Source organism: Dromiciops gliroides, chromosome 1, assembly GCF_019393635.1.
Source record: "Dromiciops gliroides isolate mDroGli1 chromosome 1, mDroGli1.pri, whole genome shotgun sequence".
Lineage (NCBI taxonomy): Eukaryota > Metazoa > Chordata > Mammalia > Microbiotheria > Microbiotheriidae > Dromiciops > Dromiciops gliroides.
The window spans coordinates 418,587,558-418,705,435 of record NC_057861.1 but is presented as its reverse complement, the minus strand read 5'-3'; the positions used below and the strand labels follow the sequence as shown (position 1 = coordinate 418,705,435).

The 117,878-nt window shown below is 38.2% G+C and overlaps 2 protein-coding genes across 6 annotated transcripts; one reads left to right on the top strand and one right to left on the bottom strand.

Annotated features, from left to right (window-relative positions):
- Positions 1 to 15,802: 15,802 nt before the first annotated feature.
- LMBRD2 (LMBR1 domain containing 2) lies at positions 15,803 to 79,431 on the bottom strand. Of its 5 annotated transcripts, none has more exons than XM_043979492.1 (18): positions 79,300 to 79,431; positions 62,037 to 62,266; positions 61,729 to 61,823; positions 60,786 to 60,881; positions 59,382 to 59,549; positions 57,651 to 57,861; positions 46,462 to 46,536; positions 42,165 to 42,278; positions 41,693 to 41,876; positions 40,073 to 40,254; positions 39,234 to 39,367; positions 37,955 to 38,060; positions 36,505 to 36,602; positions 32,131 to 32,234; positions 27,787 to 27,833; positions 25,011 to 25,116; positions 23,590 to 23,719; positions 15,803 to 21,300 (listed from the first exon to the last, which is right to left on the bottom strand). In XM_043979492.1, exons 2-18 carry the CDS (start codon positions 62,208 to 62,210, stop codon positions 21,240 to 21,242), a joined length of 2,085 nt encoding a protein of 694 aa, XP_043835427.1. In that variant the 5' UTR covers positions 62,211 to 62,266; positions 79,300 to 79,431; the 3' UTR covers positions 15,803 to 21,239. The 5 variants fall into 5 exon arrangements, with proteins under 5 accessions (XP_043835427.1, XP_043835443.1, XP_043835421.1 ...); XM_043979508.1 differs by having other exon boundaries at positions 23,590 to 23,716; positions 79,145 to 79,415; XM_043979486.1 differs by having other exon boundaries at positions 79,145 to 79,414.
- Positions 79,432 to 79,575: 144 nt separating this feature from the next.
- Positions 79,576 to 110,742, top strand: SKP2 (S-phase kinase associated protein 2). Its single transcript, XM_043979529.1, has 10 exons — positions 79,576 to 79,838; positions 80,372 to 80,631; positions 95,564 to 95,675; positions 98,198 to 98,341; positions 101,106 to 101,240; positions 102,034 to 102,132; positions 104,204 to 104,334; positions 106,077 to 106,128; positions 106,281 to 106,388; positions 108,756 to 110,742. Exons 1-10 carry the CDS (start codon positions 79,831 to 79,833, stop codon positions 108,967 to 108,969), a joined length of 1,263 nt encoding a protein of 420 aa, XP_043835464.1. The 5' UTR covers positions 79,576 to 79,830; the 3' UTR covers positions 108,970 to 110,742.
- The last annotated feature ends 7,136 nt before the right edge of the window (positions 110,743 to 117,878 follow it).

Sequence of the window (117,878 nt, the reverse complement as noted above, 5' to 3'; positions counted from 1 at the left end):
CTTCTCCATCTCTGTTTACTCCACAGATTCTTCATAGCTACCCATACATCACAGTTAAAACACATAGACCTTGTCCCTCATTCCACAAAGAAGTGTTGATAATAATCCATTTCTCAATTGTCACTTCAAAATTGCCAGCACAAACTGCTTTTCTCAACATTCAATGTTAGCTTTTGGAGATACAATAACGCGATGTGTATTCAATATAAGAAGCAGAAAATCTCTCTGGTGTCCTTATTGAGAGGGAAGTGCTCAAGCTATGTTTCTTCCTTCTTAACAACACATTTTCTTTTGTGTGATGGCTTCCAAACAAGAACTGACCTTAGACATAGGTGAAATCAATAGTTACTCATGTGGAAGCAACTATTCAAAAAATGTCTCTCCTAGAAATTTAGAACAGATATATTAAACACATGGCTGCAGGTGGCCCCAAACACTCTCAAGTGCTGCAGAACCAGGTAAAAGTTTAATTGAGAAATATTTAACACTATAACTAAAAATATAATAAAATATAGGTAATGTTAACTTGTGGTTTTTGGAGTCAATATGTACACCACAGGGACCCTTATGTATGGCTTAGTGGTCTCATTGCTGTTTGAGTTTGACACCACTGATCTAGAATAACCACCAGCAGAATTACTCTTTGGTTTTAAAAAGATAAAAAAATCCCCACAATTCCCAAAGAAAGAAATCCAAGCTGTCAATAGACATATGAAAAACTGCTCAAATTCAACAATAATAAGAGAAATATAAACTAAAATAACTTTGAAGTTCTAATTCAGACCAATCATATTGGCAAAAATTAGCAAAAAGGAAAATGACAGTGACAGAGAGCATGAAGGAAAGCAGGCATATTAATAAAAGCAATTTGAACTATGCAAAAAATCTCTAAGATTGCTTTTAACTTTGTTTTATTCTCAAGACAAAGGCATTGCAGGAGTACTAGTTATTTCTACCCATTTTTCAATATTTGTGGTCCTCTAAAGTGAGTCTATGTGCTCTTGGGGAAAGCTGACATGAAAATTCGTGTAGACAAAAATATACACTCACATGTAGATTGTACTGTTTACAAATACAGGATCATGGCTCATATCAATCAGTGCTAAGCAAATCGGCAAGTTTTGTCTACCCTGACACTTTATTCTCCACTTGACATGGGAATGTGGCAGAGTAACTAACCATTATGGGAGGTGACAGAATTTAATCCCAAACTAGACTGATCAAGGACAAAAAAAAAAAAAAAGGAATCCCTTTGCTATTGCCCACTTAGGTATTGTTAACTCTCAATTCCTCTGGGAAAAACTCAGCCTTTCACATGCCCACACACAAAGTAACATTCTTACTAACCACAGCAACACATTTTTTAAAGAATTATAGTTTCTTAATATTCAAAACAATCAATTTCATTAAAGGAAATGACAATAATGAGACAACATACTAAAATTTGTGGTATGCAGACAAAGTAGTATCCAGGGAAAATTTATATTTTTAGACATGTGCATCAATAAAAGAGAAAAGAGGAGATCAATAATTTGGGCATGGAGCTAAAAAACCTAGAAAAACAACACATTAAAAATCTCCAATTGGGGGCAGCTAGGTGGCGCAGTGGATAGAGCACTGGCCCTGGAGTCAGGAGTACCTGAGTTCAAATCCGACCTCAGACACTTAACACTTACTAGCTGTGTGACCCTGGGCAAGTCACTTAACCCCAATTGCCTCACTTTAAAAAAAAAAAAAATCTCCAATTGGTGGACAGCTAGGTGGTGCAGTGGATAAAGCACTGGCCCTGGATTCAGGAGTATCTGAGTTCAAATCCAACCTCAGACACTTGACACTTATGAGCTGTGTGACCCTGGGCAAGTCACGTAACCTCATTGCCCTGCCCCCTGCTTTCCAATTAAATGTCAAAATATAAATCTTAAAAATAAAAGGAAAGATTGATAAAATTAAAAATTTTTAAATGAAATAATAAAATAAGAGCTTATTTTATAAAAAAAAATAAAATAGATAATGCATTGGTGAATTTGATTTTTAAAAAGAAAGAAGAAAACTAGATTACCAGTATCGTAGATTAAAAGGGTGAATGCACCACCAATGAAGATAAAATTAAAGCAATTATTAGGAGTTATTTTGTCCAATTACATGCCAGTAAAACTAACAATCTGAGTGAAATGGATGAACATTTACAAAAATATAAATTGTCCAGATAATAGAAAAGGAAATAGAATACTTAAATAGCCCTATCTTAGGAAAAAGAAATTGAACAAGCCACAAATAGCTAAAAAAAACCCAGGACCAGATGGATTTATAAGTAAATGATACCAAAAATTTATGAATCAATTAATCCCAATACCATAACTATAAATAATTTGAAAAAATAGGCAAAGGAGTCCTATCAAATTCCTTTTATGACACAAATGTAATTTTGAGACCTAAACCAGGGAGAACAAAAACAGAGAAAGAAAATTATAGACCAATTTCCTTAATGAATATCAAGGCAAAAGTATTAAATAAAATCCTAACAAGGAGATTACAGCAATATATCACAAAGATCATACCCTATGACCAGTTGGGATTTGTCCCAGGAATGCAGGGCTGCTTCAGTATTGAGAAACAATAAGCCTGATTGACCATATCAATAACAGAAACAACAAAAATTACATGATTATATCAATAGATGCAGAAAAGACTTTGGACAAGATACAACAACCATCCCTAGTTTTAAAAAAAACAACACTAGAAAGCATTGGAATAAATGGAGCCTTTTTAAAAAATGATAAGGAGTATCTATCTAAAATTAAGAGTAAGCATTATCTCTAATTTGGATAAACTTGAAGCCTTCCAAATAAGGTCAAAGGTGAAGCAAGGTTTTCCATTATCACCATTATTATTCAATATTTATAGAAATGCTAGCTATAGCAGTAAGACAAGAAAAAATTAAAGTAATAAAAATAGGCAATGAAAAAACAAAACTCACTTTTTGCAGATGAGATGATAGTATATTTAGAAAACCCTAGAGAATCAACTAAAAGACTAGTTAAAACAACTAAGAACCTTAGGAAAGTTGCAGGATATAAAATAAGCCCACATAAATCATCAGCATTTCTATACATTACCAACAAAACCCAGCAAAAAGAGATATAAAAAGAAATTCCATTTAAATTAATTATAGACAATATAAAATACTTGGGAATCTACCTGCCAAGACAAACCCATGAACAATATGAAAGCAATCACAAAACACTTTTCACACAAAGAAAATTATTAGAGAATTAGAGAAATATTAATATTAATTTCTAATGTTTAGGCCAAGCCAATATAATAAAAATGGCAATTCTGCCTCAATTAATTTACTTAATTCAGGGACATGTCAACCAAATACCAAAGAATTATTTTATAGAGTTAGAAAAAAATAACTAGAACTAAGATACTAATGCAATTTTGGTGGAATTTGAACTGGTCCCACTATTCTGAAGAATAATTTGGAACTATGTCTAAAGGGTTATAAAAATGTGTATACTTTGCATTCCAGCAATACCGCTAAAAGGGTAGTATTCCAAAGAGATTGAAGAAAATGGGAAAGGACCTATATGTATAAAAAATATTTATAGCAGGTTTTTTTTTGTGTGTGGTGGAAAAAAATTGGAAATTTAGGTGGTGCCCATCAATTAGTGAATGGCTTAAAAAGTTTTGGTATATGATTGTGATGGAACATTTTTGTGCTCTAAGAAATGACAAGGTTTGAGAAAAACCTGGGAAGAAATACAAGCTGTTTGACAAGTGAAGTTAGCAGAAACAACATTGTTCACAGTAAGAGCAATAATATAGCAATTATCAAGTGCAAAGGACTTAGATACTTTGATCAAGACAATGACTCAAGACAATTCTAAAGGCTCCACATTGAAAAATACTATCTACCTCCAGAGAGAGAACTGATGAACTCAGGGTGCAGATTGAAGCATACTTTTTTTATTTTACTTTTCTTGATGTTTTTTGTCTTGATTTTGTTTTGTTTTTACAACATGACTAACATGGAAATATATTTTGCATGACTTCATATGTATAATTGATATATTGTTTGCTTTCTCACTGGGTAGGGGAAGGGTGGGAAATAGAGAATTTGGAACTCAAATATTTTTTAAATGAATGTTTAAAATACTTTTTAAAATTAAAGGAAAAAATCTGTATAAATAAAATAAAAGTGCTATTCTTTATTTATCCCACTCACAAGGCAACAACAGTCTAAATTCTTCAACAATTTTTGCAATTATATATTCTTTTTTTTTTTTTTTGTGGGGCAGTGAGGGTTAAGTGACTTGCCCAGGGTCACACAGTTAGTAAGTGTCAAGTGTCTGAGGCCAAATTTGAACTCAGGTCCTCCTGAATCCAGGGCCAGTGCTTTGTCCACTGCGCCATCTAGCTGCCCCCTATATATTCTTTCTTGTTTAGCTTCCTGTTAGATTTAACCAACTCCAGAAAAACATGAAAGTCTTATGCTATTATTCTGTTGCTATTTGTAGTTCAGTTTATTTTTCTTTATGAATTTAGATGAATTCAGAGTATATAATAGTAATAATGATATGGTTTGTTCTTTTTGGTTCCCTTGATCATAATGTAATTTCTTAGTATGGTGAAGTTTTATTTTTGCTTTGCCTGAGAGCAACGAGATCTTTTTTATTCATTTGCTGTATAGTAAATTTTGTTCCAGCTTCTCATTTATACTCTGTATGTCTTTGTTTTTTATAGATATGCTTCTTGTAAGCAACAGATTGTGGGGCTTTGTTTTCTCATCCAGAGTTACTTTCATTCTTTTGTATTGTATAATGTATTCATGTTTATACTTATTAGAGTTAGATTTATGTTTTCTTCCATTTGAGCCTCTAATTTTTAATTTTTTTTTGCTCCACTTCTTTTAAGTCAATAAATTGTCCTTAATGCAGTTTTTCTTCATTGCTTTGATCTAGCCTCATTCTAATAAGCTATTCTCCTCTCCCTTTAACTTCCCCTCCCATTTTTCAACCATTATCTTAGGGTTTGAGTCTTACTTAACTTATTGATTTATTTTGTTTTTTCCTTTTTTTATCTACTTCTTTCCTTTATTTTCCCTTTCTTTTTTTCTTCTCAATTAAGTAGTTAATTCAGAATTCCTCATCCTTTTCTCTGCTCTAATTTCTTCTATTTGTTAGTTATTTTTTTCCTTTGCACATTTTTCTGAGAAACATTTCTCTAGAAATAGACTTTTCTTCTTTGAAGTATCAATTCCTGAAGGAAACAGTAAGGAAAAAAAACATTGCCCTAGTGGCAAAAATTACAGTGTCCCAAATAATCCAATGATCTCCCCTTCTCTGTGATCATTCTCCTTCCATTTATGTCAAAATTATGCAGAAATGTATGGGAGATAGTCTACATGCCAGGTAATCTTTTTTGTTTTTTGTATGGTTTTTTTTATGTAGAAAATACAAGTTGTCATTCCTTTTATTCATCTGAATGAAAGAAAGAATACTTCACACTTCATATAATGTGCACAACCCTTGGAGGTTAGATGGTTGGTACAGAGGTCTCTGATTCTGGCTCAGACAGGTCCTTTGCCATTGTTTCCGTGCTAGGTGGCACAGTGAATGAAGCACTGGTCCTGGAGTCAGGAAGACTCATCTCCAAATTCAAATCTAGCTCCAGACACTTACTAGCTGTGTGACCCCTGGTAAGTCACTTAACCCTGTTTACCTCAGTTTCCTCATCTGTAGAATGAGCTGGAGAAGGAAATGGTAAACCACTCTAGTATCTCTGCCAGGAAAACCCCAAATGAGGTCATGAAGAGTCAGCTACAACTAAAAAGAGACTGAACAACAAAAATTTCCAGCCAGTTCAGCTTTCACTGGAGCCCAGAATGAGCCTGGAGCGAACTATATTCAGGAAGGGTGTCTTAATAACAATAATGATAACCAACATTTATGTAAGCACTTTAAAGTTTACAAAGTACTGATTTGATTTTCATAATAACCTTGTGAGGTAGATGCGATTATTTCCCCCATTTTACAGATGAGAAAACTGAGGCTGAGAGAGGTTAAATGACTTGCTCAGGGTCACAAAATTAGAAAATATCTGAGGCAGGATTCATACTCATCTTTCTGGCACCGAATCTATCACTCTATCCCCTAAACACCTTAACTGTCTCTGTAGTGCCTCACAACTTCTAATTTTTCATCTCCTCCCTCTTCCCCACTTCTATCACCCTTTAACTTCCAATGTAGTAATGGAGGAAGTGGGGGGGGGGGAGAGTGATGGTGTACCAAGAATTTCCTTCTTTAACCAACCCTGTAGCTGGAGACATAAGCCCTTGTAATTGAGGGATTATCAGAGGTTCTTATTACCTGGTCTCCATTCACATATTATATCATTAGTTTGAAGGTTGAATATTTATTTCATTGAATTGACATATGCAAAATTAATTTAATGTTAAGTGCTTGAATTTTTTACAAAACAACTAGCAAGGATAATATCTCGACACATGATGAATCATAAAGACTTGCCCCACCTCCAATAAGTAAATAAATAATTTTTTAAAAGACATCCAAAATAGACAGTTTTTAAAAAATCATTTTGTTCCTTCATTATGTTTATGTGTGAGTGTTTTAAAATATATTTGTCCTTATGAGTCAGGGCCATGTTTACTTTTCTAAAAATACTCTCCTAGAGATGAAATCAATCAATCACAAAAATCAGACTCTCAGATTGGACAGGAGAGGGATCAGACTTTTCTCATACTTTTATTTTACTCAAACTTTACTTGCCAGGCCCCAAAAGCTGTTTGGATAGGGTTCCTTCTTTGCTCTTGACGCTATTGCTGCCAGCCCATGTTGGAGCCTTCTGGTTACTCCAGTTTTCCAAGTTTCTCTTGTCTGCCATTTCTCTTGTCCTCGGCATTTAGCACAACTTATCAGCCAGACCTCCAGAGAATGTGCCTGTTGCTAGGGAGCAGCTTGGCATGTCCTCCCACCCTGCTTTCCACTTATTAATCTGAGAACTATAATTACATTGCTTCTAGGAAGAAGATATCCATGAACTGCCCAATTGTTCCTTTCAACATCTTTGTGACTTCTCAGACCCTTCCCGGCTGACCACTCTCAGTCTATTCGAATTCAATAAACATGTATTAAGCACCTACTGATCCAGGTGCTGTGCTGGGGGCACAATTTTAAAAAATAATAAATAAAAAAGCAGCCCCTGCCTTCGACAAGTTTACAATGCAAAGGAGGAGAAAACACACAAAAGCAGGGGTGGAGGTGAAAACTGGGACACAGGACACTAGTGGCACCCGGCAAGGAAGTGTCTTGTTCTGTAAAGTTGGAACCAGGCTGAGGCTGAGAGAGGTGGAGACAATGAAGCAGCATGAAGGTGAGCTTAGATGTGATGAGCTTATCCTGGGATGGGGCATCTTGTTCTTTGGCCTTGAAACCAGGCAGGGCAGCAGATGCAAAGTGGAGTGCTTTTATCTCCTCATTTGGAATATAAGCTCCTTGATGCCAAGGACTGTCTGGCTTTTCTATTTGTAGCTCCAGAAGTGATCAATCACAGTGCTTGGCACACAGTAAATGCGTAATGCATGCTTTTCATCATTCATTTGGGCAGCTAGGTGGTACAATGGGTTGAGTGCTGGGCCTAGAGTCTCATCTCCTTAAGTTTGAATTTAGCCTCACACACGCTTACTAACTGTGTGACCCTGGGCAAGTCACTTAATCCTGTTTGCCTCACTTTCCTCATCTGTAAAATGAACTGGAAAAGGAAATGGCACACCCTTCCTGTATCTCTGTCAAGAAAACCATGAACAGAGAGTCACACAGAGTTGGACATGACTGAACAACAAAAATTCATTTATTCACAATTCCATACATAATTTATTTTGGGGGGGGGTGAGGCAATGAGGGTTAAGTGACTTGCCCAGGATCACACAGTTAGTGTCAAGTGCCTGAGGTCAGATTTGAACTCAGCTCCTCCTGACTCCAGGGCCGGTGCTCTATCCACTGAGCCACCCAGCTGCCCCCCATACATTTTTTTTTAAACTGGATCTGTGGTCTCATTGGTAGCATAGGAAATTACCAGTGAGGGAAGTCTATTTATCCCATTGGCCATATACCATGTGCCAAGCACTGTGCTAAGCATTGGAAGTCCAAATACAAAAATAAACAGTTCCAGCCATCAAGGTACACTCTATTGGGAAGACAATATGTACAAATTTTATCACTTGATAGAAAGCAAATATCAAAGAAGTACACAATCATTTCAGAAGATGCATTCCAGGGGCCTGGAATTTTAGGAACATCTGAGTTCAAATCCATCCCAGGACTCTTACTAGCTGTGTGACCCAGTGCAAGTCACTTAACCCTATTTGCCTCAGTTTCCTCATCTGTAAAAAGAGCTGGAGAAGGAAATGGCAAACCACCCCAGTATCTCTGCCAAGAAAATCCCAAAAAGCAGTTACAAAGAGTCAGACATGACTGAAAACAGCTAAAAACCATCGATAACAAGTTTCAAAGGGGATGGCACCGTATTTGAGGGCATTAGGAAAGACTTTATATGAAAAAGCAGTGCTAGAAGTTGCTGTTTAGTCTTGGATACTAAATTCAGTTCTCAGTACCATGGTTTTAGTTTATTTAATACCTGAATATATATATATACACATATTCACATACATGTTTTATATGTGTAACACAAATGTGAATACATACACATGTGTATTGTTTGGTTGTTTCAATTGTGTCCTACTCTGTGACCTCTTTTTGGGGGTTTTCTGGGTAGAGATACTGGAATGGTTTGCCATTTCCTTCTCTAGCTTATTTTACAGATAAGGAAATGGAGGCAAACAGGGTTAAGTGACTTTCCCAGGATCATATAGCTGATAAGTGTCTGAGTATGGCTTTGAACTTTAATTTGCCTGACTCCAGACCCAGTACTCTATTTACTGTTCCACCTAGGTGTCTTGTATATCTAGATAAGTGTATGTGTGTGTGTGTGTGTGTGTGTGTGTGTGTGTGTGTGTGTGTGTGTGTGTGTGTCTGTGAAGGCCTATATTTTGGGATGTCTTGTATTTTTATCAACATGGTACTTTGGTTCAAGAATTCATACAAATAAAAACTGAAGATTAAAAGAAGACTAAAAGGTTATAAAGGACTTTAAAAGACAAAAAGATCATTTTAAATTCAGTCCTGGAGGTGACAGGGAGCTCAGGAGTTTATGGAGTAGGGGACTGAAAAAGTCAAATTTTCACTTTAGGAAAATAACTTTAACAACTGAATGGAAGATGCAGTGGGGAGAGATTTGAGGGAGATCAACGAGCAAGCTATTTTGAGGTGATGAGGGCCTAAACCAGGGTGTCAGCAGTGTCCAAGAAGAGAGGTATATATATATATATGAGAGACATTACAAAGTAGAATCAACAGGATTTGGCAACAGATTGGATATGAGAGGTGAAAGTGTGGAATTGAAAATGATACCAGGTTCTTGAGCCTAGGTAACTGGAAGGATGGTGATACCTTTGACAGCAATAGGGATTATTAGCTATTAAGGTAGAATTAAAAAGACTTGTCAACAGATTGGATATGGCAAGAGGAGGAGCAAGACAGCATGAAGAACTGGAGATGGCACCTAGATGGTGAGCCTGAGTGACTAAGAGAATAATGTTATCCTTGACAGCAATAGAGAGGTTACAGAGAGGTGAAGTTTTGGGGGGAAAGTTCAGTTTTAGATGGTGTTGAGTTTAAGATGTCCATGAGATATCCAGTTTAAGATATCCAATAGGCAATCTGAGAATAATCAATGTAAAGATGGTAACTGAATCCATAGGAAAGGAGCTGATGAGATCCCTATGTGAAATAGTATAGTGGAAGAAGAGGATCCAGGACAGTCTTGGGGGCCAGCCATGGTTACAGGGTGCCACCTGGATGAAGATCTAGAAAAGGAAAATGGAGAAGAAGCAGGCAGACAGGTCAGAGGGAAATGAGGAAAAAGCAGACATCACAAAACTGAGAGAAGAGAGGGTCTAGGAAAGGAGGATGATAGTGTCGAAGGCTATAGAGAGGTCAAAAGGATAAGAATTGAGAAAAGGCCATTAGGTTTGGCAATTAAAAGATCACCGGCAACCCTGGAGAGCAGTTTCAGTTGAATGATAAAGTTGGAAGCCAGATTAGAGAATTTAGAAGAGAATGAGAATTGAAGAAGTGGAAACATCAGTGTTGGCACCTTCAACAAATTTAGCCATGAAAGAAAGAAGTATATGTAGTAGCTAGTAGGGATGGACAGATCATGTGAGAGTTTTTTGAGGATGGGGGTGAAATGGGTATGTTTGTAGCAGTAGGAAAGTAGCTGATAGGGAGACTGAAGATAAGTGAGAGTAGGAATGATCTTTATAGAAGGCAATCCAATAGAGAAGACACGATTGAAGTGAATCACCTGTGCACTCAGCTTATTGTTCGTCCTGTTTTTAAAGAAGACCAATGACATCATGAAGGTGACATCTTGACCTCCTTGTGAATTTTATTTATTTATTTATTTATTTTAGTGAGGCAATTGGGGTTAAGTGACTTGCCCAGGGTCACACAGCTAGTTAAGTGTTAAGTGTCTGAGGCCAGATTTGAATTCAGGTCCTCCTGACTCCAGGGCCAGTGCTCTATCCACTGCGCCACCTAGCTGCCCCGTGAATTTGATTTTAATGAGGCAGAGCTGTGCAAAGTCGTCAGCCTCAAACTCTCCTACAGAGTCCTCAGGTCCAGTGGCAGGACAAAGGTCAAGATGACTGGAAATGGCCCAGGATGCAGTAGGAGACCTTGGCCTTTCTAAATTAAAGTCTTTCCCAGGTCTCTGAGCCCATGCTCATTCAATGACTTAGGGCTAAGTAAGAATTGAGACAAAAGATGGCCCAATTTACCAACATAAAGATATCAATCTCAAAGAGGAAGAGCCTCAAAAGTTTCTGGGCCAGAACAGAAAACAATTGGTATTTACATTCATTGTCAAGCTAAACAATGAAAACTTAAAACAAAAACTAATCAAAACCTAAGTAAAGCTTGAGTCAATGAAAGGCAGACTCACTCCTCCACTTAAAAGTCTTTCACTAGGCCCCAGACTCTCACTTTAGTCTTATTCCGGAGCTTCATCCTGACAACCTTCTTCAGGCCTGACCAGCAAACTCTACCAGCTTTTGTCTCCATGCCTTCTTATATAAATAAAAACCTTATGTCTGAGAAGTCTATTCACTTCCAAACTACCTGGGTAGCTCCCGTCTTTCATTTCAACCCTTCTTAAAATCTTAAGATAAGTGATAGGCCTCACAGAAGGAATGGAGAACATTTAAATTCCCAGCATTCCACCTTCAGCTGGGTCACTTCCCTACAGAGAATAGCAGTAGGACTTGCCTGAGATGGCAACTACAGATAGCATCTTTGGAGTCTATTTGTTTATGGGGCTATTACTTTTGATTCTCATGTTTCACAGTAATTTGATGCATATCAAAGAAAATGACTTTTTAATTTTTAAATGTTTATTCATTTTGAACTTAAATACAAGACAAAAAAAGTTCATATATGCAGCACAACATAAAAAGAGGATTCAGTATAAAACCTATGAATTTCCATTTCAGTTTACTTTTTTTGGGGAAAAAAACAACTATGTAATAAATACTACACATTGTTTTCAAAGCTACTCTGCTTTTCTTTGCTTCCTTCTAAGTTTTCTTTTGCTCTTTGCTGTGCACTTTTTTCCCCCTCTCTCCCCACCCCACTCTATTTTGTAGAGAACCCTTCTTTCATGTATAGGTTGGACTAGCTAGCTATCTTTCCAAAACTGCTCCTTCTAAATCTCAAAATTTGTGCTTTTGTGAAGTCATTGGCCTGCTGATGTGCATTATTGAAATTGTAAAATTTCTGTCTTTCCAAATTTGTGTCCTAGAATAGGGCTTCTTAAGCTTTTTCTACTCTTTTAGCCCGAGGAATTTTTACTCGACCCCGAACATAAAGGTATATAAAATAGACATAATCTTTTACTTTTGCCGACTTTTTTTTTTGCAACCCCCCACATTGTTGTTATGGGGGGAAAATGGGGCATGGGGTTTGGGTTAGGGGGTGGGTTAGGGGTTGGGCTTCTTAGGAATTCCTCTTTAAAGAATTACACCCTCTTGCACACAAAAGCAGTTAGAATAAGATGGTAGTTTATTTAGGGACAAGGGAAGGGAGGGGGAGGGAAGGGGAAACCATGAAAGAAATCCTTGGATTTCTATGGGGAGAGAGGTATGGAACAAAGTACGTGGCTCTGAGGTACCTACCAATCTCCTCGAGCAGGAGGCTGGCAGGTACTTTTATAGGGGACTGATGGGGGTGACCGTCTCACAGTGGAAAGTTCCTTTAGTGAGGGCGGACCATCCCCCACTGGTGGTGGCTGGAGGGATTGGGTGAGGGGTGGCTACAGATCTCTCAAGCCATCTCTCTCTTCAGGACACAAAGGAAGCAGGCACACCCAAAGTTATCTCCCCAGGGGTAAGGGAGACTAGAATGAAGGGTGGAGATCCCAGGAGTTAGCTCAGTCCAATCTGGTTATCTCTCTAGGTGTATCTGTCCTCTGGTTTAGTTTCTCAAGGAGAAGATTCCTTGATGTACCCGAGAACTTCTGGGGTACTTTGGGCCCCATGACATTGTTATGTGACCCCATATGGGTTTGTGACCCACAGTTTAAGAAGCTAGGTCCTAGAACATAATCAAATGTTATGAATGTTCCACATTTCTTTAAAAGGATATTCCTTACTTTTGCTGTTCAATTCTATCTTTTCCACTTTACTCTGTAACATCTTTCTTATCTTTTTATTGATCTTATTCTGTTAGAAAAATAATGGAAAATTTCAATAATCCATCAACTTCTCAATCCTCTCAGTTACACAACTCTCTATTATTTTGTTGCACCACTTAGAGCAGATCATGAGTATGATCATCATTATGGATTAAAGCAAAACAAAGTATTTAAGATGTGCAACAATAAAGAATCTAGTAGCAAAAGTTAACTGGTGCATCAGAATTTTCTGCATAATTGTCCTTCCCCTTATTAAATTGTAAGCTCATTTTGAGCAAGGCCATGTAGTCCATACCTTAGTAACACCAGCACCTGGCACAGCACCCAAAGACATTTCAAATTAGTTGAAATGATCTTTATGACCCCATCTACCTGTGACTTTGGCCATATTGGTTGCTGCCATTTTCTAAGTTCAAATTATGGGACAACCATTACTAAAATCTATGAAGTTCCAAATTAGCCTCTCCCAGAATTGATATGGAAAGATGTGGTAGATGGGAAGGAAAAAGCAGGGGAATCCTTAGCACAAGCCTAACAGAGTACTTGTGGGTACACAAACCATGATTTTGTGAGAGAGGATGACATGAACCTCTGAAATAGCAGCGGTGAATATGGTGTTCATTCCAGTTTTCTGTCTGATGAGTCCTTGGCTCCTTGCCAATTTAAAAGGGTAATATGCTTAAAATGTGTGTTGATGCTGGACCATACAGATGGAATATTAACACATGGAATTTCCCTTAGAAATAATATTTTTTAAGTTGCTCAATCATTTTTACATATCTGGGGCCCTGCAAGGGATTTGGAATTGGTCAGCTTGAAATATGAAGTAGCTTCATATTCTGGAAAAAGAGGGAGAAAAGTGAGGGTTGACAATATATTTCAAAGCATGTCTGGGCTCAATAGGGACTGGACAGTAAGTCTGAAGAAAAGCCACTGGATGCTTCCTAGTACCCTTTGAATACTTTGTATGTTAGGTGTCGATCAAAAAGGCTTTGTTAAATTAAATTATTTAATTAAATTATTAAATGTCTACTCTGTGCCAGGACTGTGCAAGGTGCTGAGGATATAAAGACAAAAAAGTGGAAAAAAAAAACCCTGCCCACAGAGTGCTTATACTCTATACTAGACTGTCCCTGAAGTATTCTAAATGCTCACACTTGGAACCACATCAGACCAAATTTTTTTGGGAGGGGTGGGATGCTGGGTAAGGAGAGATGATTTGTCTTTAATAATTATCAAACAAATTTGGCCACTGTACTGTAAATTCCTTTCACCTGCCACTTCAAGAGAACAGAAATGGGATAGCAATGTCCATGAACCTTGAGGCTGACTCAAGAAGGGACAGTTCTATCATTTCTACCTCAAACTTCTGGATTCCATCTCCTGTCCCTTTTCACATCCACTGAAGTTTCCTTAAATTGAAACTTCCTTATCTCTCAGCCAGACAATTAAGAGTATTTAAGGCTGAAAATCCTCAGAGCATTACTCTCATTGAGGCTACTTGAGGAGACAAAAAAGAAGTCAATAACATGGACAAATCTAATGACCTAGGTATTTGGTAATGAAAAATCCATCTTATGACTTAAAAAACACCCTGAACACCACCAGGTTTTCATTACCGACATTTTTAGGCAGGAGCATCGAAACAAAACTCCATCCTTTATGTTTGCATAGCATTTTTTACTGAGTCCCTGCAAATACCTATGTACATGCAATCTGTAAACTGGAACTTAGGAATTCATAATTTTTAGAATTGGAGGGGAACTTCCAAGATCATTACACAGATAGGAACATTAACGCTCAGAGGGATTAATTGAATTGGCTATAATCACACAGGTTAGTAGCACAGCCTTGAATTCCCATGGAGGGAGGTCATGTGACTCTAGAACTTGTGCTTTTCCCATTATTACCACATGATCATCATTGTTTTGAAGAGGGGAGCTAGATGTAAGTAAACCACAAACTCACCCTCCTGTACTAGGCATGGTCTCAGAAGACCTCTAAATGTGTGGAGCCTACAGTTCCATCACTACTTTACAACACAGTACGATGTTCTGTGGGACAAAATTCTTCCTACTCCATGGAAAAAGTACACTGCTACAGTACGTGGTTCCCAAAGGAGGTAGGAGGGGGCAAAAAAACCTACTAAATTGCCTTTGGTGTTTTCATTGCTTGGTTCTTTATTGACAGGATGTGTCCGGCTCAAGATTGATTTTCCTTGCAATCATACCTAGACAGAAAACTCAGAGGAAAGAAGCCACTTTCTTTCCATTTTCCCCAGGAAACATTGTTTTCTAGGAAGAAAGGCAGAATGTCACTGTTAGATCAGGAAGGTACCTTTAGAGATTATTTTGTATGATGCTCCCATTTCAGATGAGCAAACTAAAGCCTTCCTAGAGAGGGAACGACTTGTTCCAAATAAGGGCTAGCAAGTAGCAAAGCTAGACTTGGAAATCAAGCCTCCTGACCACCACAGTTCCTTCTATGATATGCCATGCTCTTCTGCTGTACTTTGTTTCCCAAAGAGACATGCCTGGACAATTAATTTAATCGACTTGATAATCACATAAAGCTTATTTAAGATTTTTTAAATTTAAGATTTATAAGAACTTGAGGAGTGCAAAACCAGCCTAACAAGACATCTGCCCCAAATACTAATTCTCTGTGGAACACTGTGGGATCTCTCTAGCGGTTCTAATTTCTATTTTCTTATCATCGCATCATTCTTTGGAAGCCTAAGGAACAATGTGAAGTTAGCAGTAAACCTGCTTTGGAGTTTGGTCTTATAATTTGTATTTGTATATTCCAAAAAAATTGAGGGAAATGTAGAAAATCAGGTATGGTCCTTTTAAATCAACTCTTTGCTAGGATAAAAGTACAACTCATGTATGCCCTGAAAGATAGCACAGATTGAAAAGCACATTAATATTTAGCAAAAGTTGTCGACAAATCCAAATTACACAGCACTTACTAATTTTAGAAATGGATTTTATTTCGTGCAAATCTACAATTGCCTATATTTTAACAGTTGATCAAATACACATTCTTTTGAAAAAATCATTACATCACCAATAATTTAACATTGTACAGAAAAAAAATGATTTTATTGTATGTCATAACCAAAATGAAAGGCTATCATACAGAAATAAGGCAAAAGATTGCTAGTCTGCTAACAGCACTTCTACAGCCTTTTCCAAATACATAATTTAATTTACACTAAAGTTTTACAGCACAGAAATTGCACAAGTAGTTAAAACTTCCAACTAACAGATTTTCAGATCATATGAAACTAGTCAAATAAAAGGAGTATCAGGTGGGAGAAAGTCTGTCACTGAATTTCAGGTAGTAATTAATAGCTGACTGAAGATATCATTGGCATTATGCACACAAATCACAGCTAGCCCACTGACAAATTATGTGCTTAGAGACATCTGTTAATTTACAAACTAGAAGGAATAAACTAATATTTGATTTTCATATGATTGACTTAAAATGGAAAAAGGAATGCCAACATAGTTCATTCAACACATTAGATTCCCCAAATGTTTTGGTAAACCTAAAAGGGACTGTAGAAATGGCAGAGTGTTTTACATTTTTTTGGGGGGGGGAGGGTTGGGGCAATGAGGGTTAAGGGACTTGCCCAAGATCACACAGCTAATAAATGTCAAGTGTCTGAGGCCGAATTTGAACTCAGGTCCTCCCTCCTCAAACCAGGCTCAGTGCTTTAACCACTGTGCCACCTAGCTGCCCGAGTGTTTTAATTTAATATAATTAATTAGGCTAGTGATGGAATTAACAATGGCAGAACAATGCTGTAGGGAAGGAGTCAAATGATTTCAAAATATGATTTGAAAGCAACAAAACACTGTTATTTACAGAAATGGAATAGAAAAATTAAATAAGGAATAAGAGCATCAGCGTGAGAGCACTTTTGTCATTATATACTTTATAAGTGTAAATCTGACTGCAGCAAATTCAAAGGCAACTCTCTTCCCCCAGCCTTCCAATGTGCAGCATTTTGCTTGTACTTTAAAAACCAGAAAAATCGATTATAATTTTCAATGTGGTCAGAAGCAAATCCATTGTTTTACTGAGAAACAATCATCATAAAAACCTAAAACCTAATATGTTAAATGTCAAAGACATTGGCTAGAGTGTCATACTGATAAATACAGCACTTTAGGTGGTCATAGTGATAACAATACTGCAATTAACTCGTGCTGCACAATAACTTCCTGTTTTCCACTGCATGTCAGTCCTGTAAAAGTTAAGCACTTCTAACCACACAAAAAAATACCATCAAGTTCCACTTTATCGAGTCATTGCATAAAAGAGAATTTCAAAGATAAATATTAGCTATTTAGCCTAAGAATTTTACTGAAAATAAAACGTGTTCTTTTAGAATGAGAGATAAAACACAGCAATGTTCCTTTATTTTCCCTTTTTATTAATAAACTAAACATGTCCTGAAAATAAAATGAAAATCATACGGATATCGAAATTAACCAATTCTCTGGGAACAAAGCTTTCTGAGCATGGGATGAGCTGGGGGAAAGTTCAAGCCTGCTCAGCACTGGCTCCCTGGGGACAGTGGAATAACCAGGTAAGGACAGCTCAGCACCCAGACACTTCTGAGGAGAGGGCTACTTTCCCAGAACTCACACTGCCCCATCAAGAGAACATCTTTGGTGCATTATAGTCTGTCAACTGGCCAGAGATAGATTGAATAGAGGCAGAACTATTGTTCATTCTGAGGGACAGTGAAGAAGGGAAGAGTGACCAGTGGCCCTGAAATGTGTTCTTCTAAATCACAGATACTTTTGCTTAATGAAGTTTCTGTTTAAGAAGAGAATTTCATTAGAAAGCATTATTACTGTAATTAAAAGACTCAATATTATCACCCAAATATTACCAGTCATTTTCATTATTTTTAAGCCCAGCATTTTTGTTCACAATTTCTAAAACAACCATCCCTAAATAAGCAGGACAAAGATTGTATAAATATATATATTTTTTAAAATACTGGAAGTACTGTTTTAAAAAATTATGTTGCAAGGAAAGCCTTAGAAAACCAATCATTTCTGGGGCAATTAGGTGGTGCAGTGGATAAAACACCAGCCCTGAATTCAGGAGGACCTAAGTTCAAATCTGGCCTCAGACACTTGATACTTACTAGCTGTGTGACCCTGGGCAAGTCATTCAACCCTCATTGGGGGGGGGGGGGAGAGAATCACTTCTTAACTTTTGAGGTTAAACAAAATTAAATCGACTACCATGATTATCATTTAAGTAGGATTTAGGGATTCAAGTTTATGAAGACTCTAAATTCTGATAGGGAAGCTTAAGAATAGTTTTTGCCAATTATTACTCCTATAAAAACTACTTTCTGAATTTGAGATATAATCAAATAAAAATCAGAACCTATTTAAATGTAAGTTTGAATTATTAGAGTGGTTTAAAAATATTTTCTTCAATATATTAACTTTTTAAGAACTTCCCATTATGGTACAATAAAAGAAGATGATCAAACAATTTTCCCATTTGTAGTCAATTGAGCACACAATTAGCACATGTAACTCAGATTGTGGTAGTGACAATTTGACCAAAAGATCAAATTGCATATAATTCAAATATTTATTACTATAAGTATTTAGTTCTGTGCTCTGTATTTTCTAACTTTCCTAACTAAAATGGGAAATTCTTTGTCAAAGGAAACCCTTGAAAGGCGTAGTTTAGCTCTAACCATTGTTATTTATTAAGTGACTTTTTGTATAAGAGTAATCTTAGAAGAGGTATTCATTTAGTAATGGAATTCCAATTAATGATTAGAAGTACATCTTCATAGAACTGGAAATAAAGACTTTCTAGTCCTACTACTTTGTTTTAAAGATAATGAAAACAGAGGCTTCAGAAACAAGTATTTATTATGATTCAGGTGACTTACTCAGTGTCATACCGCTAGTTAGCAAACAAAACTGGGACTAGGGCTGGAACCCAGTTCTCCCAACTGCCCGTCCAGTGTTCTCTGCACAACACTTCAATGTTGCCTTAGTTTGTCTCCTACCTTTAAGGTTTTATAGTGATGCCCCTTTGACCATATTATATAGAAAATGCAATGTAGTGAAGGGTGAGGAGGTGGGGGAGAAACAACAAAATGCTATCCCCCCCTTCACAAAGTGATACATAGTAACTTACATGCTGTTTAAGAAAACAACAGATTTGTTATTTCCTAGCATAGGTATTATTACTAATTTAGTATCCTAATCCACTGGTTACTATGGGGCACTGTCATTATCTAGTCCATTATAACACAGGGGGTAGAACTATGAGTGAGTCATGCTTTCAAAGATCTGCCCCACATGTAAAAAGCATAACTATAATAATAATGTTCTAAAGTAGATACTATTAAAACATAAACTCCTTGAGACAGAGTTTACTTCATTTGTAAACCTTCAAATTACCTAGTACCATGGGTTTTCTCAGATTTCTTTCCTGTCTACACTGCCATTTGAAGTTCATGATAAAACCTGAAAAGAAATACCACTACATTTAAGGGAAAATTTCCAAAGTAAATCCATACTATAAAAAACATTAATGATAATAGCTAAGTTATTTTTACACAGGTGGGAAAACCCCCCCATTATATCTATAGGTGTTTGCAGGAGAGGTATGTTAGTTTCCACACAAGAGTAAGGAAACAGTCCATTTTCTGAAGAACATTTTCCCCAATACTTTCAGATATAGCTTATAATGGTGATGATGATGATAAAAGGACAGCTACGGTTCTTTGACTTGAAGTATTATAAACATTAATTTAATACCCTCACATTATCCTTGTGAGGTAGGTTGATAGAAATATCTTCATTATATAAATGAAGAAACTGAGGCACTGAGAGGTTACATCTTGCCCATGGAAAATCCATGGTGGCACTATATTCAGTACCAAAGCATTATTATTTCCTGCTTAATGCTCTTTGACCAACCGTACTTTACAATGCGGTAGGGCAAACCTTCCCATTGGTATTTAGTTTGAATGTACTCAATTTCACTGTTTCTTTAGAAACTGGCTAAGAATAACTACGTAACATGGTTAGCCATAATCCTTTGAGTACTTGCATTAGGTTAAATTTATAAAATTATGTAATATTAATTTTTAAAATTAAGCTTTTTTGAAATATGGTGACTTGGGAAAATTCACTTTTCTAGAAATATATAACTTACTAAACTGTGTAAGAAGCGGAAAATATTTCAAGGATTTCAACTCATTCATATTCACTTTGCAAAAATAAAGATGGTGATTTAAAAACTAACACAACTTTGGCTTAAACATGAAACCAAAACAAATCATTTTTAAATGAGAATATTTAGCCAATTAACTACTTACAATCTATTCTGGTTTGACACACTTCATAAACCACAATGTTAGTACTAATCTATAGCATCTTCTGTATTAGTATTTTTTTTCTTTGAATGGAAAAAGCATGTGTTTTTTGTAAAAGCTTTACTGGTATATACAGGCACACTGAAAAATCTCAGATCTCTTTTTTCATGTTCTTTGGATATCAAAAATATTTGCCATTAATGCACACACTTTCCCTTGAACAGAAAACTTGGGAGTTAATTAAGAATACGAAAGAGCACTGAATTGGAAAATTTTAAACTCATCTCCATCAAATCAAAACTATACAAAAAAATACAAAGATTTCCAGCTACTATCAAAGATTTAAAAAAGGAAACACCATTTGATTATCACACATGCTAAAAAAAATACTAATGTTGTCAATTGAAATATCTTAATTATACATGCAAAACCCATTTATTTGCATATAAAGTTAGAGCAGAAGGATTATTCTACTCTGTGAATCATGGATAAGTCTTATCTTTTAAGATACAAGGTCTGTGAATATAATCATTACTTGATGTCTCCATTCAATTCCATATCCTTGAAAAATGCTGACAAAATAGCTTCTTTTTTAAATAACGAAATATATGCCACAAATGACAAGAGAACTGTAGTGTACTACAGGTGGGTTACTGATTACTTATTATTTTAAAAATAACTTCAGAAGAAAAGATCCATTTCAACCAACCTGAAACACACAAATGTTTTTGCATGGACTAATTTTTAATATGAATTAAATGGACATTCCCATCATCCATTGAGAGAACACATAAAAAGTTGCATCTTATGCATGAGAATATGGTACTTTACTACTTGATGAGAAATAAATTATTATACAAGCTGTAAGTTCAGTATTAATTTTTTTTACCCTAACTTGACTTTTCTTCTTCCAGAATAGAAAACAAGTTCTGAGGGTACATCAATGTTACAAATACTTTACGACATGAAAAATTACTTGGATATGCAGATTTCCAAGAGTTAATTGTCACCTAAATATTTTCAATCTTTAGACATCATCAAATATTGTTCTTTGAGACATTGACAGATACCTTCCACCAGGCTGATACCTAAAGAAAGAACATAAAAGAGTTTAACTGTAAGGTTTTATTAAGTCAGGTTTGAAAAAAATAATCAAGGAAATATAAACAGTACTCTAATTTAACACCCACTCTAATACACTACACAAATTGCTTGCTTCTGGAAATTGGTGACCCTGGCCTCATTTTTCTTCACAGGTGACAATCCATCTCCAGACTGTGCATATTCACTGGCTTATCTCCCTCTTCACTTCTCAAGTCTCACTCTTCTAAAAGCCTTTCCAAGAGGCCTTCATCTTAGTGCCTCCCCTCTGAGGTTACCCCCTCTCCCCATTCATCCCTTTTAGAACCTGCCTGTACAGACTTGTTTGCATGTTGTTTCCACTTTAAGACTGAGTTCCTTAGGAGAAGGGGATAATTCATTTTTGCTTTTCTTTGTATCCCCAGTTCTTAACACAGTACCTGACACGTAGTGAGTCCTTTATAAATGTTAGCTGACTGACTGATGTACTGACATAAGGCCTATCTGACAAAATGGTCCATCAATAAACAATTATTTAGTTACCACACACGTAAGGCACCATGACAGATACCAAGAAGTATAATTTCTGGGGCAGCTAGGTGGCACAGTGGATAGAGCACTGGCCCTGGATTCAGGAGGAACTGGGTTCAAATCTGACCTGAGACACTTGACACTAACTGTGTGACCCTGGGCAAGTCACTTAACCCCAATTGCCTCACCAAAAAAAAAAAAAAAAAAAAGTATGGTTTCTGCCTTCAAAGAGTTTACAATCTACTTGAAAGACCAAGCAATAGATATAGGAAAAGTTAAATAATAATAATAGACAATTCCATAAAAAATGTTATAAGAGAATACATGATTAGTTATAAAAGGTAACTACAATGGGAGTGATGGGAAGCAGTGAGGTAGAATGAACAGCAGAATTAACATCAAACCACCTGTAAAGAGGAGTCAAATGCTGACTTCCCCATTTACTGTGCAACCTTGTGCAAGTTCTTTCAGTTCTCTAAGGCTCAGTTTGCTCATCTTTACAGTTGTCCATTACCGTTTGACAGTTATCTAATTCAACCTAAAGCTAAGCAGTAATTTCCTCTAAAACAGAGGCATCAAACATGTGGCTCAAGGATGGCAATGCAGCCCATAATCCTCTAGAGTTCAGATCAAACCAAATAAAAATATAACTGGGAAATATAACATAGATAATATTGTTTTCTAAGTTAACATGCAGCTCATAGAGATCCTTATGTATGATTTAGTGGCCCCTATTTTTATTTGAGTCTGACACCAATGCTCTACAATAGCCCTGATGTGTTATCATCTAGCCTCCAATGAAAGATTTCCAGGGAAAGGGAAGATAACTAAATGCTGAAATTCATAACAAGTGAATTTAAGATTATAGGCTTGCAATAATATATGATACAACACATTATCAGCACATACATTTTATAAAATAATTTTTCTTTTTAAAAAATAATAAACATTATTCATTATTATTATCTCAGTGAAAAGGGCTCAATTACATTACTTCCTCTGTTTAACAAGGTAGGCATGTACATAGTACATTTCAGAACGTTCAAAGCATATATATATATATGTATATGTATATTTTTGTGGGGCAAAGGAGGTTAAGTGACTTGCCCAGGGTCACACAGCTAGTAAGTATCAAGTGTCTGAGGCCAGATTTGAACTCAGGTACTCCTGAATTCAGGGCCGGTGCTTTATCTACTGCACCACCTAGCTGTCCCCAAAGCATATTTTTTGAACAAACAGAAGGTGGAAGGAATCCAGATCTTTGCAGTGACTCTGAGTAGCCTTTCCTATTTTATAAATCATTTGATAAAAGCCAGTTATTAAAGTTGAAAAAAAAAAAGAGTCCCCTTTGTCCTTTTTACCTAATTCTACCACCAAAAATTCATTTAAAAAAGGGAACAAACTCATCCTTATTTTAACTGTTAAATCCACACAACGTACTTTTCTGACAAGGGTAAAGTATAGATACAAAAACTCCTCAAAGTTTTTACTTACAAAACAGTAAAATTTAGTCAGATTTGTAAAGCTATTTAAATTTGCATGGATTCAAAACCTATTTTAGTTCACAAGTAAGATTTCAAAAATAAATTTTAAAGTAGTAGTTATTGAGGTACTGATATTCTATGGAATTCCTTGATCACTCTCAAAATATAACAATTTTTAGAATACTATAGAAAATCCAATTAAGTTAATCTAGTTAAGTCAGGGTTAATAAAACCCTTTTGAAATGGATGAAGAGTACAGCCAAAATATAAGAGCAAACTCACCTTCCTGATTCAGATTCAAGAGGATCATCAGTGAATGTTTCTGCATTAAAATCTAGAGGTTCTGCATCTTGGAGTAATTCAATTCTATCTCTTTCAGCCCGATTATTAGATCTTGTATATTTAGATACTGCTATAAAAGGAAGCAGGGAAAAGATTCACATTATTATTTCTTTTGCAGTAATGATTTTTCATTTGTGCATAACAGTACCCTAGCATGATGGCAGAGTAAAATCAAAGCTACAGCGGGCTTATTTTGAATCTCAAAACAACTGAGTAACAGGAAAAAAAAATAATACAACAGCATAGTACCTTAAAACCAGATTAAGACTGCAAATAAAGTAATTTAATAATTTTAAGGGCCAAGATTTCATTTAATGGGGTGTTTCTTCTTTTGATTCCCTATTAACTTTTCCATGTCTCAGTAAATAGATAGATGAGTTGACAAGGCCCAGAAAACCCCACCAGCTGGTGGTCAGCCCCACTAGTGATGTGCCTCTCCAAACTTAGCTAGTCTGGTTCTCACTTGCCAAAGATAGTCTGCTGCCCAGCTTATTCTCAATAATTGTCCAGCTTGGTACAACCTGCCTTGAGCTTGAGCTTTTTTTTTTTTTTGTCTTTGCCTTAAAGAAACCATGATAAGAAATTAGAATAGGACTTTAGCGGAAAACATACAGCACAAAGGAAATAATTTTGGATGATTGATAAGTAGTCCAAGCAAAGGAAGGGATTTTTGGAGTAGTTAGTTAAGCCACTAACACAAAGCAAAATAAGCTACTTTATGGTTTATTTAAATAATTTATTACTTATATTATTGTTTACTGAAGTGACAATGTTTGTTTGTTTGTTTGGTTTTTTTGCAGGCAATGGGGGTTAAGTGACTTGCCCAGGGTCACACAGCTAGTAAGTGTCAAGTGTCTGAGGCCGGATTTGAACTCAGGTACTCCTGAATCCAGGGCCGGCGCTTTAACCACTGCGTTATCTAGCTGCCCCTGAAGTGACAATGTTAATTAGTCTTTAAAAAAGCATACAGCTGGCCAGAGAAACAAATCAGTACACTGATATTTGCTGGTTTCTCTTTTGATCACTCCTCCAAATGTTTCTCCCACACTAAAGCCCAGCTCCCTGAATTTGTGACCACAAGAACGTAACAGAGGGGCAGCTAGGTGGTGCAGTGGATAGAGCACCGGCTGTGGAGTCAGGAGGACCTGAGTTCAAATCCGGCCTCAGACACTTAACACTTACTAGCTGTGTGACCCTGGGCAAGTCACTTAACCCCAACTGCCTCACTAAAAAAAAAAAAAAAAAAAGAACACAATAGAGTTCTAAAATGCTACTTCCAAATATCTGCCCAGCACCAATTCTTAAGCTGAAGATTGGCAAGCAATATAATTTACTTTCCTAAACCAAATGCAACAACTTACGTCTGTTGGTATTGGTTTCTGAGTAGTTTGACTCCTTTGGGTCAGTATGAACATTTCTATTCCTGGTGGAATCTTCTCGATTGTTTCCATAACGTTCTTTCCATTCCTTAAAAAGAAACATAAAACCATGGGAAAAATAACTCAATGAAACAGATATGAAGAAAAACTAACTTAATTTTATTTCATCAAAAGTATAAGTAACTAAAATATATAAACCTAGCAAGAGAGGCATTCAGTCCATTGAGCTTGATTAATTGCTTAGTGTGTGTAAAATACTGGAGATACAAAGAAAGGCAAAAACCTCAAGGAACTTACCTTCTAAAGGAGGGAAACAACAGATAAATATAAGACACATACAGAGAAGATGGATGGTAAGTAGAAGAGTAGGCACTGCCAGTTGGGGAATTAGGAAAAGTATGCTGCAGACAGTGCTAAAGCAAGCCAGGTACTCCAAGAAAGGTTCTGGGAAGAAAGCATTTCAGGTAAGAGATGCAGCCAGTGAAAGGCAGAGATAGCTTGAATATAGAATACATGGAGAGGACAAAAGCATATGATGATTAGAAAGGTAGGAAGGGACCAGGTTATGAAGAGCTTTCAATGGTAAACAAGGGAACATGGGAACATGGGAACATGGGAGTTTACCGAGTACAGGGGTGATATGATCAAGACTTAAGGTAAAGGCAGCTAGGTGGCACAGTAGATAAATCACCAGCCCTGGGTTCAGGAAGACCTGAGTTCAAATCCAGCCTCAGACACTTGACACTTACTAGCTGTGTGACCCTGGGCAAGTCACTTAACCCTCATTGCCCTACCTGCCCCCATCCCCCCCCCCAAAAACAGATTTAAGGTATAGGAAAATAAATCACTTTAGCAGCTATGTGAGGTATAGACTGTTATGGGGAGAGAATAGAGACAGGGTTAACAATTAAAAAGTTATTGCAACTGACTAGGTAAGAGGTGATGAGAGCTTGAATTAAGGTGGTGGTTTTGTGAGTGGAAATAAGGGGATAATAAAAGAGAGGCTGGGAAGGCAGAAAGAACAAAACTTTGCAACTGACTGGATGTCAAAGACAAGAACAAGAAGTCAAGGATGACAATGAACTTGCAAACCACCTTCAACAATAATGGATTCAATTTTGGACATGCTTAGCTTGAGATGCTTTACAGGACTGGAGTTCAGAAGAGAATGGGGAAGGGGAAGAGATATACCTCTAGAAGTTATCAGCATAGAGATTATAATGAAACTCATAAAATCACCAAGTGAAAGAAATAGTAAAGAAGGGTGGAGAAAAGGGCCTAGGACAGAGCCAAGGGGGATACCCAATGTTATAGGGTGGGACATAGATGAAGACAAAGCAAAGAAGAATGAGGAACGGTCCAGGAGATAGGAGGAGAACCAGGAGCAAATAGTTTCATGAAAACTTGGAAAGAAGTTAAAACTAGAGAGGGTAATTAGGTAATTAAAGTATCAAAGGCTACAAAGAGGTCAAGAAGGATGAGGACTGAGAAAAGGCCAGGCAACTCTTAAGAGGACAGCCAGTTCTTAAGTCCAACTCCCCCCAAAACAAGAAAATACTATTTATCAATTACCATACCTATTTATGTTAAGAGACACTACTTAAAAACTAATTGAAAACTTAAGACTGATAAGGTAATGAATGCAAAATAATTACCTTCTAATAAAGTCATTATGTAAATATAGACCACATTAAAATAATTTTCTCCAGGAAAACTAAAGTGCTCTATTAGAAATACAAAGCACCAAAAAAATAATAAAATTAAATTAAAAAAATACAAAGCACTAATGAGAACAATCTTGATCTTCATAATAAAACCTCTTTAATTGGAGTGCATTAATTAGAATCATATTATTTAAGTGAAAGAAGGCTTAGAGGTCATCTAATTCAAGCTGCAAATCCCCTCAGGGATAATTTCCACAGGTTCCCTGAGAGCTTGGTACCCAGGCTCTAGTTGTGTATGACAAGAAGTTTTATGAACTCTGTACACCGCCCATCCCATTGCTGGAAAGGTCTAACTGCTTACAAAAAGTTCTTAGAGGGAGCTGAGATTTGCTTCTTGGTATTTTGTACCCATATGTTCTAGTTCTCCCTAAACAATGCTTTGAGCATATAAAGACAACTATCATTTTTCTCTAAGTCTTCTCTATACCAAGTATATACCTTCAGGAAGTAGTAGTGACTGGGCGATACTAATGACTTTTTCTATTTTAGGAAAAAAAGTCTGGCTAAGCAAAAGGATATTTTTCAAAAATTCAAATGCATTTAATGTATAAGAAATCATCAACTTTATACAATGGTCAAAGTTACTCTTGTAGCTGTGTATACATGTATACATCTATATATACACCTGTATATAGGTGTATACATAATTATGTGCTTATTTTAAATATTTTTAATGCAAGTTCAACAGGTTTAGTACACGATGGCTTTTGTTCACTGTTTACATGTACATGTACTTTTTTTTTTTAGTGAGGCAATTGGGGTTAAGTGACCTGCCCAGGGTCACACAGCTAGTAAGTGTTAAGTGTCTGAGGCCGGATTTGAACTCAGGTACTCCTGACTCCAGGGCCGGTGCTCTATCCACTGCACCACTTAGCCGCCCCTTGTACATGTAATTTTAAAAAACATTTAATCATTTTTAAAAACAAATCAATTTTTATTAATATGTATCATCCTTCCAACTTGGCCAAATTAACAAGATCTTGCTGTGCTTTTCATTTAATACTTCCTAAAACAGTCAAAAATATTATACTTACTCTTCTTCGATTTTCACCTTCTTCTTGCCTTTGTCTCTTTCTCTTCTCTAGAAAGAGAAAAGTATCAAGTTTAGAATTATGTGGTGTAGTAAGGACTAATTAAAGAATGCAAAGGTGTTAAACCTGTGGTTTAAATCTTCTTTTAAAGAAAGGACTATAACATTTTTCACTGAATGTTACACACCAACTTCAGTCCAACTTCCTATTCAATGGTGAATATCTTTTCTGACATCTATAACAAACAGCCATCTGACCTCTGTTTACTTTTCCCTAGTAAGATATTAAGCTACATTCTTCATAATAAGTAAGAGACAGAGACAATGCAACATAGAAGCCTAGTGTTAAATAACCCAATAATTCCAAATAGTGGGGCAAAAGCTCTGCTAAAAACAATTACTGGAAAAACTAGTAAGTATAAAAAAGGAAATAATAGATGAAAGGCACTAGAATTAAGAGGAAAGGCTTCCTGTAGAAAATTAGGGGTAGAGAGTCAATACAGGTTATTGAATGAAGAGAGTAACATGGTTAGACCTGTGCTTTAGGAAAATCATTCTGGTGGCTGAAAGAAGACTAGGAGAAAACTTGAGGCAGGGTATTGTAATTGTCCATGCATGAGATGATGTGGGCTTGGACTAGAGTGATGGCAGTGGCTGAGGAGAAAATGAGATGTATTTAAGAGATGTTGCAAAGGTGAAATCAACAGGTCTTGGCAACTGATTGGATGGGGGGAGGGGGGGAGAGAAAGAGAGAGAGAGAAGAGGAAGGCACCTAAGTTGTGAGCCTGGGGGGGTGGGGCCCTTGACAATAGCAGGGAAGACTGGACGTGGGGAGAGTTTCAGGGAAAAGATAGTAAATTCTATTTTGAATGTGTTGAATTAACATTTCTACTGGATATTCAGTTAGAGACATTTGAAAGACAGTTGGAGATATGAGAATAGGGGTCAGAAAAAAGGTTAGGGCAGGAAAGGCAGGTGTGAGAATCATCAGCATAGAAATGATACTCAGATCCATGGGAGCAGATGAGATCAAGTTTAGTGGTATATGGGAAGAAAAGGGCTCAGGAAATCCCCTGTGGGACACCTAACATTAGAGGGTGCAATCTGAAGGATCCAGGAAAGGAGAGGTCACATAGGTAGGGAAGAGAACCAGGAAAGACTAGTGCCATGAAAAGAATATCAAGGAGAAAAGATGGATCAACAGCATCAAAGGCTGCAGACAGGTCAAGGAAAATGAGGACTGAGGAAACAGCCACTGGATTTGGCAATCAGATCACTGGAAACTCTAGAAAGAGCAGTTTCGGTGGAATGATGAATTTGGAAACCAGATAGTAAGGAATTAAGGAGTGAGAGGAGAGAAGGTGGAGGCATGTATTCTAGATGGACTTTCTAAGGAGTTAATCACAAAGGACAGAAAAGTTATAGGGTAACAGGCAGTGGAGTAGGAAGGATCAAAAGGATTGTTTTGAGGACAGGGGACACATGGGCATGCTAGTAGATAGCAGGGAAAGAACCAGGAGATAGGGATGAAAAGTAAGTGACAGAGAGTGGGGATAACAGAGGGGACAATCTGTTGGAAGAAATGGGATGGGACAGAATTGCTTGTGCAGGCATTACCCTTGGTAAGGAGCACCTTATCATGTAAGACGGGAGTGAAGGTGAAGATGGCGGCAGAAGACATCTGAGTGACAGAAGATGAGGAAGTTCATGGCAAATAGTTTCATTTTCTTCCTGCAAAATATGAGGCAAGGTTCTCAGCTAAGAGGGTCAGGAGGGAGGGAGCCATGGGAGACATGAGGAAGGATGAAAAGGTTTAGAAGAGTGGCTGTGGAGGGAGGGACAGTGAGTTGATGAGGGTGGTATAGTAGGATTGCCTAGCGGTAATGAGGGCCCGATTAAGGTTGTATAACATAAATCTGTAGTGGAGCCAAACAGAACGGTTGTGTGATTCCTTCTGCCTTTGTTCAGCAGTACATATGTAGGACAGTATATAGTTAAACTGATTTGCCAAGGGTCAAGGAGGGAAAAAGAGGAGAGAGTCATTAGTACAACAGAGATGGCATGAGAGAGAATGGTCAGATATGGGGCTTTCAGAATTCTTGAAGAAAGAAGTGGTACACTTGTGGGTGACAGCATGATCAAGGCTATGAACCACTTGTGTGTGGCTAAGGTAGGGTACAGGAGATCATGCTAAGTAGGTTGAGGAACTAAATGGCTAGGGTATTTGAGGAAGAGTCAATGTGTATGTTAGAGTCCCCAAGTATGAAGGCAAGAGTTGGGGAGGAGAAAAAAATTCTGAGCCAGGTACTGAACTCACTGGAGAAAGAAGAGGAATGACCTTGAAGGTCTTTCTAAAGAACAGCTACTAAGATTTTGATTGGGTGGTAGATATGAATTACATGAACCTCAAAGGGAGAACCTGGAAGTGGCAAAGGAGAGCAAGGAGTATTTCTATTAACCTCCACCAGTGAGCCAAGGGTAATGACTGAAAGCGTACTCAGTACTGGAAAGAGGTACCAGAGTCTGTTGTCAGAGGAGAATCAGGTAATAGCTAGAGGATGGAAGGATTAGGACAGGAAAAGATTTAGGATGAAAGGAAACTCTCTTTCTATGGAATAGACATTACAGAGGGTGTAGTGAAAGGGGTGGATAGCAGTAGGTTGGACTTGGGTATAAGGGTTGAAGAAATGAGAATAAGGAATTGGGAGGTAAGGGACAGGAAATGGAATTTGGATGACCTAAAGGGATAGAATATTCATTACTGTGTGGAGGGTGCCACTCCTCTTCCCAGAACAGGAAAGAGATCAGGGGAGAGACAAATGAAGGGCAGAAAGTCAGATGGAAGGTCCCATTTCACTACTCCTCTTCCTTCTGAAGACTGGAGATTAGGCAGGAACATGCCCAGGAGGAGATGGAAGTCAAACCTGAGCACAGGAAGAAATGGAAATCCTAGTACCCACTGACTTTCCTCTTCTTCCCTCATGGCACAAGAAAAGTAGGAGATGGAAGACCTGAGGGCAAAGGGAAGGTTGCTCCTCTTTGCACGGGAGGTTCTCCATATTCTGGTTGGGAGACTGGGCTGAGGAGGATGTTGCCTGGCGCTAGCACAGATGGAAGCTTCACTGCTGGCTTCTAGAAGACTCCTTCAGGATATACCAGAAGCAGGAAATGCACTTTGGAAGAACACCCCTGAGACCCTAGAGAATCTCCTTGATGACGACTTCTTTTAAGTTTCTTGCTTGTAGCTTTCACTTACTTCTGAGAACTGCTTTCTAATCTCCTTGAATAATGCTTTTATTTGTGTGTGTATTTGCACATATTGTTATTAAAGGTATCTATTATTTGAACCGGTGACTCCGAGTGATGCATTGCAACAAGAATCAAACCAGGACTGGGACAAGGCTTTTCCATCTTTGATATGCAGACAAATATCATAGCTCCTTGAGAACAGGGATTGTTTTGCTTTTTTATGTGCTTCTATATTCTTAGCACTTAGGACAGTTCACATAGTAAGCACTTCATGTTTTTTCATCTTTCATATACACATACGTGAATGTCACCACACATGCATGTGTATATGTGTGCATGCATATGAGGTTGTGTATGTATTGGGTATCCCACAAATTGTAGTGCAGTTTTAAGCTTTAATAGCTTAATGCCAAGTACATAAAGTGATTTATAAATTTTTTTTTAAGTGAGGCAATTGGGGTTAAGTGACTTGCCCAGGGTCACACAGCTAGTAAGTATGTTAAGTGTCTGAGGGCGGATTTGAACTGAGGTACTCCTGACTCCAGGGCAGTTGCTCTATCTACTGTGCCATCTAGCTGCCCCTATAAATCTTAAAGTACTATTACAATGTACTATAATTACTATAGTAATGTCCTATGTAAATGTGAACTACCATTGCTTTAATAGTTAATGTCTGTAATGTAATTAATAAATGGTTGATTAGATATTAAAACATTCTGACAAAAAAATTTGCTAAATAGTTAAAATGAAAAGATTAGAACCAATTCAAGTCTTAGGGTATGTCTGCTCCTGCATTACTGAGTCAATCTAATATCCAAAAAAAGACATATTCAACTACAACAGATGAATGTTAAATTGCAATGCAGCATTATTATGATATGTTTTGTAAAATTGTATAAAATTCAGTGCTTGAGATATGTTATATTCTCATCATATGTGTAAAGGATGAGTAGTTTTTAGTAAATACAACCAAATACATTCATATGTAATATCAAATTTTGAAGATACTGACTAAAAGTTATACATCCACTATATAAATAAAATTTTAATTTTTGACTTATAGTATTTTTCCTTTGCTTATTTTAAATACAAATCTTACCTCGTCTAATTAATTCTTTTCCTTCATCAACTAAGTCAGATGTCATATCATTATCTCCCATGAATTGTTGGAAACCTAGCAGATTCAGACAACGTGTTCCTAAACTGGAAAAAGGGGAAGGGAAAGGGGAAGGAAATAAAGCACAGAATAAATTCAAATTATCACATAATCACATCTTAGTGGTGGTTGGGCTTTAAAGTTATTAAATAAGACCAAAAGGAAAATCTCCTGTAGTAAAAAATATCCTTGAAAAACTAGAAATCATCCATAAAATACAGCTTTCAAAAAGCTGGAGTTGGGAAGAGACTAAGGAGGCAGTCTGTATCAAGAGCAAATGGATTTTAAATGGTTAGATGAGGTAAGATTCATATTTAAATAATAATGTAAATTTTATTTTTCTCTATATCCTGCTAACTTACTGATCAGGAATAGGAACTCAGGACCTCTCAAACAGAAGAAAAAGCTCCTCAAAGGGCTTCATACATAAAAGTGATAACACTGTTTATTTTATTTTTCATGATTCACCATGTGACAAAAACAGACACAAGTCAAAGGGAATAGAGCAAAGGCCTTCTCACTGAGCAAGAATGCTAGAAGGCCAACAAAGGGACCTCCTCCTTAGCTAAATCAAATAGCATGAATGTAGGTATAATGAAAATGAAATCCTAAAATCATACTCATCATGTGTGATATTCATACTAGGAGAGGCAAGGAGAAGTGAATCCACAAGAAATATCTCATCCAATTATTTTAATCAATCCTCCATTGAGGTTCTATACACCCAGTACACTGGAACACAAAAAGTACTGACTCTGGAGTGAGATAAGTATCACTTACTACCTATGAGATACTGGGTCAGAGTCACTTCATCTCTTTGGGACCCAGGTTCCTCATTTGTAAAATAAAGGGATAAAACTAGATAAGTAAAGGCCCTTCCAAATCTAAGTACGTAATCTTATGATTACATTAAATACAAGCAATTTGTTTAATTTTTTTAAAATTTTAATCTTATTTTCTAATGGTAAAGAATACATGGCCATAGTGCAACCAAAATGATAAGGAAAGCAGAAAACTGGGAAAGAATTTTTATAAGAAGAATCTCTCATAAAGGCCTCATTTCTCAACTATAGAAAGAACAGAGTCAAATTTATCTCTATGGCACTTTATGGGGGGGGGCGGGGCAATGAGGGTTTAGTGACTTGCCCAAGGTCACACAGCTAGTAAGTGTCAAGTGTCTGAGGATGGATTTGAACTCAGGTCCTCCTGAATCCAAGGCCAATGCTTTATCTACTGCACCACCTAGCAGCCTCCTGGAGTAAATTTATAAAAATACAAGTCATTTCCCATTTGATAAATGGTCAAAGCATATGAACAGGCAATTTTCAGACAAGGAAATCAAAGCTCTATAGACATAGAGAAATGCAAATTAAGACAACTCTGAGGTGTCACCTCACACCTATCAGAGTGGCTAATATGATGAAAAAGAAAAATGTTGGATTTGGAGGGGATGTGGGAAAACTGGGACACTAATCCACTGTTGGTGGAATTGTGAACTGATCCAACCATTCTGGAGGGCAATTTAGAACTGTGCATATCCTTTGATCCAGCAATACCATTGCTGGATTTATATCCCAAAGACATCCAAAAAGGGGGAAAGGATCTATTTGTACAAAAATACTCACAGCAGCTCCTTTTGTGGTGGCTAAGAATTGGAAATCAAAGGAATGCCCATCAATTGGGGATCAGCTAAGCAAGCTGTGGTATATATATGACTGCTTATAATGGAATATTATTGTGCTATAAGAAATGACAAGCAGGATGATTTCAGAAAAACCTGGAAAGACTTACATGAACTGATGTATAGTGAAGTGAACAGAACCAGGAGAACATTGTTTATAGTAACAGCAATACTATTCATTGAGGAACTGTTAATGACTTAGCTATTCTCAGCAATACCATGATCCGAGACAACCCCAAAGGACTAGCGATGAAACATTCTATCCATCTCCAGAGAACATTTATTCAACAGACTGAAGCATGTTACTTTTCACTTTTCTTTCATTTTTTTCTTTTGAGTCTTCTTATACAAAATGACTTATATAGAAATGTTTTACATGTTTGTACATATATAACCTATATCCTATTGCCTTAGGGAGGGGGGAGGAAAGATAGGGAGGGAGGCAGAGAATTTGGAAGTCAAAACTTAAATAAAAATGTCCCTGTTTGCTGATGATATGATGGTTTACTTGTAAAGTCCTTGAGAATCAACAGAGATACTAATTAAGACAGTTAATAGCTCTAGCAGAACTGGAGACTTTAAAATAATTACTCAAAAATCAATAGCATTTTATTATTATAATAACAAAACACACGAAGCAATAGTAGAATGGTAAATCACATTCCAAATAACTACAAGATGCATTAAAAAGCCTGGAAATCATCTTCCCTAAGCACACTAAAAAGATTTGTAAAGATTCAATTATAAAGTGTTCCTTAAAGAACTGAAGAACAATTTAAATAGCTGGATGCTTTTTTTTGCTTACAGCTAGGCCATGCAACATAATAAAAGTAACAATATTACTAAAATTAATTTATACTTTTAAAGTATACCAATTGTATGGTATGCAATTGCAGAAGGCAATGGAAGTAAGAAAGGCAGAAGAAATTGAGTGTCAGAAATCAGATATAAGTATCTTTAGGGATGGATAAGGGGTAAAGAAGTTTCTTTAATACTTACTACTTATAAAATTAAAACTATAGTCATATGAAAAAATGTTCTAAGTCACTATTGATTAGAGAAATGCAAATTACACAACTCTGAGGTACCATGTCACATCTATGAGATTGACTAATATGATATAGCAAAGGAAAATGACAAATGTTGGAGGGGATGTGGGAAAATTGGTAGAGTTGTAAACTGATCCAACCATTCTGGAAAGCAATTTGGAAGTATGCAGCAATACTACTACCACTAGATCTATATCCCAGAGATTACGGAAAAAAAGGAAAAGGACCTATATGTGAAAAAAAAAAATTCATGGCAGCTCTTTTTGTGGTGGCAAAGAATTAAAAATTTAGGGGATGTTTATCAATTGGGGAATGGCTTGAAAAGTTATGTTACATGATTGGGATAGAATACTTTTGTGCTATAAGAAACAAGCAGGAGTCTTTCAGAAAACCTGGAAATGTTTTATATGAATTGATGCAAAGTAAAATTAGAAGAACCAGAAGAATAGTATATGCATTAAAAGCAATACTTAATAATAATCAACTGTAATGACTTAGCTATTCTCAGCTATAAAATTCCAAAGGACTTATGATTAAAAATGCTATTCACTGGGGCAGCTGGGTTGCACAGTGGATAGAGCACCGGCCCTGGATTCAGGAGGACCTGAGTTCAAATTTGGCCTCAGACCCATGACACTTACTAGCTGTGTTACCCTGGGTAAGTCACTTAACCCCAATTGCCTCAACAACAACAAAAAAAAAAAATAAATAAAATGCTATCCATCTTCAGAGAAAGAACTAATGGAGTCTGAATGCAGACTGAAGCATACTTTTTTACTTTATATTCTTGGGTCTTTTTTTGGGGGGGGGGGGCTATATTTTCTTTTTGCATGACTATACATGTATAATCTATATAAGATTGTCTGCGTTCTCAAGGAGAGGGGAAAGGGGGGAAAGGGGGGAAAGGAGGGAAAGAGGAAGAGAATTTGAAACTTAAAATTTTAAAAAACAAATGTAAAAATAAATTACTACTTACCCCCAACTCCAGTTCCCAAATGGCAAAGTAACTGACTACTCTATACCCCTAGAATCTGCTTGAATCCACTTGAGAAAGTCCCTTTCTATCATTTAACATTGTGAACTGTATTGTCAAAAACAGGAACCAAGTGATACTTTATAAATCAGCAGTCTCAAGACTAGTATGTACACACATAAAAAGAAGTTATATAGAGGGGCGTTTCACATCCTATATGCAAAACCCACCATCATCAGAATCAAATCTAAGAAGCTAGAATATAACTTTCCTTAACTAATCCTGTAATACTCTCAGCTTGCATACCAGTGGTTAAGAAGTGGGAGAAGGAGGTGGGAAAAGCAGGATAGAAAAAAACAATTTTTTTTTTAAAAAATAGGTCTGTTGCTAGCAGGGCTACAACCATACATCCCTCCCTTCTGTCATGGCAGGCAGGTTCTTTTCAACAATGGATATGGTTGGCTGCTCTCCTTCATGCACGAAGAGGACCAAAACGACATCACTGTGACATCGCAGTAAATTCAGTGAATATTTTAATTGCCAAGAAAGTGGGTACCCATCTTAGGGTGAGGATATAAGGAAGAAAATCAATGTTTATGCTCAAAGTTTCTTACCTAAAATAAGTAGCAATACAGAGAATAACAACCAACATAGGATAATAAATATAGAATCCGTCAGCAATAAAAGACAGTACTTTCATGGATCCCATAATCTGAAATTAAAGAAAAGAATAAATTTAGTTGATTTCCCCCTTTATATTAAAATTTAAAATCTATATTGATTACCAGTGAAATAACATCAATAAACCTGCCTTTTCAATAGGAGGAAACACATCATTAGGATCAAAGATTTAGAGCAAGAATGACCTCAGGGTTGGTCAAAATCCAACTTCCTCTGAAATCTAGAGAAGTTAGGTGACTTACCCAGTGTGACACAGGTAATTAAATGGCAGAACTGGGACTTAAATTCAAGTCCTTTGACTCCAAATCCAGAGTTCTTTTCATTACACTGTTTCATCATCATTAATTCAATTGAATATTTAAACTTATATTCCCTTTTCAAAAGCAGCTTATCAAACATTTTTAGCAATGTCAATATCAGCTGTAAAATAACTGTATGGCAGACTATAAAAATAAGCACTATTTTGAGATAATCTAAACACTAGACTTGTTAGCATGGCAAATAAGAAAATCAAGCAAAATTATAGGAGGAGTTGTTTTCTGAGTGAGTCTTACAGTAGCACTTAAGCTAAGATACTTAAGGAGAAAAGGTAAGATACTTAAGATACTTAGTGGTATATGGCAAGTTAGATGCAAAACACAGATGCTTTGGGGAATTTCTGAATTAGGAGTGAGATTTAGTAAGACTGGGGAGAATTACAGCCTCAGTTATCTGAACATTTCCTGTGTGTGTGTGTGTGTGTGTGTGTGTGTGCATGCATGCATATATATGCTTTTCTCTTTAATGATCTAGTAAGAAGGCATATAGCAGTGATTGTAGTGTGTGGGTATTTACTGCATCTTACATACAGTGACTATGCTTCCTACTAGCCCTGGTATCTAATTACATCAGCCTCATAGGCATGTCTGTTATGAGATTACAATTCAGATGCAGTGAGAGGTTTCCTATTCTGATAAAGTGCTCTGAGACTCCTTCCCACCCTCTAAGGAGTGCCCCTGGGGGTGTGTGTGTGTGTGTGGGGGTAACAAAAAACAATTAAAACTAAACAGGATGATTAACTATTCAGTGTTACTTGTTTCAGAGGTCAAACAATTAATTTTAAATCAAATTAAATTAAAATGTTAAAATTAAAATCTGTTTTAGAATTAAAAATTTTAATCACTTGCTCAGAATTATGAACTATGTAAACTTAAAGAGAATGTAGTTAAAATTAGAACTTCTGAACCAAGAAACCACAATGATAAGCTTCTATATCACTAACTGCACAAGAAATAAATTTTAGAATATCTCCTCATGTAAGCCATTAGTCAAATGTACCTTCCTGAGGGTTATATTACAGTTCTTTTAAGTGAATTTGTAGTGGGATATATTACATTTACTTACTGATGTATAAGCAGTTGGTTGAGTATCCTGGTGAGAGATTGTTGAATCCATGTGTGTCAAACCCAAAAAATTTAGACACAAAGGGGGAGTCAAACGACAAAATAACCTGCAGTAATAGAGGGTGTTTAAACAAAGTGTTTACACAGTAAATTCTTTAAAACAGAACTACAATTTTGCAAACAAATTTTCAATCATTTGAAAATATTTGACAAAATTTCCTATCAATAAGACATCATATTAACAAGACTATTTTGGATTTTGAAAATAAGCTTCCCTTATTTATCTAAGGATCATTTTGAAAAAGTTGGTAGCCATAACTTTCAAAGGGTGCCTGATTTTACTAGCACTTCTATTGCTACCTAGGTGGGGGCAGGCGACACTGCAAAGGAAACAGTAGCTTCAGAAATGTAACCTTGTACCCTTTGATTCTCTTGTCTACACCTCCTCTCAGCAGCATGGTGCCAGTGGAAATATAATCACAGGTCACTTGTGTTGAATGCACAAAAACTACTTTGGTAGTTTATTGTTGTTTTTTAAATCAGAGAACAAAATATAAAAGGTTAGCAAATTATAGGTACACAGAGTTGCTAAGGCATCCAGTTATGTGCAGATAAGGAGATAAATTTTATCAGTTTCCCAGTTCTGATCTCTCTTACTTCTTTCCTAAGTCTAACCCTTTCCTAATCTCCATCTTCTTTTGTGTATCTAAGAAATCTCAGCTAATATAAATTTAATGGTAGCAAAGATCTTAGAGTTCATCGAATTCAATTTCCTACCCCATGCAGATATTTCTCCTGTTTGACAAGAATTCACCTGCTCTTTCCTTGAACACTGTAAAGTGATAGGAAACCTACCATCTCCCAAAGTAGATCATTCCATCTGGGGATTACTGGGGAAATAGAAGGGGATTTCCTTCTATTTCTAGGCATAGTTCAAGGTAAAGAGCTTTCAAGCCTCAATTTAAATCAACAAACATTTATTAAATACTATCAATACTTATTTTCCTATCCCTAAGAAAACAGGTCATTCTAATTAGCACCTCAATTCAGACCTAATTTATACCTCAGGCAGTGATGTGAGACTTTTGTACAGTACATTTAAAATTGTCTCTGACTTCTAGAGCAGTTATCAATAAGAATTTCTCCTACCAACTAATCCATCCTCATACTAACTCAGTTATTTGCAGGGTGCCCAAAGATAATAACATACAACGAAGGTATAGACAAGAATTTGTGCAAGGAGAGATTTCTGAGGCGATTTTTAATCACCATGTACTTACATGCCACTAAAGAGAAGACTGTAAGCATCAGTCTGATGATGTGATGCTAAATAATAATAGTTAAATACACGGATCCTGAAGACAGTAGAATAAACACAGATACTTAAGAAGAAGATGGAAAGAAAACATGCAATCTGAAAGCAAAGGAAAAATTGTTGTATTTATAAACTGACTTACACAATCACAATATTAAGTACGTTTTGCCTAATTTCCTTCAGGAAATGTACTTTGTACGAGGTTTCATAATGTTTTTTGTTGGGAAGAACTATGTCAAAACAAAATATCAATAAAAAATGTGAACTTAATATAACATTGTATATATCATATGATAAACATATGTATATACATCACCCATAAATTAAAGTATCCTAAGTAGCATTATTATAGATTTTAAAACCAGTATAAAAAACAGTACAGAGTTATAACTAAGAAATTAAAATTACAAAAGAAACATATTTCAATCAAATCAATATCTATTTATAATCATAAAGACTTGCATTTTTAGCGACCAAAACAAATGAAGGTTCCTATTTCCTTGGTGACTCCTCATGTAAATATCAGATCAAAATGTTGGAAAATTTAAGTAAATTTTAGCTTAAGTATTTTTATGCTCTCTGTATACTACCTATGATTACTGTAGATTACTTATAACATTCTCAATATGGCTTTCTTGCCTTTCATTATAATTAATGAAAAGGGAGAATGAAATTAAAATGTTATTTAAGGGACAGCATAATTATTGTAAGGAAAATGCTCTGCAAACCTTAAAGTGCTATATAAGTGAGTTACTCTTACATATTGATATGCACTGGTGTATGACAGAGAGATACCAAACTGACCTCAATATATATATAATTGTATGTTCTTTCTGCCAGCTGTATGAAGACTGCAAATAGGGATAAGACAGGTTTAGTGCTAAAGAATGTGCATTCTGACCACACAACAATCACAGAGAAGATGGCCAAAACAATAGCAAGTATCCTGTAAAACCAGGGCCTCAAGAGACATTCCCAGTACCATTCTGGAAAAGAAAAGAAAAAGAAAAGGTTAAAAGAGCTCATAAAAAGAAAAGGAAAACGCCATAATTTCACTTGGCTAGCTTTTTGAGGTCAGATAAAACGCCTTATCACATAGGCCACAGAGACCATAGAGAGACAAGAACAAGGAGGCAGAGAGCTTTATCACTGGCCAAAGAAACTAGAGCAAAACACAGTCACAGCTTCCCTTAGCATCATGAATGACAGTTAAGGATTCCAAGAATACTTCCCTAGTTGGGAATTTAACTGTGGCTGAAAAGAAAGGATGACTCAGTTTGTGAGGAAAATGGAAATCCCCTCCTTCCCTCCCAAAAAATCAAAGGTGAAAAGGCCTAGATTTTATGAATCCTATATTCACATGCTCTTAAGAATTTATAAAGATTTATATGATAATGTAAATGACACATAGGAAATAATAAAGCACATTAAACATCATTAGACAGATAACTAGACTAACATGTCATAGAAAACATAAGACGGCAAGAGCTGAATTTGTTTTGGATGTTAATCCTGTAGGTTTGAGGCAGTACGTGACAAGGAAAAATCTATCTAAGTTTACACCATTTATTTAAATAGCTAAAACTCAAGAAACTATAGGTAAGAGAAAATTATTTTCTGCTCAGAGTTTTGAGTCTCATTCTCCAAACCATCTGAGAGCACCCTAAAAATTATTTTAAAATCAGCTCATAATAAAGTTCATTTCTCAGCTAGAGACGATAATATTTGTGTAGGTATGCTAGTAGGGTTGGTGGGGAGAGGTTAGTGACATACACAGTGGCAAAACCAAAAGGCATTATGTATGAAGACTGCAATGGATGAATAAAAAAAGACAAATGGGCAAGTGGCAGCTTGGTGTGTCCCAAAATTTATATTACAAACTGAAAAGGATTAAGCACTGTGCACTCTACTGTATGGCTTGGATAAGAACAAAAAAGTCCCAAACTGGTAGAATCAATTATTTCAAGTTTTTTTTTTTTAAATTTTATTTTTTTGTGGGCAATGAGGTTAAATGACTTGCCCAGGGTCACACAGCTATTGTCAAGTGTCTGAACTGTGGTCCTCCTGAATCCAGGGCTGGTGCTTTATCCACTGTGCCATCTAGCTGCCCCTGCTTCAAGTTTTAATGACTGAAACTATAGCTAATATGGCACAAAGAAAATGTTGGGAATATTTACAAATACAGAGTTAAATATGTAATGCAGAATATGATGAGGATGGCTATATTAAATGAAGAATATTATAGTAGTTGGGGTTTTTTGGCTTAGTGCTGATTACTTATAGCACAGCACAAATGGAAATAAATGTTGAATAGAAGTAATTATGCCATGTACATAATTGGGAATAATATATACATAAGAGCAGGAAAAAAGGGAGTTGTTATTCATTATTCATTAACTGCAAAATTTACGCCTTAGTACATACCAACTGTTGGGCTATAGAAATACTGGATAAATCTGTTTTCTGGCTCTTGTGGTTGAAAAGTATGAACAAACTGGCGGGTAGCACTGGTTTCATTTTTTGCCACATCTTCAAGATAAAATGCTTGTTCCAAAAGAATTCGCCACTGGACTTGGGTACGACGGTGTCTCTGAACTGAATAAATTACCTAGGTGAGAGGACAAGGAGTAACCCGTTAAACCCAAGGCACTTTAATAATCAGGATGTCTAATACAAAAATCCTTAGGAGGGTTATTTAAAAAATGATGATGTCTAAAGATAGATTGCAGATGGTATCCATGGAAATCTTGCAGAATGAAGAGTAACCAGCCAAGTAGGCAAAAGACAAGAGCATAGTCAAATCAAGCTTATGGCTCACACTTAACTAAAAAATCTACATTTGTGGGCAATAGCTACAATCTTTAAGAAATGACATGGTCAAAATGATGACTTTTACCTGTTTATGAAGTTTAACCAAACTTTTCTCACTCGGGTAGGTATTACGTTTTTCATCAAAGTCTTCATAGTCGTCCATGTTCCTACCCATTTTTTCCTGGTATTCTGTAGGACACTATTAGGAATATACATAAATACATGCATATTTTAAAATAATGAGTGCTTTTGCATATACAGAATATAAGTTTTTCAATTTAATAATAATACTCATTTTTCCACCATAGTTAACTTTATCAAAACTTTTGCTTCTTGATTGGTATTTTGGATTCAACTCAATAACAATAAACTTTTATTACGCACTTATACATAAGACACTGCTAAGTATGGAGGACACATGGGGTGGAGGGAAGTGTTAGCTTCTGCTTTCAAATACCACAGTTATTCTACTGTTGAAAAGAGGTGACATGTAGATGACTAAGTATAAGACAAGGTTGAGGGAATGGGGACAAAGGAAAAATATTTTCAAGACAAAATCTGGAAAGAAAAAGAATACTTTTAGTTAGTTTGGGGCAGGGGGGTAGGGGAGAATCAATGAGGCTTCATGGAGGACAGAGGCACCTACAGTGAGTCTTGTGGAAAGATAGAGATTATGAAATAAGGAGGGAAAGCATTCTAAGTACTGTGAAGGATTTGTACAACTGAATGGAAAGAAGGGGTAATGGACAAAATTCAGGGAAGAGTAAGTAGTCCAATTTAAAACACCGAGTATGTGAAAAGAATTTCAATAATAAAGACATGCTGCTGTAAAAATGTATCTTAAAAGCCAGGTTTGAAGGAAGTTTTTTTGCACAGTAGAATGACAGTCAGACCTGTGTCTTAGGAAGAATACAAAGGAAAAAAGTGAAAATAAGTAAGCTATAACAAAAGGCGAACAGGGGATAAGGACCTGAAATAGGGTGATGGCACTGAGTAGAAAAAAAAGGAATTTATGCGAGCAATGTTGTTGAGTCAGCATCAATAGCAGTTGGCAAATGATTGGGTGTGGAAAAGGAAAAGTGAAGAATAAAAGCTGAGTGATGTTTTGAACCTAAGTGTAGAAAGTCTAGGAGAAGGGGAAATGATTAGTAGTTTAGGGGCATATTCAAAAAACCTGGGTAGAGATGACTAACAGACATTTAGAGATGTGGAATTGAGGAGACAAATTAGGCCCAGATATATAGATTTGAGAGTTGTCTGTATAGAAGTAAATAATAATCATCGGAATAGACAAGATTCTCAAGGGAGAGAGTGCATATAGAAGAGGACTTAGGGCAAAGACCTATATAGGACCTATACATAGGAGTTTGAAAAAGGACAGTGAACCAGCAGAGAAGACCCAAGAAGAGTGGTAGTGTGACAAGTAGGAGAACTAAGAAATGGCAATGGGGAAGTCAAAGGGGTAGAAGTTAGATAAGGAAAAATGGATAGTCAAATTCTACAGGAAAAGAAAAAAGCCAACGCAGATGAAGACTGAGTTAAGGCCATCCAATTTAGTAATCAAGAGGTCACTGCTGACCACTGAAAGAGCTAGAATGGCAGAATCTAAAGAAAGAATGAGGGGCAGCTAGGTGGCACAGTGGATAAAAAACCAGCCCTGGAGTCAGGAGGACCTGAGTTCAAATCTGGCCTCAGACACTTACTTACTAGCTGTGTGACCCTGGGCAAGTCACTTAACCCCGATTGCCTCATTAAAAAAAAAAAATCAAGAAAGAATGAAAGGGCTGAAGAGTGAATGGGTGTTAGCATAGAAACAATGACTATGAAGGATTCTGTCTAGGGTAACAGGACCATAGATTTATAGCTGGAGCAGACTCTGAGGTCATCCAAGTCAACCCCTCTCCTTTTAAAGTTAAGGAAACTAGAGACACAAAGAGATTCAAGTGACAATTGTGCTGAAAGGCACAAAGGCAGATTTGAACCCGGCTTCCAAATCCAATATGTATATATATATATATATATTTTAGTGAGGCAATTGGGGTTAAGTGACTTGCCCAGGGTCACACAGCTAGTCAGTGTTAAGTGTCTGAGGCCGGATTTGAACTCAGGTACTCCTGACTCCAGGGCCGGTGCACTATCCACTGCGCCACCTAGCTGCCCCTCAAATCAAATATTAATAATGAAAGGAGGAGACATATGGAAAAACAGTGCAAGTTTGTAGAGTTCACGTAAGACTTTTTAAGGCCCATAGACATAGAGAAGGAACAAACAAATATGGAATGAATGAAGATGGAAAGAAGTGAGGGGCGATGATGGGTATATGCTTGAAGGAAAGCAGAAAAGCTTAGATTCTGAGGCACAAGGAGAGGTATTGTCCCTTGGCAGGGACAAAGGTCTGAGGTTGAAACAAAGCAGAGGATAGATGGAGTTGTAAAGAGGTTTTGGTGAGCAAGAGAGGTAAAAAGATGATGATCTCAAAATGTAGATCAATAAAACAGGAGCACAGGTATACTGAGAGAGGGAGGAACTGAGAAGCAGCTGTTGTGGGATGTCTAATCAATCAGAAATGAATAGAAGGCCTGGGAAAGGCCTCCCACAGAAGGTGGAATTTTAGCTGAATCTTAAAGGAAGACATGGAAGCTAAGAGGCAATGGTGATTAGATCAAGCCTTCCAGGGGTGAAACACAGTCAGTGTAAAGGTGCAGACACAGAGACACCAGGGCATAGTTGAAGAAGAACACACAAGCCAGTGTGGAGGGATCACAGCAAAGTATAAGAAAACAGAGGTGAGAGGAACGACAAGTACATTTCTAAATGCTTTCACATAAAAAGTTTTAATGTTTAAAAATCAGTAAAATTGTTTTGTTTTGGGTGAGGCAATAGGGGTTAAGTGACTTGCCCAGGGTCACATAGCTAGTAAGTGTCAATTGTCTGAGGTCCGATTTGAACTCAGGTCCCCTTGACTCCAGGGCTGGTGTTTTATCCACTGCGCCACCTAGCTGCCCCCTAAAATTGTTTTAAAAAAGATCCCACTGCATTCTACACTCAGACTACTTACTGGTTTAAATTTATTTCTCAAATACAGGTTTAATACCACAATCATCATCTTCATATACATATATGTTTCTAAGTTTGGAGATTTTAAAAAATCCTTATTAACAAAGCTAGTAGTGTTGGAAAAGGTTCTGAAGAGTAGGCACATAATGAATTTATCAATAACTTTAAAATTTAGGCATGTGGATAAATCAAAAACATTGATTATTTAACCATGAGCATCCAAGTGTACTACCTCTAAATGGTTAATTTCAAATGATAACAGAGTAAGCAGAAGGTACGTAACAGATCAATTAATCCATCAAGTTAAGTAGCCATGGAGATGTACTCAACACAACTGACAGAAACACTGGAGGCTTAAGATACTTCTAAAAATGGCTAGAGTTAAGCCAGGTGACCATCTTTTATCTTTACCAAAGTCAACATAACTGTACAAGTAGCAAGACAGAGAGCTTAGAATATGGAGGAGAGACAGGAGCATGTCCCTAAATAAGTATGCTGAAGATATATTTAGTGAACCTTCAGATAATTCAATTTTTAGAACCAGCAGGATACAATTGCTCACAATACTAAAACAGTCAAAATATTCCTTCCTATTCTTTCATTCATTTCATGCTGTATAAACATTATGAGATGACATAGGGGGAGCTGAGTAATCAAACACTAATTAGAATCAAAGCAAATAGATTTTTTCTTTAAAGGGATGTACCTTTAGTAACCATATATAAGAGTATTATGAGGGGCACAAGAAACAACTGATACACATGTAGCAGGGCACACTCACTATCATTCTAGTTGTGGTACTACCTCTACTGCTTACTATATAAGTAATGTGAAAATGCTTTGTGTAAAAACATATAACAAAAGGAAAAATTTCACATGGAAACAACTAAAAAGAAATTCAATTAAGCTAAATCTTTTCCAAAGTTATTAAAAGAAAAAGGTTATACTTTTTACATTCTCCAGCTACCTATGGTTAAGGTTGGCTATCTTCAATCCTGGCATTAAAAACAATGGTTTTGAAAAATCTTTGAAAAGGTTATAGAGAAAACTACTTTTAAGTGTTATGAAGTGTTATCATTAAGAATGTATGAGGGCGGCTAGGTGGCGCAGTAGATAAAGCACTGGCCTTGGATTCAGGAGGACCTGAGTTCAAATCCAGCCTCAGACACTTGACACTTACTAGCTGTGTGACCCTGGGCAAGTCACTTAACCCTCATTGCCTCACAAAAAAAAAAAACAAAACAAAAAAGAATGTATGAAGAATATATCATTAAGGAAGTACATAATACATCTATTAATTTAGGACACAATAGCCACGTAATTACCTTTTTTAATATCGTATCAACACATTTTCTCAAAGGGTGGTTATACTTTATGCTTTCATTCACTTTGCGAACCTCCTGTAAAACAAGAAAAATACAAATGTTTCAATTGCTTTAGGATAGTAGGTTAAACTCAAAGGCAGATAGAGTATAGATGATATTTATGCAAACTGGTAGATGATAATGTGCAAATTACTTCCCATGCCAAATTTCTTAATTTTTTTCAATTACCATGTTTGTTTTAGATACTATGCTTTGAAGCCTAAGTTTGCATCAGATTTTTATAATACAATAGGAAAAGTTCCTTTCACTGAATATATTACTGCTTAAAAAGACAGACCAAAAATGCAAACCCACAAGATTTTAATATGCAAGCCTCTTACTTGCACCTTTATATTTTATATTCATTGTCTTCCATATCATGATGGAGCAAGAGCTCAGAAAAGCTTGTGATTGCCACAAGTAGTAAACAAGACAAACAATAAAAAAGTTACATAGCACATTTTCAAGGAAACTTTGAATTGTCTCTATTCAAAATGTTGAACTATGCTCCCGATCACAGTAAAACCCTCCCTCTTTCCCTGATCAATTAGATAACCTCAAATATGTCTAAGAACATGTCTAAGAATACTTCAAAGAAGCATGTGTTGTTTTTTTTTTAAATCTGAGCAACTCTGGTTAACATAGCGACCAACCAAAACTTCAAAAGACCTCTCCCACTCCATACATTTTTCTTTTCCCTCAGGATGAGGGGAAAAGTCACCTCAAGACACCAGTTTGCTCACTATTATACTGCTCTGCCCTCATTCTCTTCCTTACAGAGCCCTATGACCATCTACTACCAGAATGCCCTTTTACCCTTGAATCTCTTGCCTGCTTGCTTCTCATTATTTCTTCCAATTTTCAAACCAATATAATTTTTTAGCACCTACCATTCTAGAAGGTATCATGAAATTAAGCTAAATAGGACCTTTAAAAATGTCTGTTATCTAATCTCACAAGTAGACCCTTACGAGTCTATGATAATACTCATATCTTTGTTACAAGGTTTTTAATTTGTGGGTTTGTTGTTGTTTGGTTTTGTTTTGCTTTTTTTTTCCCCCAGTGAGGGGGCAAGGTAGGAGAGAGGGAAAAGTTTGATAACTATAAAAAACAAAATTTAAAGAAAGAACAGTCAACACTTGCTGCCTATACTACCTCAAAACCTTTTGTAATATAGGTAAAGAACTCCAGCAGTGTACTGAAACAGTAATCTCCAATATCCCTCATGACCCCCTTATCATTAAACCCAATGGCCTTTGTTCCCCCTGTGCTTATCTTCCTTGGAATTTCTACAAACAGCACTGTGTACTAACTCTTGTCTTCTTAACAGCCTTCTCTTCCTTAACTTCTTTACCAATGCACCTGCTGGTTCTCTTCTTACGGTTTTGACTGCTTCTTTTCTGACTCTTGCTAGCTCCTCATCTTTTCCCCATTCTTTTAAGTGTTAGTATCTACTGAAGGGTAAGTATCTTGTCCTTCATTCCACCTTCTTCCTCAGTGATCTCATTGATTCCAGTGCTTCAAGTATCACTTCTATACAGAGTCCACCCAAATCTCTCTATCCCCAACCTTCTCCGGAGCTCCAATTTCACGTTTTCAATTGCCTGCTGGCAACTGGAGCGCTGATAATACCTTCAAACCATCTTGTCCAAAACTGAATTCATCTTGAAAACCCACTCTTCCCCATGAACTTTTATACTTCCGTTGGTGTTCTCACCATGCCTAGTCTCATTAGCTCATTTATATTTGGTCCTTTCTTTACCCTTGACTCACACAACTGAGCAACTGACAAGTCCTGTTGATTCTACTCCCAATGCAGTCACCTTAATTCAGGCCCACATGCAGAAGATGGGAAGGAGAATAAATACACTGAAAGAATTAAAATCCAAAAGGATCCCATCCCAATCATGTGAAACAATGGGCTAGATCTTACCATAGAGATTAAGTTCTCTATAATTGGAGACATCCAAATCCAAAAAGAGAAAGGGAAAGGCTAAGGGTACTGTACAAGACATGTTCCTCTTGCCACTGGAATTGTTTAAACAAGAATTAGGTGACAATCAGCCAGTTATGTTTTAAAAGGGAATTCTTGTACCAGAAAAGAGTTGGATAGGAGGACCATAATACTTCTGGCACCTGTATTGTCTTTACCCCTACTACAACCATCCTAGTTTTAAGGTCTCATCTCTTCTTGACTATATTGTTCCAATATCTTTCTCTCCAATCCTTAGCCTAATATTCACACCCTTATCTCTTCTTTTAGTCTTAGTTCCATTACTCCACAACAAGCATCCACCTCTGAAATGTGCTTAAGCCATTTCTTCTGACTATAATGCCATTGCCTCTACACTTAGCCATTCTACAACAACTTGTATTTAATACTTGTATGAATCACAAATCTCCCCTTTCCAGAGGTGAGGTCTGTGTCTTGTCTATCTTTATATCTAGCACATAATGAGAAATCACTCAAATATCTGTTTTATGTCATTTAAATTAACTTATGTCTTCTAGTCTTAAAGTATGAGTTACATATGTATCTAGAAAGCTTTACAAAATATTGATTTCTCATTATAAACATACTCTGGAAGATATACAAACCAGAACAGTATAGAAGTTGGATATTTTGATGATTCCATGATCTATAGGCATGAGTTCTCACTCTAGTCACTGGTGCAGACTGCAAACCATATCTGTTTTCTCATCCAGTGTAATTCTTACCCATGTCTTGTTGTAAAGCCACATTAAAAGATCTATCCAATGTACTGGAGGTCTTCTCTTTTAATATTTCTTGTGCATCAACTGGGCTATCCATCTGTTATCCTTTATTTTTACTTCATAGATAGGTCTACCTCCTTATCAGGACATGTCTAGTCATCACTCCTAAGATGCTACAGCCTTCTCAAACTCATTATTATCTTTCCATTGTCCAATAGGGTTTGCATTGAGATTTCTTTAAGAAATAACAGAGGAGTATCTTTCCCTTCTTAAGTCATCCTTCACACAACTGTCAAAGTAATCTTCCTAAGGCATTTGTCTCACCTGGTCACTCTCCTGCTCAAAAATTCCTGAGTAGTTTTCTACTCTCTACCACAAATTCCTTGGCTTGGTGATTAAGGCCTTCCCTGGCATGTATCCACATTCCTTTTCCAGTCTCATTTCTTTCATATTAGTACCCACTACATATTCTATGTTCTAGAGAAACTGGGGTACTCGCTGTTTCCTGCATTTGAGATTCCAAGTCTGTCCTAACTACAGAAGCTCAAGCTATCCCCAAATCCAGAACATATTTCCCCCTCGGTTCTGCCTTTCAGAACTCCACCAGACACATATTACCATGACAAGCTATCACTCACATTTTCCAATGTTTCCATCTCCCTTTACCTTCCAGTAGAGCCATCTCCGGTAACAATGAATAAATCAAAAAGGGGTGGGGGAATGGTTCAGCAAAACTAACCATTTCAAGAAAGTATAACAACTATATGTAGTGTTCACAGTCCTCCTACCTTAGTGAAGAAACAAAGGTAGGTGCCTTTTCATATCTCTTCTCAGATCATTATAATTTTTCTACATTCAATTTTTAACAACTTAGATTTCAAAATAGATATGTATAGAAGATCTAAATAGAAGCAAGTCATGAAGGGAAGATGGCTATGACCAACGTGTACCAGAATTTTTTCAAGAAAATGTCAAGAATGTTTAAGTTTAGGAGGCAGCTGGGTGGTGAAGTGGATTAAGCACCAGCCCTGGATTCAGGAGGACCCGAGTTCAAATCCAGCCTCAGACACTTGACACTGACTAGCTGTGTGACCCTGGGCAAGTCACTTAACCCCCACTTCCCTGCCCCCCCAAATGTTTAAGTTTAGAAAAAAGCCAAGGCTACTGAGGAAAGTTAAAGACAACAAAAAAGTATTTGTTAGCTGAATTAGGGAAAAACAGAAGCACAAAGTACATAAGTAAATGATTACAGGGAGAAAAACATTGCTATCAATTCTTGTTTTGCTTTAACTTTCTCTGTCTAGAAGAATGACCTTTGGATTAGAAACGGAAAACAAAGAGTTAAAACTCAAGGTTAAGAGCCCACACTAAGCTGCCTCTAATAAATCAAGTTAACAAGGACTAAATGAACCACATCCCAAGGTACTGAAATAATTGGTAGAGGATACTGATGAGTCAGTTCATGAACTCTGAAAAATTAGAAGAGGGCAGAGCCAAGATGGCAAACTGTGTGGTGGATCCCCCTCCACAAACTCCTACAAACACATCGAAAATATGCTCCAGACTAAGTATGGATGGGGAAATCCAGAAAGCATCACAGTGAGTCCTTTGTTCAGCACAGGTAGATACAAGGAGACAGACAGGAGGGTCTACAAATACTGTAAGCACTGTTGGGCCAGGAGCATATGGGTATGTGGAGCATTCCAGTGCCTAGGGGGAGACTATAAACTGGGGTAAAAGAGCGCCCTATACCAGGTGACTGCAATGGGAATAGGTGCCAACTCACTGCCTTGCTGCCCATTACACAGTTCCAGGTCACAGATCAGAGGCAGACTGAGAAGGAGATGTGTAAGGAGGAGTGGTGTTCCCAAGTAAGGAAGCACAGGTATGCTACTGACAAAGGAGGAAGTTCAGAAGCCAGCAGCAGCAGCAACAACAGTAGTGGTAAGGCTTAGAACCCAAACTCAGAGTAGGTCCTCCCTTCTAGCATCTAGGCCATTCTGCAGAGAAATAACTAAGGCAGAAATCCCAGGCCAAATGGAAGCCTACAATTCTAAGACTCTGAATCAACAGAAACTTTCAGATGGCTATTGGAGTCTAGTAGCATATACTTTTGCTCAGACCCAAACCCAGGTTGGGAACTTGCAGAGTTCAGAACAGGGGAGAAGCAAATAGATTTTGCCCTGGATCATAATCCTTTGGGAGTAGTGAAAAGTTTGAAGGTCACCAGCCTGTCCCTGAGAGTCTAGAATAACAACATCTAATACCCCAAGAAAGCAGCAACAAGACCAGACCAGACCTTCCCTCTAATAGTGTGGCAGGACCCAGTCCTAACATCAAGCCCAAAGTCAGGAAGTAGAGTAGAAGAGTAAATAAAAGAAGAACCCCATTATAATGTGTTATTATGGTGACAGGAATACAAACCTAGAAAAAGATAATTCCAAAACATTTTACAAGCAATGCCTCAGAGAAAAACACAGCTTAGGAACACACTGAAATAGAATTCCTGGAAAAGATGAAATGAGTTTTTTTTTAAAAAGAGTTAAAAATGCTTTTATAAATAGAATGAGAGCACGTGAAGAAGAAATTGTAAAAGAAAAAAGAAGGGGCTGCTAGGTAGCACAGTGGATGGAGCACTGGCTGTCGAGTCAGGAGGACCAGAGTTCAAATCCTGCTTTTAGACACTTACTAGCTGTGTAACCTTGAGCAAGTGACTTAACCTTGATTGCAAAAGAAAAGGGTAGAAAAAAAATTAGGGAATCAATAGCTTGGCATAATAGTTACAAAACTGTGCCAAAGCAACAAATTCCCTGAATATTAGAATGAACCAAACAGAAGTCAATGACTTCATGAAGCAATAAGAAAATTTAAATAAAGTCAAAAGGCTGAAGAAATAAAAGAAAATGTAAAGTACTTCATAGTAAAAACAAAGACCTTGAAAACAGGCTGAGGAGAAAAAAAAATTAAGAATCATCAGACTAACCTTTAGGCCATGACTAAAAAAAGGGCCTATATGACATATTTCAATAAATCTTAAAAGATAACTTTCTAGATCTCTTAGAACCAGAGGGGCAAAGTGGAAATAGAAGGACTTCAATGGTCACTTCCTGAGGAAAAACAAAATCCCAAAACAAACAAACAAAATGAAAACCTCCAGGCATATCAGAGTCAAAACACAGAGCTTCTGGGTCAAAGAAAAAATACTGCAAGCAGCCAGGAAAGAAGAATTCAAGTACTGAGGAGTTACAGTTAGGATCACATACAATTTAACAGCCACAACACTTAAAGGAGCCTAGAACACTGATTATTATATTCCTTTAGGCAAAGGATATGAGTTTACAGCCACGAAAAATCTAGTCAGAAAAACTAAGTATAGTGTTACTGGGGGTAAAAAAATGGACCTTTGATGAAATAGAGCATTTCCAAGCAATCCTGATGAAAAAATTAGAGCTGCAGAGAAACTATGAAATTTAAATATAGGAAGGAAGAGAAACACACAAAAAAGCAAACATAAATTAACAGTGATAAAAGACTATACATGGATAAACTACTTACTTTCATATATCTCATCAGGGTGATAAAATGAGTCCAATTAGACAAGGTCTGGGAATTGTTCTGTTATGCCTTGATCTTAAGGAAAGAATGGTAAAAGAGGGAAAGAGGGAATACATGAGGCAGCAGGAGGAAGATTAGGGAAAATTATATCACATAATCAGGGAGGTGCAAATAGAGATCTATATAAACAAGGAGAAGGGGGTGAGAAGGAGCAGCTGACATTTGGACCTCATTCTCATCTGAACTAGTTAAAAGAAGGAAGAACACACACAGAGTTGAAAAGAGAAATGCAGTTCATTCAAAAAGGAACCAGGAAGGAAAGGGGAGAAGAGGTGAGGGGCAATTAGAAGGGTAAATTAAGGGAGGGAATAGTACTAAGCAAAACAAATTCTAAGGATGTACAAAACAGAAATATTTGTAACTTTTTTTGAGGTTGCAAAGAATGGTAATCTGAAAGTGTGTCCTTAAATTAGGGAATGGAAATGTTACAAGTTACTATGGTATACAAATGTGATGGAATACTATTATGCTGAACTTTTATCAGCATAACAAACAGCCAGGAGTCCAGAAGACTAATGATAAAACATACCTCCTACCTCCAGACAGAGAGGTAAAGGATGCAGAATGAGAAAAATATTTTAGGGAGACATGGCCAATGTGAAAATTTGTTTTGATTGATTATATATAAGTATATGGTCAATAAATACATATATGTATCTGTGTAGTGGTTTTTGCTTTTCTTGTGTTCTCAATTGGGATGGAGAGCAGGAAGGCAGATCTTGGCTAATTAAAACAAAAGTTTTTAAAAATAATAGGACAGATAAATAAGAAAGACTGTGGATAATAGGGTAATTATCACAAGGCCTAGATATGGGCCAGATTTTCAAAGTGAAGAGAATGGATTCTGTAAACTTGGACCAGATATTTTGACATGGATTCCCAGCAAAATTCTAGAAAATTTTAGAGGGATGATTAGTGAATAATTGGAAAAGGAAATGGTGATAACAACTGCATGGCTTCATCAAGGACAGGTCAAGCCAGACTTGAGTTCAGTTCCTTTCAGAAGATGACCAGAGGGGCAGCTAGGTGGCGCAGTGGATAAAGCACCAGCCTTGAATTCAGGAGGACCTGAGTTCAAATTCGACCTCACAATTGACACTTACTAGCTGCGTGACTCTGGACAAGTCACTTAACCCCAATTGCCTCACCAGGGGAAAAAAAATTAAAAAAAAAAAAAAAGATGACCAGACAAGTAAATCAGAAGGATGCTTTAGATAGAGTTTACCTACAGTTGAGCAAGGTATTTGACAGTATCTCATGCTATTTTTGTTTTTTAAGAAAGAAGGTAAAACGTGAGCTACATAACAATTAGACAAATGAAGAACTAGTTAGAAAGACCAGATCCAAAGTGTATAATTAACTGTTGAATGTTGGTATTCAGGAATGCTCCAGAGATCAAAGTCATAGGAACAGCTCTACTTTGTTTTATGAGGTTTAACATTATTAGTGATTGGGATGGAGGCATGGATGGCATACTTATCAAATTTTCAGATGGCACAAAGCTGGGATGGATAGTTAACATGCTGGATGACATCCAAGAACTCTTCCCCCCAAAAAATATATCTTGATGGGCTGTAACTTTGAATCAAAAAGATGAAATTTAATAGTGATAAATATAAAATCTTACACTTGAATTCAAGAATCAGCTTTGCAAGTATAAGATGGAGGTAATGTGACTACTCCCTGCAATTAATCAGGAAAAAAAATCTTTTTTTTGTAGATTTCAAGATAAATATCAGTTAGCAGTGTAATATGGCAGACAAGAAAATTAATGGAATCTTGGGCTATGTTAAGAAAGGCATAGAGTCGGCCATGCTCACCAGAGGTTTCATCAAGTAAAAGCTGGATAACCAAGCTACCTTCGTAAGTTTCATATGTAGGTTGGCCAAAGGCCTGTGACTTTGCTTTTAAATAAGGTTCTGTGATTCTCTGAACTCAATGAAATTATCACTTCCTACATCATCTCTTGACACTATGTCTCTGTTAATGAAATTTAGCATAGTATTAGCTTTCCTACCTGTCACATAATCATATTGCTGACTCCTTGAGAGTGACGTCTACTAAAGTTCCCTATCCCTAGCAGTTCACTGCCAAACAGTTTATCTCTTTTAATAATAATGCCATAGACTTGTGAGGTAGATAATATAAGGAAAGCACTTCCTGAGTCCTCTTACATTATAGAACTGTGAATTATTGCTTAACACCAATATTCTCCCAGTGATTTTATAGGTCACACAAATCATGTGACATCCTATCTCAGAAGATTCAAAATTACAGGTGAAAAAAAAAAAGCCAGAAAAATGCACGCTAGCTATAAACAGGTTTCAGCATATTATTATCCATGACTTGCATGCAAGAAATGTCATTAATAAGCTATATAGCATCATGGAAGATAAAATCAACATTCTGATTATATTAAATATATATATATATATTTTTTTGTTTTGTTTTGTTTTTGTTTTTAGTGAGGCAATTGGGGTTAAGTGACTTGCCCAGGGTCACACAGCTAGTAAGAATTAAGGAACTGATTTAAAATATAAGCACCAAAGCCATCTGTCAATAGACAAAAGGATACAAATAGGCAATTTTCTCTTTCTTTCTTTCTTTCGGGGCAAGGAGGGTTAAGTGACTTGCCCAGGGCCACACAGTAAGTGTCAAGTGTCTGAGGCTGTATTTGAACTCAAGTTCTCCTCGAATCCAGGGTCAGTGCTTTATCCACTGTGCCTGCCACCTAGCTGCCCCCTACAAATAGGCAATTTTCAAAGGAAAGGTGCTCCAAATCACTAATAATCAGAGAAATGAAAATCAAAGCAATTCTTGACAAAGGTAACAAAAAGGGGAAATGTTGGAGGGGTCTGGGGAAAAAAGGCACACTGATGCATTGTTTTTGTTTTTGGTGGTTTTTTTTTTTTGGTGAGGCAATTGGGATTAAGTGACTTGCCCAGGGTCACACAGCTGGTAAGTGTTAAGTGTCTGAGGCCGGATTTGAACTCAGGTACTCCTGAATCCAGGGCCGGTGCTCTTTCTACTGTGCCACCTAGCTGCTCCACACTGATGCATTGTTGTTGGAGCTGTAGTCATTCCTGAAAACAATTTGGAATTCTGCCTTGTAAGAATTGATTTGGGGACCCCCATTTTTGTCTAAAATTAGAAAGCCTCGGGTGCCTCCCCGCAACGCAAGCCTCGGGCGCATCACGCCCTGGCTTCCTCAGCCCAGCTGGGATATGCACGAAATCCCCTTGCCCCAGCTGGCCTTGGGCCCAGCCCCAGGAGGGGCCAACAAATTAGCTTGGAGGGCGTGGGTGGTTGCCCCTGGTTTCTGGGGAGAGAAGGTTTTGTGTGTGTGTGTGTGTGTGTGTGTGTGTGTGTGTGTGTGTGTGTGTGTGTGTGTGTGTGTGTGTTGGGGGGGGGAATGGGAATTAAGTGACTTGCCCAGGGTCACACAGCTAGTAAGTGTCAAGGGTCTGAGGCCCGATTTGCACTCAGGTCCTCCTGAATCCCCGCGGGGCCAGTGCTCTTTCACTGTGCTACCTAGCTGTTTTTTTAAGGACGAGATGTAAAGCAGTTGGGAGTCGGTAGAAGGAAGAGAGCAGAGAGGGCAAGAGACAAGGGAGGAGATTTCATGGCGGTAGGCAAGAAAGTTAAATGCAGACAGGTCCTATGTCCTATTTTTCTTTATCCTTATCTCTAAGTTTATTCCATATCAATAAACCCTGTTTTTAGCTTTTATTGAAAGGAGGCTTTTTAATCTCATTTCTTGTTTATCTGGGAGAAGCAGTTGGGGAGAGGGCAGGCCCTTACAGATTGGAAGCTCCAGCTAGCCAGGAGTTCACAGATTGGCTTAGGCAGCTAAAAGCTTACAGATAGCTAATAGCTTTCAGATAGGAAAGAGGAAAATTACCTATATGTACAAAAATATTTATAACTCTTTTGTTAGTGACAAATTACAGGAAATTAAGGAAGTTATGCAACATTTGGGGAGTTGCAGATGAATGAGACAGTTTCAGATAAACAAGAAAACATTTGTAAAAACTGATGCAAAGTAAAGTGAGCAGATCAGGAATTTTATAAAAATGCCCAGGAAAGAATTCAGGACTTTGATCTACTTGGTGACTGCTGTAACTCTAAAGAACAAATGATAAAACATGCTGTCTCTTGAGAGAGGTGATGGATGCAAGATATAGAATGAGACACATAGTTTTGGTCATGGTCAGTGTAGGAATTTATTTTGCTAGATTAGGTATGTTTGTACTCTCCCCCTCTCCCAGTATTTGGGAAGGGTAGGTAGGAAGGATACAAATAAATATTAGCTGAATTAAAGTAAAATAAAAGTTCGAAAAATATTCAAGAAATATGTGGGCTGGAAGACTCCATGATTTATGCATTACCTTAAATACTGAATATCTCTTAGGTTTCTGTGAGGAGCAAATATGACAAACATTTTGTAAACTTTAAAGCATTACATGAATATCACTATTTTCATAATTACCTACCAAGATAGCACTGGGTAAATCACCTTCAAAATGTTTTTGACATGAGTTTTTTTTCTGGACCTTTGAACTTCAACTATATGAATAAGCTTTTCACTAGAAAGCATTTATTGGCTTTGGTATTTCATGAGATTTAGTGGCCAATATGAAGAAAAGGCTAGAGGGTAAGGACAAAGTGTCTTGGAGGATCTCCCAGTTCCATAATTTTCAAAGTCCTAAGCCCACACAGCATATTAGTTTGGTGGTGTTTTTTTAAGCCAACATATAAGCAATTTTCTCAATGTTTTCATTGGTAGAAATGCTTACTATAATTTATGAATATCTACTCACCTCCATTATATCCTCCAAATTCTCTTCAGCATCTGCTTTCTCAGTCATCAGTTTGGCAGCCTTAAAATATGTTTTCATGAGAAGGTACCCTCTCTTAGCTCCATTCCAATGGGACCGAGGAATTTCCACCAAGCCATAACCCAACAATAAAACAAGGAGGAACAGGCCCCATGTATTGGCAGCAGCTATCCCAATTGTCTGAAGCTGATTCCTAAGGAGAAGAAATCATGATCAAATGATTACTTCTACAATTTCACCACTTGACTATGACAGATGAATGTATATTTGAATACCACCTAAGGTATATAATACTTGCTCCCTTTAAGGAAGTTATTTTCTTTATTTCAGACTGCTTTAATTATTAAAAGTATTTTTTAACACTGAACCAAAGTGCTATTTGTCCTAGATCTACTCTCTGAGATCACAAATAATAATATTTTTCACTTTATTTTTGGCAACATGGCTAATATGAAAATGCTTTACCTGACTTCACACTGTATAATTGGTATCAAATTGTTTATCATATCTCAATGGGAAAGCAAGGGGCTGGAAGGAAGAGGAGAATTTGGAACTCAAAATTTAAAAATGAATGTTTAAAAAAAGGCAATCCAAACACAAATTTATCTTACCTAATCTCAACTGGACTCTCTATAATTCATTCATTAGCCTACTTTCTACTCTGGCTGTTTCAAACCTTGTCTTGACTCAAAACTTCCATAGTAGCCTTGCTTTAAACCTTTCTACTGAGAACCTCTTTTCATACTGCATCAAAAAAAATTTGAGGTCATTTATCTTTTTTTTTTTTGCGGGGTTAAGTGACTTGCCCAGGGTCACACAGGTAATAAGTGTCAAGTGTCTGAGGCTGGATTTGAACTCTGGTCCTCCTGAATCCAGGGCCAGTGTTTTATCCACTGCGCCACCTAGCTGCCCCCTGAGGTCATTTATCATGAGATCTCATTTCTCCCCTTCTCATCTTCTATTGCCCAGACATCTTCCCCCACTATCTTCTCTTCTTTCTTCACTCTCATATAAAGAGATTGCTCTTATACTTTTCAAGGTCAACTACTCTACATGCACCTTTGATCAAACCTCCTTCGCTTCTCCTAAAGATTTCCCCAACTATGATTCCTCTTTCTTATCATCAGTTTCTCCCTTTCTCTTGGTTCCTTCGCTGCTACCTATAAATACAATTATGAATCATCAATTCTCAAAAAAAACAAACCAACAACAATAAAAAAAAACCCCAACAACAGGGCGGGTGGGGGGGGCAGCTAGGTGGTGCAGTAGATAAAGCACCGGCCCTGGATTCCGGAGAACCTGATTTCAAATCTGACCTCAGACAACTGACATTTACTAGCTGTGTGATCCTGGGCAAGTCACTTAACCCTTAATGCCCCACAATAATATCAAAACATATTTGTAAATTAACACAATTGTGATTTAGATATAAAAGACATCTGAATACTAAAAAAAAATTAAAAACCAGGAAAATAAATTTGATCATTTGAAAAGCACAACAAATAGTATGGTTCAGATTTAATGTATGTTTTTAATTTAACATGGCCTATATAGACTTCTATTTTATGAATCATTGAGAAGCACAATTTTTTGATTCATTCTATGAAATTCATGTTTATCTAATGCATAAAATACAAGAAAGTTTTTTGGGGAAAAAGAAAGAAACACAAACCTAAGAATATTTTTGTTTTTTTTTAATAGTGTTATTCTTACCATTCTAAGTGCAAATTTGGATTCACAGCCACATAGATTAAAAATGCTCCAAAAATCAGCAAATATGTGCCATAATAAATTGCATTCTCAATCAGCGCTGTTTTGATCTTTCCAGTAATGGAAAATCCTCCTGATCTTGCATATGATTGCATAAAAGGTAACAGGATCCTAAAATAAGAGGGGAAAAAAAGCTAAGAATAAAAAAATTCTTAATTTCATCTACTTGATATTTTTATTTACCAGTTACTATAATAAAATAAGTGTTATATTCTCAAATCAAGAGTTTAAGAGCACATCTAGGTGGGTTTGTACCCTTGTCTCTGCCAGTACTAGCTCTATGACCTTGGGCAAGCCAGTTAACCTCTCGAGTCTCAGTTTCCTCATTTCTTTCTTTTTTTTTTTTTTGTTTGTTTTTTGGTGGGGCTATGGGGGTTAAGTGACTTGCCCAGGGTCACACAGCTAGTAAGTGTAAAGTGCCTGAGGCTGGATTTCAACTCAGGTACTCCTGAATCCAGGGCCGGTGCTTTATCCACTGCGCCACCTAGCTGCCCCCTCAGTTTCCTCATTTCTAAATGTGTAAAATACCTATTTAATCTACCTGCCTCAAAGCTCATATCTGGAGACTGAACAAGATTAAGTGAATGCAAGTGTAACATGATCAACTAAAAATGACAAAGTATCATGCAAATGTAAGGTATTATTAAATGTGAACAAAAGCAAAAAGAAACTCAGGGGGCCAATGGGATGTTGTTTTTGGAAAAACCATGTACTCAGCTCAATATATTCAAAGTCTCATTTTAATGAGTATTTTTAAGTAATAGTAGATCTGTAATTTTCCTTATGCTTACATAGTAATCTGTATTTCAATACATTTAATGTCTTAGAATATAATCCCTCCCATAAAGTGTTATTTTAGCAATAAATTGCGACACATATGGAGAGCAAATGCAGCATAATACATAATAAAGATCCATCACTGGAGTTGGGATGATCTGGATTCCAGTTCTGCCTCTGATATATACTGGTTTTGTGACCATGGGCATGTGACTCAACGTCTCATCCCCTTACTTTAAGTTACAAAACTAAGTTGCAGATCTGTATTAGCAGGACTTTACATAGTGGGACTCCCTCATACCAGCAAAGTCATAAATCTGGCCCTCAAAAAAGAAAAACTGAGACACTTTTGAATCCTAGGATAGAGTAGCAGCTACAAAATTATCATCATTATACTCAATCAAAAATAATAAACTGGAATATACAATAAAGAAAATACTAGGTAAATACCTAACATATGAATACCTTCTGCCATGCCATTAATACCTGGCTAAATCTAAAAAGTGAAATCTTATTGAATATTGGGGAGGGAGGAGAAAGAAGACAAAAGTAGAAACATTTATCACCTACCATGTTAAAAATTGTGATGTCCAATATACAACACGCCAGAAAATTGGCATGATTCCATCAGGGATATAGCTCCATGGCTTGAAACACGGATGTTTTCTGTTTTAAACACCACCATACACCGCCCCCCGGACCCAAACAAAAGAGTTTAAAACTGCTCGCAACTTAACAAGTCTTAAATTCATTTTATGTTAATAAGAATTGATTTTTCTACTATATCTAAATTCTATTGTAATAACATTTCAGTCTTTTTTAAAGTCACTTATTAACTCAAAATTTTACACTCAATTCAAAATGACAGTGGCTGCATGCTGACTAAAAATAACATCAACAAAGCATTTTGTTCTAGCAGAGATATAGTTCCAACTGGAAGTTCATATCTTACTTTAATATTAACTTTTGGAGTAATATTTTTAAAAAGAGCTTTACGAATCAGGATACTAGGGAAATGGTGTAGTAAGTTTCAGGCACTTTTAAATAAATAAAACTACAAAAATATGGATATATAGTCAGATATATATTTAGACTATTTGAAAAAGTAAAAATCAATATACATTAGTGTTTTGTTTGGAAATGTTCTAGAAATTCAATTATTTTGTTAAAATTAGAGTATAATACCCTGGTTCACTTTGAAATTTTGTATTCATTCTACTGCTTTGGAATCTATTACTCTCACTTTCATGGGGGTGCAGAGGTAGACAGTGAGAGTTATAGGTAGGTTCCACTCAGTACACTGAGTGAACAAGTTCCTAATGCCAAAACAGTGCCTTTTACACTAAAATATTTTTTGCTTGAATTAATTGTTCATACTTTTAAACATAAAAGACATATCTATATGAGGAAAAATAAGTTTTAATGTGAACAAAGTTATTTAGATGAAACCTATGGTAACAATAATTTTTTAAAATGGTAAGCCATTTTTAGATTTAAAAACCAAAAGTATTACCCTGTAATAGGGATGCCTGTAGAGTAAGGTCCAGTTATGTTGTTATTTTCTGAAGGGCTAGAGTTGGCAGCTTGTTTGCATCGGTTGTATATTGTCTAAAATGTTGAAAATATATTTGTTAAAAATGAGGACAGTTTATGTAAATCTGCTTATGTTTTTAAAAAGTAATCAAATTCAGAATATTTCATTAAAAATTTGTAAAACACAATTTAGCTGTTTTTCTTTTTTTATAAGTATGTCTTGAATAGATTGTTAAAGTATACCAAACTAAGATATAAGGAAAATATAAGGAAAGTGTCAACTCTCACCGTACTAACATCCAAGGGCAGGATGAAAACTATGAGAAAGCAGAGATACCAAGCAAGTAGTGTTGCTACAATAACGAGTCTATGCTGTTTCTTAAAGTCTCCATATCGATGAAGTATTAATAAAGCCAGAAAAAAGACAAAAACAATCTCAAGTCCCAAAGCTGCACCACTCATTATTGTATGTTCACTCCAGCCAACCAAGGCTATTCATCTGAAGATAATGATCATAACTGTATAAAAGAGGAAAAAGGAAAAGTATCAGCACATAAAACATTATTCGTTAGAAAAAGTTATCAGATCTTACTTTGGAAAACATTTAGAAATGTTTATTATTATTTTCATTCTTAAGAATATTAATTCAAAATAGAGCCAGCACCCCTCCAGATAGAACTGTGACCTTTACTATTATTCCAATCACAATCCCTAGATTATTTGGGTTGTTCCCTGTATAATTCTGTTGGATTACTTTAAAAATACAAACAATAACAACATCTGGCAATTAAAGGTTTGGCAAAGTTCTTCACATTCATTATCTCATTTGATCCTCACAGGAAGCCTATGAGGTAGTTAGTAGTAACTAACCTTATTTTTTGAAGGCAGCATGGTACAGTGAAAAGAATGCTGAATTTAGGCATCAAGAGAGCCCCAAGTTTGAATCCTGTCTTCAATACTTTTACACCATGGGCTCAGGCAAATCACTTAAGATCTCTGAGCCTCAGTTTCCTCATCAGTAAAACAGAGTTTTACAAATAACACCTCAAGTATCTATTGCTACAGGGTTGTTATGAGGATCAGTGAGATAAAGCACGTAAAGAACTGTAAACTTTAAAATACTATAGTCAGATAATATTAAAAACATGCCACATAACATATGACCAAGAGCCATTACCAAAAATATGCATGGGCAAAGGACAGCAACAGTTCTCAAAAGAACTACATATTATTAACAAGCAAAAGTTGTTCTAGATCACCAATAAAAACAACTCTGAAGTTTCATTTTATACTTAGCAAATGAGCAAGGATGCTTAAAGATGGAAATGGTCTATATGAGGAGTTACGAAAAGACAGGAAGACTACTATACCATAAGTGGAGCTGTACATTGGTTCAGCTGTTCTGAAAACTAATTTGGAATTATGCTAAGAAAGTGACTAGAATCTCCACTAGAGATCCCACTGCAGAACATATACGCTAAAAGTTCAACAAAAGAAACATTCCATGTTCACAAAAACATTTTACAGTGGCACTTACATAAGGCTGTCTAATTGTAATGATTAATCATGACTAGATAAAAAGATGAGAAAACACACCTCCCTCCTTTACTACAGGTCCGAACTATCCATTGGCAGATAGTCCAAAGGAAGGTTCACTAGTTTGGGGGAAGGGGAGAATTAAATCTAGAAAAGACTTTAGTAAAGACAAAAGGCATGAATAAAACTTGAATTTAAAAACCATAAATAAAACCACACCTTATAAATACTATTTGGCTAAAACATCAGGCAATCAAACATTTTTCAAAATAAATATGTCACAAATACTTCCTACTGAACAAAGAATGTTTCAGCTTTTATTAACTTGAAGGTAGTATTTTCCTTTGGTTCAATTATAGGCTAAATGAAAATTTAATCTGTCCTCTTTAAACTCAACATCTCTCAAAACGCATCAATTACTTTATGTCTGGAGTAAAGATCAGCCAGGTACTGAAATCCTTGAGGAAAAAAAAATGGCTTAAGACCCAGAAGCTGGTATACAACAGCAATAAGGCTATGGGACAAGGTAATTAATAAAAGGGATATATCAAACCTCAAAGAATGAGATGCTGCAGAGAACTGGCAGCAGAGGAGAAGGTCTTGAGGTACCAGTGGAAAACAAGGAGAATAATGATGATTGCTGGCTCAATGTGTTAGGGAGTGGCTAGCAAGGGAGAGGATGGCAAGGGGATGGATTATCGTCTAGAAAGGCAGTTTTCTGTAAATAACAGAAAATGAAAAATGACTGGAAGAGATCTGGGATGAAGGGGAACTGACGATGGGAAATAAATTCAGGGTTCCTGAGGGAACAGTAGAAAAGGAGAACAGAGATTGAAGACTGGGGAGGGGGCAGAGTATAGAACTCGACAGGGATAAGTAGTAAGTAGGTCAAAGAGGTCTTCTCTACTGACAAACTCTGAATCAGAGGGACTGGGGACCTAGAAATAGAAATTTGTTAGCTATTCTTAGGCTAGGGTAAATTGATCAGAGCATTTGGCTGATAATGTAAGTAGCTGGGAAGGTCAAATACTGAAAGACACCAATAATCACTAGTCTATCCATCACAATCCCTGATGTTGTCTGTCCTTTGTTCTCAGAGAGGACCATGACATCAGGGGGAGTGAATTGGATTTAAGTGAGGGAGGGCTGTGCAAGGTCACCAACCTCACTCTCTCCTCCAGAGCCATCTGGGTCCAGTGGTAAGACAGACATCAGGATGACTGGAGATGGACCCGGATATTTAAGGTAATTGGGGTTAAATGACTTGCCCAGGGTCACACAGCTAGTAAGTGTCTGAAGTGAGATTTGAACTCGGGTCCTCTGGACTCCAGGGCCAGTGGCTCTATCCACTGCACCACCTAGCTACCGTCAACAATACTTTTAAGGGCCTTGGAGAGTTATGAGGATGACTGCTAATAGCTTTCAGAATTTATGGTATGAAAGAGGCCTCATTCTGTAGAAAGTAGTTTGTTTACTCTTCTGTACCATACCACCATTTTCCTAGATGGCTAAGGCAGTAACAGTGGTGGCAAGGACAATGGGCCTTATTCTCTCCTCTGTGTTGGTGGCCCTAACTTCCTGCATCATGTAGGGAAGGAGGAAAGGAGAGGTACTGGTTACAGTTTCTGCCTCCAGGGAAGGTAGAGTAGGTGTCACTTCCATAGCTGGCAAAGGTAATTTGGAAATCTAAGTGAAGGAAGTCTCTAATTCCAGCTGATCCACAGCTAGGACAGCTACTTCACTCTTCCATCTCTTTCCATCACAACTCTTGTGAAATGTTGGGGATGATGCAGGTGTGCTTCCTTTCCCCTAAGGAGCAGTGACCCTGCCAACAATCCTTTGCAATTTCTCCCAGGGGCCTGGTTCTTCTTAGGATCACAGAAACCATTCCCTCCCATTCAATGCTTTCCTCTTGGGCAAGGGCAGAAACCTCAGATAGTAGAATGCAGTTATTTTAAAGAGAATACTCTGTAGACCCTCAAAGCACAAAAGAATGGGAGAGAAAGGGGGAAAGTAGATTCCTTGAGTCATGATCGTATTCCTGACTAAATCCAGAAACTTTTAAGGTTCAGTCAACTTTCACCACTGCACTCTGAACAATGAAAAAAGCAGAAGAGAAAGGGTAGTACCATTTCTCTCTCCCTGAGCTATACAACATGGAGTCTGATTGACAAATTCACTATCACCAAAACCAGGAGTGTCACAAAGATAAATACTCCTACAACAGTAAAGGAAAAATAATAACTGAGAGAAAGAAACTGCATTAGGTCCTATTCCTAGTCCTAGAATCTGGGGTAAATAGTAACTGCTCAGAGAGGATAAGAGCAGAAAATTGTTTGACTAAATGGTGGCACAGTGGATACAATGCCAGGGAGGGAGCCAGAAAGATCTCTGAGTTCAAATACAGCCTCAGAAACTTATTAGTTATGTGAGCCTGGGCAAGTCACTTAACTTAAACCCTGCTGGCCTCAATTTCCTCATTTGTAAAATGAGCTGGAGAAGGAAATGGCAAACTACTCTAGTATCTCTGCCAGGAAAACCCCAAATGGAGTCATGAAGAGTTGGGTATGACCAAAACAAAAATAAACAACAAAACCAAAAAAGATCTCTGATTCCTTTCTCCTTTAAAATTTTATAAGACTATGGACAGAGGAAGCAACACACCCAGAAAGAAGATTCAGACTTATCATGCATAAATATGATGGAGCATATCACAATTCCTAACTGTATTTTTATTGTTACTGAAGGAAAATCATATAAAAAGCTCTCCTAATTAAAAAGGTTTAAAATTAAATTTTTTAATTTGTAGGGATAGACTTTATTCATATATGGAATGTTAGATGAGCCAAAATTAAAGGAAAAAATGGGTAATTATCTGCTTAAGACTATGAAATTGATCATTCAGATCCCCTAAAACTTCTTTCAAGTCTGAGTTATTAAATTGGGCATATAGATGATCTAAAGTAGTGAGACAATCCCTTTATAGACCTTAAGCATTGCTTATCACCTAACAACTATTTCTGATATGTTCTCAAGACCTAGCTATTGGACTCCTAAAAGGAAATATCACTCTTAATAATGAAGTTTCCCTTTGACTATTAAGATCTTATGAGAAATATTACACAAAACTATCAAATTACAAGATAAAGGAAAAATTACTTGAAGAATTACATCTTGTATTTATGTCACCTTAATTTCCAAATATATCCATCCCCATTCTCCTACCCATCAGGCCCCATTTTGTAGCAAATAATAAAAAAGAGCACAGATCAAAAAGCAGCTCAGCAAAATTTAAATCAACTTTGTATGAACATATATGCAATATTCATACCCAGAGTCCTCCACCTCTGTAAAAATGAGAAGGAAGTATGTCTCTACTTTGGGGATCAAGCTTGCTAGTTGACTGACTAATGCAGAAAGGAAACTGCTCTACAACTTAAGAGCCTAAGAATGTTTCAGGGACCAGAGATAGGTTAAGTGGAGTCCTCAGGGAGTCACAGAGCCAATATATGGGGGCCCAGAAGGGAGAGAAGAAGAGAGATGTAACGGAGACTTGAATCCAAGTGTTCCTGCCTCCCAAAAGCAGGTTTCACACATAACCATTAAAAACTGAAAACTTTTTATCTTACTCATAAATATTTGTGGCTAATCAATGAAGAGGACAAAATTTCACATGTATTTTTAAACTATAGATCTAAACCAGACTGTAAGGTAGTAACTTTCCCCCCCCCAGGTACATTAGCTCAAGTTAGTCTTTTAGACACACATAACTTAACAAAAGGGAAGATATAAGTATTTGGTATACTTTACTAGTGCTATACAAACAAGCACAGAGATTTGATTAGCCAGATAGGTTTACTGAATAGAAGTTTTAACTTTATGCCAAAAGATTTGGCTCAGATCATATAAGAGGCAGTAGATTATTGCACTGCCTGATGCATTAGCTTTCTCTTGAATCATTAAACAGATTAGCTCAGAGACATCTTGAGTGTCCTTGTATGGCTTCTTCTGACCTGTGTGTGTGTGTGAGCTCTCTGTAAAATAGTCTTTGAGACTAACATACATTTGGCATTTGAACAACATGGCCCACTCACTGGAGTTCTGCTCTCTGCAGTACTGTTTGAATGCTTAGAAATTCAGCTTGAGCAAGGACCTCACTCAGTGTCCAGTACCATCTTGCCAGGTGATCTTCAGAATCTTTTTTTTTTTAATTTAATTTAATTTTTCAGAATCTTCTTAAGACAATTCCAATAATATTAATTTAATGATCAGAAAACAGAACTATTAGGAATTTTTTTAAAAAACTACCTTAATCATAGTTGGAATCATAACTGGAATCAGTTGTGCTCCCCTCCTACTCCCAATAAAGCCTATTAAAAGCAGTTCAAGCTGTGCTAAACACAAATATCCATAAAGTTCTAAGAGTTGGAAAGGGTCTTAGAGCTCATTTTGTCCAACCCCATCTCCTGTGAAAACCCCAAAACATGGTCATCCAGGCTCTGCTTGAACAACCTTCAGACATTATTAAAGTTTAAAAATAATTGCTATTATAAGCATCAAATAGTACGCTGTTAAAAGAAAGACAAAAGAAAAAGGATAAAATATTATTTCAGTCAGAGTTAGGAACAAAGAAGAATGAGATGATCAACTTAGAATGATCCTTTGGAATAAGAATTAATTAGATAATGGTCTTAAATTTTCATTCAACGCATGTTCCCCAAAACAAACATAGTCACTCAGTTTGCTATAGATGAAGTGAAATTGAACAGAATATGAATAATAAGGTAACTAGGTAAATAAAAAATTTAATTATTTTAATCAGAAACAGAATAATTTCAAACAAAATTGAATTTAGAAAGTGTATACAACACCACTGGCTGAGTCTATATCCCGAAGACATCCCCCAAAAGAGAAAAAGGCCTGTTTGTACTGATATTGATGGAACAGACTGAAGCATGCTATTTTTCCCTTTCTTTCATTTTTCTTTTAATCAAGTTTTCTGGTACGGATGACTGATATGGTAATGTTTTACATAATCATACATGTATAACCCATATCTGATTGTTTGCCACCTCTGGGAGCGGGGTGGGGGGCGGGGGAGAGAGGAGGAGGGAGGGAAAGAGGGATAAAAATTGGAACCCAAACCTATAAATAAAAATGTTTATTGTTTTTTAAAAAAGTGTATACATTGGAAATCTACATACTTGAAACATTCAGACTATCTTTGGAGAGCAAGAGATACCATCTAATTTAGTGGGGGAGAAAAAAGTCAACCTTATTGTTTTATAATAGAATCTCATAGCTGAATAGAACCTCAAATGCCCAAACGATACAAATACCCTCTATAATAACTTCAGTGAGAGGGAATCGCCTACAGCATTTTTTGATTATACGAGCTTCTCCTTAAAGAGACTCAAAATCTGCCTCTACAATTTCCATCCATCACTCTGTTCATAAGTTACTTTATTATTCATCCACCTCTGCCCTCTGACACCAAGCCAATTAAACCTAATTCCTTAAGTGAACAGTCCTCCTTCAAATATGTGAAGACAGCTATCACGTTCACGCTGACTTCTCTCTCCTCTCATTTTCTTCAAATGATACTCAAATGGAATGATTTCAAATCACCTCCTAACAGGGGGCAGCTAGGTGTGGATAAAGCACCGACCCTGGATTCAGGAGCACCTGAGTTCAAATATAGCCTCAGACACTTGACACTTAACCCTCACTGCCCCGCCAAAAAAAAATCACATCCTCACACTCACTTTGAGCATGCTTGAGCTTGATGATAACCTTCATAAAGTTTGTCATCAAGACTGGAAATGTGGTCTGACCAGGAAGAGTATCCCCTTTTCTTGATAATATACTTTGCTGAATGAAATATAAAATCACATTGATTTCACTTTGGTTGACATGTCAAACTATGGAGTCTGTGGTCCACATGTATATAAACATTGGGAGTACTCATTTTATATTGCAGTTTTCTAGAAAAATCATCGTGTGGCTATTTAGGCCAAAGATATTAACTGAATCTTACTTCTATTGAATTCTAAAATTTGTCTCTCAATCTAAAAATACTGAGTATTAATAGTACATCAGAAAAATTACATTTACATGAGTTAGGTAATTTGAAAAGCATTTAAACATTTTCTATATGCCAGGCACTCAGCTAAGCACTTGTGATAAAGACAAAAAGGAAAAATTCCATCCTCAAGGCGATTACATGGGGGTGGGGGATAAAACATGTACATATATGGGAATAAGTATTTATTAAGTACCTACAACCTGCATGCTAAGCACTTTAAGAATATTATTTCAGGGCAGCTAGATGGCGTAGTGGATAAAGCACCAGCCCTGGATTCAGGAGGACATGAGTTCAAAACTGGCCACAGACACTTGACACTAGCTCTGTGACCCTGGGCAAGTCACTTAACCCTCATTGCCCTGCCCCCCCCCCCCAAAGAATATTATTTCATTTGATTCTCACAACCCCATGATGTAGGTACTACTATTCTCATTTTACATTTGAGGAACCTGAAGCAGAGAGAGGTTAAGTGACTTGCCCACAATCACATATCTAGGAAGTATCTAAGGCAAAATTTGAACTCAAGCCCTAAACATAGGGACCAGTGCTTTCTCTACTGTGGCATGTTGCTGCCTACAAGGAATAAATGCAAATTAATTAGGGAAGATTGGGGAAGAGCTAACAACTAGAATTTGAATGGATCCAGAAATGTTTTGTGTAAAAGGTGGCTCTGATCCAGAAGACAGACAGACAGACAGACATGCATGCATATGTATATGTATAAATACACATACATTTTTCAATTATGCCTAAATTTAATCCTATTTTTTCTATTAAATTTTCAGCTAAGGAATTATAAAACTTGTTTCCTAACATACTAAAACATCACTGTTAGAAATTATTTGGATGGTTAAATTATTTCCATTTTCTTATATCTCAAATATTTGTTATATGAATACGAAAAAAGGATGGTCATAGTACTTGTCATGTTTATTTTTATTTTTTAATCTAAATGTAAGTCCTTACATTTTTATTTTTTAATTAAATGTTTCTTTCCTTTTTAAAAAAATATGACCAGAATATTTCCAATACCCGTCCTCCTTCCCCTTCCAGAGAGCCATCCCCACAACTTTTTAAGGGGGAAAAAAAGACAAAAATAGTCAATAAAATTGATCAGTAGATCAAAATAGTCTGAAAATTAAGCAGTATGCCACACATGTTCCTCCCACTTTTGCAAATGAGTTGGGTAGAGAGGTATCTTCTCCTATCTCTTCTTTGGAGCCATTAAGAATTTACATTTGTCCCCATTAAGCTTCATTTTATGAATTACAACATTTCGATCTTTTGTTATCCTGATTTATTCACCCAAAGTGGTAGCTAACCTTTGAAACTTCATGTCATCATGTAGGCCTGATGAGTATTTCAAACTTTTCAATCATTTAATTCTTTGATTAGTTATTTTAAATGTATTATTTAAATTATTAATAAAATGTATTCAAAAAGAGATGTTAAATAAATGGAACACTTCATAAGATTGTTTGCTCCATATAAATCAGCTATCATACTTAGAAAGACATGGTAAGCTGAAAGCCCCCTACAGTGACTACAAACCAAAATTAAAATGCAACAATAAGGCAGATTTAAGTTTCAATGACTAGAAAATTTTATTACTGTTTAAATTTTCAAGCTCCTGAAACCACAAACATTTCATATACACAAATTTTTTCAATGGCCTATTAGCCTCAAATGATAAAGTCTACCTACATTTTGCCAGGTGGTCCTTTCCCCCAAATTACCTAGAATGAAAATTTCCTAATATTACTTCAAATCCTCAGTGTTTCTCCTAGCTTTGTCTCACTATCTTGCCCACCAGGAAGTAAGCTCCCAGAAATTACAATCTTGAAATTGCTTTTGCCAAATCTCACTTATGAAGCCCATCAGGGTTTGTACGTTCACACATTCCTACAGATCTTTGCTATGACATAAGTTGTGTCCATCTTGATAAAAGGCAAAACCAATATGCTTTTTTTCACTTAGCTACACATGCTCGTCCCCTGCCTCCTTCCTTTGTCCATTCTTTCTCCTTTGTATACCATCAAGTTGATCCTGGCACCTTGTTTTAAATTCATAGCAATACTAGGAGGTCAGAGGTTCCAAACTCCTCTATCAAATGGGAAACACCTCCAGAATGGTGAAGTAACCTTACCAAGATCATGCAGGAGGTCTGATCATTCCCAGAACCAGGCTGTACTATAGAACATATTCAATCAATTGGAATTACTGAGCACAAGGGGAACAAGGGAATAATCATTTATTAAATGCCTACTATATGCCAGACGCTATGCTAAGTGCTTTTACAACTTACAAGCATTAGCTCATTTGACCCTCACAAAGACCATGGGAGATAAGTGATATAATCATTCCCATTTTACAGCTGAAGAAACTGAGGTAGAAATTAAGTAACTTGCCCAGGATCACACAGCCAGTAAGTGTCTGGGGCCAAATTTGAATTCAGATCTTCCTGACTACAGGCCCAGCATTTTCTGCACTGTGCCACCAGCTGCCCAGTGCTAGTTGCTATACAAATGGAAAAGGAAAAAAGAAATCTCTCTTCAAGGTGGGGTAGGGGGAAGTATATTACTTGTTTACAGGTAAGTAAATCAGATTTTTTTTTACATTTGTATAGTGACAGCACAAGGTGGGAAGAAGGGAACCAAAAATCTAGGGATTGGTAAAGGCTTCAATATGGAGATAACATCTGAGCTGAAGCTTGAAGTGCCCCACAGACTAAGGGGAAGAGGGAAAGCATAGGGTCAGTCTTTTTAAAAGGGACAGAAGCAGGAAATGGAATATCATTCTTGGAGACAGCTCAGTTCAGATGGATATCTAAGGTCTTATGATAATTTGTGGGGAAGAATCAGAGACTATGGGAAAAAATTACAATCATACCTTGGCATTAGTTGGCCAAATTCAATATTCGATGCATTTCAATGAGTAAAAAATGCTTCAGCACTCAATGCTTGCTAGGTACTTGTAGCACTTGTTAAAACCTGCATGAATCAAGATGCAGCGCCCCCATCCCAGCTCTCTGGACAGAGCTCCTGTTCAGCATAGAACTCCACATATTTTGCCCCATACTTTTTTGTGCTTTTTTCATTTCAAGCTTAATTTTTTTTTTTGTTCTTACAAGTCATCATGAGCTCTAAGAAGATTACTGATACCACTGGCAGAAAAGAAAATCAGGGAGAACCATAATAGAACAGAAAAAAGAGATAAAAAAAGCTAAGTATGAGTGTGGTAGCCCAGTGTCTGCTCTCACTGCCGAGTACAAAATTCCTAGAACAAGGATCACTACAATAGTGTAAAATAAAGAGGCTACTAAAGGAGGCACTGTTGCCAGAGGTGTGAAGGTTGTGGGTAAGCAATGGTCACAGAAAATGGAAGAAAGGGAAAAATTGTTGTACATTTGGATTAATTAAAAAGAGTTAGAAGGTGATAGTATTTCCAAAACAACCACCTTTGAAAAAGCAAAACATGCCGATCATCTGTTAAAAGACAAGCCTGGGGGCTGCCAGGTGGTATAGTGGATAAAGCACCAGCCCTGGATTCAGGAGGACCTGAGTTCAAATCCTGCCTCAGATACTTGACACTTACTAGCTGTGTGACCCTGGGAAAGTCACTTAAGTCTCACTGCCCTGCAAAAAAAAAAAAAAAAAAGACAAGCCTGGAAAGCTAGACAATGATGGTTTGATAAATTCAAAAAAGAGAATTGGCATTCACAGTATGGTGAGGCATGGAGAAGCAGCCAGTGGCCACAAAGAAACCGCTGAAACGAGTTTAGGAATTATGTAGAGGCTGAGGGTTTTATTCCCCAACAAGTCTTCAGTTATGACAAGACTGGTAAAGTTAAATTTTATTTTATCTAATTATTGGGTTTTTAAAAATTTACATTTGTCTAGTTTTAAGGTTTTGTATCAATTTATAAATTGCCAAGTACAAATTTCTGGGGTTCAGAAATGGATTATTTCAATTTACATTACTCCTTATGGGAAAAATTCATTCTGTACTTGTGGATTTTACGACTCATCATGCCTTCCTGAACCAATTAACAATGAGTACCAAGGTACCACTGTACTTTAGAAGTCTGAAGTCACTTTAACAGGTTATCTAGATCAGAGATGTCAAACCTACCCAAACTACAGCAACACTCCTGCTGAGCCAGGTTAAAATGTACCTGAGAAAGTTAACAAAATAAATACAAATTTAATAAAACAGATATTACATTTTAAAACTAAGTCAACAATAGGCCTGCAGAAAAGTACAGATTCCTGGCCTTCCTTTTCTACTTGCATTAGATCCCACTGATCTAGATTAAAGCTTCTTAAACTGTGGGTTGAGACCCCATATGGGGTCATGAAAAATGTGGCAACAGTAAAAAGTTATGTGTATCTATTTTATATACCTATATACCTGGGGTCACATAAAAATTTCTCACGCAAAAAGGGGGTCATGAGTGGAAAAAAGTTTAAGAAGTCCTGATCTAGATCACTGCCTTGCTTCAAATGTAGGTCAGGACCTACCTTCCAAAATAGCCTTAAATCCTATATTTAAAGATCTCTCTTATTTAGTTGTTTAGTCCCGTTGGACTCTTCATGGGGCTTTCTTGGCAAAAATACTGGAATGGTGTGCCAGTTCATTTTACAGATGAGGAAACTGAGGCAAACAGGATCAAGTGACTTGCCCAGGGTCACACAACTAGTAAGCGTGTGTGAGGCTAAATTCAAACTTAGGGAGATGAGACTCTAGGCCCAGCACTCTATCCACTGCACCACCTAGCTGCCCAAATGAATGATGAAAAACATGCATGACGCATTTACTGTGTGCCAAGCACTGTGATTGATCATTTCTGGAGCTACAAATAGAAAAGCCAGACAGTCCTTGGCATCAAGGAGCTTATATTCCAAATGAGGAGATAAAAGCTCTCCACTTTGCATCTGCTGCCCTGCCTGGTTTCAAGGCCAAGGAACAAGATGCCCCATCCCAGGATAAGCTCATCACATCTAAGCTCACCTTCATGCTGCTTCATTGTCTCCACCTCTCTCAGCCTCAGCCTGGTTCCAACTTTACAGAACAAGACACTTCCTTGCCGGGTGCCACTAGTGTCCTGTGTCCCAGTTTTCACCTCCACCCCTACTTTCCTGCCCCCTTTTGTGTCTGAGATTCAATTTGAACTCAGAAAGATGAGTCTTCCTGACTCCAGGTCTGGTGCTTTATTCGCTGAGCAATTAATTCCTCCATATATACTGAGACTGGATAACTTCCTGAGTGAAGAGGCCTGTGGCAGCAGAGTCAGGAACACTGAGGTTCAAGTCCAACTCCAGATATATACTGGCTGTATGCCCCCGAGCAATTATCTTTTTCCTAAGAAACTAAAGCTACAATTTGCACAACATCTGCTAATCTGTGTTGATGGACAGAATTCCCTACCTGATTAAAATCAAAGTTCCAAATAAATTATAGAAATAATAATAATTATAATTGAGAATTTGAAGCCTACTATTCTAATGTCTAAATGATTTCTTTCTAAAGGTCTCACAAACAAGATCTACATGGAATTGATTCAAATTTATGAGAATAAGAGCCATTCCTCAATAAATAAATGGCCAAAGAACAGGCGACTTTCAAAGAAAGAAATACAAGCTATCACCAACTGTATGGAAAAAAATACTCTATATCAATAATAATTAGAAAAATGCAAATTAAAGCAACTTCAGGTTGCCCACCAGACTGGCAGATGACAAAAGAAGAAAATAACAAATTTGGGAGGGGCTATGGAAAAACATGCGCAGGAGTGTACTGTTGGTGAAACTGAATGCTACAGCCATCTTGGAAAGTAATGAAGGGGGGGGGGCAGTAATGAGGGTTAAGTGAATTTGTCCAGGGTCACACAGCTAGTAAGTGTTTACTGTCTGGGCTAAATTTGAACTCAGGTCCTCCTGAATCCAGGGCTGGTGTTTTATTCACTGCATCATGTAGCTGCCCCTTGGAAAGTAATTTTAAATTATGTCCCTCAAATTATGAAAACATGCATGCCTATTGAGCAAGCTATACCATTACTTGGCCTATACTCCAATGAAATCAAAGAAAGAGGATAAGGACTTTTTGGTACAAAATATTTATTGCAGCTCTTTTCATGGAAACCCCAAATTGGAAACTAAGAGAGTGTCCTCCCACTGGGGAATGGCTAACCAAACTATGGTGTACAAAAGTAATAGAACATTATTTTGCCAAAAGAAATTTTTTAAATGGGAAAAACCTCTATGAAATGAAGGAAAGCAAAAAGAGAAAACTAGGAAAACAATTTTCCCAACATCAAAATTGTAGAGTAAAACAACTTTGGAAAACTTTAGAACTCTAATCAACACAAAGATAAATCACAAGTCCAAAAAAAGATGAAAACATGATACTTCTTGATAATGTGGCGATAAATTCTAATACAGAAGACACAGCCAAAATGAGTATTTATTTTATAGGACTACAACGGTTGTAATGAGGGCTTTATTTTATTAGATTTTTTTAGAGAGGGGAAACAGATAAAGGAAAAATGGCATTTTATAACAAAAATAAACTAAAAGAATTCTCTTTTCAATTTAAATTCATTCTCTTATTCAATTCTTTATGCTAAAAAAAATTGGTCAATAACCTTCACCTGAAAACTTTTTGTATACTTCAAGATAAACATTAAATCACCACTATTTGTTTCATCAACTACCTGAGAAACTCCTATAATGTTGGGGGTCCAGAAGCTAAAGAAGTCTCAAAAGGCTACCACAGTAACTAAGAAAAAGGATAAAGTAGCTAGAATGTTCTAAGGATTCAGAGCAATTCTAAAGAATCCAAAGAATACTTTTAAACTTTCAAGCAATACTAAAGTTTCTGAATCGATTGAGGATTAACTGCTTATGTGGCTAAGATGGACATCACGTGAGGGTAAAGTAGAAAGACAAGGAGAGACAATTTTAATTAAACATGCTCTCTAGAAGGAACATAACTATTTTATCCTTTATAATTATAAATATCAATCAAGGACATCCTACCTACTTTGAAGATGTTTTATATTTAACAAAGAGTAAGGAACTCTTTCTGGAATACTCTGCTTAGGCACCTCAAATTTCTGACTATACACCACTGTTCTTAGCCATCTATAAACTAAACAAATAACATCAATACCTTTGCCTCTTTGTTTAAGAACCAAGAAAGAATTTAAAAGGATTACATCCCAGTTCTTGTACTAATGGAGGTGATTGAGACCCATGATTTCATTGGTACAGAAAACTCTGGAAGTGTAAAATTCCATTAACAATGCAGATGCTTGGGATACTGGAGGTAAAGTGACTTGTCCAGGGTCAGTCCAGTATATGTCAGCACCAACCCAAGTTTTCCTGACTTCGGCCAACTTTCTCTATCCACTAAACCCAAAATCTCAGCCTGGCAGAAGTAGCATTATTTCTATTATAATGAATTCTCATCATATTTGATTTTTTTATACTATTACAACTACCCATATTTCTATACTCATTCCACTTGAAGTCAGCAGTGATTTCCAGTTCTTATTCTGCTGTCTATACTCTGCCATCCATCCCTCGTGTTTGTTTTTGCCAACAAGCACCTTATGCTTTATGTGTCCCGGGAGGATGAAGTATAATAGAGACGTGTCTCATTTATTATCACTCTGAATTCTATTTCAAGCTTCCAAAGTGTTGGCAAACCCTGTTCAACAGTATTAAATACAATAAGCATACTATTAATTCACTCATCTAGGTCACTAAAAATATCTTTACAGTAATCCTGGGCATAGAAATAAGAATCATATCTGCCTAAATACAAAAACCCCTAAAATTTATCCATGATCTGTATTACTCAGAAAATGATAAATCTATGTCAGGAGCAATTAAAGCCTGTGGAGATCAGATACTGAAAACTGATGGGCTGGTGGCTCCAAGTTTAAATTGGATAAAAGTTATTATGGTTTTAAGTAGCAATGTCAATAATTAAAGTACATTGAAAAGGGTTAAGACAGTGGGTCAGCACTGAATATAATGCATAATAAATTAACCCACATTAAGCAAGTTAAGCCATTCTGGTTTATCAATGTAATAATGCTGACACTGCTGTCTGCAAAACACCTGTTCCACTATTGTGGGACTTTGTTCTCTAGAGATGTCATTCAAGATGTTTAAACCAGAATTCTGTAATGGGAATTCTCTACTAATCTGTACATCAGCATATGTGTTAAGTGAGAGAAGTTTCACGGTCTGAATAAGAAACTGAATGCACAAAAGATATTCTGAATTTATAAAATTAGAATTTTATACTTTACACTAGACACAAAAATACTAGAAGAAAAAAAAATTACAGTAATAACGAGAAAACCTGGTGGCATCAAGATGGCAGATAACAGATAAACAGTGAAAATTTACAAACTCCCCCCCAACTGAAGATTTTATAACCACACACAGAAAAAAGTTAATAATCAACAATCTGTGCAAAGAAAGAGAATAAGGAAATGGCTAAAGAAAAAAAATGATTTGCATTTAGTTTGGGCAAGTGTTTTCTTTGATCCAAATATGTTTTTCCTGGAGAAGAATATAATAATTTTCATTTAAATGCTCATTTAAAAAAGAGTAGTCAACTATGTGGACCAACCCCCCAAACCACATTAACAAAGGGTGTGGGGTTGAGGATGGATGGGGAGAAGGGAGTTTCACGATAATAAAGTTAATTAAATGAGGAAAATAAAAATAATCTACTTAATATAACCACTTTTAGTTTAATGAACCATGCATAGGAAGCACTAAACCTGACATTCTTTATCTAGATTAAAATTAAAATAGCCAATTCAACAAGTACCGATCCTGGCTATAATTTTCTAATCATTCATAACTCCTTTTGTTTCCCCATCACAACATCAACATTTTGACTATTACAGTCATAATAATAACCTTAGGGATCAGGAATTCTCGAAAAGGAAAGAGATGACAATCCCCTCCCTCCCTCCATCCTTCTAGCCTGCTATCCATCCATTCATCCATACAGACAGCCGTCCATCAGTCAGTCCATCCATTCATCCACAAAGAATAGGCTACGCACATAAATCAAGAACAAGCAAATAACCGGGAGTAAGGAAATCTACATCTACGAATAAATATTTCAGCTTTCTCTTTTTCCAAAGAAAATCAGGAAAGCGACCCAAGGCTTACTCAGTGAAAGCAGCATTGGCAGGGGGAGGGGAAGAGGCGTCTTCATAAAACCTTTTCCATGAACATCATAGTTGAAAGCTCCGACAGTCTAGGGCCCTGGAATTCGCTAGGTCATCCCGGCTTGATGCAGGCCAGCTCCCGACCCCTCACCGCCCTCCAGGCCTCGGCCCTAGGGCCGGTAAACCTGTAACTTTTAGTGTCGCGGCCGCCAGGTGGGGGTGGCAAGTGACGCCCCCTCCCCTGACCCCACCCTCGGTCCGCAAGCTCCGGGAACCTTGTTTCTTTCCATCCCACCTCACCCCCGGCTGCAGTGTGGGGATGCTTCATTGAGCAGGCTCGGGACCGCGGGGCGGCGCAGCCCAGTCCTCGCCATACGCCGGAGCCCGCCCCCTGCCCGGTGCTGGGGGCGCCTTGGCTTCGGCCCCCTCCTCCCCGGGAGCCGGACTACTACGCCTACCGGGGGCTCGCAGTGGCCACCTCCGGGCCAACGCCCCGAGGGAAGCAGCTGAGCGCCCAGCGAGGGCCGGAGGAGGCCCGGGACGAGCCGCCCCCACCAGTCGCTGCCTCCGACTCACCGGGGCCACTGGGTTCCCCTCAGCAGGAGCGGCGAGCCCCTGGGATCGCCATCCCCGCCTTGGCCGTCGCCCACTGTGCGTCCACGGAGCCCCGGTCTCACCGTCCCGTCTGGGGCTCCGCGGGCCAACGGGCGGAAGGACCGCGAGGGACCCACCGGAGACTCCGCCGTCTTGAGGTGAGCACGGAGCTAGAGTGCCGAGGCAGCACAGAAACATCGGCTGCCTTCAAGCCGGTGACATTTCTCCGCCGGCCCCCTACTTCCCTTCCGCTTCCTCATGCATACGTCACCGCTCTCTCCGGGCTCCGCCGGCGTCCCGCCCCGCAAGGACTTCTGGGTTATCGTAGGCGGGGCGGAGGTTTGAGAAGAGGTGCGCATGAGCGCGCGAGAAATACGAAGAGTGAAATGAACGAACAGATGCAGGACGATGATTTGGCAGGGGGAAGGACCAAGGGATTGGTAGTTCGGAGACTACAAATCCCAGCAGGCAGCTCTCCCGCCCCGAGGCCGCCTACCAGGAGAGGGAAAGGTTCCGCGCGCGGGTTGAATGGAACGTTGCCCTCCTGGGTCCGGATCGAACTGCGGGGCGTGCTGGTGCTAGTCGTGGACGCGGGAAACCTGGAGACCGAAAACCGAGCAATTAATGCAAAGACTTAAAATTTCCTACTCTGCTCCGGCAAGCCCATCATGCACAGGTAAACAGACCTATTTGCGATGATGAATTGCGGATGTATGGAGGGAAAGGAGAATTTGGATGCCATGCATTTCACCATTATCGTTACTTTTTAGCCATCTCCTCTTAATTGCTTTGAGTCATTGTGGGTTTGCCTATGTAATCTATCGCCTCGTGACTCTGGAAGCTTTTGGCCTCGTTGGCTGGGCGTGGGTGTTAATGTTTTGAATCACTGGATGCCTGGTTCCCTTTTTCCGCCTTCCCCCCCCTCCCCCCCCCCAGCCCTTTTAGGTAACCTAGGTGGTCTGCAATGAAAAAATTAGTTTTTGATAAATGCACATGTATCCTAACTTACCAGCTTTTGCTTCTCTAGCCCCCTCCCACCCGAATTTATGAGAAGAGAGTCACCTGTGGTTTCCAAATAAAGCAGAGTGACCTACATGCAAGAGGTGGCTTTGCAATTTCTTATGTTTTGATTTGACTTGGACACCACCGTTTTTGCGGGATGCAAATTAATGGAAAGCTATAAGGATGCAACTTGTCCATTTCCTGCAGGAAACACCTCCAGGAGATTCCCGATTCTAACAGCAATGTTAATATCACCTTCACGTGGGGATGGGATCTTAACAAGACATCGGATTTGCTCTCAGGAATGGGGGTCGCAGTTCTGGAGAAGGAAAAATTGGACAGTGAAAACATCCCCCAGGAGCTGCTCTTAAGTCAAGTCCCTCCTCCAAAAAAGCCAAAGGTGAAAGCAAAGGAAAAGGACTTTGTAATTGCCCGCAGGCCGAGGCAATCCAAAGAGAACAGTTCAGGTATGTTCTGGGGAAGTGAGAACTCTGAAAGATTCCAAGTCACCTTATTTTACTGAAAAACTCTTCCAGGAGCTAATAGAAAGCTTTTAGGGGTGACTGTTAAGCACCAGATCACAGGTTCATAGATGGAAGGGGTCCATCCAGTCCTTCCACCTCATTTCATAGATGGGGAAACTGAAGCCTGGTAAGAGTAAGGTCTGGAGGCAACACAGGTAAGTATATGGTAGAACAAGGACTTGAATCCAACTCTTCTGACTCTAAATCTGGCATTCTTTCCAGATGTATTATGTTTGCAGATCTCAGTATTGAGTCATTTAGTTATGTGGTATAATAGGGGCAGAGCCAGGAGGACCTGGCTTCTTTCATCTTTTTTTTTTGGGGGGGGGGAGGTTGCAGGGCAATGGGGGTTAAGTGACTTGCCCAGAGTCACACAGCTAGTCAGTGTCAAGTATCTGAGGCTGGATTTGAACTCAGGTCCTCCTGAACCCAGGGCTGGTGCTTTATCCATTGCGCCACCTCACCACCCCCTGGCTTCTTTTATCTTAACAAATACTGGCTTTGTGACCTTTGGCTAGTCACAATACTTAAAACATTTGTATTGGTAGGAAATTGTTCCTTACCCTTAGTTTTCTAAACTGATTAAATCACTGTTCCAGCCCTACCTACCCTCCCAGCCCCATGCCCAAAATTACTTTAAACCACTGCCTTCAGTCTCATCCAGGAACATTTGAAATTTACATCTTCTGGTCATTTATCTACTGGAAGATATATCTGGTAATTGCGCATTCCTGCCTTTTCACTAGATCAGACTGAGGCATTGCGCTTCTAGATCTGTGACATGCAGAAGGAAATGTATAAATTGTGGGGAAGAGCTCCTAAGAAGAACTTAGAGATTCATGCTTTGGTTTAATACAGTATAATACTGCCTTCTGCCTATGCATGGGCCTTTTTTCCAAAGTCTTTACACCTGCCATTGGACAAGTACTTGAGCATTGAATTGGCCTTGTGTCCTAGATGGGCAGTTAAGGACTGTAAGCTTACTCCTAGGCAGGGAGTTAGGAAGACTCATTTTCCTGAGTTCAAATCCAGCTTTAGGAACTTAATAGCTGTCTGACTGTTGGCAAGCCACTTAACCCTGTTTGCCTCAGTTTCCTTATCTATAAAATGAGCTGGAGAAGGAAGTAGCAAATCCCTCCCTAGTCTTTTCCAAGAAAACCCCAAATGTGTTCAGGCAGGCACAATGAAAAGTTTACTTCCCTTGGGTAAGAAGCTAAGTAAGTATTAATTGGATTAAATGATAACGCTAAAAAGTTTTTCCTGGCTGTGAAATTCAGGAACATACAAACAATTTTAGATTATCCCTAGGCAAGAGAAGAAAGCAGTGAGGCCCAGATGTCAAAATTATAGACTCTTTTCTACCAGTGTTGTTGGGTACCTGCTTTTTTTTTTTTTAATTTTTTAAATTTATTTTTTTTTTCAGGGCAGTGAGGGTTAAGTGACTTGCCCAGGGTCACACAGCTAGTAAGTGTCAAGTGTCTGAGGCTGGATTTGAACCCAGGTCCTCCTAAATACAGGACCAGTGCTTTATCCACTGTACCACCTAGCTGCCCCAGGTACCTGCTTTTTACCCAACACTATCTGGGATTAGAATCCCTGGTAAATCCATGCAACCTAAGCAAACCACTTTATTTCTCTAGGTGTTTGGACTGGGTGAATTAAGTCTCCTTTAACTGTAAGCCAGCTATAATTGGGAAGTAAACTGAGGTAAATTCCCAGCTGATAATGGTCCACATGCAGTACCGTTAATTGAGAACTTTTTGAAAGGAAAAAGAATCCCAAATTTATCCTGGAAAACAACCCTTGCATTCAGGTTTTTTTTTTATGCAAGGGAGATTTAGGGGATTAGCACAATGTCATAGTTCTTAGACGAGCATGTTTTTTTCAGGAAGTACTGCTTCCCAAATCTCCTAGGGCTTTTTGTTGTTCAGTCCTTTCAGTCATATTCAACTTCAGTGACCCCATTTGGGGTTTCCTTCTCTAGCCCATTTTTCATTACAGATGAGGAAAGAGGCAAACAGGGTCAAGTGTCTTGCCCAGAGTCACACAGCTAGTAAGTATCTGAGGCAGGGTTTGAACTCAGGAATATGAGTCTTCCAGACTTCAGGCTGAGCACTCTATCCACTGAGCCCCCTAGCTGCCCTTCTCTTGTGGTTTAGTGGGCCATTTATAACAATAACCATCACCACCCCAGCTTTTTTAAAGCAGAAAATTGTTTGAACTATGGAGTAAAACACTGAACAGAATCACATTGACCCCATTAACAAAAAAAAGACTTGCATTTTTAAAAAGGCAGTGTATTTATTTTGACCATGTCACAAGTAGAGAGACAGCGTGAAGAGCTATATTTGGAGTCAGAAAACCTGGGTTCAAATCCCAGCTCTGCCACTTATTCCTGTGTCACTGAGCAAGTCATTTAACTTGTCGGAGCCTCAGATCCCTCATTTGTAAAATATTGGGAGAGTCATTGTTGAACTAGATGACGTCTGAGGTCCTCTTCAGCTCTGAATGTAGATAGGTGCAAGATTTTTAAAGCTATGGATCCATTTCCTATTCAATTTTATCTTTTTCTTTAATACAATTGCTATTTAGTGTAGTTAATACACTGAGAAGCAAGTGCCTTGTTTATTCTTTGGGAAAGCAGAGCAAAAGACAAACCCTTTCTAGGTGATCAGGGTTTAGACACACCAGGAAGCTGTAGCCACAGTTGTCGCCAAGTTTGGACAGCCTGTCCCTTTTCCCTGCACAATAAATGACCAATGGTTCATTAACTGTCCCCTTTGTGGAAGACACTTATCTAGGCCCTGTGATCTCTATAATAATGGTGTGGGTCCACAAAAGTATAAGACTTGTCTTTCCTGGCTTTGAAATCCCTTTAGTCAATTTCTACTTGCTTCTCTTAATCCTTGTTGTATTCTTCCAGGCTCTAGGTCACTTTCCCAATTTTCTCAGTGACATGAACACCTCATTCAGTTTTTCTCTCCATCTCATCTTGTCTCTTCAACCTCAGGGGCTTTAGTATTTATTTTTTGGTTTTGTTTGTTTTTTGGTGAGGCAATTGGGGTTAAGTGACTTGCCCAGGGTCACACAGCTAGTATTTAGTATTTGTTTTGTTTTTTCTTTTTCTTTTTTGCAGGGCAATGAGGGTTAAGTAGTAACTTGCCCAGGGTCACACAGCTAGTAAGTGTGAAGTGTCTGAGGCTGGATTTGAACTCAGGTCCTCTTGAATCCAGGGCGGGTACTCTATCTACTGCGCCACCTACCTGCCCCCCAACATTATTAATTCTAACCCTAAAAAATCTTTCCCTTAACCTTTCTTGCTCCATTTCTTCCCTTCCTTGGCCACACTTGAAGAAGTAATTCAGACCTTCCACTTCCTCACCACCTATAACGTTTCCTTGAAGTCTTCATTTACTGACAGTGCCCTCGAAAGTCTCCATTGACTTTTTGGTGCTTACCCTTCTTGAACTCTCTAACATTTAATTGGTTCCCTCCTGCATACTCTTCCTTGTCCCTTAAGGCTGATATTGACCAGAGTTCTGAACTTAGCTACTTCTATATGTTGTTCTCTCCTTTGGTAATCTCCATTCCTCCTGTGATTTCATCTGCTATAACTCCTATTTCAATAACTACCAGCTCAGTATCTCCAGCCCTGAGCCCTCTTCTGAATGTTAGTTGCTTAAAGAACAGCTTGGATCTTCTGCCAGCAACTCTAATCCAACAGGAACCACACTGAACCACTTAACAATCCAAGAATGGAATGTGTACCTTGTTCCAGCAGACTGCCCCAGATATAGTGTTCTTCAGAGTGACTGGTATGCTCTCCTGTCCTCCTCTACCTATTAAATTTAACCTTTCACCTCTAAATCTCTGATTTTATTTCTGTCAAATGTATTTTCATTTTGTCTCCTTTCCTCAAAACCAGGGTGTTATCTTTTATTATACTCTCTTCTCAGCTCACATAACTAATCAGTCAACAAGTACTTGGCACATGAAAATTTTCAAAAATATCATACTATTCGCCCTAGATCTGGCACCCCATAGGATTAAGGTTATAGAACACTGATTTGCCAGAATCAGGAGGTGGGAATGTTGAGTACACATCTCTATTTCCCGTACTAAGATTTAAAGTTGGGAAAACAGCATTGTAAACACTGATCAGCTAGGTGCAGTGGATAGACTCAAGAAGACCTGAGTTCAAATCTTGCCTCAGACACTGGCTGGGTGACTCTGGGCAAGTCACTTAACCTTGTTTGCCTCAGTTTCCTGATTTGGAAAATGAGCTGGAGAAGGAAATGGCAAAACACTCCAGTATCTTAGCCAAGAAAATCCCAAACAGAGTCATGAAAAGTAAGACATGTCTGATAGGACTGAACAACAACAAAAACTGTAACAAGGACAGGAGGCATCATTGTATAGTCTAGGGCTAGGTTCATATCCCCCCTCTGACACTAGCTCTTTGATGCTGGGTAAATCTCTTAATGACCCTGGGCCTCAGTTTCGTCATCTGTATAATGAAGGGGTTGAACTGGATGAGCTATAAGAGCCCTGCTGGTTCTAGATACACAATATGATCTATTCTATTTCCACAAATCCCTGCCATGTAATTCCTTTTCTTGAGTTCCCAGTGATATCACCTTAGTACAGGGAATACATTATCACCCAAGTGGACAATTGCAGTAGCTTCCTAACACATCATCTTCTCTGCACTTTTAATCTGTCTTTCACACTGTTTCCATGTGAAACTTCCTCAAATGGGTATCATCGCACTCAGACCCTCAATAACCCAGCACCACTCTACTATTCCAAGAATGGAATGTGTGCCTTGCTCCAGCCAAACTTGCTTGGGAGAGAGCCTGTAGGCCACTAACAACAACAAAAAAGGTTTATAACTTGACTGGTCCATAACAAATGCTTTTAAGACTTTGCCTCAGCTCTGATCTCACTGATTCTTTGACACCCATCTCCTCTGAACACCTAACCCAGTGTGATCGATCTGGACTGGAATCCTAGGTCACTCAGGGTCTGTAGCACTCTTTTACCACTTATATTTTCGTATATCGTGTTACCCCAAATAAGATTCTATACTTAAAGGCAATGCCAATTCAACAAATCTTCATCAAGGGCCTACAGAATAAACCCTGGGGAAAACAAAAAGGGGATGGAGGAGGATCTGGGAAGACTTCCTAGAAGCCATGTTCTTTCCCGTGACTGTTATGATCTCCCATACTCCCTTACCTGTTGAATATATACCTATTTAAAAATATATATGTGTGTATACAATACACATACATACATATATACAATTCCTGGCATGTTAACAATTTGTTAAAACATATTAAAAATTGTTAGAACAAAACTTTTCAGTTCCAAATTCTCTCCCTCTCCCCCTTCTCCCTCCCTGAGACTGTAAGAAATCCAACATAGATTATACATGTGTAATCCTGTAAAACATTGCCATAGTATTCATTTTGTATAAGAAGACTTGAACCAAAAAAAAGGAAGTGAAAAATAGCATGCTTCAGTCTATATTCAGACAACATAATTTCTTTCTCTGAAGGCATATAGCGTGTTTCATCATGAGTCCTTTGGGATTATTTTAGATTATTGTATTGCTGAGAAAAGCCAAGCCATTCATAATTCTTCATCATAGAATATTGGTGTTACTGTATACAGTGTTCTCCTGGTTTTGCTCACTTTTCATCAGTTCATGTAAGTCTTACCAGGTTTTTCTGAAAACCTGCTTGTCATTTCAAATAGCACAGTGATATTCCATCACAATCATATACTCCAACTTGTTCAGCCACTCCCTAATTCCAATTTCCAATTCTTTGCCACCACAAAAAGAACTGCTATAAATATTTTTGTACAAATAGGTCCTTGCCCCCTCCCTTTTTTTTACATCTCTTTGGGATACAAACCTAGGAGTGGTATTGCTGGGTCAAAAAGTATGTACAGTTTTGTCGCCCTTTGTGCATAGTTGCAAATAGCTCTCCAGAATGGTTAGATCAGTTCACAACTCCACCAGCAGTGCACAGGAGTCCCAGTTTTCCCACATCCCCTCCAACATTTATAATTTTCCTTTTTTGTCATATTAGTTAATCTAATAGGTATGAGGTGGTATCTCAGAGTTGTTTCAATTTGCATTTTTCTACTCAGTAGTGATTTTGAACATTTTTTCATAGGAGTATAGGTAGCTTCTTTGTCTGAAAACTGCCTGTTCATATCCTTTGACTGTTGATCAATTGGGGAATGATTTGTAGCCTTATAAATTTTACTTGGTTCTCTGTATATTTGAGAAATAAGGGCTTTATTAGAGATAATTGTTACACATTTTTTTTCAATTTTCTGCTTCATAATTTTGGTTGCATTAGTTTTGTTTGTGCAAAAAGAAATTTAACTTTACATTTTCAAAATTATCTATTTTACATTTTGTAATGCTCTCTGTATCTTGTTTAGTCCTAAATTCTTCCCTTATCCATAGACCTGACAGGTAAACTATTCCTTACTCTCCTCATTTGATTATGGTATTACCCTTTATGTGTAAATCATATAGCCATTTTGACTTTATTTTGGTATACAATGTGAGATGTTAGTCTGTACTTAGTTTCTGCCATACTGTTTTCCAGTTATCCCAGCAGTTTTTGTCAGATAATGAGTTTTTGTTCCAAAAGCTTGGATCTTTGGGTTTATCATGCACTAGATTACTGTGGTCATTTACTACAATGTACTGTGTATCTAATCTGTTCCACTGATGCATTTCTCTCTATTTCTTAGCTAGTCCAAGATTATTTTGATAATTACCTTCCTATTCTTTTGAAGCATAAATCCAATTCTGCCTTTTCCAGGAAGTCTCCCCTGATCTTCCTCCATTTCTTTTTTTTTTTTTTTTTTGGTGAGGCAATTGGGGTTAAGTGACTTGCCCAGGGTCACACAGCTAGTAAGTGTTAAGTTTCTGAGGCCGGATTTGAACTCAGGTTCTCCTGACTCCAGGGCCAGTGCTCTATCCACTGTACCACCTAGCTGCCCCTCTTCCTCCATTTCTAAACTTGGTTCCTCCAGGGCTTATTCTGTAGGCCCTGCATAAAGATTTGTTGAATTAGCATTGCCTTTAAGTATAGAATCTAATTTGGGGTAACACGATATATGAAAATATAAGTGGTAAATAAGAGTTACCTGAGTGACCTTGGATTTCAGTCTAGAGTGATCACATTGGATTGAGTGTTCAGAGGAGATGGGTGTCAAAGAATAAGTAAGATCAGAGTTGAGGCAAAGTCTTAAAGGCATGGCATTTGTTATAAACCTTTTTTTTAAGCAAAAAGTAGAGATTTGGGGTTTTTTTTTCCTTTTGAAGAAAAGTTACAGCAATGATATAATATCAGACATAGATGAAATGAGTTTTAATGATTTTTCTCTCCTAAAGAAAAAGAATAAGCCCTCCATTTGTTGTTGGTGGTGGTGGTCCTTCGTTCCTGAAGGGGACCATGACATCTGAGTGATGGCATGACTTGCACTGAATTGGATTTAAGTGAGGGAGGGCTGTGCAAAGTCACCAGCCTCTCTCTGGGTCTAGTGACAAGATATATATCAGGACAACTGGAGATGGTCCTGGATGTTTTTTTGTCTTGTTTTTGTTTCTTTTGCAGGGAAATGGGGGTTAAGTGACTTGCCCAGGGTCACACAGCTAGTGTCAAGTGTCTGACTGGATTTGAACTCATGTCCGCCTGAATCCAGGGCCAGTGCTTTATCCACTGCACCACCTAGCTGCCCCTGTATAATAAGTAGTTATAATAATATATGACACTTGGCATGAAGAACTTCCTAATAACCCTGGGAGGGAGGTTCTACAGGTGTTAATAGCCTTATTTTACAAAAGAAGAAAATGAGGCTCAGGGTTTGAGTGTTTTGAAAATGATCAGACAAGTAGTTAATGTTGGGCATGAGATGTGAGCCCAGTTCTGCTCCCAAGTCCAACACTCGCTAGGCAGCTTTTTTGTTGTTGTTGTTGTTGTTGTTGTTGTTGTTGTTTGGTTGGTTGGTTGGTTTTGGCCAGGCAGTGAGGTTTAAGTGACTTGCCCAGGGTCACACAGCTAGTAAGTGTCAGGTGTCTGAGACTGGATTTGAACTCAGGTCCTCCTAAATCCAGGGCTGGGCTTTATCCACTGTGCTACCTAGCTGCCCCCTAGGCAGCTTCTTAAAGAAATAATGTCCCAGAAAATGAAGATAAAGTGTTAGAACAGGAAAGTTGAAAAGCAATAAATTCTCATTTTGTTGTCTTCCCTGGATGTTTTTCAGGGATGGTAGAAGAAAAAAAAGACCAATGTAGAAGAGATGATGTGTGATGGAAAGATGAGCTGGGATGACACAGTGTATGGGAAATCATTTTGTAAGCTTGTTATTTATAGATACCTTGTGCTTCAAGGATGTCTGGCTTTATCACATAGGTACTTCCTTAGGGGAACAGATATGGTGGAATGAGGGAAGAGGGTTTTAGAGGGAGGGTAGCACAGTCTTCCAAGCACCTAGAGTCATAAAAATCTTAGAATCTCTTTAGTTGGAAGAGACCCAAGAGGTCAAATGAATCTTCTATCAAGAGGATCCTCAACAATTGATCTTCAAGGGCAGCTGGTGGAGCAGTGGATAAGGCACTGGCCCTGGACTCAAAAGTACCTGAGTTCAAATCTGGCCTCAGACACTTGACTCTTACTAGCTATTTGACCCTGGGCAAGTCACTTAACCCTCATTGCCCTGGAAAGAAAAAAAGAATAATTTCTTCCTACCTTTTTCTTCTTTCTCTCCTTCTTTCTTCCTTCTTTCTGTGTTCCTCCTTCCCTCTCCCTTCTTTCTTCCCTCCCTCTTTTCCTTCTTTTCTTTCCCTCTTCCTTCTCCCTCCTACTTCCCTCCTTTCCTTTTCTTCCTCTTTTCTTCCTTTCTAGTTCATAGACTCTCTGAAAGTCCATGGACTCCAGATTGAGATCTTCTTTGTTCCCAATCTTGTCATTCAAAAAAGTCTCCCTGAGTCATGAGGGAGCATCTAAGCAGGTCAGTATTGGAGGGGTTATTGAGCTCAGTGACCCCAGATAAGGGAGAACTACCAAGGAACACCCTGAACAGGCAAGGCATTGCTTCCAGTGTGTCAGCATCAGCAAACAGGTAGCTTTTCTATGGATGAGTTTATAAAGGGGTATGAGGAAACTCATTCCATTCCTCATTCCAAATGAGGAAGCTTGACCTGTCCACCAATCATCTGTTCTTGTCTAATGAGGGCTTCACCTGAGGAAGGAGGTATTGCCTATGGTCCCATTATGCTTCTGTACCTGGTGAAAATAGCCCAGGGCTGAGGCATTACATTTTTTACATGCCTCCCACCAGCCTCTCTTTAAAGGGGTCTCATCCTGTGGAACTCCATGAGTGTGCTATATGAAGTGATTAAATACCTAGAGCTGGAAGGAACATCAGAAGCCATCTAGTCCAACCAACTCCCTCATTTTATAGATGAGGAAACACTCTAGAGATCAGGGGATATACCCAAGGTCACACTGGTTGTTGGCATGGGTAATGGGATTCGAAACCCAGGTCCTCTGTTTTCACTGAATTTGTTTTCATAAACTACTTCCCATCTCTTTATTTTAGTGTAATAAAAACTACACGTGCTAAAACAGATAAACCCCTCCCTACCAAGACATTGCTCACTGATCATCAGGATGAATTGTGTGCGTGACATCCTTTCTTGAAGAATTCGCCCTCCCTTCTGGCAAGGGAAAGAATTCAAAGCACATGCCTCGCTGCTGAGTCTGATACCTGTGGGAACAAGAGCTTATTTCCTCCATAGGTGTTTATAATCCTGACTACACACAGGATTGATGAGCAAAAGATGCCATTTGTTTCAGGACGGCTGACCTGTCTGCATGCCTTTTTTTTTTTTTTTTTTGGCAGGGCAGTGGGGGTTAAATGACTTGCCCAGGGTCACACAGCCAGTAAGTGTCAAGTATCTGAGACCGGATTTGAACTCAGGAACTCCTGAATCCAGGGCCAGTGCTTTATCCACTGTACCACCTAGCCGCCCCTCTGCAGGGCTTTTTAAACTGCCCAGGAGTTTTGCCTTCACTTGAATAGAGCTCTCATGAAACCAAACTCTTTTCTCCCCTGCTCTGGTCCAGTTTGATCAGAAAGGAGGAAAGTGGTAAAGATAGGGAGTAACCAGATTTTTGGAGGGCCTTGAATGCCAGCCTAGGAGTTTTAGTAGGGAGCCTGTTAATATTTTGGACCAACCCAGCACCCTCATTTTTTTTTTTTAATTTTTTTTTTTTTTTTTTAGTGAGGCAATTGGGGTTAAGTGACTTGCCCAGGGTCACACAGCTAGTAAGTGTTAAGTGTCTGAGGCCGGATTTGAACTCAGGTACTCCTGACTCCAGGGCCGGTGCTCTATCCACTGTGCCACCTAGCTGCCCCCCCCCAGCACCCTCATTTTACAGATGAGAAAGCTGAGATCTCAAGCAATGAAGTGATTTGCCCAAGATTGCACAGTTCATTAGTATAAGAGTTGGAAATTTCAACACCAGTGGTGCTTACTCTGAATCCAGTGTTTGCTCTGTTTCAAGGGATCCTTTAATAGAAACTTGACGGTGTGTGGAGCACTCCTCACTTACCACTGTTAGGCTTTGAGAAATCATTTTCCTGGAATCAAAAAAGGATATTGTCGGGGCGGCTAGGTGGCACAGTGGATAGAGCGCTGGCCCTGGATCAGGAGGACCTGAATTCAAACCAGGCCTCAGACACTTGACACTTACTAGCTGTGTGACCCTGGGCAAGCCACTTAACCCCAACTGCCTCACCCCCAAAAAAAAAAAGGGTATTGTTTGCTTAAGCTGTGGAAAGATTGTATCTGCCTCCGGACAAAAACCCCAAAGCGCACAGCAAGTAACAGGACCTCGAGTCTTTCTTCTCTGTGTCTCTTGGGTGAAAAGGCAAGCTCTTCCCAGGTGGCTGATTGCGTTTATTTCTCATTAATTTTATTACCTTGTGGGTAAGCCTAAGCCACTTCCTCTGAACAAACTGCAGCAAAAGTAGCTAGACTCAAGGGAAGAGATTTAGGCAGGTATGTGAAGTTGAGCTTGCTTATGTTACAAGTACCATTGGCCACAGTTTCTTAACAAATTTATTTTCTTTGGCCTTAGCATTTCAACCTAGACAATTGAAGCCAGGAAGAACCTGCCAACATTGTTTAAGCCAAATCTCCCATTTTAAAGATGACCCAGAGAAAGGAAGTGGTCTTGGGTTGGCTTTGGGTTCTGTTCCCCACCCCCCATCCAGAATCTGCGTTTCTTATATTCAGGAAACTGACTAGACTTCAAATGTTCTCTAAAAACCTGGCTCCGGTAGAGCAAGAAAAGATATCTGATTTTCCTTTTCTCAGCAAGTGATCTGTTAGGATAGGGGTTGATAAATTTGACATTGTTTTGCCTCCTTCCTTAATGAATCAGAGATGATTATTTAAGGTTGCCAATATACTAATTTTTTCACCTGTCTAAGACATTCCTCCTTCTTCACCACCTATAAATCAGGTATTTATTAAGTGCAAAGAATACATAGTCCTTGTACTAGAGGAGCTTATGTAGTAGTAAATGCAGGGGAATAATTAAGCACATAGAAGATAAATGAAGATTAGATGAAAGGTAAGCTTAGAGGGGAAGCTGGAGGGCCCGGGAAAGCTAGGCATTGTCAGAGGTGATGGGGTAGGGAACCTTCTGGGCCTAAGGAACCAGCCTGTGCTAAGACACAGAGTGTGATGTAGAAGAAAAAATACCTTTAGGGCAGCTAGGTGGCACAGTGGATAAAGTACCGGCCCTGGAGTCAGGAGGACCTGAGTTCAAATATTGCCTCAGACACTTGACACTTACTAGCTGTGTGACCCTGGGCAAGTCACTTAACCCTCATTGCCCTGCAAAAAAAGAAAGAAAGAAACAATACTTTGTTACCTATAAATCTGGTGTAAGAGGGAAGGCAAAGGAGGCTGAAACTTGCTGTGTAATCAGGTGGAACAGCCTGTCTTGAGATAGTGAGTTCTGCCTCCTTAGAACTCTTCAAATTGAGTCTGGTGTGACCACTTGTTTGAGATATATGGGTGGAATTTGTGGTTAGATATAGGCAAGATTAGATAAACTTTGAATTCCTTTTCAACTCTAAAACCCTGTTATTCCAGAAGTATTCTGAATAATAGAGAATTTGCCACTCCATCCAAATTCTTGACAGCCCAATCAGACAGCAGGCTGAAACAGGGGAAGTTGGGACATGTTCTGAACCAAGTTCTGGTAAGACAGCAGCAGAGATCCTGAAATTTGCAGCTTTCAACCATTGAAGCCGTTTATCTAATTCTTCAGAAGCAAGAAAATGTAGGGGCAGCTAGATGGTGCAGTGGATAGAGCACCGGCCCTGGATTCAGGAGTACCTGAGTTCAAATCCGGCCTCAGACACTTAACACTTACTAGCTGTGTGACCCTGGGCAAGTCACTTAACTGCAATTGCCTTACTAAAAAGAAAATGTGTATGTTCCTAGTTTTTGAAGTGGGATGTATTTTTGTGGAATCACAGATTATATAATCGGCTCAAGAGAGTCCTGGGAATTTAAGATTTTAAAATCTTAAAATCTGCTCCCTGCAGTTGGAAGTTAGTATGGGGCAGAAGAAAGAGCACTGCAATTGGAATCCCAGGCTGGCCTTGTGGTCTTTGGCTTCTTAGAGTCTCTGTTTCCTCATCTATAAAATGGAAATAAGAACACTGACTACTTACATCATAGAGTTATTCTTACTAGTCACATGAACACCCACATGCAGAGTTTTGCCTAATATTTTATATACATTTGTATCAGTTTTAGGACTTACAAAGTGCTCATCCTATGTATTTCATACAGATTCACACACATACACATACACATACACATACACATACACATACACATGATCATGTGCATGTGCAAGTATAGACACAACACACAAGTTACCATGCCGATCAACAGTGGCATGGTAACCCCTGAGGGAGGTGACGTTCTATGTGTTGTAAAAGGAAATTCAGGCTACAGTTTTGTTATTATTCTGTAGAATCATGAGAAATACAACAGTACAGAGTTTACTAGATAGGTGAGCCAATTATTGATAAGTACTTCATCAGTAATTATTGCTTTATCAATTGTGCAATCCTCTGGCCCTTCACAACTTGTGCTTCCCCCCCTCCCCCACCTTTCCTGTCTTGTACTTTATACCACCTCCACCCCCCTATCCTTCCTTCCCCCCACCCCCCAACCCACTCACCCCAGACTGATCCAGTGACACTGGCTGTTCCTCCAACAAGACGGCCCATCTCCCCACTCTGGGCATGCTCACTGACTATATCCTCTATGCCTGGAATGGGTTTCCTCATCATCTCCCAACTCCTGGTTTCCCTGGCTTCCTTCACATCTTTTTTTTTTTTTTTTTGTGAGGCAATTGGGGTTAAGTGACTTGCCCAGGGTCACACAGCTAGTAAAGTATTAAGTGTCTTTTTTTTTTTTTTTTGTGAGGCAATTGGGGTTAAGTGACTTGCCCAGGGTCACACAGCTAGTAAAGTATTAAGTGTCTGAGGCCGGATTTGAACTCAGGTCCTCCTGACTCCAGGGCCGGTGCTCTATCCACTGCGCCACCTAGCTGCCCCCCTTCCTTCACATCTTAATTCTACTGCCTTTCCTCTGTGGATTATTTCCAATTTATCCCATACTATAGCTTGTTTATGCATAGTTCTCTGTATGTGGTCTCTTCCATTAGACTGAGAGTGGGGACAGCCTTTTGCCTTTCTTTGTGTCCCTAGTGCTTAGCACGGTGCCTGACACAGTAGGTGCTTGATTTATTGACTGAGTTGTCACAGCCTATGGTAGATCAATCTCCAATACTGAGCCTCGTCCTGTTTTTTTTTTAAATATAGATCTGCATTTTAATATAAAATATTATATTACATATTAACATAAAGTCACTCCCACAGTTCCCTGGCATCTGGCCCTACCTCATCTTTCTATCCTTGTTATTTATATATCACTCCACTTCATGCCCGCTACAATTCAATTAAACCCATCTTCTTAGCGCCCCTCCTTCTGTGACACTCTGATCTGAACTCCTTGGCCGTCCCCAGTGCTTTGAAAGCACTTCCTCAGCCCCTTCAAGACTTGACTAATGCTCCGAGTTCTGGGGGAAGGCTTTCTCAGGCCTCTTCTCCCAAGCGGCTCATGACCTCAAAACTGCTTGTATTTTCTTTTTTTTTTAGTGAGGCAATTGGGGTTAAGTGACTTGCCCAGGGTCACACAGCTAGTAAGTGTTAAGTGTCTGAGGCCGGATTTGAACTTAGGTCCTCCGGACTCCAGGGCCAGTACTCTCTCCACTGCGCCACCTAGCTGCCCCTAAAACTGCTTGTATTTTAATATTTATTCTGTTTTTATATGTGTGTTTATTTATATGTGTAAATAGGTATTTTACTGATACGGGTCTATGCTATTATTTTCTCCAATAAAATATAAATTCCTCGAGGACAGGAGCTGTCCCATTTTTTTGGTCTTAATAAATGTTGATTGATATAATCTAGCCCCACCCCCTTTTCAGAAAGGAAACTGAGGCCTGGAGGAAGGGGAATGCCTTTCTCATGATCACATTAGCAGTAAGTGGCAAATCCTGGATCCAAACCCAATTTATCTGACTTTTTACTCCTATGTTCTTTGCACTCCCTGCATATGTACATTTTTAAAAGTGCACAAAAAGGATTTAATCAAGTTCTGTATTACCTACATGATCAAATCAGAGAATTTTGAGGAAACAAACCTGGTCTGTTTTTTTTGTGTTTTTGGGTTTTTTTAAAGGAATCTCTTGGGATATGCTACCAGATGAATTGCTCCTCGGGATCTTTTCATATTTATCTCTGCCCGACCTTGTAAGAGTCTCTGGGATTTGTAAGAGGTGGCATCGCCTCTCGTGAGTATTTTATTGTCTTTTGCTTCTTTCCTTTGGGTGGATGGTTTTGTTTTGTTTTGTTTGGGCGGGGCAATGGGTGTTAAGTGACTTGCCCAGGATCACACAGCTAGTAAGTGTCAAGTCTCTGAGGCCAGATTTGAACTCTCAGGTCCTCCAGAATCCAGGGCCAGTGCTTTATCCACTGCGCCACCTAGCTGCGCCTATTGGGTGGATATTAAAGGTTTAAAGGAAATGCTGGTTCATGTCAAAAATTCAGTAGTACAATTCATCAGACCTATGAACTGATGATCAATGGTTATCAATGATGGTAATGAAAGCATTTTCTGAGTAGACACAGTCAAAGGGAGGTAGGTGATTTCTTGAGCCTCCATACACTGAGCCTCATCCTGGTTTGGTGCCTATTTGTGTTTTGTTTTGTTTTGTTTTGTTTTTTTAAACTCCCAGGGCAAGTGTAAGCTTTCTTTTTTGTTAACAGCTCTGTTAATGTTCACAGTGTTCTTGCCTCATACCCTGAGCCCTTGGGTAGCCATCTGCTACTTTTTTTTCTTTTCTATTACCAACCCTTTCAGCCAGAAATGTTAACAGAAATCCCAGAGATAGCCTGGCTCTGATTTACAGCTTCTCTGTCTGATTTGCATTAGTCCATTAGCAGGATAGTTTCCGAAAAATCACAGATCACAGGACTTCAGCTTTGGAAGACAGCCACAAAGGTGTCTAAAAATTCCATTGTTCAGTTATCATTTCTTGTTCTTCTCTCTACTTCTTTCTTTAAAAAGGCTTCCTCTAACAGGAGCATGTTCACCTTTAAAAGACAGTGGGAGCTGCTTCTATATAAAAGCTAAGTGTAGGACTGGGAACACAGGAAGGCTCTTTATCCAGGTCTTCTGGAAATGTTCCTGCTCCTGAGGTTGTGCTCCAGCCCCCAGCCCATTTGTCTCTAGCCATCAATACATGTTTTCCTGTAGGTCTGGGAATTCAGAGTCCTTCCACCCAGATCCACTATCACGTGGCAGTTGTGGATTTGTTCTCTACTAGCTAAGTGAATAAGGTATCCATGAATACTCAGGTTAGAGTTGTTCGTGAATTTTGCCTGCCACCTAATGGTTAAAATGCATCTTTTTTATGATTTGGTGGAAAGATGATTAAAATCAGGAAAGTGAAAAAAGAAATAAATACTAGTCACTGAGTTGTGAAATTTTATTTCCTAATTTGGAATAATGACCCAAAATGTGATAACTGAAATTTTTAGGACAAAACTAGAAAACCATTTGAAATAGGCAAAGTTCATCTCTTTGGGATGGGCCAACAGCAACTATTAGTGGAGTTTCAAAAGCTAGAACCCCAGAGCTTTCATTTCTTTCCCAAAACCCAAAACGGCCAGATCTAAGATAAGAAAAGTGATCCTTCCCAGAATCCTGGGGTCCTGTATCACTAGCCCAATATTTTTTAGGAAAACAGGACAGATCCTATTAGAAAAAAATTATATAGCAAAAGGATTGTATGGTCTCATACATGAGCCCCAGGTATTTCAAATATAAGAAATCTGATTATATTATGATATCACTAAAAAAATTATATATGTATGTATATATGTGTGTGTATATATATGTATACATACATACATATAGACACACACACACATACTGTCTAAAGAATTGAAACAGTCCCTTGGAATTTGCTGTAAAGAGCTTTTTTTTTTTTTTTAGTGAGGCAATTGGGGTTAAGTGACTTGCCCAGGGTCACACAGCTAGTAAAGTGTTAAATGTCTGAGGCCGGATTTGAACTCAGGTCCTCCTGACTCCAGGGCCGGTGCTCTATTCACTGCGACACCTAGCTGCCCCTACAAATTAATTTTTTTAAAAAAGCTCTTTACAGGGGCAGCTAGGTGGCGCAGTGGATAGAGCACCGGCCCTGAAGTCAGGAGGACCTGAGTTCAAATCCGGCCTCAGACACTTAACACTTACTAGCTGTGTGACCCTGGGCAAGTCACTTAACCCCAATTGCCTCACTAAAAAAAAAAAAAAAAAAAAAAGCTCTTTACAGGGACAGCTAGGTGTTGCAGTGAATAGAGCACCAGCCCTGGAGTCAGGAGGACCTGAGTTCAAATCTGGCCTCAGACATTTAACACTTTACTAGCTGTGTGACCCTGGGCAAGTCACTTAACCCCAATTGCCTCACCTAAAAAAAATGTTTTTAATTAATTTGTTGATATTTTCCATTTTTTCCATTACCTTAATTATCCCAAGTATCACTTCCCCCTCCCAGAGAGCCATCCCATGCTATAAAAAGTTTTGATATGCAATTCATCATCATCATCAACCTCAGCAAATATTTGAGTGGTTGTTTTTTGAATTTTAGAACTTCGGAGACTATTCCATTAATGGATTAATGCAAATCAGACAGAGAAGCCTCGAATTAGACCCAGGCTGGTTCTAGTATCTCCCATCATCATTTTTTGGCTGAAAGGATTGATGAGATATCCTATTGTTGAACTTTCTGAAATAACTCTGCCTCTCTTCTAGGTTTGATGAATCACTGTGGCAGACCTTAGATCTGACAGGGAAACATCTACTGCCAGGGGTGATTGGGCAGCTGCTCTCAGTAGGCGTAGTTGCATTTCGATGCCCGAGGTCACACGTGGATGCACCACTATTTCAAAATCCCAGGTAAGATTGTCCCTCTGGGAAAAAAAGCAAAAACTATAATTGTATGACCAGAAAAGCAAATGATGGACTCTCAGAGCTGGAAGGGACTTTGGCTGTCAGCTAGTCCAGCTCTCAGCTGAAGTACAGAGCCCTCATAGCTAAGCATCCCTGGGCAAGTAGTCGTCTCGCAGCAGCACAGAGCTCTTGTGGAAGCCCACTCTGCTAAACAATTGGAATTGTTAATTTCCTACATGATTGTATTAATTGTAGCTACTTCCTCCACTGAGACAGATTGAGGCTCCCGTAGTACTTTGAGGAGACTGTTGGTTACATGTGAGATACTATAGCCAAAAGAAACCTAATCCTTTACCATTGACCTGAGGGGGAAACTGTACAGAAGTATACTGTGTTGGGCAGCTAGGTGGTACAGTAGATAGAGTGCCAGCCCTGGATTCAGGAAGACCTGAGTTCAAGTCTGTCCTCAGGCACCTGACACTTACCAGCTGTGTGACCCTGGGCAAGTCACTTAACCCTCATTACCCAGCCCCCCCCAAAAAAGCCGTATACTGAGTTTCAGATGATATTCATATAATTGGACCCATTAGAATCATGATGGGGGGGCAGTTGGGTGGCTCAGTGGATTCAGGAGGATCTGAGTTCAAATCCGGCCTCAGACACTTGACACTAACTGTGTGACCCTGGGCAAGTCACTTAACCTCAATTGCCTCACCAAAAAAAAGAGAGAGAATCATGATGGGGAGCTGTCCTAGGTCTTGTTCCACAAGCACAGGCCTGGAGAATCCAGCATTTTCCTCCATGACAAGATGCAGCATCATAAGAGGTTTTAGGAGAGGGATTCAGCAAAAATCCACTTCAGAATTAGGCTAGTGCTTTCCAGGGTCAGTGTAGCACAATATTAAGACCCCATGAACATCTGATAACCTGAGTTCAGCTGTTATTCTTTTATATATTACCGTGATCCTTCTCTCCCATCCCCCCAGCTCCCCATCTAATCCCATGTTAATATTATTCCAGTTACATGTAAAGATAGTTTTTAACATTTGCTTTTATAACAATTTGAGTTCCAAAGTTTTTTCCCTTCCTTCCCTCCCTGCTCCCCAAGACAGCAAGCAATCGGATATAGGTTATACATGTACAATCACATTAAATATATTTCTGTACTAGTCATGCTGTGAAAGAAGAATCAGAACAAAAGGGAAAAAACCTCAGAAAACCAAAAAACTGGTAAGCCCCAAATGAGCATCCTTTTTATATTTTCCCTAGACTTATAGGTCATCAATGTAAGAAACTCTTGGTATAGAAATGCCCTCCAACTGGCACTTCATCTGTAATTTGTAGTCTTAGTGATTTGCTCCAGGCAGCAGGAGGTTGTGTTAAGTAACACAGTAGTATGTACCAGAGGTAATATATTTGAACCCATGTGTTCCCATCTTCAGGGCTGGCCCCATTATCCTCTATCCTTAACATTTATTAAGTAAGCAATAAATTGTTATTATGTAAGCTCAGGGATCAAAAATACTAAAAAGAAGGACAATCCCTGCTCTCAAGGAGCTTATAGTCTAGTAGGGGAAAACAGAATACAAAAGTAATCTGATAAAGAGCTGAAGAGAGGGAGGAAGGGAAGGTACCCCTGGTAGGTCTTGCTGAAATCTCAAGTAGTTCAACAAATTAGAAAATAAAGAGATGGGTGACTAAGGTTGTTCTTCTTTTTTTGTTGTTGTTGTTGTTGTTGTTGTTTTTTAGTGAGGCAATTGGGGTTAAGTGACTTGCCCAGGGTCACACAGCTAGTAAGTGTTAAGTGTCTGAGGCCGGATTTGAACTCAGGTCCTCCTGACTCCAGGGCTGGTGCTCTATCCACTGTGCCATCTAACTGCCCCTAAGGTTCTTCTTAAATAATGGTTCTCCACCCTCCATTCAGAGGATTACCAGGAGTAATGGTACTAATGAAAGATGACTACCATGGCTGATTTCATCTTGGAAGATGATGAGGTTTCCTTGGGCACAGTGAAGTCCACACTGCCTCTCATTAGCAGTGCTTATTTTTTACTACTAAATCAAATCCACAGTAGCTGGTCATATTCATTTCAAAATGTTACCTAAGCAGAAATACTGTGGTTTAAGGAACAGAAGTCATTTCAAGTTTACGAAATAGTGAAGAGAGCACAGGACTTAGAATCACAAGACCTGGCTAATGTCACTTCCCAGATCTTTGAGCCTGGGGGTGTGGGGGTGGGGTGTATGTAACCTCTCCAATTCTCAGTTTCCTCATCCTAAATTGGTGGTGCTGGTAATAATTATACTTTCCCCCTCCTGATGCTCTGGTGAGGATCAAGTAAGATCATGTCTGTCAAAACAATGGGTGGCCATCCTGAAAAAAGAACTGTGGAATCTGAATTCAGATTGAACCACATGGTTCCTACTTTTTTGTTTTTGTTTTGAGTTTTTTCCCCTTTTGCTCTGATTCTTCTTTCACAACATGACTAATGCAGAAATATGCTTAATGTTGATTGTACATCTGTAACCTGCATCAGATTGCTTCCTGTCTTTGGGTGGGGGGCAGGGAAGGGAGGGAGGGAGAAAAATTTGGAACTCAAATTGTAATAAAAACAAATGTCAAACTTATCTTTACATGGAACTGGAATAATAAAATACTTTTATGATTAAAAAAACCCACCAACAACAGCAAAACGGGTGGCCACAAAGCATGATAGTAATGGAACCTTTTTTTATTGTATGAGTAAGAGATTGCCTTGTTTATGCACAGGCCACTTCGGGTGCAGCACATGGACCTATCCAACTGCATAATAGAGGAGGCCGCCCTTGAGAGCATTGTGTCTCGCTGCTGCAAACTACAGAACCTGAGCTTGGAAGGACTGAGGCTTTCAGATGCCATTGTCAGGTGACCGAGCAGAGAATCTGGCATTAAATGTACTTTACATCTCTTCTTGGGTAGTTGGAAATGAAAATGAATTGCCTTGGCAGTCACGGCTGGGCATGTCCAGCATTGGTGATAGTGCTGGAAAATCTTTGGGAGTCATAGGAATTCTTAACTGCCCTTGTGCCCTTACTGATGTGTCCCAAATTTGCTGTCTGCAGCAAACAAAAGCTTAAAGAAGCAGAATTTATTCCATTTACACCAGCCCTGTAGACCCTTTAAGCTTTGTGTGAGTTTCTGGCTATTGATTTGAGTTTGGAGCCCTGAGATGCTCTGCCTTCTGGTCTTAACTCATCCTGAAATGTTTCTACTCATTTACTCTTTTAAGCCTTTCCCTTCCTTTAAAGCCCTCTTATCCTATCCTTTTCCCCTGTTAATTTATAGCCTTCCCTTCTCTCAGGGCCCAGGTTAAGACTGGTTTTTTTTTTCATGAAATCTTACCCAAATAATCTACTTTCTTTCAACTTCTTTATCCTTTAAGCATGGGGTCTATATTGTGCTATTTTAGGTTACCATAGAACTTTTCTCTAGTTGTTTGTTTTATGCTTGTCAGGTTTTATTTTTCCAAATCTATTGTTCTTCCTTCCGAGGCATGTATAGTCTTCCACATATTTAGGTTCCTTACCCTCCTTCCTAATCATAACATGCATATGTACACACACACACACACACACACACACACACACACACACACACACACACACACACACACACAAATTAAATGTTCCTATTTGTGTTTTTCTGGTTTTTCTTTCAGAAATCTGGCTCAAAATTCAGACTTAGTACGATTAAACCTCTCTGGGTGTTCTGGATTCTCGGCCTCTGCATTGGGGATTCTGCTGAATGGCTGTACCCGGTAGGAAAGCTGTCAGGCTAACTTATAATGGTCACATTCCTTTGATCATCTCTTTATTTGGGTTTTTTTGTTTTGTTTTGTTTTGTTTTGTTTTTTTGCAGGGCAATGAGGGTTAAGTGACTTGCCCAGGGTCACACAGCTAGTAAGTGTCAAGTGTCTGAGGCCGGATTTAAATTCAGGTCCTCCTGAATCCAGGGCCAGTGCTTTATCCACTGTGCCACCTAGCTACCCCTGTTCATCTATTTAAAAAGAAAAAGAAAACTTGTTAGGATGTTTCAAGCCCATGTGATTGAAACAATGGTGGATTTGAAATGTAGAACTCAGTATTTCAACTTAAGTTTTTTCCCCACAATAATTTTCCACTTAAATCAATTGATTTTGTCAAACTCAGGACATAATATATACCATCAAAGTAAACCTTAATTTTTTTTGGTGGTTCAGATTTTTTTTTTTAAGTCTATCTTTTTCCAGTGTTTAATAGTTCTCAGTGACATTTGATAGATATTACCGAGAAAAGGGATGGAACAGGAGGAGGGCTATAGTTTATATAATCACAGGTATAATTTGCCTCTTAGAGTCTTTGTGGAACTTAAGGATAGAAAATACACCTTCCTAAACCTATTCAAAATGGATCATTTGGGAGGGAGGTAATTCAGCAAATTAAGTACATGCACAGTTTCATGTGCTGTGTTTAAGAAGCAGTATCAGAGGGGCGGCTAGGTGGCACAGTGGATAAAGCACCAGCCCTGGATTCAGGAATACCTGAGTTCAAATCCGGCTTCAGACACTTGACACTTACTAGCTGTGTGACCCTGGGCAAGTCACTTAACCCCCATTGCCCTGGGGAAAAAAAAACAACAAAGAAGCAGTACCAGAAAAAACTATGTTCCTCGGTGATGCCAAATATCCTGCAGGCTTCGTTTTCCAAAATGGGAAACTGAGGCAAAAGTAGATTTTTTTTTTTTTTAAAAAGTAATTTTTTGTAATGTTTCCATTTCTATACATAAGAACTACAATGCTATCATCAGTTTATGTAATGCAGTCATGCTCTGGTTCTTATACCTCATTCCTTTCTCATTCTGTTCCCTCACCTTATGATTGAACCCTCCCTTGTGACTCCATCCCTCCCCCAAAAAAATGAATCCATAAAACTGACACAATGACTTTAGCCATCTATCAGTGAATGTAGCAATCTGCCTCTGTGGTTCCCTACTGCTCTACTGAAAGGAGGGAGGAGTTTGTAATCATACTGTTCTCTAGGGCTAAAACTGGTCTTAAATATTAATCAATTTGGCTTCCTGTCAGTGTCGTTTTCATCTAAGCTATTGTTAATCATTACAGAGTTCACTTTTTTTCCCCAAAAAATCTTTTTACTAGCTCACCATTAATAGCACTTTTTCCTCGGAGCAAGACAGTTATGAGATTTTACTCCCTATTGATTACCTATTTCCTGTTTGATTCCATTCCTGGAATGGTGTGGGGAAGGACAAAATCCTCCATCATTTTTCCAGGGAAGAAACATTGGGTATGGGGAGCAGTGAGGACAAAATTTTCTTTCTCAGTTTGTAAAAGCAGCTAGATATTATATGCAAGAGTTCACTGGATTTAAATTTTGTTTTGTTTTTTCCCCCTCAGTATTTCAAGTACTGGGGCAGCTAGATGGTGCACTGGATAGTGTTCCAGGCCTGAAGTCAGGAAGATTCATCTTCCTGAATCTAAATCAGACCTCAGACATTTACTAGTTGTGTCACCCTGGGCAAGTCACTTAACCCTGAGTGCCTCAGTTCCTTCATCTGTAAAATGAGCTGGAGAAGGAAATAACAAACCAGTCCAGTGTCTTTGCCAAGAAAACTCCAAATGGGGTCACAAAGAGTTGGACATGGCTGCGATGACTGAACAGCAACATTTCAAGTATTGCCCTAAGCAACACTGACCTCTCCTTTCTGGTCAGTTAAGGTCAGGTGACTTGGCCTGATCTGGGGGCTGGTTCACCATCCAAAGAGTACTTTCCTGTAGAACCTGTTCTCAGTCCTTGTCTCAGACCCAACTATGATTTCTTTCTTTTCCGCAGCTTAGATGAGCTGAACCTCTCCTGGTGCTCTGATTTCACAGCAGAACACATCCAAGTGACTGTCAGCTCTATTACAGAAAGTGTGACGCAGCTGAATCTCAGTGGGTACCGACAGAATCTACAGAGATCAGGTAACTGGGAAGGGACTACCCTACCTGTAAGGGAGCAAAGTTAAGTAGCCAAATGCAACTGAGAAAGACATTCTCTTCTCTCCCCCTGACATCCCCACACCTAGTTAATCTTTTAGGTAGGTCATCTTTTCCTGGAGCACACATCAGAGTTAATACCAGTCATACCCTGAGACCATTACTATTTATTTTCAGATGCCCTACTAGTATATATAGGAAAATTTGTTTCAGTTGCTTAGAGGAAATAATCATTTCTTGATTTTTCTCCCTTGAGAGTTATTCTGCTCTAGATCTTTTATTATTCCCATCCCATCCATTCAGTCTTCTTCCCCTTTGTGTCCTATTTCTTCCACACCCCACACTTCAGGAAAGAAAACACAGTACATTATCATCACCTTATAAAAAGGGGACTAAATGTCCTATATCAGGGCCTCTCATTCAACATTCTTTTAGGAGAAAACTTTTTGGGAGTTAACTAATGACAGTAAAAAGGTTTGGGGCAAAATACTGAAAAGTTCTGTTAGAAACCCTCTGGATTGTTTTAGAAACACTAGGCAGAAAAGGTTCTCTCAGCCAGGTTTTCTTGGATGTTAACATGGAACGTGCACGGACATACTAAATTTCAGCGGAAATGGTTGATAATAGTGGTCCCAAATATCTGACAGCCATAGAAGAGGAGAGAGTGAGGTCCGGGCAGGCCCACATGGTCTAATCTGGGGACAGGGAGTGGTGTTATTGATCACCCAAGGAAAGCTGAGACACAAAGGATCAGGTAACAGTAATTCTTACGTTAACAGCCATGCTCCAAATTTCATGTTGTGTAAGGTATTTGTTTTGCCCTAAAAAAAAGTAATTAAAAAAAAAAAACCAAACCTTAAACTGAACTTTCTAGGTTACTATTGCATTATGATGTGGGGTTAAGGACACATGGAGCCAGGAGTCCAGAGCCCAGGGTTTGAGCGGCTGGCTTTGCCTTTCATCAGCTTCGTGACCTCAGCAGGTCATTTCTCTTATTTCTCTTCTCTTTCAGAAGGGGAGGCTAAATCCAATCAGCAGTGTCAGACTCAAATAGAAATAACATTTATTGATTTAGAAAAACTGCAAGTTAACATTATCTCTATTATGGTTTTATTTATTTTGTTAAACATTTTTCAGTTGCATTTCAATCTGGTTCAGGAGCATTATGGAGTTTTGCAGGCCAAAACGGCTCACTAGTTTTACACCTGAATTAGCTGATTTCCAAGCACTAACTTTCCATTTTATACTTCTGCAGAATGGTTGCTACATAGACATTAAAGGGAATTTGGGTGACATATAATATTTAATCAGTGTCCCACTGTTCTTCATAACTAAACTTCTAAATGAGAGTAATTTTATGGAGGGCAGAGAAAGGGAAGGGGCTGCCTTTACCTTGAAACAAAACGTGGGGGCAGCTAGGTTGCGCAGTGGATAGAGCACAGCCCCTGGATCACACAGCTAGTAAGTGTCTGGTGCCAGATTTGAACTCAGGTCCTCCAGGGCTGGTGCTCTATCCACTGCTCCACCTAGCTGCCCCTGTGATTTTTTTTAAAAACACATTTTGAATAAAACTTATCCTGTACATTCTGCAGTTTTTGTTTTTATTATCAGTTTGTTTTTTTCTGAGAAAGGAAAGGGTTGCTTTTGAACCCAAAGGCAACTGATATAGATCTGTGTTTAACAAATTGCCCATAAAATTGCCTGTATATTTTTTTTTTCCTTCCTAGACGTGACGACATTAGTGGGAAGGTGCCCCAATCTGGTCCACTTAGACTTAAGGTATGGATTTGTGGAGGTTTGCCATAGAAAGATGTAGTTACTTTGGGAAAAAGAAGATGAGTGACTGTTAAGGGAAGAAGTGGCTATCAGAAGGTTTTCTTTAGTGATGGAGAGAGAATTATTTTGCACACTGTCTCTTCCCTCTCTTTTAGTGACAGTGTTATGCTGAAGAATGACTGTTTCCAGGAATTACATCAGCTCGTCTACCTGCAACACTTGGCGCTCAGCCGATGCTATGAAATAATGCCAGCAGCCTTGCTGTAAGTGCCTACTTTTAAAACTTTTTCTGATCATTTGATTAATGTGTCACCAGCCATTGTCATTAATAGCAAAGGCATCAAACCTGAACAGTCAATGCTGACCAAAGGCGGGCGAAGCCTAGGACCAAGCAGAGATTGTATCTTGAACTTTGAAAATGTCTTTATAAAATATATTTCTGTTCTGAGTGGCAGATACCTAACAGACACTCATAGGAAGACCTGGGTTCACAAATTCAACCTCCATCACTTACTTTCTGCCCTTGGGCAGGTCATTTTACTTCTGGGCCTGCTTGCTCATCTTTATATCACTGGGGTGAGAACCATGCCCCCATTTTTTCTGGGTTTGTTTCCCCTCATCCTGCACTCACAATGTCAGGTGGAAGTTTCTTAAGATGGGGAAGCTGCTATAAGCACTACCCAGGAGTAGTAACCCAGGCAGGTATAGCACCTGAGAGAAGATCTAGATTTTAATTCTACCTTGGCCACCCACATGAAGTCACTAAAAGTCAGTCACAGCTTAAAAACAATTCGACAATAATTCTCTGCAGTAACTTCTTTTCTTTTTTTTATTGTAAGTACCCAAAACAAAAAAAGGAACTTTGATCATCTGTCTTTTCTAGTTGTGTTGGTTACTCTTTAGTAATGCAATGGTTTGTTGCAATTCCAAAACAAATGTTTTCTTTTCTGAATCTTTGTACAGGTACCTTCAATATCAGTCTGAGTTGGGAAAGCAGTTATTTCCCAAAAACACTGTTGACATTTGGCAAATAGTCACATGTTTCTGCAAATCAAGATTTCATTGACATATGAGGAAATTGTTTGCCCTCTCCTCATTTCACCTAAATGTAGTAGTGGCTTAATTGCCCCATAGGGGAAAAATGAGTTAGAAGGAAGAAGAGGTTGAAAATGTTTTCTGTAATGTGACATTGACAGGTAGTAAGCACTGATAACCCCTTCCTTTCACCATCTATTCCTAACTGGAATGCAGTCTTTTAAGTGTGGGGGATAAGCTCAGTTTTAAGGTATGCTATTTTGTCAGATTGACCGAATTTGATAGTTGATTGTATTTTGTTACTTGATACCATTTCCTTTTGAAAGAGGAAGGTCAGTTCATAAAGTTCACACGCTCTCACACACACACACACATACACACACAGATTTGACACACAGGACATGCTTTACATGAGAGTAATGCTAACTAAAAAAAATCCCTTTCCTTTAGCTCTCATGTAATGAAAGTTGCCCCTTCTCTCTTATTGTATGAATGCCCAACTCAGAGTTGGAGAAGTAAGGTGAACTGTATAAAAACAGACTCTGAATAAACATAAACTTCAGCCTTTATATAATATCAAATTCCCTTTTCTGTGCTAGTGATTGTTCTGTAGCTGCCAAGAGGGAACTCAGATTGAAACTTGAAATGCTGACCCACTTATATAATTTTTTTCACATATACCTTTAGAAAAGTATTTGTCCACTCATTTATCTTCTCCAGGATTTCAGAAAGGTTGGCATCATTTGCCAGTGTTAGAAAACAAATGCTTTTTTTAGGCTGGGGGGTGGGTTAGGGGTTGTCATTGTGTCCTTAGCACTTAGCAGGGTGCCTTGCATGAAATAATGTAATTCTCAGGGCAGCTAGGTGGCGTAGTGGATAGAGCACTGGACCTGGAGTCAGGAGGACCTGAGTTCAAATCCGGCCTCAGACACTTAACACTTACTAGCTGTGTGACCCTAGGCAAGTCACTTAACCCCAATTGCCTCACCAAAAAAAAAAGAAAGAAAAGAAATAATGCAATTCAGCAAGCATTCACTAATAATAATCATGGTACAAGGTGCAAAGACAAAAGCAACACAGCCCCTGCCTTCCAGAAACTTACATTCTAGCAACTGGGCAGAGGTGGGAGCAGAGATAGACAAACAACTAACCCTAAGCACATAAGCATATGCCTTATATTTGGAGGAGGGAGGAAATAGGAATCTCTAAATAATTAACCTGAATATGTAGAATCTTAGCTTATTTTGCTTTATACTCAAATCCAAAGAGATGTGAGCCAGAGATAATGATGGCCTTCTGCTAATTTTCATGTCTTCTAAATATTTTTCGTTGGATCTCTGTGTAGAATTGTCCAACAAAGCAGACACTTCACATATTCACCTAGAGATTGTACTGTTCAAGTGATGGTGCGAGGTGACAATTTGCTAGAGGTTTTGTATTATTGTGTCTTTTTTTTTTCCATGTTTCTCGGGTTAGCAAGTGTGTACTCAGGAGCCTACTTTCTAGATCATGTAGAAACCTGTAATTTTATCTGGTGAGAGAACTCTACCATGCAGATTCATTGGTTTAAAAGTTGCCTATATCTCCTTTTCCAGTGAACTTGGAGATATCCCATCACTGAAGACACTACAAGTTTTTGGAATCGTAACAGAAAATTCCCTTCCTGTGCTGAAGGAAGCACTCCCACATTTGAAGATCAACTGTTCTCACTTCACCACCATTGCCAGGCCAACAGTGGTCAATAAAAAGAACCCAGAGATCTGGGGCATCAGATGCCGCCTGATGATGCCCAATCCCAATAGCCACTGATGTCCTCGTTATAGAGTGACTTCTCTTCATGGAACAGCAGACGAAAAGGCCCCGTTGCTTGGAGCCCCTCAGCGGTTTTTCTTTACCTTTTCACTCTTTTGGCTTGAGGATCACTTGAGAAAGAACTGTTTCATGTCACTAACTTATCAAAATTTAGGAATAAGTGTTTTGCACTGGGAACACAACTCTTGTAAATGCCCTTTAAAAAGTCTGCCTAGAGAGCCATGACATTTCAAGTATTTATAAGTTTAAGGGAATAAACCTGTACTTAATATTAAAAAGTTATTCAAGGTAGGCACTTCAAAACACCTCTCCCAGACGTTCCCTCTTCTAAAAATCTTCAGAGTGCAGCCAGTGCTCACTAAGTGAATGCTTTTATAGAAACTGTTGCATCAATTATATGTGCTTTTTCCATTTTATTTGTCTTACCTTATGTAGAACGGATTGGATGACCTCCAAATCACTCATTTCTGAACTGAGCACAAATAGAGCAATAAAGTACTTTGCTGCATTATCTTGGTGGGGTGGGGGGAGGGGGGGGATCCCAGCTCTATCTTTGGGTGCTAATCACTGAACTTTGAGGTAATAAGGATCATAGGAAGGGAGAGCCTCACAAAAGCATTTTAAGAGGTGGGGGGAATGTTGTCTTTAACCCAAAGGTTGGGGTAAAGAGTAAAGTGTTTCCCCTTGGTTATAAATTTGTACCAAAAATGCTTGGGAACCTTAGGAAGCAGAGCAAGCTACATGACAGCTGGTTCCTGTGACTGATGAGCTTGAAGTCTTCTTGGACAAATTATACAAGGTTTCCTTACAGTGACTCTAAAGGTCATTTTTCTAGGTTTTGAAACTAGCTGTGAGATATAATTACCATGTTTGCGTTTTTATAAAATTTCTTTTCACATCATGACCGTAATGATCTTAACATTGTTAAAGACTTGCTGCTTTGTTCACTTTTTTATATTGACAATGCTTTTGCTTCTGATGGTCGATGTTCCACAAACCAGTTTCTATTTTAGGTGCTAGGTAGAATTTTGGCCTTCTTCCCTGTTCTTCCTTGTCACTGACATCTAGAAGGGGCTATTTTGATTTTCTCCTAGAATCAAGTACTGAATGACAAGAAATAAAAAATTATTTGCACCTGTTTGGAATGCCCCATTTGAAAGAGTTCTGGGGTCTATGTCTCCTTCCAGTTGCATTTTTAATTATTGGGGAGCACCATGAACCTTCGGCACTCTTGAGAAAGAGGAGCAATTTCTAAACTCGGCAATCTAGGAGCAGGAACCCCAACTAAAAGCATTGATTTTACCTGTGGGGGAACGTCTTTGAATTTTTATAACTGATGGAGCACCCAGGAAAAAAATTATTCATACTCTTAAAAACTAGGTTAAAAAATCATTTGACTTCTTCCCATTGATCAAAGAAAACTAACTTTATTTTATTTCTGTGACTGACTTTAAAAAAAAAATCAAGCTGGAACTAAATACATTAAGTCTGCCTTATGTGGAACCGCATCTCAGCTAAGGACATCGTTCATCTGTTAGACTGCAGGAGAGAACACTTTGGCCCAGTGTTATACAGAGATTAACCATTGCTGTCCTGTAACTAAATGGTAACTGTACCTTGAAATGTTGTTTACAGAATAGTCATTAAGAGACCTAGAGTGGGTCTGGTGGGACTTGGACCTCTGGATAAACATCCTTTGACACTCAAGTCCAGATATAAGCTATCTTGCCAAGATTTTGGTGACCTATGTTTTCATGATGTCTACTTTTGTACATGTTTTTTTTTAATAAAAAATTTTTTTTAAATTTACACAAATGACTCCTCTTTTATGCCCAAGTGGTGAAAAACAAGGCCGTGTGAGTAAAATTAATGCAAGAGTAGTTTATTGTCACCTTTAAAATGGTGCCAATAGAATTTATCAGATTGAACTTACACAAATGTACCTTGCTCATACACTTAGTTTTTTTGACAAGTTAAGATGGAGTCTATTCATTACTATACAAAATAATCTGTCTAAAATCCTCACTTGAATCAACAGATTTAATTGGGGGGGTGGGGGGCGGGTAGCTGTGTCTTCCCTCAATATGTTTCTTTTTTCTATACTTGGAAACTAGGCCAAACACACAAGGGGAAAAAAAATCTGAAAGTCTCCTTTAACAATCTTCCTTGAGCCTAGAAGAAGGCAGGCAACAAGCATTTATTAATATCTATGTGCCAGGCACCGTGTTGTGCAGTTTACAAATCTCTCATTTGATCCTCACAACAACTCTGAGGTAGGTGCTGTTATAAGTTTTATAGTTGAGGAAACTGAGGCAGAGGTGACTTTCGTAGGGTCATACAGCTATTAAGTGTCTGAGGCTAGATTTGAACTCATCTTCCTGATAAACCCAGTGTTCTATTCATTATGCCACACTAGCTACCTCATTGGGTAAGAAGGGAGAGGGGACTCACATTTTTATTTCACTATAATCAGTTTATTTTGTAATCCTATGCATTTTATATATTTAAAAACATTCTGAGAAGGGGCCCATAGGGTTCACCAGATTGCTAAAGGGGTCCAAAAAAGGTTAAGAATCTTTGGGCCAGAGTGATGGGCAAAGACTAAGAGTTAGCCTTTTTTGTATAATAGACCCCTCTGATAGGTCTAGTGAAGCCTATGGAGCCCTTCTCAGAATAGAGGTTTTAGAATTTTTGGGAACAAAATACAAAGGAAATGAATTATATGAAACAAAAAAAAAATTTAATTCATAGGGGCAGCTAGGTGGCTTAGTGGATAAAGCACCAGCCCTAGATTCAGGAGGACCTGAGTTCAAATCTCATCTGAGACACTTAAGTGACCCTGGGCAAGTCACTTAACCCTCATTGCCCTGCAAAAAAAAAAATAATAATAATAAATAATTCAGACCCTACATAAGGCCATCTGATTTAGTGCATCTTCTCTCCTTTGGGCTCCCCCATGACTCCTAGGAGCCCCCCAAATCTTAGCCCTGTGTTGATCAAATTCTTTCACTTTTTCTACCAGAGGTTCTGCTTAAGACTCTTGGGACTGTCAATACTTAAGGAAGTCGAGGTAGTGATGAAAGAGTGGTCTCTTCTGTTATCTTTTCCAATTTAATTCAGTCCAGCAATTTAGTAAGAACCTGTTAGATGCAAGAAACTGTGCCAAGTCCTAAGAAAGCAAAAACAATGAAAAAGTCTCTGCCATCAAGGAAGCTTCCATCATACTCCCAAGTAAGTATATGTTGGGTTTAATTCTTTCACCAACATTCAGCCTGCTTTGTATTATACACAGGCCTCTCCCTGAGATTGGCATAAACCAGCAGATGGGCCTAGAACTCATTCTTGGATATTGCCATATGGCCCCAACAGGTTTCCCTGCCTCTTTCTGCCCATCCCAGCTCCTAGACTATACTTAACGCACAGCTTTCATAAGGTAATGCTACTCTTCAGGAATCTCATTGCTTGAGGCAGCTAGGCGGCGCAGTGGATAGAGCACCAGTCCTGGATTCAGGAGAACCTGAGTTCAAATCCGGCCTCAGACACTTTACACTTACTAGCTGTGTGACCCTGGGTAAGTCACTTAACTCCAATTGTCTCACACACACAAAAAAGGAAATCTCATTGGTTGATCTGCTTCCTAAAAGACTGGCAAACACCTCATTCAAGCATTCAAAACATAATTTGGTTCCCACCTAAATGTCCCAAATACCCCTTCAGTGAATCTTCTACTCCAGTCAGACGCATAGTTGCAAGGTTCCTCAGGGACTACCCTGTGATGTTGAAAAGGTCATGCAGTCTTGTCTACTTTAAAATTTGCAGTGAGGGGGAAACCCCCTACCTAAGGCAGCCCATTCCTCTGAAATAACAAGTTTTTCCCCTTCATTTTTTTTTTTTTTTTTTAGTGAGGCAATTGAGGTTAAGTGATTTGCCCAGGGTCGCACAGCTAGTAAGTGTTAAGTGTCTGAGGCCGAATTTGAACTCAGGTACTGCTGACTCCAGGGCCGGTGCTCTATCCACTGCGCCACCTAGCTGCCCCCTTCATTGTCAATCTAGTTTTATTTTGTGTGGACTAGCAGAAGAAAACTAGTCCCTCTTCCCCAAGATAGCCTTTCAAATACTTGAACATGGCTATCATCTCATTTCCCCCAGAATGAACATCCTTTTTCTTCACTTCCTTTGATATGGAGTGGCCTTCAGGCAGGCAAGCAGGCAGGCAGTAAGCATTTAAGTGCTTACTGTGGTCCAGGCACCATGCTAAATATAAGGAAGGGGTATGAAGGTAAATAAAGTCTTGTGGAGATGAGTCAGCAGTGGAGTCTACAAATGAAGGTCCTCTCACCATCCTGGCTGCCCTCCAGGACAAGTTCCATCTTGTCACTGTGCTTCCTGATATATGGCACCTAGAACTGAACCCAGTAATCCACGTGTTCTCTGAATAGGATGTAACAAAGGAAGCTGTCACCTCCCTTATTTAACACTGATTCTCAATGCCCTGGAAAAGCATACAACTTTTTTTTGGCCACCATGTTGACTTATTTTGAGTTCTACAAAAACTCCCAGCTTCTCCCTATCAACTGTTGTTTGGGCATTCCACCACCCCCATCCTCATGTAATAAACATGTATAATTTTACATTTATTTCTATTATTCTTCATCTTACTAAATTCAGCCTACTGATACACTATGTCAAGATTTTTTTTTTTGTATCTTATTAACCATCCTAGATAACTTTCATTTCACCCCGAGTTGACAAGTGGACATCTTCAAATCACTAACCAAAAAACAAAAAGCCCCAACAGGGCCAAGGACAGATACCTGGGGCATTAGAAGAAACCTTCAAGTTGACATCAAACCATTAGTTACCATTCTTTGCTTTTGATCTTTTAACTAGTCTAAATCCACCTAGTTGTACTGTGATTTAGCTTGCATCTCCATCTCCTTCATAAAGACAGATTTAGGATTGTCCACTGCTATGCTGAAATCCAAGATAGATTCTAATCTTCCTCTGATCCAAGGTAGTTTAGTCTATTTCCTGGGTATATCCATTCATATCCTCTGGGCCTTTGCATATACTTGGCTCTTTCCCCAACCCCATAGTCATCCAATCATCCTTTATATAATAACCAACTTTGAAAGTCAGTTTAAATTCTTTCAGCCATTCCTAATTTCCCTTATCTTTATCCTCATCCTTATCTGTTACATTTGACATTGTTTGCCACACTCTCCTAGATATTTACTCCTTTCTAGGTTTTTGAGATTCTGGACATAGGTTCTCTTACCTAACTGATCCCCAGTCTTGTGTTGGTTCATCATCCATTACACCTTCTATGGGCATTTGCCAAGACTCCTGGATCCTCACAGTTGACTTCCATCAGCTCCCAAGGGTTTATTTGATGACTCACAGATCTATAGCCAACCTGTTTCTCCCCAGAGCAATCAATCGCCTATTTGGTGTCTTGGAAATATCTCAAATTCAACATGTACAAACTAGAACTCATTATCTTTTCCCAGGAATCTACTAATCTTCCCTTTCCTATTTCTGCCAAAGGGACCAAACATCCTTCCAGTCTCCCAAATTTGCAACCTCAAGGTTATTATCCTCCTTACCTCTTATATCTAATCAGTTGCTAAATCTTGCTGTTTCTACCTCGACAGGATCTCTAGTCTGACCTTTTCTTCAGTCTCACAGCTGTCGCCTTACTTCAGGCCCTCCACCTAAACTATGGCAACAACCTAATTTTTCTCCCTGATCCAAATCTTTCCCCACACCAATCCATCCTCCACAAAGCTGCCAAAGTAGTTATGTAACTACTCTATGCATTAAACTTCAGCGGCTCCCTAACGGTTCTCCAATAAATAGCAATTCCTTTAACTTTCCAAACCTTCCACAATACTACCCCCCTCCACAAAATCTACCATCAGCCATACATGCCTACCTTCTGTGCCTCAGAGACAATACTCCACCTCCTGCCCCCTTGCTTCTGTACTGGCTGGCTCTCCTACTTGGGATGCAGTTGCTCTTCACCCCCATCTCACAGAATTCCTCTCTTCCTTTAACTCAAGCATCACCATCTGTTCTTCCTCCCAAACTGCCTTATATCTGTGTATTCTCCATTTTCTGTCTACATTTACATGTTTACTAACACATGTACATATGTAAATTTACATATACATCTAGGGAAGACCCAGAAAAGTGTTGACACCAAAGTTGTTGTCACTGTTACATGGTTCAAATCAGAAACAAGATGATCTTTCTCAATCGAATCAATATTGATGATGTATTACCACTCATTTTGCACACTTTAGGACAGTGAGAATTTTCCATCTGATTTACAGGTGAAATTTGTCATCTACATGCCATTAGAATGAGCTCTTTGTGAACAATGGCTTGTATCCACTTTTTTATCTGTATCCCTAGGGCTTAGCACAGTACTTTAGGATGTAACTGTTTAATGCATGCTTTTCCCATTCATTCATCCATTCATCCATCCATCCATCCATCTTTCCTTCCCTTCTTAGAATGTCAGCTCATTAAGAATGAAAATTTTCATTTAGTGTTTATATCCCCAGTCCCTTTCACATAGTAGGAACTTAATAAGTGTCTGGATGACTAGATAATGTATGGCCCTAATTCCAAATTCCTACAGTGTATGATCTGGCAAAAAGGCAAAAAGACTATCTTCCTGTAGTCCCATATGAAACTGTTACTTTAGTCACATCATAGACTACTTTTGTATTTTGCAAATCAACTAACACAAGTGCTCAATTTAAGCTGAATGGAAATGGTCAATTCTCAAATGCATTATCATAAAATTACAAATCCATTAATATTAAGACTTTTAGAATGTTTCTGATGAGCAATGGCTGATTACTTTGGCTAATGTTAAAAATAATTTTTATTTCTTGGTCACACTCTAGCCCAGAAGAATAAAGAATGAGATAAAGTGGATAATCTAAATGCTGATAAGTTTAATACATATTTTGAAAGTTGGGCCACTTAAGTGTCTGGGTAAAAGGTTTTATGAAATAAATGAGGCTAGCAACAACAATGAAAATGTTTGGGTTAACTTTATCCAATATTAAAAACTGGTGATGAGATATTTATTTGAAATATAAAAATTATAAAAATACTTAGGCAAAAACTGTATCATTTTAATATACATTCAATGACCAACACTCCATAGTCTTTTTGGTTTTGTTTTTCATAAAAGCCAAGGATGTCAAGTTTCAGTTTGGCAAAACCATGTGCAGAGGCTATTTCTGCACCACCAAACTGAGTTCCTATGTAATTATTTACTGTGTCACATTAAAAGCAGGAGACATAATTCCCTGCCCTTACGAAGCTTACACTTTAATGATATGAAAGTGACAACTTAAGAGGTCATGTCATTACTTTTCAAAATATCAATGTATATATAAGCATGCCACAAGGTTTTTTTTCTAAGTTTCATTTTTCAAGGAATTACAGCTTAAACCATGATAAAATTTCCAAGGTATCTTTAAGAAAAAAAAGTTCATTTTTCTCACTAATACCTTTTTATTAGCATCAGTAAAAAATAGCCATTTAATCTTTTAGCCAGTTATCTGTTTATAAAGATGTATTTTTAAAAGTTGTTTTACCTTGCCTTCCCTAAAAAGTTTAAAAAAAAAGTCCTCCCACTTTATAGAACCGTAGTTCCATATATGGTATATGTATACATATGTATATATATGTATACCCACACATATGTGGGGCTCACCTTTTCTGTTCTTTCAGTTATTTTATTAATTATTGTAAAATCAGTAGAAGGACCCCAATATTAATATGTAGCACTTTGAATAAAGATTACCAGAGGATGAGGTGCCTGTACTAATAAAAAAAAAAAAGAGCCACATTCCTAAGATCATATCTTCACTAACACTATAATCTTATACATTGGCACAGTGGAATGTGTGATTAATGTGATATGAATTTAAATTTTATATTCCTGTTTGACAGATAACACAAATGGTAATTTATTTTTCTTAAAGTTGTATTCATTATTCAGTCACCAAGATATTTCAGAATGAAGAAATGTTTAGATGGTAGAACCATTACTTTCTACTTGGAGAAGGAGCTTATTTCAAACTTTTAAAATAACAAAATCTTTTAGTCTTAAGAGGGGCCGAGCAATTATTTATTATATCTAGACCATTAAGTTAATTTTATTCAAATCTAATTTCCCATAATGTTCAAATTGCTACCTTACTCTCAAACAGGCATTTTAGTTATTCTATCTTCCTGTTCCCTATGCTAACTCCCTACTGTCCCACAAAAAACTTTGAATATAATCTTGCCAATCACATTTTATGACTTTTTTTGGGGGGAAGGGGGGAGGCAATGAGGGTTAAGTGACTTGTCCAGGGTCACACAGCTAGTAAGTGGCAAGTGTCTGAAGCTGGATTTGAACTCAGATCCTCCTGAATCCAAGGCCAGTGCTTTATCCACTGCGCCACCTAGCTGCCCCTACCAATCACGTCTTTTATACTGACCACTTCCTCTCCATAAATAAGCAAGTTTATTTTTGCCATTTCTCAGCAGATCAGATTTCCTTGAGTTACTAGGAAATGGCATTTTCTTCAAGAAGCCATCTTAAACGCATAATAGAAACTTTAAACTCTTGAGGGAGGTGCCTTACAGTACAAAATATTAACATAGGCATCTATTTTAAATGGCGCAGTGGATAAAGCACTGGCCCTGGGTTCAGGAGTACCTGAGTTCAAATCCAGCCTCAGACACTTGACACTAGCTGTGTGACCCTGGACAAGTCACTTAACCCCCACTGCGCCCCCACCCCACAAAAATTGAATAGAACAGAAACTAAAGGCTTGAACTCATTCTTGTCAAGTTTAGCTCTAAAATAGTGTTTTTCTTAGATGGAAAACAAT

What these genes read in the sequence shown, in the direction of transcription:
- LMBRD2 (XM_043979492.1), bottom strand. Translation starts at nt 62,210, where the DNA reads ATGAGTGGTGCAGCTTTGGGACTTGAGATTGTTTTTGTCTTTTTTCTG. An exon ending in TTGATACGATATTAAAAAAG is followed by an intron (nt 42,279 to 46,461) that starts GTAATTACGTGG and finishes TATTCCTAATAG; the next exon opens with TGTCCTACAGAATACCAGGA. An exon ending in AGTCTTCTCTTTAGTGGCAT is followed by an intron (nt 38,061 to 39,233) that starts GTAAGTACATGG and finishes CTATTACTGCAG; the next exon opens with GTTATTTTGTCGTTTGACTC.
- SKP2 (XM_043979529.1), top strand. An exon ending in AAGAGGTGGCATCGCCTCTC is followed by an intron (nt 95,676 to 98,197) that starts GTGAGTATTTTA and finishes CCTCTCTTCTAG; the next exon opens with GTTTGATGAATCACTGTGGC. An exon ending in ACAGAATCTACAGAGATCAG is followed by an intron (nt 104,335 to 106,076) that starts GTAACTGGGAAG and finishes TTTCCTTCCTAG; the next exon opens with ACGTGACGACATTAGTGGGA.